Source organism: Scleropages formosus, chromosome 6 (genome assembly GCF_900964775.1).
Source record: "Scleropages formosus chromosome 6, fSclFor1.1, whole genome shotgun sequence".
NCBI lineage: Eukaryota > Metazoa > Chordata > Actinopteri > Osteoglossiformes > Osteoglossidae > Scleropages > Scleropages formosus.
Genome location: NC_041811.1, coordinates 33,837,631 through 33,944,345, shown reverse-complemented (window position 1 = coordinate 33,944,345; position 106,715 = coordinate 33,837,631). Strand labels below are relative to the sequence as shown.

At 44.7% G+C, this 106,715-nt stretch overlaps 7 protein-coding genes and 1 non-coding gene across 9 annotated transcripts; 3 read left to right on the top strand and 5 right to left on the bottom strand.

Annotated features, from left to right (window-relative positions):
- The first annotated feature begins 15,654 nt into the window (after positions 1–15,654).
- Positions 15,655–51,503, top strand: LOC108934934 (sarcoplasmic/endoplasmic reticulum calcium ATPase 2). Its single transcript, XM_018753165.2, has 20 exons — positions 15,655–15,772; positions 16,547–16,564; positions 16,704–16,786; positions 23,608–23,712; positions 30,086–30,224; positions 37,091–37,171; positions 39,832–39,917; positions 40,522–40,986; positions 42,951–43,039; positions 44,025–44,127; positions 44,369–44,500; positions 45,085–45,204; positions 45,669–45,887; positions 45,975–46,310; positions 46,590–46,810; positions 47,035–47,237; positions 47,432–47,517; positions 47,812–47,945; positions 48,149–48,266; positions 48,538–51,503. The coding sequence occupies exons 1-20, from the start codon at positions 15,655–15,657 to the stop codon at positions 48,802–48,804; spliced, it is 3,123 nt and encodes a 1,040-aa protein (XP_018608681.1). The 3' UTR covers positions 48,805–51,503.
- Positions 51,504–53,379: 1,876 nt separating this feature from the next.
- arpc3 (actin related protein 2/3 complex, subunit 3) lies at positions 53,380–58,207 on the bottom strand. The gene is made up of 7 exons (XM_018755537.2): positions 58,093–58,207; positions 57,401–57,500; positions 56,834–56,910; positions 56,096–56,164; positions 55,789–55,915; positions 54,188–54,282; positions 53,380–53,778 (listed from the first exon to the last, which is right to left on the bottom strand). Exons 1-7 carry the CDS (start codon positions 58,096–58,098, stop codon positions 53,716–53,718), a joined length of 537 nt encoding a protein of 178 aa, XP_018611053.2. The 5' UTR covers positions 58,099–58,207; the 3' UTR covers positions 53,380–53,715.
- An 804-nt stretch (positions 58,208–59,011) lies between these two features.
- Positions 59,012–62,442, bottom strand: gpn3 (GPN-loop GTPase 3). Its single transcript, XM_018755524.2, has 8 exons — positions 62,247–62,442; positions 61,813–61,921; positions 61,000–61,167; positions 60,720–60,844; positions 60,316–60,431; positions 60,130–60,226; positions 59,651–59,779; positions 59,012–59,425 (listed from the first exon to the last, which is right to left on the bottom strand). Exons 1-8 carry the CDS (start codon positions 62,292–62,294, stop codon positions 59,360–59,362), a joined length of 858 nt encoding a protein of 285 aa, XP_018611040.1. The 5' UTR covers positions 62,295–62,442; the 3' UTR covers positions 59,012–59,359.
- A 1,434-nt stretch (positions 62,443–63,876) lies between these two features.
- On the bottom strand, positions 63,877–68,718 carry vps29 (VPS29 retromer complex component). Of its 2 annotated transcripts, XM_018748640.2 has the most exons (5): positions 68,621–68,696; positions 67,476–67,487; positions 65,140–65,331; positions 64,453–64,688; positions 63,877–64,010 (listed from the first exon to the last, which is right to left on the bottom strand). In XM_018748640.2, the coding sequence occupies exons 1-5, from the start codon at positions 68,621–68,623 to the stop codon at positions 63,893–63,895; spliced, it is 561 nt and encodes a 186-aa protein (XP_018604156.1). In that variant the 5' UTR covers positions 68,624–68,696; the 3' UTR covers positions 63,877–63,892. The 2 variants fall into 2 exon arrangements, with proteins under 2 accessions (XP_018604156.1, XP_018604165.1); XM_018748649.2 differs by lacking the exon at positions 67,476–67,487 and having other exon boundaries at positions 68,621–68,718.
- A 306-nt stretch (positions 68,719–69,024) lies between these two features.
- Positions 69,025–69,097, top strand: trnak-uuu (transfer RNA lysine (anticodon UUU)). The gene has a single exon. It is a non-coding gene; the product is annotated as a tRNA-Lys (tRNA).
- A 10,023-nt stretch (positions 69,098–79,120) lies between these two features.
- Positions 79,121–91,991, bottom strand: pptc7b (protein phosphatase targeting COQ7 b). Its single transcript, XM_018753190.2, has 6 exons — positions 91,368–91,991; positions 85,669–85,848; positions 83,825–84,023; positions 82,120–82,243; positions 81,852–81,981; positions 79,121–81,141 (listed from the first exon to the last, which is right to left on the bottom strand). Exons 1-6 carry the CDS (start codon positions 91,567–91,569, stop codon positions 81,083–81,085), a joined length of 894 nt encoding a protein of 297 aa, XP_018608706.1. The 5' UTR covers positions 91,570–91,991; the 3' UTR covers positions 79,121–81,082.
- Positions 91,992–93,598: 1,607 nt separating this feature from the next.
- On the top strand, positions 93,599–102,603 carry tctn1 (tectonic family member 1). Its single transcript, XM_018753178.2, has 14 exons — positions 93,599–94,001; positions 94,098–94,215; positions 94,386–94,519; positions 95,730–95,881; positions 96,327–96,429; positions 96,822–96,934; positions 97,153–97,173; positions 97,603–97,755; positions 97,991–98,116; positions 98,649–98,731; positions 98,902–99,039; positions 99,896–100,049; positions 100,583–100,714; positions 101,685–102,603. Exons 1-14 carry the CDS (start codon positions 93,599–93,601, stop codon positions 101,826–101,828), a joined length of 1,974 nt encoding a protein of 657 aa, XP_018608694.2. The 3' UTR covers positions 101,829–102,603.
- hvcn1 (hydrogen voltage-gated channel 1) lies at positions 102,035–106,447 on the bottom strand. Its single transcript, XM_018753202.2, has 6 exons — positions 106,378–106,447; positions 105,072–105,278; positions 103,817–103,921; positions 103,401–103,632; positions 103,116–103,228; positions 102,035–103,028 (listed from the first exon to the last, which is right to left on the bottom strand). The coding sequence occupies exons 2-6, from the start codon at positions 105,249–105,251 to the stop codon at positions 102,972–102,974; spliced, it is 687 nt and encodes a 228-aa protein (XP_018608718.2). The 5' UTR covers positions 105,252–105,278; positions 106,378–106,447; the 3' UTR covers positions 102,035–102,971.
- Between the last annotated feature and the right edge of the window lie 268 nt (positions 106,448–106,715).

The window sequence follows — 106,715 nt, the reverse complement described above, 5'->3', positions numbered from 1 at the left end:
CTTTAGCGACAACAATGCTTTTGTAATTAAATAAAAAGTTTCATTATTCCTCCTTGTCTTTTTTTTAAACAGGTCGCGCGACTCAACAACAAAGGCAAGCCGATGGTATGGTTGTTGAAATGCTGATTCTCTTAATCGAATTCCAAAATATCTGAAACTGCCGTAACAACATTGATTATCAGTTTCTTGCCGTTTTAAACTTCTTTCATGTGCGAGGTATATGCGAAACTTTTACATTTCTTTTCCTGTAAAGTAAAATTAGGGTTTCGAGATATACGCAAGGGCGCGTTATATTTGAGTAAATACGGTAATATGTAGATTTACATTTGTTCATTTAGCGGACGCTTTTCTCCAAACTTTGGACCAAAGTGATTGACAGCGTTAGTGCACCTACAATTATTTACCCATTTATATAGCTGGGTATGTTACTGGAGCATCTTTTTTTTTTTTAGAGTAAGTATATGTACCTTGCTCAAGCGTACTACAGCCAGGGATCGAACCTACAACCTGTGGATCCAAAGGACAGCTGTATATATATTATATATACTGTATATACGCACGGATAACAGCTGTGCTGTAGGAACAGTGTGCGTTCAGTTGGATATAAATGTATCCACGTTTTTATACTTAAATATATTATGGAGGGGATGCAGCGGGCTTAGCCGGGTCCTGCTCTCTGTTGGGTCTGGGGTTCGAGTCCTCCTTGGGGTGCCTTGCGACACACTGGCATCCCGTCCTGGGTGCGTCCGCCCACCCCCGAGCCTTGTGCCCTGTTTTGCTGGGTTAGGCTCTGGATTGCTGCGACCCCACTTGGGACAAGCGGTTTCAGACTGTGTGTGTGTGTGTGTGTGTGTGTGTATTATGAGAGATCACACTGTCACTGGTCCATCGATGTAGCTCTTTTTCACATAAAGAAATTGCAACCTGTGCTGTGTAATGACTTTCAGTTGAAGTTCTTTGCATCGGCCTTCTGCACATTACACACACTTGTCCCGAGCGGGGTCACGGCAACACAGGGCTCAGGGCTCAGGGCTGCAGGGGGAGGGGACACACCCAGGACGGGACGCCAGTCCACCACAAAACACCCAAAGCAGGACTCGAATCCCAGACTCGCCACGCAGCAGGCTCCGGCCGAACCCGCTGCGCCACTGTGCCCCCCTCTTCTGCACCTTAATATGAGACAAAGCAAGATCAATATTGATTAACGTACGAAAGGACCAGCGAAGCTCTTGTGCGGCTTCCCTCGTTCGATGCAGTCGTAGGTAGCGCACTAACACCTCTTATGGACTCTAATGCCACAGAACCTTCAGCCTGTGTGAGTTAATCCCTCTGACACAGAACTCATGTGGGCTGTGAGGGGCCATTCCAAGAGTTTATTTTGAGCAGAAATCCCAGCATTATCTTTTTTTATTATTATTATTGGCGTTCTCTGCTGCGTTTCTCCGTTTCGGACATCGTGGGCTTGATTTCGTAGGCCTGGAAAGGCGGCCTTGGTCAGCTCTGCAGAGCTCTGTTTTATACTCCAGTGCAATAGCCATGTCAGTGTGTGTGTTTTCTACATCGTTCACCAGAACCTGGGATGAACCAGGTGAATTCCAGCTTGGCAAAACAGTACCCTTCCAGTTTTACTGCCCAAATAAGGGAAAGAAGTGGACTGTTGCCCTGAGGCCAATGCCAGATTTAGACTGGATATGGGAAAGGTTTGAAAGCTGCTACATTCCTCCAGTGCACAAGTAAAACAAGGGCATAATTCAATAACAGAAAACTTGAGGGAGCTCAGGTGGTCTCCTTAGGGAAGCCGTAGAACGTTTTGTCGATCGGCCCGTGACGCTGTTCAGAAGTGCACCTTTGGGTGTGTTTGTCAGGTCTCCTGAAGGAGATGTCCTCATGGCCCATACGTCCGAGCTTTGAGCATCATGCTGTGGTAATTCCTAGAAAATGAATGAATAAATGTGAAAGTAAACATTGTTTCTGCTTCCAGCGGTCCTCCGGTCACGATGATGTAAAGATACAACTAAGCTTCCATGCGCCTGGTGATTAAGGAACAGGGCACCTTCTCAAAAGCCTGCACTTTCCTTCAGTTTCAGCCAGTGTGTCGATGTGATTTAAGTAGTTTAAAATAGCAAAGATCTGTCATAAATGTAATTTACCAAACCTGTTTAAACGAAACCAGTTGTAGGCCCTTCTTATCCCGAAAGGTGCTGCCCTTGTTTTAAGGAAATAATCCAGTTGAGGTGGTTCTGTTTCTATAGCAGTCACTTCTTTCAAAGCCAATTTTAAACTTGATTGCAGCCCAGCGATTGATACCTAAAATGTGAAAACTTAGTCTGCAGCGAAAGGATGTTTAAGCTAATACAGGCATCCCTCACTTTACAAACTCTCTTTATGAAAATTTCAGTGTAACAGCTCTTGACTTTTTTATACCCAATTTTCGATTTCTGAAAAAAAAATTAGTAGAATAAAAAGTGTCTAAAGAAGTTTTAAATCTGCACATCGTGTGAGTGAAGCTGAAGTGCAGTAATGTACTATAGTTGGCATATCTGCATCCAAATCCCTCCAGCTGTTGGTGTTAGGTTGGCACGGTGGCACAACGAGTAGCACTGCCATCTCACAGCCCCTGGGTGGTGTGAGAGGATGTGGGTTTGATCCCCTCCCAGTCTGTGTGGCGTTTGCATGTTCTCGCCGTGTCTGTGTGGGTTTCCTCCGGGTGCTCTGGTTTCCTCCCACATTCCAAAGACAGGCTCTTCGGGTTCACCCATAGTGTGAGTGTTCCACTGATGTATGGATGAGTGACCCATTGTAAGTAGTGTATCCAGCAGTGTAAGTCACTCTGGTAAATAAGGTGTGTGGGCTCATAACACTACATAGAGTTCACTGGAAGTTGCTTTGGAGAAAAGCATCAGCTAAATAAATAAATTTAAATGTGAGAGTGTTGCTTTACAAGAGTGGGGCATTATGGGAAGTGTATGTCATTCCACAGGAGTGTCTGTCAGCTGTATTGGGTGTGTTATTTAATTGGATAATAGTGGAGACAGCAGAGCAATTGGCAGGAAAAGTTTAGGTGATGTTTTTCCAGGTATGAATGTGCATTTTAGCAGCAGTGCGCAATTTCAGAAAGTTGTTCACAATAAACACTAGGTGTTCGGTGTGGATCCCTGCTTGATTTATTGATGGACGAAGAGGAATAAGGGGAAAAAAAAAAACCTCAAGTCAGTTTATAAACAGAAGTCACCGGCGGCTAAAAGTTGGAAGAGTTTTATTGTTAAGATTTCTGTCTTTCTGTTGCTGATCTCTCTTGCGGTCATGCAACTGGAGAAGAACCTTGGCATGATGCTTAAAAAAAGTGTCAATTTATCACTGAGGGTGTGGTAGTACTAGGCTGCGTGGGAGAGGAATGGATTTTCTCAGTGCAGTGATGTCCAGTGATGCTCCCCATACTCCATGCATAAAGATGCTAAATTTGATTAAATTCTAATTCAGTTTCTTTTCTAGAGTGCTTTCACGCAGTGACACACAGGGCTGAACAAAGGATGAGGAGACATAGCCGAAAGCAATATAGCCGATATAAAGCGAGCCTGTAGATAAAATATTACCTACACATTTAGCAACTACAATGGTACCTGGTAATGTTATAGAGTAAGGCAGCTGGCAGCTGAGGAAAGGAAAACAAAAGAACTCTTAACCGAAAGTGAAAGGGAGAAAAAAAAATAGAGCTCTGAGGGTTCAAGTGCCAGTGGCTACCCGCTCCTCCTGGGCATTCTGGATAGAAAAGGAATACTAATGGTTACAGCTATTTATAACAGTATTACAGTCACTAGAAGCTAATAAGTTGATGAGTTGATGTCCGGGCTCAGACATGCTGATCTCGTCCACCGTGACACGCAGTCGTCACTATACACGTAACACTGGTGTCGCGGTCGGTCTCGTCGGGTCTCATCTGAGCGATGCGCTCCTCCTTTTCGGCTCTCGTTCGCTTCCGCTTCTCGGCGGCTCCCGTGATCCCCAGCACCGCGCCGACGCAGGGAGGCCGCGCCGCAGCTATTCGTGACTCCTCCGTCTTCGAGCCCCTCCACCTGTGCCTGACACTCGAAACTGATCGCTTGCTTTTTCCCCAGAGAACAAAAGTGTCACCTTTTTACCCCACAAATACATCCGAGGTGAATATTCACGCCTCGAAAAACTCATTGTTAAAATGCATCCTGCGTGCGGCGTCACGTGCGTTTTAAATATGATTATTTTTAGGCTTATTTCTTTGCGCTGAGCACAGTGGAATTTAGCGCCATCGAAGATTATTAGATCATGTTAGTTCACGGACTGCTGTCTTGCATGTTGTGGAGATGACAGGTGTGTGTGCGTGTATGTGATCACGCTCCAGGAACCCATGTTCACATGTGAGCTGTAAGGTACTGTGTGTTCTGAACTGTAATTTCTAACATTTTCGAAAGCAAATTAAAGTTCTTCTGAGGATGCATTCAACCTCTAAATTATGTCTGCAGGCAAAGGCAGTGAAATGAAGTGAATTCCCATGGCAACAGCACATAGGCATTATTACACAGCCTGGGTCTTATCTTGCTCTGATATGGCCATGAATTGTCTTCTCCTTCTCGTCTGTGTCTGGAGGCTGAACTGAACGCGTAATTTGTTTGTCTCCTTCTTGTCCTTTTCATTAAATTCCCATGGATAACAGAAACAGTTTTCTCCCCCACTTCTCGTTTCCAAGCGCAGAGCTGCTCGAAAGTATGCGAAGCCCTCGTGTCCCTTAGTTTTACCACGAAACGGTTATTTGATGAGAATCGGTGTTTCTCACGCGACATAACAGGTGCGTAATGACCAATTCCATATGTTACTTTAGAGGAAAACGTGTGTGTAGAAGAAACACACAAGTAGTGCAGGTGCAAAAATGAGTGAAGCCCAAGTTGTACTGATTGAATCAAGTAGGTAAGTGGAATCAGGGGTGTAAATCATAATCAGTTACTCAATTTATGTTTATTTTGAGAGTTAAGCTTTGCATTTTATACACACACACATACACACATTGACGGAAACCGCTCGTCCCATACGGGGTCGCGGAGCCTGACCCGGCAACACTGGGCGCAAAGCTGGAGGGGGAGGGGACACACCCAGGGCGGGACGCCAGTCCATTGCAAGGCACCCCAAGCGGGACTCGAACCCCAGACTCACCGGAGAGCGCCACCGCACCCCCTTTATTCTAATGCTTTATATAAAAAAATAATGACAAACCAAATAATCTTAACGTACTTTCAAGCCGCACTGTATAAACACTTTCCCTGTAGGAGTCGCATATAATCTCCCAGAAGTCTGTGCATCCGGCGCCCTTATCGTTTCCTTCCCTCAGGGAGGCACCGAAAGCCCCTTTCAAACGGATGGCGTTTTTTCCTGCGTGCTGCATTTTCTGACTTTGCAGCTTTTGGCTCATATTTACTGACATAAAATTCACAGTAAGGAGGCGAGCGATCGTACGTGTAACAGGCAGCCGGCACAACGCTGGGGACTGAGGAATGAAGGTTATTAAGTTCCTGCTGACATCTAAACTGTCAGGATCCCCCGGTGATAAAGCGCAGCTGCCATCATAACAAAAACAGCAGAGTAACAGAATTCATTTGCTTCCTGTTTTCTGTAACAGCTGATGTTTTACTGTATTTTTGCTGTTAATTTAACAGAAGCTTCGTCTTAGATCTTAGAGCACCGAGCATCGGGTCAGAACGTTCGACCCCTTTCTCCTCCCTGCTATTCAACAGCATGAAGGCTGTAATGCTGTACTAGAGTGAACGGGGTAAACAGATAAGGGGAGGATGTGGCAAGGGATCATCTGTCTCAATAAACACCCTCCGCACCCTCCACCGTGACACACACACCTCATTCAATTGTAAATTTACTGCGGCGTCCCAGCCAGAGTGTACCGGGATAGGCTCCAGACCACCGCGACCCTGACATTTACATAAAAGTTTATTCATTTAGCAGACGCTTTCCTGCAAAGTGACGTACGTCTCGGAGAACAGTAGAAAAAGTGCATCGCGTCAACAGGAGGAGAGATTTGGATGCAGACACACGATTCTTGAGTACAGTCAATTTGTGTCATACCACGGTATAAACCAGTATACTTTACACGAGCTACTGTATATAGTTTTTTTTTTTAAAAATTACAGACATGAAGAAGCAGTCAAATAAAGTTCGCGATTGTGAATTATAAATCCGGAAACCTTGGAAAGAAGGCAAACGCTCTGTGGATCTTCACCAATTAAGTGTGACTGAAACGAGCCAGGAACGAAACCGAGGACCAAGTGTCACACAGCCATGTCCGGGACTCGCAATGGACACTTTTTCTCTCCTGCCCCCTCCTCTCCTCCCCTTTTCTTTTTTTTCGAGCTTTTTTTTACGCACGGTACCGCGAGCCAAACGATCCGACACTCTCCACGAGCGCACGCTGTAGGGCGGCTCTTTTGGTAATACCTGTACTATAAAAAGACAAAAAAGAATGTGTAAATATAACTGCATACAGGGGCATTATGAGGCAAACGGCATGGTGGCATGAGCACTCTGCTGTCACTCACATTCTCTCAGCGCCTCTCGGGTGCTGTGACTCATAGGCCGTCGATGCCGGAGAGATGAGCAAAACAGAAAGTCTGTTCGCTCCCCACCCCCCCGCCAGCACCCCGCACACGCGGCAGCAGGAGTCGACAGGCCTCCCAAGTGGTCCGAATAACTATCCCCTGTAGATTTTCTCAGGCGCCGCAGCCCATTTGCATGCTTGTCTTCTGCGTTTGCCTTCTCTTTAAACACCGGCAAAGAATAAGCTTTCCCTCGTTTTACCACGCCGTCACCCACGTGTCACCCTGGGGGTCAGCAGTCGCAGTTCGTGGCGTCGGCGGCACGGGGACGAGCCGCCCCTCCGAGGGCCTCCTGTATCTCGGTGGCCTGCAAAAACGGAGCTTCGTCCGAAATGAAAAGTGGCGCTTGTCACAACGAGAGTTTCCGACAAACGTATTAAAAATTATGCCACCGCGATGGAACATCAAAGGCTTCAGATGTGCGGCAGGAAAAATTCCATTTAGAGTCTGATCACTCAGTACTGGGGGTGTTAGTCCTAATGGGAGTGTCGCTTCCATCTGACTGCCCTGCGATGGGCTAGTGTCCCCTCATGGGTGTACCCCCCTTCGCCCAAAGGGCCTGAGATAGGTTCCGGAACCAAGCGACCCTGACTGGGACAAACATGCACGCGCACGCATCGTCTGAAACCACTCGTCCCAACCGAGGTCGCAGCGAGCCGGAGCCTAACCCGGCAACACAGGACGCAAGGCTGGAGGGGGAGGGGACACACCCAGGACAGGACGCCAGTCCATTACAAGGCACCCCAAGCGGGACTAGAACCCCAGACCCACCGGAGAGCAGGACCCGGCCAAACCCGCTGCACCACCGTGCCCCTCCCGGGAGAAACGGTTAATGTAAAATAAAAGGAAAAAAAACAACAGCAATGCTTCCCTTTGAAGTGTGTTTTGGATCAGCACGGTGGGCCGTCGGATCACAGCTGGGTGTCCGCTGTCCGTCTCGCCGAGGACACCGTACGTTGCCGGAACGAGGCCGAGCGAACACTAGAATGCAGCTTCACCCCAACAAGTGCTGAATATTAATGAGCAGGACTCCTACTCACAACCATATTTACCACTTTTTAGGCAAAGTAAAGGCCCTTCGGGACTTTGCTGACTCAGGGGAAAATTGGCTGGGCTGAGCTTTAGCAGTTAGGACACTGCTGTTTTACCGTAGAGCGAGACAGGGTGAGAAAATGTCAAACCCCAGCGGAAGAGTCTCGGAATGTGTGAGATGGAAAATGAACAGTGTTCATTTTGCCTCTCCACCTTCCTCCAGCACACCTCCTCGAAAGGGGTGGGGGGTGCGATTTACAGTTAGTCACCTCGCTGATTCTTTTCTCCAAAGCAGCTTACACTGATTTTCCCATTGATACAGCTGGGTAATTTCTACTCTATCAGTTCAGGGTAATTACCATGCTCAAGGGTACTGCGGTGGGACGTGGGTCCATTCAAATGTGGGTCCTGTCAGTCCAAAAGTGGCAGCTGGGGGCAGCTAGTAGGGTTAGGGTTACAACTGCTGCCTTGGGACTCAAAGGTTGCAGGTTTCAATCCCACCTCCAGCTGTAGTGCTTTTGAGAAAGGTACTTACCCTAAATTACTCCAATAAAATGTATAAATAGGTGAATAATTGTAAGTTGGGGGGCGCGGTGGTGCGGCGGGTTTGGCCTGTGCCCGCTCTCGGGTGGGTCTGGGGTTCGAGTCCCTCTTGGGGTGCCCTGTGACAGACTGGCGTCCCGTCCTGGGTGTGTCCCCTCCCCCTCCAGCCTTGCGTCCTGTCTTGCTGGGTTAGGCTCCGGTTCGCCGTGACCCTGCTTGGGACAAGCGGTTTCAGACAATGTGAGTGTGTGTGTGAGATAATTGTAAGTTGCTTTGTAGAAAAGTGTCAGATAAATGAATAAATGTAAGGCAGTGGATCTAACCACTACCGCAGAGTGCTGCTGGGAGGAAACCGGAGTACACCGGTGAAATGGCCAGTGTACAAAGAGCTGACGTGTGTTTGAAGACAGTAAGACGATGGAAAGGGGCGGGGGGGGTGTTCCACAGAGGGAAATAGGGAGTGCGGCCCACATGTGAGTGCAACCACACGCAGCCACAGCGCTAATGGGAGCAGCAGCCGGGCGCCATAAGGAAGTTTGTCAATATTTAATTATCCATCTGCCAATCCGTGTTTGGAAAAACAAATGAGCGGCGCAAACGAGAAGGGATCCCAACCCCCGCCGGTGCGGCTATGCAGAGAGCGCTGCTCGGATTGACGTCAGCGCCGTTGACGGGCCGCAGACGCTGAGCGCGGCAGCGCGCTTCTCGGGCAATTCGATCCCCCGCGGAAGGCGGAAACTGCCCGGCGTCGTCCCGCGTGCGGCAGCTGCTCTTCGCTCGCTGAGGCGGCGCCTCTTTATCAGCGCCGGCCCCGTTCCCTGGTCCTCGCAGCACCGTCGCCTTCCTGTTTGCTCTGCGCGTGTAGGTTCCTCACAGATAAAAGACTCGTTTTAGCAGAAATATGAATGAAATAAAGGTTTAAATCCATGTCAGCATTCTCTAACCCCCCCCCAGCCTCAAAATCATAACCTTTCAGATGTTTTTCTCTCTCATTCACCTGTTGGTCCAAGTCAGGGTCGCGGTGGTGCGGAGCCTATCCCAGAAGTACAGGGTGCGAGGCTAGTGAGGGGACACCCTGGACAGGACGCCAGTCCACTGCAGCTCGCATTGCTCTGTTTTTGGAATCACTGCGTTTATGTTCAGTGCAGCATCTGCACATTTCTGGTGAAACCCTCCCATTTTTTAATTCTGTTGTTTATTACACATTATTATTATATTACGCATCTAAATCCAGGGTGGGGTACAAACTACACAACCTCTTTAACGTCCTCCAACACATTGTTTTTTCAGGGCAATCGAGATGAACATTTTATAATTAGACAAACCAGGGAAATCATCTAGGGGTGCCAAGATTTGGGGGACCAGATTTTACTACTACAATCAAATAATAACTTTGTAAAAATTTTTTAAAAAATGGTTAATAATAAAGACTATCAGAAAGTTGCAGAAAATCTGCTGCCTTATATATTACGTTAATATCATGTGAGGCATCGCTGTTCAGTTCCTTTAAAGTACTGCAACTTTATAGGTAACACTTTCAATGAAATGAACTGTCAGTCTGTAGTTAATTGTATGAACCTATTTGTTCCCTTGACAAACTTCAGTCTCAAATAAATTTTCACCCCGTTTTCAACCATTACCGCAGTTATGTTCTGTGCACATACATAATTCGTACATGCGTGATCATAATTACATTAAAAATGCCATATTACCTACCATTCCATTAAGATATTTTATTTGTAATTGCAGTTTTTCCCCTTCTTCATGATCTGTGCCTGTCCATACATGTGAAACATTTAATAATACATAACATTACATAATATATACATAATACTTAATAAGACATTTTTGTCATGTACATGTATGTGTGTCTTTATTAATTTAGAGATAGTAGTCTTAGGGGTGCAGCATGGATTCCTGCCACGAAAGCACTGGAGCGGCTGAAAAACTTGTCCATCTTCCCCTGATATATTGATATTTCTGTTGTTGATATATTGTGTGTTTTCCCCTGATGGCAGAAAAACTTGTATCTGCACAAGACCTGATCATGCACTACACCCCAGACTGACTGCTACGCTCCTCCACCTCTGCCTGCTTGGTGGTCCTACGCACAAAAGGTCCAAAATCAAAAACGGAAAGATTTTCTCTTCTGGCTCCAATGTAATGGAATGACGTTCCTCTCTCACTCGGAACTGCTGAATCTCTCTCTACGTTTACGAAGGGTCCCGAAACTCACCTCTTTTAGACTCACTTGTCCGCTGATCCCTTCAGAGCGTGATAAACGTGTAAATGTTTATGTTTAATAATTCAGTGTTTGGAAATTGGTGAATTATGGATAAACTTTTTATGCAGCTGCTGGTGCGATGTAAATGTTTACGTTTAATAATTTCGTGTTTAGAAATAGCAGAATAATGGATAAACTTTCACGCAGCTACTCGTGTGCTGCATACTGGTTCGTATGAAGGAATGTGACAAATGAGCTGTGCTTTAGAATCGCGCGTCTGCATCCAAGTCTCTCCTTTTTGTGATTCTCGCTGAGACGTACGTCGCTTCGGAGAAAAGCGAAATAAATAAATGCAAATGTGCGTGTGTTGCAGGTAGCAGCAGCAGCAGCACCCTTGCAATGCCTGTTTCTTCATGTAAGCGACGGCTCTCGCTCATGTACAGGTGCGTGACCGTGTGCTCCGAACAGAGCGGCTGGCCTCGAACCCCAGCTCTGTCACTGCTAAGGACTCTCGTTGGTGCTCGCAGATACTATTCTGGAAAGCGGGGATGGTGCACTGCTCTATATTATTTTGGGAAGCACCCAGAGTGACCTTGGGAACCAGCGACTCGTAAATCGCGGAGCTGCTGGGACGTCTCTGACACTGTAAAACAGGACGTGCAGTGATTTTAAAGGTTCAAATTCCCTCCTGGGCAACACTTTGTTCTTGTATATCCGTTCTCCGTTATTATATTGGCTGCTTTATTTCTCAAGAAAAAGAACTGTCGACTTCCCGTTAGATTAACAAGTGTTTTTTACAACAGGAACAGCAACGCATCCTTCCCTCACGAGTCAAAAGCATTTCGACAACATTTACTTAAACAAATGCATTTAACAAGCCTTCTGATGGGAATCTTTGTTGCATCAAGGATCATCCCTGCCCTCATTCCTTCATGCTACCAATCAAAGCGTCTACATCAAAATAGAAAATAGAGGCGTAGAAAGACCACCTTTATGACTGATCTCGGTGATATTCGACAGCCAGGGGTTCCCACGAGAATTTTTAAAGGGATGGTAAAGCCTAAGAGCCTGATGGAAAATTGATTTAAAAAAAAAAACAATAAAGGAGCGCTCACATTTGCCCTGTTAAATCACCTGTGGTCTCGTTTGAAAGTTGCCTTCAGCAATACGGTGAGGTGGCACCGAGACCCGGTAACAGATGATGAGTAGCGTTTGTGGTTCGAGACAGAGGATGTCTTTCATGCATGCATGCATGGAAGGGCTCTTTACCAACCTCTGTCCCTCTCAAAACATGTATCTGCTGTCCACTGCTAAGTATAGCTCACCATGTACTTCTCTTGGTTCCTCTTGTATCGTCACATTTGCCCTGAAGAGTTTCGGGATCCTGGACAGGGGTGAATGCAACTGGATACCTGTATTCCACTGGACATCACTGCATCCCCTATAAGACAAGGCATTTGATCATGAGTAAATAACCAAGTAATAATTATGACATTCATTGCTGTGGACACCACTAAATAGATGCTTTTTTGTCCTACTCATATCAAACTGTAGAGGGCGCAGTGCTAAAAGATCCTATATAGTACATTGGCTCCTTAGGATTGCAATTCTGTTACTTCAAAATCGCCTTTACCTTTAAATCATAATCAGTGGAAGCTGCATAACATAATTATCCTTCCATTTATTACCCAGTTAAGTTCTGTAATTCCCTCAGCTCACGCTATAATAAATAGAAAAAACACATCAATTAATTCTCAGTAACTGTCTGGAGCCTTTTCTGGAAGCAAAGGGCATGAGAGAGAGTTCATTATGGACAGGACCCAGTCCATCAACATGTAACACATTTTTATTCACATCAAACCATATTAAAACTCATTTAAAAATACCAAAAATAAAAAATTCATCATCTGTACAACCTCCTATTGATTCCTGATTGCTGACTGATTCATCTCATAAACACGTCCAACCTTTGTCAGCTTTAGTCACTTTCAACTTCATTTACACAAACAATAAAAGCTTAATTATAGGGTAAGTCGGTATAAATCTTGGACATCGCTATAATAAATATAAATGATAAAACTTCTCATTTTAACATGTTTTTAACTTCAAAATATAATTAATTCCTTTTACAGTTAATGAAAACAAGCTTATCTCACAAAATCCCATTTAGTGCCAATAGCTGACCAATTTATTCCATAACTGTGCCTGACATTCGTCATCTAATTGATCAATAAAGAATAAAACACAAGCTGTAAACACTGTGGAAGTAAATTGACTGAAGATTGTCCCACACTCCTGTCCTGCTTGGGCCCATTTATTTGCCAGCTGACGACTGGATGTGGAAACGCAGATCTTTCTCCACAAAGGACAGAAATTTTAGGAAAAAGAATGTGAAATAGAACAACATCCATTTCAAAATTAACATAATTTTCAATATTTTTGAAAATTTTAAAGTAACTGTTCATAGCATTGAAAGCCAGTGTAATTACAGTTCAGTAAAGAAACTATTACATGGATCAAGAGTAAATGTTTAAAAAAATAGTGATTCCAGGTGTCCAAATCATGAATAAATGTTAAAATGTGATTCACATTAATGAAACACTATATATACATATTGTATTTAGATATTACTGCATATCCATTTTCTACTCAAAAGATGCTTACAATTCCTAAATAATGGAACAAATGGGATATGGTGTTTTTTTGTTTTCCTCCACACTGTTGCCAGGTGCCCTAAATGGCAACATTGGACATGGTAAAATTCCTCTGAACCATCTCCACTTTTTCCCCAATATGCGCATTTTAACTTCATTCTTCTTTTTTAAATCAATCTATTGAACTTTTCAGTTCTAGACTTTCCAAAACATATTTACTGTTTATATTCTTGAATGACATAATCAGTAATGATTTTCAGCGATAATGCTTTTTAAATACGTTGGAGCCGAAACATCTTTTGCAATTTTCAGCTCAACCGCTGAAGGTTTTCTTCAGTTCCTCTTCATCACCAGATGCTGGCAAAGTCACACCCAGGAAGTTGCTGCAGAAAATTAAATGGCTGAACTACAAATCTTTTTTATTAAGAGTTCGACAGCTATTATTTACTTTGGCATCAATCAGCTCTGGTCTTGGTGGCACGAGGTCAGCAGATTCTTCAGCTCACAATGGCAGTTAAATTGTTTGAGTCAAGACACTAATTTACATCTGGTGGTTCACTGAGCAGCTGGAACAAAAACCTCCCAGACTTGGCCCTGCAGGTTTGTAGCGAAGAAATCAGCTATACTACGGTAAACTACAAATCCATTGTTTGGTTTTATTGTTCAAACACAGACCCCGCAATGATGCAAAGTGACAGTTCTGTACTCAGTTTCAATATCACTCTACTAATATTTCTTCTGTGTCCTATCCAGATATTTCAGACAGTTACAATATGAAGTTTGATGGGTCTGGGTGATCAATGCGAAAGTATTCCTGCTGGGACAGTGATAGGATTAAAGGAAAAATACACTTCTAAGGGAATATCCCACGTGAAAACAGTGAAGAAAACAATGAATCGTGTTGCTCTTCATGCTCATTTTTGGTGCAGCAGCCTGAATCGTTGCTCTGCGGTCACATTCCATCCCACTCTGAATAACTGCGAACCGACGACAGCTTTTTAACATATGAGATGGTGCCGCCAGCCTTAGTTTAAGCAGCGTTCAAGTTATTTCAAGCAACACTTGCACCCGGTCTGGGGGTTGAACTGCACACCAAACCTGCCCCCAAGCAACCTCAGTTCCGCATCATCTACAGCTGTGTCCATGAGATCCGTCACCCATCCAATGTCAGTGACCGCTTGTCCCAAGTAGGGTCACGGTGGTGCGGAGCCTATCCCGAAAGCATCTGGTCCAAAGCTAAGGGAAGTACACCCCGGACAGGACGCCAGTCCATTGCAGAGATGTACACAACATTTTAGTGCAATTATAACTGCTGCTTCTCATTTATTATCAGAGGCCCTGACATGAAGCTCATGAGCTCAACAAAATTTTGAAAGCGACCGATTTGATGAAACACTTTTGACCGTGTTCCACTACGCTCCCAGGGGACCGGTGCATCCCTTGTGTGCAGAAAGTACCTGCTGTAAATTTGGTCAAGAGACAAAATAAACAGAAAAGTTGATAAATAAAAAAGGCCCATTATGGTTTGTAAACTTTGTTCATGGTTATACTCCTCTTTTATTTTACCTCAATTTTAGCTGCAGATTTTTATTCTAAGCGAGACTCCTCTTATTTCATTCAGTAAAAATATTTCCTGAGAAGTAATTCAGAGATTATTCTAAAAATGAATTATTAAGGAATGAAACAGAAGCAGGTGTAAACTAGGGGGGCGCGCGGCAGGCGCGCGCACTACCTGTTCCCGTTCGCTGCCATTGTGTTTCCAGCACGAGCTCCTTATGTTTCGCAGCTAAAATGTGGACAGCTTTCAAATAAGCTTCCCGCGAGCTCGCAGCAACGAAACGTGCATGAACGGCAGTAAATGTGCGTCACGGCAGCTCCGATCACACAGAACTGGGGAGGGGGGGAAACAGGAGAAAGGAAAAGGCGGCAATCAGCTGATCCGAATACAGTACTTTTGAAATGAGCTACAGAGAGGGGAGGGGGGAGACATCCGGGATGCGCGCAGCCAATGAGCGCGCTCCACATGCGAGCAGTGATCGGCGCGTGCGGAGCGGACCCGCGGGCGGCCGCGGGACGCGATTGGCGCTGATGACGGCGGGCAGCGAGTGACTGGGAGCCGCAGCTCGAGGAACGCGAGAAGGACGTGCGAGCGCGAGGGACGGCACTGTGCTAGCAACGTAGCTAGTGGTCTCTGTCAGCACTGGCAAACAGGGGAAATTTTTTTTTTATAAATTATATAACGTGTTCTTAGTGTGAATTTGTTGTCCGTGTGTGCCAAGTATGTCATTTAAACGTTGTTGTTTAAATTCTGTGTAGTTTTATAATCAGTACAGCCGGGGGGCAGTTGGTTACAACCACCATCCGTCTCCGTTCAGATTTAGCTAGCCCGCGCTAAGTCGCTTAGACACCATCGCACCGTGTCGGAAATTTTCTCAAACGTGAGTTTTGGCCACGGCGGATTTGTGGACCGTGCCGCGTGTTTTGCGACCTAGAGAGACCGCCGTACGACGGTTTTCTTTCGGCCAAGGGGACACGAGTGAAAGGAGCGGCGGCGGACCGGCTGAGGTACAGCATGGAGAACGCGCACACAAAGACAGTCGAAGAAGTTTACAGCTATTTCAGCGTGAACGAGAGCACCGGCCTGGCCCTGGAGCAGGTCAAGAGGCAGAGGGAGAAATGGGGCCCGAACGGTGAGCTGCTTCTCTCTATTTCTGTCTGATGGATGGCGGTGACGGCTGGATGTCGCCGGGGGTCTTGAGTCTTGAGAAGAAGGAGAAGGAGGGGGTGCCGGTCACTGAGCGCGAGGCCCCGGGTACCGGCGGCGTGCGCGACACCCAGCAGTGAAAATTGCTGACGTCATATGTGCAGCCTCGTGGGTCTGAAGCCGCTTTACGTTCTCCCGGACGCGCACATCCGTGTCTCTCGGCTGGATTTTCACACAGAAATACCATAATTCGGAGTGGCCTTAATACATCCGTGTCTGACCGGCGATCCGATTGTGTCTTTCGGTCGTTGCGGAGCTGCGCGCGCAGGCCGCCGAGTTCCCGGTTCGTTGGCCGGTCTTTGAGATCGGTGACGCCAAGCGGTCGAGCTGGTGCGGTGCTTTTTACAGGGCAATTTCTTGAAGTAAAAGCACATGTTACAGTAGCTCAGGTTAGCCGGTCGGCCGCTCAGCTCACCCCCCCCCCCCGATTGGCATGCGCGCGCGGTGACTGTGCCACATGATTATTATCCCGGTATTGCAACACTCTGCTCTGCTGCATCTTGGTTTTGATGGCGTGGGCAGCCTCATTTAGTCTAGATCTGCTTTGCAGTAAAAATTGAATGTTTCGATACTGTAGATCATGGCAGAGCACAACCAGGTGGTGATTGGTCTTGTAAATAACGAAGTATGTTGAACTTCTTGTTTTTAACCCTTTACTCTTTCTGTCTTTCTGATATTCCCTGAATTGTCTGGCCTCCAGAATTACCCGCAGAGGAAGGTAAGTACCATTTCCCCTCATCCCCCGAGTTTATTTCTGTTTAGTGTGATTCAGTACACAGTTAACCACAAGTTTTACTGCAATGCATCCCAGACTCATTGCTGTGCTACTGGTTTCTAACAGTCCCTTCCTTCCACAGGAAAGTCTTTATGGGAACTTGTTGTTGAACAGTTTGAAGATCTTCTAGTCCGAATTCTTCTGTTGGCAGCTTGTATATCTTTTGTAAGTATAGCATCTTAGTGTCTTTTCCTATATTATTGTTGTCTTCCCTCACCTTATGAAGGTAATGCATTCCTGAAACCCCATTGTGAAGCGAATTCTCTTAATTCGGGTCCTATATGCCCAGGCAGTCCCCGGGTTACGAACATCCGACTTGCTACAACCCGTAGTTAAGAACCACCCCGTTTAAAAATATTATTGTTCATTATTATTAATTACTAGAAATGTGATCAGTCATTGTGGATATTCTGATAGTTGTATGCAGCTATTCATGTGACGAACATTCTTTCATGGTGGAAAGAAACAGTTAACGATCATGCGTCTGCATCTGCCTCTCTTTCTAAATACATTTTCTGTGAGATGTACGTCGCTTTGGAGAAAAGCATCTGCTAAATGAATAAATGTAAAGGTAAAGCCTACTCTACTAAATTCGAATTACATACAATAGTTTGTAAAAACAAATTGGGCGCCACTTTGCGACACACATTGAAACATTGCGTGTCTACAGCGGTTCTTTGGCTTGTGGGTGCGTGAGCCTGAGGCAGGACAAAGACTTCCTTCTTTTCAGTCGGACTGTCACGCCCGTGACCTCACCCTGAACATCCGCACCTGCCCAAAATCAGAGCAGCGGGGTATAAAGAAGCCACCCCTGCAGAATCTCATTTGAGAAACCTGTCTCTCCAGTGCTCTCAAGTGAATCCACGGCAACGTACCTGTCCTTCCAAGTCCCTTGTTCTCCTCAATCTCTTATTCCTGCTCCTGATGTCCACGGGTCCCGACACTTGCATCGCCTCCTCAACTACAACGTCGGATTTTCCAAGACTTACGTTTGTGCGTTGACCATCCCACTCCTGCCCCAACCACGAATCTCGCCTGCTCCCTTGTGTACCAACAAAGATTCACGATTGGGTCCACACACACCCATCTCAGTCTCCTGCGCACCCAGTATGACGCAGACCACGTTTAAGTGTATCGTGTGTGTTACTGTGTTTGGCTTTAATTTTTTTGTCCTTACAAAAAGATTAAACCCAAATGTATTAACACACAAAAACGATCACGATTGAAACTAAAGTAGAAATAATAAAATGATCGGAAAAAGGTGAAACGCCAGCGAACATTGGTTTCTTTAATGTTTTTTTTTATACCTACACACACATCATCTCTCCTTTCTCTATTATAAACACTGTAGTTAAATTTATCATTACATTGTATTATTACTATATTGTTATATGAAAGATGTTTTAGTCTATCTGGAAGTGTTTTAATGTTTTTATGCGTAGTAAGGTACACAATATACTAAGACAAATATTAAACTGACATACGAACCGTACTTAACTGTTCTGACTTGCATGTAAATCTGACTTAAAGACAGACCGAGGAACAGAATTTGTTTGTAATCTGGGGATTGCCTGTATATTTATTAATTTGGCTGATGTTTTTCTCCCATGCAACTTGTATCTGGCTAGTTATACTGGAGCAATTGTAGGGCAAGAACCTTGCTCAAGGGTACTACAACAGTGTCTTTCTTATACAAAGACAACACCGGCTCTAATCACTATGCTACCAGCTGCCCCTGACATAATGACCAATAGTCTCAATGATAAAAAATGTTTTTGCTTTCTTGAGCTCCAAAATTGGCTCCCTTTTATGCTAAAATATTACCAAATTCATTTAAAATGGACACAGTTACTTTAGTAGTTAACAAATAACACAAGGCAGTTTTCTTTCATGAATTACTGTGTGGCTGTCCATGCTCTTGTTAGCTGTTTTATGTACTACACAGTCATGACAGTATTGGTTTCCTCTGTCTTGATTTTGTCTTTTGAGTCCATCGGATATTCTGAATTGTCATATGTGTCTTACATTGCTCTGTTGTATAAATGGGTGAATGATTCGTTAAAGGTTTTAGCTAAATAGAAGCTGCTAATCATTTTATGTTGCCTTCTGGAAGAACATCTGTAAGATGAGACATTTACATTTATTCATGCCCCTTGGGTGTTGGGAGGGCGTGTGTGTGTATATATGTGTGTGTGTATATATATATATAATGTGTGTGTATGTGTGTGTGTGTGTGTGTATGTATATATATATATATATGTATGTATATATATATATGCGTGCATATGCAGTCCTTCTAAATGCAAGGAAGTGTCTAAGATGAATTAGGAAAATTAAATGAAACTCAAGTCAAATTCTTGTAATACAGATGGGTGTATCTGGGGATGTGACATTTACATTACATTTACTCATTTAGCTGACACTTTTCTCCAAAGCGATTTACAATGTTACTTACGCCTTCCACCCCTCCTGGGGCACAGGCCACCAACAAGTTTCTGTAGCTGCCAAGGTTTTTATGGTGTGGGGTAGCTATGCACATGCCAAACACTTCACTTTTCTCTGACTGGCTTGGGAGCCTCCATGATGGAGTTTTATAATGTTAATGTTACAGTTATTACAGTTACAAGCTTTCAGTTATTTACCCATTTATACAGCTAGGTAATTTTACTGGAGATATTTTAGGGTAAGTTGTTCAAGGGTACTGCAGCTGGAAGTGGGGATTGAACCTGAGACCTTTGGATCCTAAGGCAGCAACTCTATTCACTGTGTTACCAGGTGTTCCCTTGACCAGTTATTTTTGCCACTCTTAAGTGCAGACCATGATATTAAATAGAACCCTTTTCTGTTTTGGAGTGTAAAGTGTCACCCTTCTCTGAGGGAGGTGATTGGACTAGTCATTTATCCTCATCTTGTCTTTTCTCTTAGTTCAGATTTATTATGCATGATGGATTAGTCAGTCGTGTAATGAGACGACCGTTTTTGAAATACACTAAGAATGCATCTAATGTTTTATCTGTGCTTATAAATGAAGCAGACTGCTTAGTAGGTATATCAGAACAGTGCAAGTTCAGCCAAATTTAAACGCATCATTTTGAATCTAATGGAGCAGCTGTATGTTACAAATATTTAATTGGCAAACGAACAAATATACTAGTAAATATCTTTGTCAAAACTTAAGTGAAACAAAAGGTATGAATAGTTTTTGCATAAAATGTATTAGTTTATAATATGTAGTTATCTGTAAATAGCTTTATTTTGAAAAGTAATTAAGGCTGTTTAGAATATCTTATGTTAACAATACTGAAACCGTAGCTGTGTTATGTGAAGCAAACTTAAAGTAGCAATTTATAAGTGTTTAAAGAAGTATTAAATATCTCCTCTTCCCATAAGGTTGAAAAATGGCTGCAGCTCAGATGGTGTCATGTTGGTTGGAAGGGGATTAGCTAAGGCTGTTGAGGCTAAATAAATGTTGTCATACATGGGGGTGTATGCCTAGTCTCAAGTTACACTCAAGAATATCACAGAGTTGTTTGCAGTTAAACAGCTGAGAAGGTTATCTCTGTCTGGAATGGTGGCAACAGATCGTGCTGAGTTATTGGCTGGGCTTTGCTTTTCAAGAAACTTTGAGACAGCTGCTTCATCCCAGGGACGTGTCACTGGTTTCCTTAGATGTGCATTACGTAGCGTGATACATTCTGTTCTTCTTTGAGATGTTGATTCAAAATATGAATCAAATTTTTTTCCAAGTAGGTTGAACTCCAGGTTGGTATTGCCACTTGGTTTTATTAAATGTGGAAAAAGTGGTCTACTCAGTAATTCATATGTAGGATATGCAAGATGGTTACATTCTGACCGTGCAGCTCACTTCATTTTATGTTACATTCTATTGCCCTGGATGCCGTTCAGCACTACTGTGCATCAATTGTTGTGTACATCAGGAACTTCAGTGGATTGAGCTGTTAAATCTCAATGTGTGTTGCTGCCTCTCATGCCCACAGGCCCCCACGTTAAATGACACTGTTTACTATATTTACTTGCCACTGATATGGAGGGAGTTTTCTGCAGTCATGGTTGGCCTGTTTGTTGACTTGTGAGACTTTTGCCTGCCAGTTATGGCTACTCTTAGAATAGCTTAAATTTGCAGTGGATTGTAACATTTTTCTGCAGTAGTGCTTCAGTCCTTGAAAAAGTATACATTACATTTATTCATTTAGCTTATGATTTTTTCCAAAAGCAACTTAGCGTTGAGATACCTACAATTATTTACTCATTTATACAGTTGAGTCATTTTTACTGGAGCAATTTAGGGTAAGTACCCTCCTCAAGGATACTATAGCTGGAGGTGGGATTCAAACCTGTGACATTTGGGTCTGAAGGCAGCAGCTCTAATTACCATCCTACCAGCTGCTTTCTCTGGATAGTTTATGTGGATGGTTTACACAACTGCGGTTCAGGTTGAAATCAAGCAGTGTCCAATCATGTTGGTTGCATGGACTGTTTGTGATTGTTAAATATTTTTAATAGTTTAGATGTTACCTGAATCTCATAACTTGAATTACAGTAAGGAGGCTGTAGCAGTGTAGTGTATGAGAGACAGTAACTCATGTTAACCTCTGTAGAGCTGACACCAGAGCAATGTGTCACCAACAGGCAATGTGTCAGCAACTTTTTTTGGCAAGTGTATGTACTCTGAGTCCCCTGGGACTTCAATGAAGTATGTGAGAGGCCTGAGCCATATTCTTTGAATCACCTCTTTCTTCTGTGTTGAGCAATATTAACTGCTGCAACAAAAAAAATCTTTGAATGGTGAATTCGTATGATTATTATCCGTTTGGCTGATGTCTTGCTGGCAAAGTTTGCAAAGTATGCTTTGCACCAATCGTCAGCTGTTGTGTTTACAGATTTAAACTTTGAGTAAAGTGTGCCATTTAATCTTTCACATCAGATTTACCATTCTCTACTTTAAGGAGTGGAATATGGGCCCTTTTGAACTAAAAGTGTGGATTTACACCAGTCTCATTCTGTGTGGGCCAAGAGTGGTTTTAAAGGGCCAATGAAGCAACCAATATCAGTAGTAGGGGCACTGGAGGACTATGTTTGGAGGACTTACACAACATGTATAATTAATTACTTGGGTGTAGGCACCAAATTTTGTACTACTGTTTGGAGGTACATTCATAGCAATGGTTTTAAGTGCTTTACCTTTATGTAAAGATTACTTAGAATGGTAAAAGTTGTTTTGAGGAGGGGAGGAGTATGTGACATAGGGTACTGCTGAGTAATTCTCTAATGGTGAAAAGGGGGCTTGATGGATGTGCTGGTAGGCCAGTTGGAAAGGTCTTTGATCTTTCCTTTATGACTCTCCTGCTGTTGACAGAGCAGAATACTTTTTGCTCTGGTGTTAGGATGCTGAATTTCAGATTGGTGTACAGGACTTTTTGAGCTATCGCTGAAGACCAGGCCAGTAGCACTACTTCCTGTAAAGATACAACTAAAGACAGTGTGCATGCTGTTGTTGGTGCAGTGCTGTCTGGACCTGTGAGATACGGCCACTGGGCAGGATGAAGGCCTGTAATTTTGCTGTAATAAACAGAGCCATGTTGATGAGCAGCTGAGTGAGCCTCGATCAATGTGTGCACAGTGTGAAGCTCTGCAGTGGTGCCAGTGCTCATCTCTGGGGCTAAGTGGCTTGTCAGCACTCCAAAATGAGTATGGGAATGCCTGTTTGCTGTGTGCTGACACAGTCACAAGGAGCCCATCTCCATTTGCACCAGAAGTGATTAATAGCCAGTTGCCATGTTGCCTCCTAGGACACCCCACTATACCTGAGCTTGTCAAGGCAGCCCCTAGAGTGCAAAGGTCAGTGTTATACTCAAAGTCAGTGTTCAATTGTCTGGTTAAGTCTTCAGCCAAGAGCAGAGGACTGATGATTTCAGAGCTGATTGGATTGCCCATGTTATGTAACTTGGTAACTCCTAGTTTAAATGCAGGAGTTGAATGTGTTGCATGTGTCCTATTTCATCCTTCAGTAATGGGGGCATTATGTAAATGTATCCCAAATGAAAGAAATGCTCTTCAACTCTATTTTGAAGAGGAAACATGGGTTTTTTTTTTTTTGTTTTTATCTGGTGTACCCTGTGTGTGGGCTGCCGTGGGCAGCTGTTAATGTCATGCTTTATACCTGATGCAGGTTAGATTCAGCAAGCTAAATGTTAGCTTAGTCTAGATTCAAGATTGTCTGTTTTGAACACTTTGGATTCTAAACTAATTACATTTGCTCATAAAATTAATGATTTGAAAACCTGGTACATGTATATAAAGTCATTGAGAAATTAAGTCAAATGTTTTTGATAACCTAAGTTTTGTGCATGGTTTCATATTGCTTTCAAACTAGTCTCCTGTAAGTGTCTCTTTCCTCATCAGTCTTGATTTCTCACTATACCTGGGCTTTGCATCTCTAGGCCCCCAGTACACATTGGCACAAGACCAGAGTGGGTGCTCCAAAACTGAGATCACTTCCTTTTCACCAAGGTCATTAGAGCCATGCATAACTTTGTCCTGGTGTCCAAGGCTTAAGGTTGCCAAAATCAACAGAACATAATGTGACCCAACACCACCCATGGTTGCATCGCCTGTGAACCCTCCACCAGGAATGTCTACCTAAGAGTAAAACAAAGCTTCACTTTTTGATTTCATTACAAACTTGGTGAGAATTAATTACCCACTGAGCTACTGACACATGCCCTAAGAGACACATTTTTATACAGTTCTTGTGCGCGTGGCAATTGCAGTTCATTCCTTTATTTGGGAAGAGGGGTATTTTTATGGTTGCATCTAGGCTTTAGGTATTCAGTGTATGTACTTGTATTTAATTCCCATTTGACATACCTGTATATTTTTGTTCTCTGGACTAATGTGGTCCTGTACAAACTGTGGCTGGGAATAATTGTAGACTTGTTCCAACACTTTTGCATCTCTCTCTTCAGGTCCTTGCCTGGTTTGAAGAAGGAGAAGAGACCATAACAGCATTTGTGGAGCCTTTTGTAATCCTGTTAATTTTAATAGCCAATGCCATTGTTGGGGTGTGGCAGGTAAGAGAAGTAATCAGTTTTAATGGCTTATTATTCATCCTGTTTTCCATGTTGGAGCCACATTGCAGTCCACTTTCCAACTGCTTTGAATTCTCATTTACAAAGGACTCTTAACTATAGAACATATATAACAATGTAATTACACAATACTTAGGAACAATGGAAATGGCTTTCCCCAGCTTGCCATGACCTGCTGTTCTTGATGGGATTTACTCTTCTATAGAGTTCCCTGAGTGACTCATCCCTGCAAGGTTCTTTCCATGGTCAGCAACCAAGTCTATCACTAATGATGCTGTTGGGTAAACAATTATTGCCAACACAGCTGCCCAAGAAAGATGTTATATCCCTTATAATAGTATTAAGGAATGTTTTTGTGTCCAAGTTTAAAAAATGAGGTATTGTTCCAAATGTGTTCAAGTTTAGATTTCTTAGTACAGCTTTTATAGTCTATTTGTGATTTGTATGATGCAACTTTGAGTTAACTCAAAGTTGCATCATGCATGTAATCTTAAGTGAAGATGTATTTCTCCAAGTTTATTTGACATGCTGGTGTTAGTCAGCCATAGCTTTGAATGCAAGAAAAAAGTTTTCAAATGTGTAGTATTGCATAATGCTTCCTAATTTCAGTGTCACAAGGATGACATTTAGGTCACTTCTGTGGCTTTACCTATAGTTGTGTGAAAGCTGCAGACTCAGGAACTCAATGTGTGGTATGCTGCTAGATTTTATTAGCTAATTTCAGTGATCCATGCATCTAATAAAATTCAGTGAAATGGGTAGCATGGTGGCACAGCAAGTAGCTCTGCTGTCTCTCAGCGTCTGGGTGGTGCAGGAGGATGTGGGTTCAATCCCCACTCAGTCTGTGCGGAGTTTGCATGTTCTCCCCGTCTCTGTGTGGGTTTCCTCTGGGTGCTCCAGTTTCCTCCCACAGTCCAAAGATATGCTGTTCAGATTCACCCATAGTGTGTGAGTGGGGATAGCTGGTACCTCCGGCTGTAGTACCCTTGAGCAAGGTACTTTCCCTGAATTGCTCCAGTAAAAAAATTACCCAGCTGTATAAATGGGTAAATAATTGTAACCTTAACATTGTAAGTTGCTTTGGAGAAAAGCGCCAGCTAAATGAATAAATGTGAGTGACACAGAGAGTGTTCCACTGATGTATGGATGAGTGACCCAGTGTAAGTAGTGTATCTAGCAGTGTATGTCACCCTGGTGAATAAGGGTGTGTGGGCTGATAACACTACACAGTATCCAGTGGAAGTTGCTTTGGAGAAAAGCATCTGCTAAATAAATGTCAAATGTGCTTTTTGTTAGCATACTGTAAACACTTGGGTTTTTCTAATAGAAGAATGATGAATGCCAATGTTGAAGACGCTGTTGTCCATTTGTACACACTAGGGGCAGAAATCTTACAGCAGTTTTAGGTGTTGAATTTGTATTTTTAACTGCTTTTGTATTCAAAAGCCCCAAGGAGGACCATGAAACCTCATATTATTCCAGCCATTTATGTGCACCTTTTAAAATGTCAGTCTCTGGCCATTTCACCATTCTCAGTGTAATGAAGAACTATAACTGCGTCCTCTAACTCTGACCTCGTTTCCAGTGTGAGGCTCTGACTTGTGACAAACTGTTCAGAATGAAAGTTGTTTCTCTAAATATTTATGGCCTTTTCTGACTAAAATAGAGCTGTAAAATTTGGGTTAGAAGTAGGTTGCAGTAAGATCACTTGCAGTCTTTCAGAGAACCAGCTGTGATATGTGTGACACTGTTTGGCAGCCTCAACCCCAGATTGCAGAGAGGATAACTGTCCTTGTAGAGGGAACACCAGTGAGAAACCAAGCTGGCTGCATGTGTATGTCTGGGCTCTGTATCAGCTGCCAGACCTTGCCCCTGTTATTGGTGGCTAGTGTGTTTGAGCATGATGCCTCCTTTGTCACATGATTAAACTGTTTCTCACCCCAAGGCTAAAAAGTACCTGCCAAGGGAGGCCTTGCAGAGTGAGTTCTTTGTCCGAAATCTTAAATCTCAATGGGAAAGGCAAGAGAATTAACGCAGCTGAAAATAGGGCTTAGAACTAGGTCATTGACTGGTTCAGATTTTTAAAATTTAACAATGTTAGAAAACCAGCTTCTAATAGGAAAACGTGTAGACATGTTTACAAGGACACATTGATTTGTACAACATGCAAATTATATTTGTGTGTGTGTATATACAGCCAACCCCACAAATTTCTTACAAGCAGTTTCCTGTAAGGGAATGATGCCTCACCCTTGTGAAACTGCTGTAGCATAGATGCATGGGAATTGTCAAGTAAATCTAATCCTCAGAAAACTTGGATCTAAAATTGCAAATGCTTCAACTATCATTTTACACTAAGGTCTGAGTAATCAGTCCTGCCTTCTGCCTGTTTATTTCTATGATACTTATTTTAACATTCAGATACATTTTCCCAGAGGGTGCATTCCAGATTCATAAACGGATGTGTTTGCCCATGTCTACACATGGATGAGTATTTCTTACCCAAAATTTTCTGGTGTGCATTTGAATCATCTAGTAAAAACACTGAAATGATGCAAAGTCACCTATTTAATCCTCAGTGATGCTTACTGTAGCAGCAACCTTTGTTGTTTTCATGGAATGTGCTACTAATTAATGTTTGGAAAGATCAGGTTGACCACAAACAAATCCTTGCCTTAAGTTCATACTATACCTTGCAGAGTCCTAGATGTATTGTAGTAATTCACAAGAAACTGTCAAAGCTAATAGCTTTGTATTTTGGTTTTCTCATATCTTAAGGCAAAAGGTCATTGTTATGTACAGTATTTGTGTCATAACAGCATAAGTATTTGTGAACTGCTCATAACCAAGTCAAGCAATGTGGTGGGAATTTCTTAGTTAACATGCATTTTAGCTTTTGCTTGACCTTGGACGTAAAGCTTCTTTTTATCAAAATTTAAGAAGCGTAGCGTAATCGTTCAGAATGAATAACTTTTCTCACCCCTCTTTTTGTGACCTTTTAATATTTGAAGATACAATGCTGACCTTTGGGCACCTCCAGCAGCTTCCTATTAAAATGCATGCATACTGAAGTGCTCACAGGATGTAGTTCTCAAGTGGGGATTGTCCTACCTGCCATGCCTCTTCTACAAGTAGAGTAGCAGTTTGGACCTATAGGTTGCCTGTTCAAACCCCACATGTGGTTATTGCTGTTGTACTTCTGGCCAATGTACTTGCCCTGAATTGCTCTATTAACAATACCCACCGGTATAAGTGAATCAGTTATGATAAGTCAGATGTTTGAACTGAGTTAAATCAACTGAGCAATAAAATGATGATTCTAATAAGTTCAGCCTGAACAACATGCAACTACCTATAAAACCCATGCTGCTAGTGACGTATTAATCTTTGTGCAGCGCTTGGACAAAGACTTGTGAACTGTATTGTTCTGAGAGAGAGAATGTGCTAGTCATGTTACATTTCAGGTACTGGCCTTCTTTTGGCCCTAATGAGTTTTAGGGCTTATACTCACTATCCCTCTTTTCAAAGAAGTCTGAAAACAAACTTTTTCCATTGATAAAGGAGTCCAACCAGGAAGGGTTGCACCTAGAGATGCTAAAATTCTTAGTTTCAATGGAATAATGGAAAAGAGACAATTTTTTTTTTACCAAGAATCATTCATAGAAAATAAATTAATACCAATTCAAAAACATTAGCATTAATCTTCTCTGGCAGTTGTTGTCTTTTGGCTTTTTTTTTTTCTTTTTTTTATCAGACTGGTACATTGGCCAGGATGGGATAGGGGTTACCTTTTTAATAGTTAATTCCCCTGACTGCCTTGTTAAGCCCCCATGCCTTGGACAGTATTCACCCTTGAATCTGTTCTAATTAATTCTTCAATCTTACAATCTTATAATGACCCCACCCCCACTTGTAGTGTGATGGAAGGCATGAGATGCCCTGGGTGTTAAACTGTGCTGTTTATTACACAGGATTTATTGCTTCACTTGACAAAACACAGAGGTTAATTATCTTTGTTTGGAGACTTTCAACAATATAAATCAGGTTTGCCTTCATGTGATTAGTTCAAATGCCTTTGGTTAGAGGAAAAACTAAAACTAGTCAAATAAGTTTAGTCAGTATTTTTTTTTGTGTGTGTGTGTGCAGCTTGGGGTCTGCTTGGCTTCCACCTGTGGCCTTGGTAAGGCTTCCAAAATGTATTAACTACTTTTTGCTTTGTAAGGTTTATTTAATTGCTTAGAGATTGCTTTTGTCTTAGGCAACCTTTTTTTCACCCATTTAAAAAGCTGGATCATCTACTGTCATTTAGCTGAAGCTTCTTGCCAAAGGAATTGATGGCAGACCTGAACTGATATCCCTTAGATAAGTGGCCAGTGGCCACTGATGTGATTCAACATGTATGTTATTGAAACTAGAATTTGATATTTCGGTCCACCATAAGAGCTGGATAATATTATTTTACACAACAAACAGCTGGGTAAGACAGAGTTGGACAGAGTGAAATGGTTGAAGCATTAATTGAATGTTTTTGTTTCAAAATTTTTACTAAATGCAGAATGACAGGAACATTTTCCCTGCCCACTGACCTGTCTGGTGTCACTGGCAGCCTTCCAACAGAGTAAATGCCAAGTGTCTGTAGAAATGGATGAGTGAGGCTCTCTGCAGGATTGGATTGAATTGAAGACTTTGTTGTTGTACTGCTGATGAAATTATAGAATGATGTTTAATTTGACCTCGGTCTTGGAGACAACCATCTGTACTCTAAACAACATGTAATAGTTGTAATAACTAATAGTTTAGCTGAGAATGTAGTACCTTTTCACATTTAAGAGTAATGCTGGAACTTGACTTAATATTATGTTAAAAGTCCTCAGCTAATGTGTTCACTCTAAATTGTGTGATGCACTCAGTTAAATTGGTTTAATAAAATGTAATTAGGAGCTCAGTTAGCTAAAACATGGGAATCTGCTAGGACTAGAGTTGAAAAGCTCTGGTCCAGTTTATAGGTGTTCACTTCTGGTCCTGGAGTGTAGCACTGTCCAAATTTTTCAGCTCACTTTGGAAAAATTAGCAGTTTCATTACTGAGAGAATAATATGGAAAATTCTTTAAATTGATCAAATTCTTAAAGGCTCAGTCAAAATCCTGCTGACAGGAGGAGTAACCACAAATGAAGCCACCACCTGCTCCTACATGGCTCAAACTTTTCATCCAAAGGCTGGATGCTAGAGTGCTCCATGCCTCTCTGCTGCATCTTGAACCTGCCATAACTCTTCTCTGCACTGCAGGCATTGTCACAACAATGCTGAAACTGAGATCTCTTGGAAAGTTATGGTGAGGGAGTCAGTCTTCTGCTATAAACAATACTGCATATGTTGCTATTTTTGGGGTTGTAAGTCTGCCGGTGATCAGTGGAGATGGAGAATGTTGTCCTTTAAGAATATCTGATAAGATGTCAAGGGTTGTTTTCTTTTATTTATTCCCCCCCCTTCCTCTTCCAATAAAAGGACTGGTATGTTTAATAGTTTTTTTTAATGCTGAATGAGAAGAAAATATATGAAGGGTTTTTGCGTAAGCAGAAGAGTACCGTGTTCGGTAATTTGTCCAGTGCAGTTTCACAGTGCCATACTCTTTACAGGCCCTTAGATTTAACCACAAGCACAAAAAATGTGCAATAATTTTATCTCTGGTAATTTTTTTGACATTTTCAGAACACAAGTTTCATCACATCTATCAACCTGTACAAGGCATTTCTTGTGGAATGCTCAAAACTCTCTGGTCTGCACTCTGCAGGGGCGAGCGTAGTTAAGAGAAATGGTGACCCATGGTTCAAGTCATTTCCTCAGCGTGCGAGGCCAGGCTGAGCTTCTCATGAAGTGAATCCGGCCACCTTAGTAAACTTATAGTTCCCACTGAGGGAATTTCTGAGCATGCTTTATACACAGAGGTTTGCTTTTTTTATTACAATTTAAAAAAAAAAAAAAAAAGCAGTCTACTGTGAAATGTTTGATCTGAGGTATATACAGATATGACTACAATTAAATGGTTATGTCTGTTAGACAAGGAAAAGCCAAAATCTTAAAGGCTGAATTAAATGCACCCAGCTGTGAATTATGAAACTGTTTATGTTGTTCCTACTTCTGCTTTTAAATTCACCAGGGTCCATTAGTAAAGCTGAAGTATCAGTTTTGGGGAAAAATATTAACTGCAGTTTCAGAAAAGGTGTCCATCTGTATAAGTCGTTTAGGATAAGCATTCTCAAAACATTCAATAAATGGTTTGGGTTCTGTTTATTAATGATTAAACTGTAGAAAAGCAGACTTGGATTCAGATGTTATTCCTTCCTTGCTCTTCAGGAAAGAAATGCAGAGAATGCCATTGAAGCACTCAAAGAATATGAGCCTGAGATGGGAAAGGTGTACCGACAGGACAGAAAGAGCGTGCAGAGGATCAAGGCCAGGGACATTGTGCCTGGAGACATCGTGGAAGTGGCAGGTAAGGTACTGTAAGAAATGAAAAGCAGTGCAGAGGTTTTTGTTCCTCGAGATTTGTCAGACTGGAAAAGACAATCGGTAAAAACGTTTGCTGCTTGAAAAATTATCATGATGTGACCGTTTTCAAGACTACGGGTTAGAAAAAACTCGCCATTCTTTGAATTTTAGTAAAATTCAATGCAGTGACTTTAGGTTGGTGGGGAGCCTGTTACACCAGTGCAGAGAACAATCTTTTTGATTTTAATTGTACTTAGGCAGCAAACCTGGGTCAAAAGCTTTTCATTAGGGCATGCTAAGGGGAAGAGCTGCTGTATGGAACAGCTTTGTTTTGATTCATCAGTGCTCCTGATCTTTGAAAGGGATTGAAAGCATTTTTTGATTGAAAGCTTTTTGTGATGAAAATTTAAAAGTGTGACTGTCAAATGGCCTGCTGTTTTCTTCTGTGATGCCTTAAATCTACAATCCACAGGAATACCTCACAGGTGACTGGTATAGGTACTTTTTGGCCCTATAGCTCTGAAGCTGCAACCGTAATTGCCGGAGTCAATGCTTTTAGGTTTTTTGGTTAGCTACAGAAGGCTCTTGGTGGTGAGTGAAGAAATAACTTGACCAGGTGAAGACACACACACACTGTCTGAACCGCTTGTCCCAATCGGGGTCGCGGGGAGCTGGAGCTGAACCCGGCAACACAGGGCGTAAGGCTGGAGGGGTAGGGGACACACCCAGGACAGAACGCCGGTCTGTTGCAAGGCACCCCAAGCGGGACTCGAATCCCGGACCCACCGGAGAGCAGGACCCGGTCCAACCCACTGCACCCCCCCCCCCCCCCCCCCCCCCCCCACCAGGTGAAGAAATCCCCCATAATACACCTAAGAAATTAACTGGGTCATGGACAAGCTATTTAGAGGTAGAGATGCTTGTAGCACATGAAATAAACAAAAAACACCACACAGGGTTAAAGGCAATTGTTTCACTGGTGGCAGGTACTCATGAATATTCATTATCTGACAGCAGTAGGATTCTTACAATCACTATTAATGTTTGCAATTGGTATAACAACCATAAATCAAATACATTTTAGGTTTGCAAGCTCATTTATATTCACAAATAAGCCCAAAGATGGAGAGAGCCTGAGGGTCTTACTTGGCACATGGTGCTTTTTTAGCTAAAGAAAAGCACCTAAAAGAGGCAGATGTTTCAAACGTGAGTTCTGCAGAGATGACGCAAGTGCTGCGTTGCTGCTTCCCATTTCGTGCAAGGGAAAGGTAAATTGGATTAGTAACCTGCAGAATTAACAGACTAGTGCAGAGGGAGTGCTGCCAGGCAGTTGTTGCTTTTACCAGGCAGACATTAGTCATCCCCTGCTTCCTCCACAAGGAGGGAAATAGCACTTCACATTTCCTTTCCTTTTCAAATCCACAACATGAGATTTCACGTTTTCCTTTTTAGAATGGATACCAAAGTGAGATGACTGGGTGGCAGGTAACATTGCTTTTGACCACTCTGCTTTCTTATACGGTTAATGATTAGCTTCGCTCAGTTGATTGATTAGTGAGAGAGAGTGGAGAGGGTGTAGGAAATTCTACCATACAAGCATTATCAGTACTGCCATGCTGACGATGTCCTGAATGTGAAGAGGCTTGGAATGTTCCCTAATTCTCCATGCAGTCTTTGAGGGATAGAGTCCAGTAAGCTTAAGACACTGACTAGGTCTTTATAGCCTGTTTTTAAATGTTGTATTCTGAGAACTCAAGCTGGAAGTTAAATGCACATATTGATTTGCTGGCTTTCAGGATGTCCTGTACTCCTCTCCCATTAGCTGCATCAGTGCTCTTGTCCATGAAGAATGTGAATTTCAGTAGAGGCCTGTGTAATATAGAGATAAATACTCATTTAGTGTGTATTTAGTGAGTATTTTATAAATACTCATTTAGTGTGTGATGAGTGTGCTTAAAGAGTAGTTGGTTCCGCTGAGAGATTATACTAAGTAAAATCACCTATAAAATGTGACCTGTGTGTAAACATTCTATAAGAAATGGCAAAGGGCAATAAGAAACAAAAATTCAGTACTTTAGAAATACACACAGAATATCTGTCCATACAAAAGGGTTATTTTTTCTGGCTTTGAAATGTAAATGGATTGTTTACTTCTTGGGAAAAGCTCTTCAAATCTGTAAAGTTAGTGAGATCATACTTTCTCTGTGCTAGCCTTCTGGAAGCTTTTTGAGTCTGTCTTCTGCCTCCAGGCTCACCTACCAAGCCTTGATGAATTTAGGTTAAGAGCTTTATCTTCAGTCTTGTCTGGTCTTTCACAATAGCTAGTCAGCTGTGGAACGGACCAGTAAAACTGTCTTAAATGCTGGCAGCCGTAATGCTCACATGTGGGGTCATATTTCCTTAGACTGATCACTGCCTGGCCAATTAAGGAATTAAGATGAAGAGTTGATACACAATAACTTTTCTAATCCCAAAATAAATTGCAAAAAACCCTTGCTGGGCTAAAGCATCCATCCAGAGAACAAACAGTGAAACAAGATACTCAGTTGCTATGTGTTCAATGTGAACAGCAGAAAATAGTTGTCTTGTGCAGTTGTGTAGGGGGAATAAAGTCCTCTGGGTTAGTTTTTGTGTGAATAGTAGAAAAAGGTGGAACTAAAAACATACAACTGTGCTGCATAAACACCTCAGAATTTTTACAGTTAAGGATAGCTAAGTTAGTGTTTGGACTGCATTGTAACTAAATGGGTCAGACAAGCACTCTTTGTTCCTCCAAGGCTCATAATGTAATGCAGCTCATTTTGAGACAAAGCAGGAAATTATTCACTTTTTTTAGGATTTTATAAATACTCAGTTATTTCAATTATGGATTCCCATGTAATATGACAGGAAGAGGAAACTGTCAAACAAGTTGAGTGTGAAATGTGATGTCCTGTTTTTCTGTGATGTCTGCTCTCTCTCAGCAGTGATGGAAAGGCTGCTGATCTCTGCACTTAGCAAAAAAATTTTTCTTGAATGTTTCTTGAAAGATCCACAGTTCTTGGAAATCAGTTAGGGGGATGGGAAAATAAGGATTCAGATTTACATTTACATGTACATTTATTAATTTAGTAGATGCTTTTGTCCAAAGCGATGTACATCTCAGCAAAAGTACAATTTATGCATTACATTAAGAGAGACACAGCTGCAGACATGTGACTCAAGTAAACCTAGTTTGTTGCCTACTACTTGCTGCACCGAGGTTCATCATTCAAGTAGGTGCATAAAACACAGGATAGACAAATCCTGATACCCTCCTACCAAATTTTTTTTATTATTAGTATTATTATTATAATACTATAAGATACACAAGCAAGCAAAAACAATGCCGGAGTAGTGACTGAATAAAGCCTTTAATCTGGTGATGCTCATGAAGTTACGGTGCATGAACATTTACACCGTACGTGAGCTGGATAGATCTTGGGCGAAATGGGTCTGGAAAAGGTAAGTTTTCAGACCCTTCTTGAATGTAGACAGAGTTTCCGCAGTTCTGACTGAGGGGGGAAGGTTGTTCTACCACAACGGAGCCAGAACCGAGAACCGCCGTGCTTTACCTTTCGTGCACGGGACCACCAAGCGAGCAGAAGTAGACGACCGAAGGGGTCTAGCTGGGGTGTAGCGGTTGATCAAGACCTGTAAATAGCTGGGAGCAGTTCTCTTGATGCATTTGTAGGCAATAACCAGGGTCTTGAATTTGATTTGGGCAGCTATAGGAGGCCAGTGCAGAGAAATGAGAAGAGGAGATACGTGGGAACGCTTTGGCAAATCAAACACAACTCATGCAGCAGCATTTTGTAGAAGCTGCAGAGGTTTGATGGCAGTAGCAGGAAGGCCACACAGGAGAGAGTTGCAGTAGTCCAGATAGGAAGTCACCATGGCCTGGACAAGTAGTTGGGCAGAGTCGGTTGTGAGGTAGAGACGGATCCTACGGATATCATGCAGGATGTATCTGCAGGACCGGGTTGTGGCTTCGATGTGCTGAAAGACACTCGCATCAGTTGTTACTCCCAGACTCTTAGCCAAGGAGGTAGGCAAGTTTTCCCTTTTATTGTACCTTTCTGCCTCTTGAGTCACCTCCAGTTTTTACTCTTTGTTACATATCTGCTGTGCAGGAAATGCAGCTCAGTTTTTCACTCAGGTGATGGCTTGTCTGCCTGGATCCAACCAATCAGAATACGTAGCCATAGTGTCACAATTTGTGTGTACTTCATGCAGTGCTAGTAAAAGAAGTGATGTGGATGGTCAGCTGTCAGGGTTGGAAAGGAGGCCTAACCTCATTCATCACAGCATTAAGGAGTATATTAAAATATTTCTCCCATGTTTGGCAGCACTTGTTGCTCCTATGCTATTTTCTGTCTAGCAGACTCTTGGACATTGGGGGAGAGGTTTAGATGGTCTTGCAGGTAGCCTCTGAGGCCAGTCTTTTAATTGAATCTTTTGCCTTTTCTTGCTGAATGGTTAGTAAAGTACAAATGGTTAAAAATATAGATGCCTTTTTAAGGGCCCTGACAGAGCAATGTCCTTAAGGTAAACATGTTTAAATTTCCACCTTTCTTTGTCAAAGGTTACCAAACTACATGGTTTCCACTCCATTACTGGTCTAAGAAGTGTCCTGGTCTAATATACTTATTTCTGAAATTGCTTGTTTTGTAGTTCATGTGTGGTTATAAATTTAGATCTGTACACCTGCCATGTCTATATTTTATGCTTTTACCATGACTATGTCTATCCTGTAACACTGGAAAAATGGAATTTTATTTAATCGGTAATTACCAGCTCCCTTTGTTTCTGGAAAGAGTGAGCCAGATTCTATTTTTGTCTCCAGCTGGGATCTTGTTGTTCTTTCTGAAATCATGTATGTTTTCCATTGTTCTTTGAACTCTGCTCCAATCATATTTAGAGCTGTAGGGTATTTGTTTTAAAAATTCTCTGTAGAAATATTATTAGTGTAATTTTATGGTGAACATTAACATGACCTAAAGTAGGGTTCTTCACCTGGTTGGCTGTGGGCCAAGTCTAGCTCGTAATGTTGTGTGTGTGTGTGTGTGTGTGTGTGTGTGGGGTTTTTTTTTTTTTTTTTTTTTTTTTAAATCCAACCCTTCAGTTGATTTTAACATTATGTATTAAAAGGCATTTATCTCCCAAAAAGCTGTTTCTGGCCAAAAAGTGCACCTGGTCCAAATTCCTCAAGTAGGAACCAGCATTTCCTCTTTGCCCCTTGTTTTTAGGTCCTCGTGGATGATTCTGACAAGCATGTGCCAGTGGACAAAATCGCCAGATTCCACAGTACTGTACCTCTTTGCTAGTTAATAAATTTCTCTCCCTACCTTAAATTTCAACAATGAAAATGGACTGCTTAGTAATGATTGGACTGAGGAAAAATTAATAGTAAATTCTGAGCCAAAACTTGTTTGGTCTGTAACAAAGGCACGTCAACACCAACCACTTAAACTTCAACGCATTTGTGAAGACACAGATTACTGTATTTAGAATGAGACAGGAAATTGCTGTATTTTCCAGCACTGTGTGACTTGGTCAGATGAGTTATCACAGTAATGTTTGTTTTTTAGAAGGGAAAAAAATACGAAAACTTCGATATTTCCACTGAGCTGCCACAGTTTGTGAAGGACCCGTTTACGATTGATGTGGGTGGAGAGTTTGCAGAGAAAGCCTAACAGGCGCTCATGTTGCTGGATGAAGGTTCCCTGCAGTTAGAACTGATAAACATTCAGGCATCATCTGAACTAAAGCACACACTTTGATCTGTGGGATGTGAACAGTTTTTGTTAGTGCTGGATCAGGTCCAGTTCCCAAACACCAAAAGGTTGGCACTTTTTTCTTCTATGTTTGCTATGACTTATGCATGAGAGTCAGATTTTTCACCTATAAATGCAAGTGAAATCTAAGTCTTGACTCTTATGTGATATGAATACAACTTGACAACTCTTCCTAAGTAATTTGTCATTAGAAGACAATGCACTGGTTGCTAGATTACTTGTTCACTTACATGAACAAGATGCATGAAGTATAGAGTAAGTAAAGAGAGAATTAGGGTCATTTTCTTATGTCATGAATACTCCTGTGGATATGTTCTTTTCACTTAAAATGAAAAGTGATTATAACAAATGAAATGATAAAGTAACAAAGCATAATGTCAAGGGTGTGAAAGTCCAGCCTATTGTTAGGCAAATGGTTTCCAATAGTACATTTTCAGGATGTTTTTTTGTGTGTGATATTTTCATCAGTTGAAACATTGTTAAACACTGTGATAGTTATGTGTGAGTGCTGAAATCTGAGAATTACTCAATGTTTATCCCAAGTAAAATGTAGGTAAGGTCAATATGGATAGCTCATCCACTTGTGTGTAAAGTAGATGAAGAAGAAGAACCCTGGTCTGAGCATTGTTGACCATGTTAAAGCATTAATTTAAACACATAAAGTTAAAACCTTGACTAATCACCAACTGGAGGCAGGGAGCAAAAACTAAAGATTTAACAGATGTACTATCACACAACTGAAATAAAAGCAGCCAAGTCCATGAGTCTTCCTTTCCACACTTTTTTAGGGCAGTCCATTAAGTTTATGCTTACACTGAATCTCAACTGACAAATGCAGCTATCTCCTTAATGGTATGGCTTCCAGGCCCAGAAGTGTCAGGAAGGAAAGATTATAGGAAATGGGATGGTTGATTTAACAGATAAAAGCAGGAGGTTGTAGGTAGGTAATATTGCAGTAATTTCTTCCACTATAGTCTTACTCCTTCACAGGTTACAGATTAACAATTGTGTGTTTCTTCCACAACCTTCTAACAACCCACTTATTACTTTCTAGTTGGAGACAAGGTTCCAGCTGACATTCGACTCACTTCAATAAAGTCTACAACCCTCAGGGTGGATCAGTCCATCTTGACTGGTGAGTTGTATTAATTTTTATCTGCTTTGTATGTACAGGTGAACATCTCTGTAGTACTGTTTGTGAGGATCACGCAAAACACGTTTATGGAAGTAAAACGACTGCATGACAGTTTATAATCCTGTCGTATCGGGGGAAGGGTAATTCCACAAGTTGTTGCAGTAGATTTTTTTGGTTGCGTTGTACCCATTTGGTGAGGGGTGAGTGTAATGAAAAAGGCAAGTTTATTTATCACATTTTTTTATTTTCAGTTTGTTTTCAGAAGAAAAAATTAAGACCAGTAAATGAGAAAATAAGCATAAATGCAGTGCACACAACTGCTGGGGGCACTGTGACTGAAGTCAAGGGTTCATTTGACCAGCACCCTCTGTGATCCTCAGCATCCAGGTGTTTGTGGGTTTTGTGAAATTAGTACAGCTTTATGTTTTTGTGATGTCAAGCTTCTAAACTTTGTGATCTTGCAAGGATGCTGACATTTGAAATGGTTTTGATCTTCTCATATTTAACCACAGCAGCACTACTGGGAAACAGATGTGCATCACTGAATTTGTATGTGAATGCACAAGTGTCTTTGGGACAACAGCTGCAGTACTGAATGTTCCGGAGAGCCCCTGTTGTCTCGCATGACTAGGTTATTTCACTTCAAAATCATGTAAAGTTGCCAGTGTTAATTAGAACATCATAAATTATTTTGGTTTAAAGAAAATTAGAGTACCAGATTTTTTTTGCAGGAGCTCCATTTTACTCCAAAATGTCTAAATTTCTTACATGTGGAAACTTCAAAATGTCCATCTTCACAATGTGACTATCAAAAGTTAAGGTGTGCATCTAACATCTTTACCAACAGAATGTCAGTGTTAGTTTGGGTTTGAGCCTGTATCCAACAGGTCCAGAGTTGAGTCCAGATTTTTTTTATATATAATATATATTTAAAACACTAGCGCTTGAATGTAGTGTTATGGGACAGACTTAATCCTTCTTGAATGTCTATGGGAGGAGCAGAGAAAGAACAGGGACTGTGCAAGACTTGCCCAGCTCTGCTGCCTTAATTGGTAATAGAAATTCTCAGTCCTTCCTCCTTTTTCCAGTACTCATTTAGCTCTGAACCAGAGGCTGTCTGGTTGATTACTCATGAGATCCAGTGTCAACAGTAGACTTGTACATTGTGTTGCAAACATCTGTGTTAGAAGTTTTCGAAGATCCATTTCCCTGTTGTTTTCACTTGCCCCCATTAGTCAGCAGCAAAATACGGTCAGAATCGAAACTCAGTGGCGCTATGGGGGACAGCTTCTTCTTTTTGGGGGGTGGGGGAGTATTGCTGTATTTCAGACTTTTACAGAAATTATCCAATAAACAGATATATAGAGTATGCTTTTATGACTGCAAACTGAAAGTAACTTGATGCTGATAAACATGTTTGTGGTTGCTTCTGTCATGGTCAGTGTTCTCAGTCACAAATGAAACACATCTGGTATATGTCAAGCACTTTAATACTTTAAAGACATGCATGATGGCACAGCAAGTAGCACTGCTGTCTCACAGCACCTGGGTGGTGCGAAAGGACATGGGTTCGATTCCTGCTCAGCCTGTGTGGAGTTTGCATGCTGTCCCCGTGTCTGCGTGGGTTTCCTCCAGGTGTTTGTTTCCCCCCCAAAGTCCAAAGACATACTGATCAGGTAGATTGGTGTGAGTGAAAGAGAGAGTGTTTCTCTGATGTATGGATGAGTGACTCATTCTAAGTAATGTATCTAGCGGTGGTGTAAGTCACCTTGGTGAATAAGGTGTGTGGGCTGATAACACTACATAGTGTTCACTATTTTCTCTACTCCGTTATTTCATTCTTCTCACTTGATGTGCTGGAGAGACACAGCCAGCGTTCTGTAGATATAAAGCAAAGCATAAACAAGAAGTGTTGAGATTTTTTTTTCTTTTTTGCATTTAAAGGAGGCTTTAATGTTGCTGTGTCTTAATGAAAGAGAAAAATCACCTGCGCTCCCATGCAGGTGGCATCCTTTACACTCCTCCTTTCCAGTAACAGAACACTGAAATCTTGCACTGTATGAGCTGTTGATCCAAAAAAAACTGAACTAAAAACCTTAAAATTGGTTCATATTTTTATCTGATGTTAACAGAATGTAACCAGTGAGAAATCAAAGAATTAAGGTGTATTACTAAACTTTTGTAGATTTACATAGTAGTTGAATTTACAGTTTGTTATAGAATTCTCATCCCAGCTGTTTTTGTAAGCTCAGGTATACGTATATTACAGAAATGTCAAAAGGTTGTAGAACTCTTTTCTTGAGCTGGCTGTGAGCCCCTATTCAGTTAGGTAAACTGGAGTAAAAACATCATTCACGGCATCACCTTTCAGTTTGTCCTGGCTTCCTTGTAATTGACTTTCTTGAACCTATGCAAATAATTATCTACATGTATCTAAGGTGTCGAGATCCTCTAGGGGTGTGTGTACAGACTTCAAAGATCCTTCATTAGCCAACCATCTCATTTTGACATGTTAAACGTTTGGGGAAAACATTCTGATAAACAGGGAAAAAAGGCCCATGTGATGTACTGACAGCTTTTACCAGGGTTTTTGTTTGTTTGTTTGTTTGTTTCTCAGTAAATATCTGTCCCAACCCTTCCCCCTCACTTTTCTTTTCTAGGGGAGTCCGTATCAGTCATCAAGCACACTGATCCTGTACCGGACCCTCGTGCTGTCAACCAAGACAAGAAGAACATGCTGTTCTCTGTAAGTGTCATCAGCCTCTGTTTCTCCTGCCTTGACATCCTCTCTACACCTATTTCCACTGTATCTTCCAAAACTTGTATAAGATCACTCCCTGTTTGAAAAGCATTAAATGCGTACCCCCACCTCCAAACTTGGGATGTCTTGCCCTACTGTACGGCGGGGATCAGCAGATGATGGTTTCTCATAGTGGTGTATCCTCTCTGCTGTTTTTGTACCGTATCTCCACACTTGTTTGTGTAAACAGTTCTGTAAATGACTGGGATATTCCAGCCACATACTGCATGCACTCCAGTAAATTGTTGTCCCCTCAGATGGAATCCATTGATTTTAAAGAGCACTGTAGCTTTGTTCTCACGCCCACTGGACCTCCCCAGGAACCCCCATCTGTGGCTGAGAAGGGGGGGGATTTTTTTAATAGTTTTATCTATTTAAAGTAATCTCCCACGCTCTTGACATAGTTGTGAACTTCCTGTTGTTCATTTTGCTTTCATGGTGGTTGCCTATGAAAAAACACACTTCCGGGCTCAAATTATGACAGGTCATAGGCCAAAGGCAGCTTAACCTGGTTTTTCTCACCTGTTTCTATGGGGTGGGACTTCTGTAGGGCACCAATATTGCTGCTGGCAAGGCAGTGGGTGTGGTGGTAGCCACTGGTCCCAACACTGAGATTGGGAAGATCCGTGATGAAATGGCTTCCACGGAGCAGGAGAAAACACCGCTGCAGCAAAAGTTGGATGAGTTTGGTGAACAGCTCTCCAAAGTCATCTCACTCATCTGTATCGCTGTCTGGATCATCAACATTGGCCATTTCAATGACCCTGTCCACGGTGGTTCCTGGATCCGTGGCGCTGTCTACTATTTCAAGATTGCTGTAGCACTGGCTGTAGCTGCCATCCCTGAGGGGTTACCTGCTGTTATCACCACTTGCCTTGCCCTGGGCACACGTCGCATGGCCAAGAAGAATGCCATCGTACGCAGCCTGCCCTCTGTGGAAACCCTGGGTTGCACCTCTGTTATTTGTTCTGACAAAACAGGCACACTCACCACCAACCAAATGTCCGTCTGCCGGGTAAGTGTCTTGCTCTAACTTGGTAGGATTATGTGCGATCTGGTGTTTTGGAATCCTAGCTGCACTGTCAAAAATGCTGAAAAACCATACACTCTGGCAATATCTCTGTATATAGTAGTGAAGGTTTAGCTTTAATTGAATGGAGAAGGCAGCAGTGAAAGTTGTGCATCCATTACCGTGATATGGCTACTGTTCCATCTCCATTACCTCAAAGTCTTCCCCTGGTCGCATTGGCTGTATAACACCATAGTGTCTGCAGTGTCTTCCACAGTGACCTGTGCTTTTATGGAGAGGCGTTGGACAGCTTTAAGTATGGGATGGTTCATAGATAAAGTAACAGCAAAGAAAGCTGTTTCTTGAGAACAGCTAGATATGATTGAAGTGTAGCGGTTAGAGATGCCACCTTTGGACCCAAAGGTTGTAGGTTCAATTTTCACCTTTGGCTGCAGTATACTGGAGCAAGGAACTTACCCTAAATTGCACCAGTAAAATTACCCAACTGTATGAATGGGTAAATAATTGTAAGTAGCTTAACAGTATAAGTTGCCTTAAAGAAAGGCATCAGCTAATTGAATAAATGTAAATGGTGACCCAGTTAAAATCACTATAATCTCTCTCTCACACACACACACACACACAGACACGCGCACATGATGTCTACAACCGCTTGTCCCAAGCGATGTTGCAGCAAACCGGAGCCTAACCTAGCAACGCAGGGCACAAGTCTGACCCACTATACCCCCATATATACCCACTGCTCCACCGCACCCCCCCACTATAATCAAAGAATTGTTAAAAATGCAGTCTTCAGTTTTAATTAGCAGAGGTAAAGTATATGTTGCAGTGATATGCTGGACTGGTTTATGGTTTATGGCAATGGGAATAATGAGGCTTTCACTAAGAGCTTTTTTTTTTTTTTTTTTTGTCTGAATCACTGTACCTGTGTTGAGGAAGACTCCTCCTCCCTTAGTCTTCATTTTCTCTTTAACCTCTGTTCTCCAAGGAAGTTTTTTTTCCCCCTCCCACCCTCCTCCCATCCTCTCTCACACTCTTACACACAGCTTATCTGTATTCAGCAGCCAGGTTACTTGCAGTGGTGTTACATAACTGACCTTGTGTTGGAAGAGCTCTCACTTTTTGTGCTTCTGCAATTCCCAGTCTTTATCAGTTGCATCTGCCAGTGGAGAGAATCCTCACTTGGGATGGTGGGACTTGTAAACTTTTTACTGAAACAGCTGGATACAATACTTGGCAATTTGTTGCCATATCTCATTGTCTTAATGCAGTAAAAGCAAATACATGTGATTTATGTAAACATCTTAAAACTGTGTTGCAGTAATCTAGCTAGTCTATTGTGATATGCAGTGATGCTGCTGTTTAAATGTCCTGTTCTTGTATTATGAATTATGGAGGCACCTGATGGCATAATGGTTAGAGCTGCTACCTTTTGACCCAAAGGTTGCAGGTGTGAATCCCGCCTCCCGCTATAGTACCCTTGAGCAAGGTACTTATCATAAATGTTTCCAGTAAAATTTCCCAGCTGTATGAGTTAATTAGTAGCTTTTCATTATAAGACACTGGAGAAAAAGCATCAGCTAAATAAATGTGAATGTATACAATGCAATCAGAATTGCTTTCATGGGGCTCAAGTAGGAGCGATAGGCACTGGATAGTTTGCCCCTCCACCTTTGCCAAGGCAGGTGTGAGATCCCTCAACATCACAATTACTATATACTACCACCTACATTTTCAGGTGGTGCATAGTTCCTTTGGGGTGGGGGGGAATACACTGCAATCACAGAGAACTTGCCAGGTGTGTGTGTGTGTCCTTATGCTATACATCAGTCAACATTGTCTCAAACTAGTTTTTTAACCCTTAGGTTTTGAAAAATTAAAATAAAGTTAAACCTTTATGACTTTGTGGCACTGTTCAATGTCAGTGTTCTTTATATTCTTGCTTCCAGATGTTCATTGTTGACAAGGTGGAGGGACAGAGCTGTTCCCTGAGTGAGTTTACAGTCACTGGCTCCACCTATGCCCCTGAGGGGGGAGTGTGAGTATTGTCCTACCTTTGCCTCTGGGGGCTTCACACAATTAACTGTCACCAAACCTTGCACGCAGTCATGTGCAGCCCTCTTATATCTTCTAAAAATCATCTTGAATCTGATTCAGTTTAACCAGGGTACCCCCTTTAGGCTATAGTTACAATACATATTAATGTTCAGTGTGCTGTGCACTGAAGTTCAGCAGCAGAACATGTCAGCCTCTTGTCCTTGGTTCACATTTTGTGTGATTTTAATCTAAGGATATCTGTTTTTGTCCTGCTGTACTGTTTACAATCTCTTTCCGGTATAACCTGTAACACTGGGTGGGGCTTAAGATGTGTGTTGGCTGGCCTTCGAGATGAGTAAGAAAGGTTGACATCACTATGCTTCCCTAATGTTTTGGTTTCTCACTAATTCGTAGACCCTGTTTACCCAGGCATGGGGATGGCAGTGGAAGAGACTAGTGCTTTAGTGTCCCTGTCTTCGAAATAAATGCAGCTGAGGTTTAGCTTGGGGAGTGGCAGGTTGAGTCCAGTTGACTAGGATGAAATAGTTGGAAGTGAGGTGGGGAGGTGGGCCATTCTGATATGGAGTTTCAGCCATGCAGGCTTTATACAGGTATGGTCTATACTCTGGAGCAGAGTGCATTCACATCACTCCATACACTGCTGTCTGCCTGAGCTAGAAATAGACTTCACTTACTGTTTCCTAGCAGTAGGTGGGTGCTGTGCCTTTTAAGAATTGACTGGTTGGAGCTGTCAGTTTGAGAAGGGAATTACTTGAAGCACATTTGGGTCAGCTGCTACGTATTAAATAGTGCCTTAGGCTTTCATTGGTTTGACCCTGAAGTGTGTGTAGTGTTGCAAGGCCAGATTTAGTAATGTTAATGCTGGTCACCCACATTGTAGAACAAAGCACCAGCATGATGAGTTGCAGCACTAAACACAACTACACATTTGACAAAATCATGCTCTTGCGCTCTGCCTGCCACAGGTTCCGCAATAGAAAGCCAGTGAAGTGCTCAGATTATGATGCCCTTGTTGAGATGGCCACCATCTGCGCGCTTTGTAATGACTCTTCCCTGGACTATAATGAGGTGTGTGTCCCAGTATATCCTTCTCTCTCCTTTTTCTGATCGCTATGGACTAGGTAGACATTTAACAAACATCACACCTTTGAGTTTTTAAAAAAAGTACTGTTTTGCCACAGCTTGTGATACACTGCTATGGTCTCCTCAGCTGTCTTGCAGACCTAATCAGCATGCTTTCTTGTCTCCAGAATATTGTTTTTATGACCTCTTCCATACATACAACTATATGCTGTGTATGCATTCTCAGGTGAAGGGAGTGTATGAGAAGGTGGGTGAAGCAACCGAGACTGCCCTTACCTGCCTAGTGGAGAAGATGAATGTTTTTGACACTGACGTGAAGGGCCTGTCCAAGATTGAGAGGGCCAATGCCTGCAACTCGGTGAGAATTCCTGTCACCAGCATGTACAGGGTGTTTCTGCAGTTTCTCCAGGGAAAACAGCTATACATATGTGATTGAAAGTTTGAAGCTGACTGACTGTAGGAAGTACGCTGTACCAGTTCTTCATGAATGTCTTTCACATATCATATTTGTAGTGGCACTTGAATCCTTTGATCTGTTTGTGTTGTGTTTGTGTGTTCAGTCCCTGCTCAATCTGTGTGGAGTTTGAATGTTCTCCCTGTGTCTGAGTGGGTTTCCTCTAGTTATTCCAGTTCCCTCCCATAGTCCGAAGACATGCTGTTAAGGTGGATTGGTGTGTGTGTGTGTGTGTGTGTGTGTGTGTGTGTGTGTGTGTGTGTGTGTGTGTGTGAGTGAGAGAGAGAGACACAGGGAGAAATTGTGTTTCACTGATGTATAGATGAGTGACCCCATTGTAAGTAGTGTATCTAGAATTGTAAAGTCACCTTGGGTGAATAAGGTACGGGCTAATAACACTACATGGCGTTTATCGGAAGTCTTTTTTTTTTTTTTGTTTTTTGTTTTTGCAAAAATCTGCTGAATGAATTAACTTATTTCTATAACAGGTGGTGAAGCAGCTAATGAGGAAAGAGTTCACACTGGAGTTTTCTAGGGACAGGAAATCAATGTCTGTCTACTGCACCCCCAACAAGGCTCGGTCCTCTATTGGCAAGATGTTTGTGAAGGTAAGTTAGCTGTTACTATTATAGTATTCCCTGACCATATTCCACAATCATATGGCCTTTCCAGTTAACAGCCTTTTGGTTGCTGAGAGGTTTATAAGCAGTCTCTGGGCAGTCACAGCTCTCAAGCAACACGGTCTTCCTCAGATTCCTCACAGCTTGCAAATATTTTGTATGTATATCAGCACATAGTTACTCTGCAAACGATACCTCTGAGTGTTGAAATTAAGGGCTTCATTATCTTGTAGTACTCTACTGTTATTGTGTCTTTTTGAGTTAGATGATCCTCTTGACCTTTAGCCTTTTCTCTTGTAACAGCAAAACCACTGTAGAGAGGAAGTCTCTGCAGACCCATTAATACTTTGTTTTAGATGTGGACTGAGTTTTTCCCTTTTTATCTGAAAAGAACCATGTATGCATGATATATGCTTTGGCAAGTTTTTCAGTAATCCTGAATCTGGTTGCAGGGTGCTCCAGAAGGAGTGATTGAAAGGTGTACTCACATCAGAGTGGGCAGCGACAAAGTGCTGCTGACCCAAGGCATCAAAGACAGGATTATGTCAGTGATCCGAGAGTATGGCACTGGCCGGGACACACTGCGTTGCCTGGCACTGGCTACTCGTGACAACCCACCCCGCAAGGAGCACATGCTGCTGGAGGACTCTGCCCGTTTTGCTGAATACGAGGTGAGGGTGCCACTGACACCTGGCAGATGATAATATGAAGTGTTTTTATGGAAAATCTTAACAACTATGTGACTTGGCTGTTTCCAGACGGACCTGACCTTCGTGGGTTGTGTTGGCATGCTGGACCCACCCCGGTCCGAGGTAGCTGCGTCTATCAAACTCTGCCGACTGGCCGGCATCCGTGTCATCATGATCACCGGTGACAACAAAGGCACGGCCGTTGCCATCTGCCGCCGTATCGGCATCTTTGGCGAGGATGAGGAGGTGGGCGGCATGGCCTTTACTGGCCGTGAATTCGATGACCTGTCAGCCCAGCAGCAGCGTGAAGCAGTAGTGAAAGCACGGTGTTTTGCCCGCGTTGAGCCTTCCCACAAGTCCAAGATTGTGGAGTTCCTTCAGTCATATGATGAGATCACAGCAATGGTGAGTTGAGCATCCAGGTACATTAATAAAGCATGGATGTGGGGCAAATAGCACCATTAGTTAGTTTCTGATGTGCTTATTGATTATCGGTTCAAAAGGATGTTTTTGGTGGTGAGGTGATGACATGATTTGGTTATCTGCATGTGATCTACAAACGTGGTGTCAATTACTCATCTCAGGTTTGGTTGTGAGAAGGAACCCTTGAGTACACTCTATATGTGTGTGCTCTCACTTTGGTGTCAGTGACTGTTTCCTCTCTTCATTGGTCTCATTCCATAGACAGGTGATGGTGTGAACGATGCTCCTGCCTTGAAGAAGGCAGAGATTGGCATTGCCATGGGCTCGGGCACTGCTGTGGCCAAAACAGCATCAGAGATGGTGCTGGCTGATGACAACTTTGCCACCATAGTCGCCGCTGTAGAAGAGGGCCGTGCCATCTACAACAACATGAAACAGTTCATCCGTTACCTCATCTCCTCCAATGTGGGTGAGGTTGTATGGTGAGAGCTCGACCTTGTCATTTTTGTTTTACAAACCTGACCAAACTGCAGAGATGCGGTTATGGAGCAGTAGGTTCCTTGTGAGAAATGGCCGCTTGAATTCCTTCAAAGTGCCATTTAGGTAAATCTACCAGTTCTGACAGTGAAAATTGTAATTAAAGCAGAAATGTCTCTGTTGACTGGGTATGGTTAATCTGGTTTCTATGGTGTTTCTGTGGCAATAGCATCTTCCTGACGGCAGCACTGGGCTTTCCCGAGGCCCTCATCCCGGTGCAGCTGCTGTGGGTAAACCTGGTGACGGATGGTCTGCCAGCCACAGCGCTAGGCTTCAACCCTCCTGACTTAGACATAATGACCAAGCCCCCTCGCAATGCTCGTGAACCTCTCATTTCCGGCTGGCTCTTCTTCAGATACTTGGCTATTGGAGGTAAGCCGCTGATCTAACCCTACCACCAACTTGCACCAGCTTGCACGTGTAAGCCTTCGTGCTGAAGCTGGAAGGGGTGGGAGGGACGCATTTAATATGCACACATTAATTCCTCTTTATCCTATGTGTGCATCTCTCTTTGATTGGAGCTATTACTGAATTGTTCAATTATTGTACCGCCTCCCTGCCTACAGGTTATGTGGGTGCTGCCACAGTGGGTGCTGCAGCCTGGTGGTTTATTGCTGCTGACGATGGACCTAGGGTCACCTTCTACCAGCTGGTGAGAGAACAGCACCCCCTGCTGGACTGCTGAAGGCAGTGATGTCTTTTGCGCGTAATCAGCATAAGCGTTGTACACTGGTTTCTCTTTGTTCAACTTTTGCTGAATGTTCTGTGTCTTAATACATTAAATGCAATGGCTGCCTTTACACCACCCCTGCACAAGTAGATGGGAATTACCATAGTGACAATCGATTGAGTCTGTACCGAAATACTTCGGAATATATGCGTTTGCAGACACACGCAGTCAGTCGTGTGCTGATGTTCTGCTATGGTTTCTTGTGTTTCTCTACAGAGCCATTTCCTGCAGTGTGGTCCCGACAACCCCGAGTTCCAGGGCCTACACTGCGAGGTGTTTGAGTCGCCCTACCCCATGACCATGGCCCTCTCCGTGCTGGTCACCATCGAGATGTGCAATGCCCTCAATAGGTGAGCTGCATGTTGGATAGCTTGGCAGGAAAGAAATACTGATCAGTGACATGAGAAGTAGTAAGAAGTAGAGCTTGTAGCTTCAGTAAACAGCCCCCGTGTGTTTAATTGCTGACAGTTTTGTGGCTTGTGATCACATGGCTTGTTTAGATAATGATATTGCATGCTGTTAAACTTAAGGTGTGTGCATGTGTGTCCTGCAGCCTGTCGGAAAACCAGTCTCTGCTCCGTATGCCCCCCTGGGAGAATGTGTGGCTGCTGGGGGCCATCTGCCTCTCCATGTCTCTGCATTTCCTCATCCTCTATGTGGAGCCATTACCGGTGAGACAGGTCCCTCTGGGGCTGTACTGCTGCTACAGGCTACTTTCTCTCAGCTCCCATGTGCCCCTTCTACATGTGTAAAGTGAATAGGATGTCAGATTCTCTTGCCCACTGACAGAGGTATAGGCCCCTGGCAGTTTGTCAGCTCATACAGGTGCTCTTGAGGGGAAAAATTTGACCCATTGAAAGGGTTAGATTGACAGCACCCACTGTAAGAGTTAATCTTTTTTTAAAATGTGATAACCACAACCCCTGTGCTCTCCACCACCAGATCATCTTCCAGATTACTCCATTGAACATGACCCAGTGGCTGATGGTACTGAAGATCTCCTTGCCTGTCATCCTGCTGGATGAACTGCTGAAGTTCGTAGCCCGCAACTACCTGGAGCCTGGTAAAGAGCTGGAGAAGCCAACCAAGGGGCATTCCTTTTCGGCCTGCATGGAGGGCATCTCCTGGCCCTTCGTGGCCATAGCTCTTCCCCTGGTGGTGTGGATCTATAGCACTGACACTAACGTGTCCGACATGTTTTGGTCCTGACTGACATGAGCACGGGTTCCCCCTCCTCAATTTGTGCATGTGTGTGTTTGCCGGTGTGTGCGTGAGTGTGTCAGAATGCATGTGAGGGTGGAAATTAACTCACCCAACTGCTAAAAACATTAAATAAAACTAATTGTTTAAAGACTTTTGAAATGGGGTAAAAACAAGTCACTTTGTGCTTGTACATGTAAGCATTCCACCACCTGAGGATATTTTGTTGATTTTTGTTTTGAGAAAATTCTTTGTTTTTTTTTCCCCCTGGTTATTACCTTTTAAATTAGTATTTTTTTAAATCATTTTGGGATTCATTTGTATTACCTGATGTCCTGTTTCAGAACATACATTTTTGCTCCCTCTAAATATGAGTATATTTAAAATTGTTGATTGAAATGTACAGAAATTTAACACTATTTTATTCATTTTTTGTAGTCTTGGAAGGGAGATCAAATGACTGGAGTAAATGGCAGATTGAACTGTATTGTGTTTACCATTGTGTCTTCAGTATGAATTTGTGAGTTTGTGGACGAGCAATGGAGGAAGATTCGGCTTTTTCAGGAAATGACTGTTTTGGGTGTGTTGGCTAAAGACTAAGAAGTAGGCCTGAAACAAACGATGCATGCTTGTGTTCTCGCATGAACAAGGTGTGGGTTTTCATTTGAACAAATTTTAATTCCACCTCCACAACTTACTAATTGCCATGCCTGTCACCCCCCCCCCCCCCCTTTTTTTTTATTTTATTAAAAATGCCAGTTTTTTTCTGCACTAGGCAGAATGCAGCTACCTCAGTAAAACATATGCTTCTTTCTAGACCCCACCCCCATCCCAACTTGAGCACACCTCTTCAGATTATTTCATTGGAAATTCTCACTAATTATGCTTGAGGTATGCCCTTCTCCGCTGGTGCAGGAAAAAAAACCCTTTGTTCAGTGTTTGATATTTTGTATGTTTTACCAAGCCTTGTAACTTAAGTTTTTCAGGGGGTGGGATGGGGGAGATTGACAAAGGATGTAAATGTTACCTTTTTGTGGGATGTGGGTTTGATTCAGAGGAGTCCGATTAAAAAAATAACCAGTCAACTCGCAACTGTCATTGAAACACGAACTTAAAACCCAAGCAGCCTGGTCCTTTTCTCTTCATTTTTAAAAAATTTCTTTTTTTTTTATTGTATTAATATTCCTCTGGAGAAAATGGAGCTTACGTTTGAATGTGGCCTTCGGTCCTCCGTTAGGAGCAAGGGATCTCTTCTGCCATAGATATTTCAGTTCAAGGAATTCATATGTGCACATACTTGAATATACATATACTGAGTGTTAAATCTGCTGAGCACAAGATGAACTGCAGCCCAGCCCTCAATTCCAGGCGAAGCCATAGTGCTGGCCCACCTGCAAGGTGAAAGGCATGCTGTCAGACTTCTGTAAATGTGTACATAGAACATTTTGCCAAATAGTACAATATGTTTATAATAGGAATTTTCAGGTGTCTGTACCATCACGCTAACTTCAGCCGCTAAACCCCGTGTTGTAGACACCCTCACGCACCTCTAAGCGTGTCCATGGCCAGTCCCAACCTCGGTGTGCTACTTAATATAGGAGTGTGACACAACCTTAACTGTGTTCCTTCAGTGCTTTCCAGCGACGTCCCCAGCAGTGAGTATGTCCCTTCCCTCTGCACGTCCTTCCACTGTAACCAGCCCATGTTGCCATGACCACGAACACACATTTTCATCCATCTGCCTCTCTCCAATCGCACCTCGACACAAACCACCCCTTTAGAAATAAGAACTTGGTTCTGGTTCAAACTGTTTCCGTAGGACAAACGCTCTAAAGCGACTGCTATGTTGATGTTGGCTAGGGCTTTCTGACCCCATGTGTTACGTGTGATGTGGTCAGTAAATTCTTAAACTGGTCACCTCGTGTGCACTGAGGGCTGTAACCAGAGCAGCGCTGCACAGTGGCCAGTCTTAGGAACTAGTCACTAATGTGTAATATATCAACGCAAGCCTTGGATGCTGAAGGTGGCCAGTTTTAGATTTCTTAGGCTTTCCCCCCTGTCATATTCAGCTATACAGTTGTTTTGATTTTATTTTTTTTCCCCCCTCCTAGTAATGCAGTTGTTTAAAATAAGCACATCTGTCCATGAAGACTTTGCAGTTCAGGGTTTCCAGTGCTGCAAATGGAACTCCTTTGATTACATCACATCAGGAACCGTGAGACATCTAGGACTGATGTGGCTAGAGGCTGAAAAATGATTCCTTGGCTTCTCTGGCATGGCTTTAAAGCAGAGGTGAATAGGGCCAAGCTGCTGAAAGGATGTGGTCTGGGAGCTTGGGTTATATTTAGGGCTCCTTCTGAAAAGAATAGAGGGGGGGGTCTGTTTGAGGAGCTTAAAGCATTCAACTAGGGCTTTCTGACCGAAAAGCATCGAGCCTGGCTTAGCACATGCGTAGCCTCGATGCCTCGTGCCCCTGTGAGCTCTCAGGCTGGTCCTCCCTCATGCCCTGAAAAGTCTACAGCCTGGTCTTTAATTGCTATGTACCTTTTTGCTGGTTTGTACAGGACGGTCTGTTTATGTCTGGGACCCTCAGCTTTCCTAGTGTCATCTGGCAGAAGATTCTTAAACCTTAACACTGACTCAAAGGAGAAACTATATACTGTGCTAATGTGAACTACAGACCAATCGGCTCTGCCTCATCTGTGTGTGTGTATCTAATTATATATAGGTATTTCTGATGAGGTGGTGATGTTTTTGTTGAAAGCCATTAATCTTGGGTTCTGTTCCAGAACTATAACCTTCCTTCCCTCTCATTTTTCTTCCCCTCTCTCTCTTCCACAGCCAAGGCCTTGTAACCCCATCCCCCTCCTGTAGAAACCTTTGCCAAAACCGTAAGGTTCTCTTTTTGCGTAGTGCATGTGTGTTCCGAGCAGCAGCGCCCCTACCGAGACCTGCATGTGGGGGCAGATGTGCAGACCAATGAGAAATGTATCTTTATTCTTAATATTCGTATTGGAAAGACGCACTAAAAGAGCGCTGCGATGGTGTTCAATGGGCAGAAAGATGCGATCACGCCGGAGGGCGAAAAGTGAACTTTGTCGCCTTGGATGCGCCAAGAACAGATGTGTCTCGAACATCCTTGCAGTGCAGAGACGAGCGCTCGTGCTTCAGACTCAAACCGACACACAAGGAGTTTTAACGCCACCTTTTGTAACACTCTTCTGGGTACAATGTCATAGTTTTCTATAAATGTACAATGTACTGTAATGCATGCTCTTCACTTGTAAGTAGCTTCCACGCATTAGCGGTGTTTTACATTGAAACGGCTCTGTACAGTACTGCGAAATGTTAGAGAGAGAGGAGCATAAAACCATCAGTCTGCTTCATTACCAGATACTTTTCCTAAGGAAATCTTTTCTAGGGGGATGCAAAGTAACCAAATAGTTTTGTTTTCCACTGTATTAATGTAACTTATTGGGCCCTGCGGTAAAGTGGAATTGTGATGCAGGTCTTTGTAAAGAGCAGTTTGACCCTTTAACACAATGTTTCAACCATAAAATACTGTACATAGGATGACTTCATTTCAGGGCTGACGATTGTAACGCGCATCACATGAAATGTGGTTTCGGGTAAATAAACAAGTTAAACGTCACCGGCTGTCCGAGTGTTTGACTGCTGGTTGGAATGTGAAACTGCGTTTCCTGCTCTTCTCGTGCTCTAGATCTTCTCTTGGGAGTGAAAGGAAGCATTTTGTTTCTAGACACTCGTACTAAAGAGCTGGAGAAAAGGTGCAAGTGTCTTTTTTTCCTCCCCATGGAACCCCTCATCAGTGGTGTTGCGTTCACCTCGGGCCAACTGGTACGGGGGTGGTTAGAGCTGCTGCCTTTGGACCCAGCGTTTGCAGGTTTGAATCTCATCTCTGGCTGTATTACCTGGGAACAAGGTACTTTACCCTGAATTGTTCCCATAAAGATTCATCTGGAAATGCTGAAAATTCAGGATTTTGCTGGGGTGCCTTGACTGATGCATTTATATTTATCTGATGCTTTTCTCCCAAGTGACTTACAATGTTATCCTAGTTACCATTAGTTACCCTATTTTGCACCAGTAAAATTACCCTGCTGTATAGAGGAGTAAGTGCCTTGTGTGAGGGTACTACAGTTGGAGGGATTCAAACTTGCAACCTTTGGGTCTAAAGGCAGCAGCTCTAACACAGAAACTAGCAGCTCCCCACAGCTAAAGATGCTTCTTCAATATTGCTGAACCAGCACGCTTTGGGGAAAGGGAAGGATCAACTGCTGCACACTTCAGCTGGTTGGTGTCTGACTCAAGTGCAAAATTGTTTTGCAAACAGCATTAGTGTACATTAATGTACATCAGTGTATTCATGTACATTAAATCCTGAATTTGCAAACTCAACTGGGACCAGAACTGTGTTTTTAAGTTGTATGTAAATCTATGTCATTGCTTGAAAAACAAAACATTAGTACAGGTGGGGGGGGGGTGTGGTGGTATATGTGGAAATATGGTCAAAATGCCCCCCCCCCCCAAAAAAAAAAAAAAACAAATCACAGCACTCCATCATAGAAACAGCATATAAAAGTTCTTTATTAAAAGAAACTCGCATCTTAAAAAGACACAAAGGACTCAAGCAAGGTACTTTATGGGGCTTTTTGGGGATAGTTGAAAAGGTTTCCAAAAACACCATTGTTTTAGAAAGATATCGCTCATGTTCACGTAACACTCAAAGCAGGTGAATATACTGGCTAACTTCTGTTAAGCACCAGCTTAACATGATTAAGCAAAATCCAGCATTTATGGCATCTTGCATCCAGGAATGTATGAACACCATCCAAACTGGCCAGATGCAACCAGCTGGCAAATAAAAGCAGATCGTGGTAAAAATGTCCACGTTGATGTCTACTGTCCTGGTGCAGACAGGCTCTTGTTCATAAACTGTTTCTTCACAAAACAAAGCCACCACTGAAAAGAAAAACTGCCATTAGTTACCTAGACGGTTTAAAATGCATTAAAGTCCTGCTTGGGGTGCCTTGTGATGGGGTGTGTCCCCTCCCCTCCACCCTTGTGTCCTGTGTTGCTGGGTAAAGCTCTGGTTCGGCACGACCCCCCTCAGGACAAGCGGTTTTGGAAAGTGTGTTACTTTAAAATGTATTTTACACCCAACAGAGTCAACACAGTTTCTGTTCCTGTTTCATGGAAACAAAATGACAGGAAATCTCCATAATGGCTACACTAAGATTTGTATCAATTAAATGTAAAAATGTAAATGTTATAGTTACCACACGTAGACAGACACACACTCCATTGGCTGTACCTGCTCAACATACACAGGTTATTGGCACATTGAATGCAGGAAAGGACACAAACTCGCCTTGCTTGGTTTGTCAGTCTGGGCATCAAAGACGCGTTCGCACAGCCTCAGGCCCGTCTCCTGCCGCAGCTGTTGCAGGTACCCCCTCATAGTTTCTGCGAAGCACAGCATAGCAAGGACACTTTGAAGAAGAGACAACATCCATCCATCCACCCACCCACCCATCTCCAAAGTGGCTTATCTGGGTGCAGCTCAGAGCAGTGAGCCACCTGAGCGATTTAAGGCGTCTGCAGGACAGATGTAAAACCGTCCAGCACGTACCGAATGTGCCCAAGGGACATTCGAAGTAGGTGACCGAACCACCTCAACTGGCCCCTCCTCATTGGAATGAGTGGTGCACCGAGCTTCTCGCTTTGTGAGCATCCCTGTGTTCCTTGATGCTAACCTGTCGGGCGCCTTGTTCTCCTGGTTGAATCGCTCTTGACAAACTGGTAAAAGGCGACGGGGCAGACGACAGGTGGTCTCTAACTGACCTCCACAAGTGACAAAAAAAACTAAGATCGGCTTGCCTAGACTGGTTTTACCAGGACACACCCAGGCCTAGAAGGTTCACCACTAGCACAGGTGAGGGGTGCAAATTGGGTGCAATGCCTTCTGGGTGATAGGCATAAGTGGGATGATCTAGGCAGAGGCGAGGATGGAGTGGAAATGGGTTCCTGGCTGTGGACAAGAACCAGGTGCAATGATACGACCGTCAAAAATGGCTTGTGTCTTAAGTCCGAGACTTGGGGAAGCACTACAGGTGATCTTTGTCTCGAGGTCATTTTTCTGTCCGTTACTGTAGTAAACATATGGGCAGGAAGCAAGCGGTCAGCTGTGGAACGGTAAGTATTACAGGTAATGTCTCTCACTTGCACTCCAGTTCATAAAATAATAAACAACCTGTTTTACAAACATATATAGTATTTATTCAATCAATGACCTCATTATTCAGTACAAGATATTTTTCCTGCTAACGCTGTCATTTCACATCCACCCCAGGTATTTTACTCCCTGCCTGCTATGCGCTTCACTACTCAAAGCGGAGCAAAAGAAAACACTGCGCTTCTGTGCAATTCCTACTTCCTGTCACAGTGACAGTTTCAACAGCAAGAAATCAATTATGACAGAACTCAACCGAAAGAGCAGATTCAATACAAACCGTTAGAGAAACTGTGTAAACGTGTCAATAGCTTAATTCGTTTTAAGCGCTTTTGTAACATCAGAACCCTTAAAAGTGTTGCAAATAAAGGGTTCCTCTTGTGATTTACGACTCGGGAGTTCAAAGGTGACAAATGGACTAAAAGTTAAGTGTCTCTCCCGCTGAATTTGTGTTGCCAGTTTTAATAATTTGGATAACAAAAAAAAAAAAAAAAATTAATACAAACACTACAAAATATCTTGGTTTTGTCATTGTCATGCATATAAATACCAAAAAATATTCTGGTTAATTTTAAATTTTAGGTGACACTTTTTCATTCATCAACCTATTGTTTCCTCATCACAAATAATAGTAATTTGACCCCCTAATGCTGGACATTTGCCAAATTGTGTGATTTCATGGAACAAAAATCAAGCCCATTAGACAGGCGATGGGTGTAAAGAGTTGCGGAGCCGCTTACCCTCCTCCCCCTTGTTGGAGGGTTTGGTGTACATGGCGTTGAGCGGGAAGCCCGGCTCTCCCGGGATGGGGAAGTTGGTAATTCCCAGGGTGTACATCTCCTTCTCGCCTTGGCTCTTGGAGGTGCACTGGAAACAAGGCCGCAGCGCTAGGGCTCAGTGGTTCACACAAACACAAGTGCCAACGCACTAACCAATCCCTCGCATGTTGAAACGTGCAGGACTTCCACGTTATGAAGAATCAATCGATAAAAAGCGCTCAGGGCCATTACGTGCTTTAACTGTTATTAACAACTTGACTGTCTTTACCTTCTGAAGTTTTTTCAGGCACTCGGAGATGTACAGGGTCACGTAGATCAACGTTCTGTCCGCTTCATTCTGCGAGACAAAAAGGGATTCGATCCTACGCGGTACAGCAATGCAGCGCAGTCCTAAAATATCTGCGCCATCGTCAGAAAAGAGGAAGCAGTTAGAAAACTCTCATTTAATCTGTGTTGTCTAGCATTCATCACCAAAGTGACAAACCCAGAGTCTCTTGTTAAAAACGCTTTAAGTCACTGAAAAACTGATGACAAACTATATCGTACTCTGATATGGAGCCCGCTGTTAATAGGGCCGTGTGGAAAAAGCGTCCCTTTCTGCACCGAGAGGTCGAGAGCTGCTGCCCGCCCACCGTCACCGCGAGGAAGAGGGCGAAGGCTCGACCCCGCTGCCAATCGGGCAGCGGGCGCGTCTCACCCGCCCCCGCGCTGCTGCAGCCGGCAGAACTATGACAGGACCTTCAGCAGGGCGAGCTCAGGCATGCAAACTCACAATGAAGGAGAACCACCTGAGAACGTGTGGGCTGAACTGCCCAAAAGATCCATCCACCCAACCACCCATCCATCCATCCATCCATTCATCCATCCATTCATCCATCCATTCATCCATCCATCCATCCCACCCAACGGTACAAGAACCACACACATTTCCTGGTGGCAAATCAGGGTTGAGAATAACAGCAGCAGGGGAAGACTTCCTTAAAATAACAGCCCAGCATTTTCTCACCTTGATTTCATAGTTCTTGAAGAACACGTTGGCTTTGAAATGGTAGATGGCCTCCTCGATGATGTCAGAATCTCTGGCTGTAAACAAACAAGAGCCCGAGTCAAAGAGCCAATCGGAAGAGGAGCTGAGGACGCCCCGAGCAGGACCGTCTCACATCACCAAATAAGGAAATGACTCGCGTGCGAGCCGCTTCCTCATCCCTGCGCTGTTCTTTCAGCACATCTGCACAGACGTCAGAGAACAAGGGCAGAAAGAGCCGAAGGGAAACGATTCACTTTACTAAACATGCAAAGGAATACAGTTTAGAGAAATAACTGCACTGAGCGTGGACATGCGGTGCACTTCCTGTTCCGTCTGTGCGACTCTAAATCTCTCACCGTGTGTGTGTGTGTGTGTGTGTGTGTGTGTGGACTGACACACCACTCGGAGTGCAGACACGACTGACCGAACACCCTGCGCCTCCAGTACAGGCTCCGCACCACCACGTCCCTGACTTGGTACGATCTTACGGACCCTGACAGCGCGTGTGTGTGTGTGTGAGCGCGCAGAGCGGACGCAGGAACACACTCTCTTTGGGAGCGGGGCCCTTGTACTGAGTCCTCAGCGGCAGCAGGGCCATGTTGCCCACCAGCTTGGTGTCGGCCTCCATCAGGTTCGAGTGGTAAGCCTGCAGGAAGAGAGCAAAGAGAGAGAAGAGCATCAGCAGGAGGAGGGAAAGGAGGGAAGGAGCCGCATGATCCGCCTCTTACACACACACACACACACATTCAATGTGACACACTGACAATTCAATTGTGTCCATGATCTGGACGAAAACAACATCCGCGTTTCACTCGTTACACACAACTGAATGTTACATTTCCTGAACCTCACGTAGTGACATTTAGTTACTTTCATTGACAGTCAAGGAATGCAACGACAGTTGTTGCGTTTAGTTACGCTGACAGTAAATAAATAAACGCGACATTACAGGTACATTTAGTTACACTAACTGAATAAATGCAACATTTTTACAGGTACATTTAGATGCACGTCGTCGTAACGCGCCTCGCGACACACATTCACGACAGACACGTCGACAGGATCGTAGATTCTCGACGTTTCGCGGGCGGCGACACCCAGAGAAAACTCGTCACAAAAACGACTCCTCCGCGTCGCGTTCAGCTCAACGTCGTGCCGCCCGAAGCGAGGCGAAAAGCGCACACGAAGCGGCGGCGGCGGCTAAAAGCGTCACTTTCCCGCCGAACGCCTCACTTTACCGGCATTTTGAGCGTCCGTGTCCAGCAGCCGAAGCGAATCGAGCACCGCCGCGCGCGCAGCCCGCCGACACTTCCGCCCAGCGCGAGGAGCTGCTCGTGCAGGAAAAGGGGGCCTCGGCTCGGCTCGGCTCGGCTCGGGGCGGCGCGCTGCTCTTCCACCTGTGGCCACACGGGGGAGACAAAGTCCGCGCAAGCGCGCTGCAGACACACGGGGGGCCCGCTGTGTGAATCCCGCCCCGCAGCTGCACCGCTCCTTGTTTGACCTTTTTAATCACTATAACGTTTGCACATAAATTCGATAATTAGTGATGATGCTCTTTGGAGGCTCCAGTGTTACTGCCATTGTGACAACCCTTCTTACGGTACCGTGTTGCTGGGACCACCTGTCCGCACCTGCTTGGGGAAGTATTTTGATGAAATGTAACCACCAGTCATCTTTACTGTCTAGTTGGACCCAAGACAAACAGAACTGCACCACAACATAAAACATGGTGGCACAGCAAGTAGCGCTGCTGTCTCACGGTGCCTGGATGGTGCGAGGGGACACAGGTTCGGTGTGGAGTTTGCATGTTCTCCATGTGCCAGCATGGGTTTCCTCTGGGTGCTCTGGTTTCCTCCCACAGTCCAAAGACATGCTGTTTGTGTGTGTTCGTGTTCCACTTATGCATGGATGAGTGACCCAGTGTAAGTAGTGTATCTAGGAGTGTAAGTCACCGATGTGAATAAGGTGTGTGGGCTGGTAACACTACATAAAGTTCATTGGAAGTTGCTTTGGAGAAAACCATCTGATAAATTTAATGTAAACTATATTCGTGTGGCAATGTCAATAACCTACTGAATCATACCATCCCCAACTAGTTAAAATATTTAAGTGTTTTCTTTTTTTTTTTTTAAACAATATTCAGTTTTTTTATTGAAAATATACTCCAATCATTTACAGCGACTCAGATGTGTTTACATCTGCCTAAAAACAACAAATCCGTCTTTATGACAGCAGCTCCCATAACAACATAAAAACAAGCACAAACAAAAGAAAAACGATCACATACATGAAACGTGTCCTTAAAACCCGGAGTCTAACAATACAATATGGTTTACATACATATTAGCTCAATAAATTAAAATCTGTTGACAAAGGACATGCCGGTTTAATTTTGCAGCTTAGGTACTTGAAGAGAAAACCGGACCTTTTGCATATATCACCTTGGCATCATTTAAATGAACTTTTACACTTCCTTTTGGTGGGGCTTCCTTCTTGCCTTGTTTTTTAGTCATCCACTTTATCCTGGAAGAAGTCGTCATAGTTGGCGTTGCTGGGCTCCTCCTCGGTTTCCTGTACAGGGAAATAAAGTGAGACCAGTGCTGTTCTTGTGGGCCTGTCCATGCAAACGGTGGAAAAACATTAGCAAACCCTGCTTTCATTTGGCCTTTGTGTGACTTGCTGAGACTGCGCTCTTGTAACGGTCAGATGCGGGGGAGCGTCAAGACCCTTCTACGGACATTCAAGCACTAATCCACTGCCATTCATTAATGGCAGCTTCACCCAGATCCACTTTACCCTGGGCTCCTTGAACTCAAGGTCCTCGCCGTACTGGATGGAAAAGTCGATGTGCTGAAGGACAATGTTCATTCCTTCCTCGTCTGTGCGATCAAAAGGCAGAAAGCGTACCATGCTGTAGTCATCGATCTGCACAGAGAGACAACCATAGTGCATGATGCTATAATGTATTGCGCTATGTCAAGGGTAGGGAGGTTCAAAGAACAGGAAAAAAGGGGCATTAACTGTGAATTAGACTGTCATGCAAGACATAAAAATAACAGTAAAATACGAAGAAGCTGAAATAAGCAGAATTCACTTATTTTAATTTTGGATTTAAAAAGTCACATTCTACAAATTGCAAGCCACTGCAACCCATATGGGTGAAGATTCAGTTTTTTAATAGATTTATCTAAAATTAATTCTCATTCTAATGTACAAATCCCTGATTCTCCAGTATTTGATCTTTCAGTGCACCTCCTTCACGGCGGATTACGCACCAGACCACAGATGGCTTTTGTGAGCTTCTTAAACTTCTTGCTCCTAAGACCAAGCGCATTGTCTTCCATCATTGAATACATGTCTGGGTCTAAATACCTACACAGGGGCAAAGAAGAAAAAAAGTCTGGAGCAGTGAGGAATAATTCCCCTGGATCATGATGAAGCCATGCTGAAAAATAACCTACTTCTCAATTTCCTTCTTGGCTTTATGGCTGAGCAGATCCATTTTCGTCATGATGTTGACCTGTGGGATTTCCAGGGATGTCATTGCACTCAGAGCTGCCAATACCCCAGAAATGAACTGGAAAACACAAAAGGCAAAATTATTCTCCAGTACAGTCGAAACAAGCAAATTCTTACAACTGTTTATGTTTATCGTAACATCGGCTATTTGTACCCTCAAAAATTTGACACCATAACCATTTCATGTGTGCAGGGAAAAATACACAGAATACAGCGACATGCATAAGGAAAAGACCTGTCAGCCTTTGAATAACTGCGATGCCAGTGAAACCAAGGAAAGAACGAGCACACAACGTTTGTATCTGAGATGAGCGTCGCCGAATTTCCACTGCCACGAGCATCCAACCTTGAAGGTTTCCACCATGAACTGCGAGTCGACGAGGAAGACACCGCACACCCGGAACTCCCACTGCTGCAGCTTCTCCACCAGCTGCTTCATGACAGGCAGGTGTGTATAAAGCTCTATCTGACCTGAACATGGACAAATTCACAGAACATATGCAGATGACAACATCTGAATCCCCAGGCCAGGAGTTGTGAGACACCAGCTACCTGCTGCGCCACCGCGATTACTATAATCATTGTAGTCAGTATTAAGATTGAAAAAGACTGTGGATAAGTCATACCAGGGCAATCAAACAGGATGTAGTCATCGTCCACGTGACCCAGACATTCCTCCAGCCAGTCAAAGTTGTTCGCAAAGTATTCCATGCAGAAGACTAGGCCTCCGTTGGGGCCAAACCGCAGGGAGTCGTCCTCCATCACATCATCCACCTGGATCAGCTCCCGGATGTCTGCGGGCGAGCAGAGTCCACCGCTTGTTCCACACACCTCTCTCCACATACCTACGCACACGCGCTTTGGGCTTTGCGCCAACCATCTGTACATCTGGCTTTGTTTACTGAAGCACAATGCCGATGTTTCGCAGCACCTGGGTGGTGCGAGAGAACAAGGGTTCAATCCCCGCTAAATCTGTGTGGAGTTTGCATGTTCTCCCATGTCTGCGTGGGTTTCCTCCGGGTGCTCTGGTTTCCTCCCACACTCCAAAGACATGCTGTTCAGGTTCACCCAGAGTGTGAAAGTGACAGAGAGAGTTTGTTCCACTGATGTATGGATGAGTGACCCAGTGCAAGTAGTGTATCTAGCAGTGTAAGTCACCACGGTGAATAAGGTGTGTGGGCTCATAACTACATAGAGTTCGTTGGATGCCGCTTTGGAGAAAAGCATCTGCTAAATAAATACATGCACATGTAAGCATGTCAGGGAGGTCACAACTTCACCAGTCAGTCCGGTGCACCTGCATCTGACTCAGTGAGTGACATGTTGAAACGACACACGATGATGATAATGATGATGATGATACTGCATACTGTGCCACACAGACACACAGTGTCCGATCCATGATTATTGCCGTGCAGCGCTGCCCTGCCCCTCCTCACCTGCCATCACGGGGTAGTGGAAGTGCTCGGCCGCGGGGTCCAGGTTCACCACCTGCACGGAGCGCCCAATCGTTTCTGCGTGCTGGACCAGAGTGGAGCAGTAGGTGCTCTACAGGCAGCAGAGAGTAGTAGAGAGGACAGGAGGAGCAGGAGCAAAAGGGCGGGAGCGCCATCAAACACGTGACGTGACGAATCATGATTATAAACAGAAATAATATGTCATCACTGAACGGAGCTGTGCGTGGTGCTGTGGAAAGAGACTAAGTTTCGTGGGAGTACCTGCAAGCATTATCAAACAACTGTGAGACAGCCACATTCCTAAAAAGCGGACAGTTTTTCACACAGGGAGTGAACGACAACGACAATGACAACAACACTCTCTGCACTGACTCAAGCTCGACGTTAGCATAGCAGCTACCCGGCGTCCAACTTACTTTTCCACTCCCAGCCGGACCCATTACCAGCTGGGCGAAACGAGGCATTTTGACTAAATATCCTCTATAACCCTGTATTATAAGAAACTTGCTCTGAGCCCTCAGTGGTCATACATTTTACACTAATTAGTCATTTTTCTCTGTAGACCTCTGTTCTGCAGCTAACCACGCTTGTCGGACCGCGAACTAAAATCACTACGGGTCCTCGTTGAGACCAAAGTTTTCGAAATCGCGTCGCTACGGGTCCCCGTTGAGAGCAAAGTTCGCGAAATCGCGTCGCTACGGATCCCCGTTGTACTCAAAGTTTGCGAATCGCCAGGGCAGGCCGCTGCACCTTTACTGTACAATGTGACCATGTTAGCTGCGCTATCGGATGCACGCGACTATACTGAACTATGTGAGAAAATGTGACAACATACCTCAAAAGGTTTTTTTTTGTATATTCTCACTATATTTGTATTACTTCACTAGAATACAAACACCAAATGTTTTAGAGGCAGTAGTGATTTAGGGGACACTGCTTAAATAATTTGAATAAAATGAAACACGGGGGGGCGACGGGAACATGTGATGTTAAATGATCCATGCATGTTGGTTTCTGTTGTTCACCTCATAGCCTCTGGTCGTGTCAACAATCGAGCCAATGCTTTTTCCAGCATTTTATACACTAAATTAGAGCCAAAACATGACCTGGAAGTCCACAGATCTTCTCAGCACCAAACACTTGCAAAGCAATGGTAATTCATTAGTTACTGGGATGTGCTGCACAAGTGCATTGGACCATGTTTTATATTTCACAGTACATGTATAACCTATACAGAACCAAGACAGTTTCAACACTAAAAAACATGTAATGTGGCCATTTTTCCTTCATTGTCTTAGGACATCACAGCTGTTATACAAGCCCTATCGCTGCCTGATTGGATTACATTTACATTTATTTATTTATAATCATTGCTAATACATCTGGATACTACTGTAACAATTGTATGGTGTCCTCCTTACATGGTATGTCTGAATTCTCGTTTTTAGGAATTAAAGGGTAGGACGAGCCCTCTAGGAGGAACAGAAGGCTGTAAAGGTCACTGAAAAGAACCACGGATGACTCTCCGCTCAGAACAAAACCAGACCTGCAATATAAATAGTACAACAAAAACGTAATTCACGTCATGTAGCCACAGCATTCTTAGATACTCTTTTACCGGGAAATAATGGTAATTAAATGTTTGCATGTTAATGCAAAATATAGCACACCACAAAACCTTCCAACAAACACGTTTAATGTTATTTTATTACGGATAACAAAATTACAACATTATGTGTACTCTAAATTAGAGGCGAAAGCCTTTCAAAAGGGCATTTACATGAAAACCAAAATGAACAGTGTGGCACCAAGTCTTCCTTTCTTCAAATTATGCAAATAAAAAGGTGACTGTTCTCGCTCCAGCCAGTAAATAAAACATAGGCAAATGCTGACAACATGTACAATAATATACATTTTTCTTTAAGTTAACAAACAACTACGGTACAGCATTAGCGGTGTGGAGACCTTCTCTGGAACAGTGAGTGGTTCGGAATGAAAGGAGCTGCATCATTTTGGCAACTCTTCCCCATGGTAACCTATATCTACATTTTTTTTTTTTTTTTTAAGACTTCTTGTATTCAATCCTCTCCACCTTGACATCATCTCCAATGAGCTGGTAGACATATGTGACCACTGTAGAGGCTTGGATGTCCATGAGAACAAAGGATGGAATGATGTTGCTAAGGAAGAAAAAGAAAACAGACCACAGGTTTTAACTTTGCTTGTGTAAATTAAATGCATCTAATGCACAAATTGTATTTTCTATGAGATGTACGTCACTTTGGAGAAAAGCATCTGCTAAATGAATAAACGTAAATTCTGAGATGTTAACTCTGCGGTACACAGACCCAACCTCACACTCAGAAGTTTGCTTTCCCTATCACTGTGGTAAGAACACAATGTTAAATTATATGCTTATCCTCAAAAAAAAAAAAAAAAAAATCACATTTTAACATATGACGTACTAGACATTTTCTCCAGTCCCTTTATATTCTATTATTTTCTAAAGCAGTTATTGTACAATGTTAAGATGTTCCCACAAAATGTTTCTATGGGGATAGTTTCCTTAAAGTTCACAGAATTTGAGGATTACCGCCCCCTACACACATACTCAAAGTCTACCTCTCAAGTGCGCTGTATGCCCCAGTTGCAGAGCCGGGATTGATGTAGAACTTGTTCTCGTTTTCAAAAGCCTCAAATTTGTGTGTGTGTCCAGAGATGAGGATGTCCACATCCAGCTGCCTCTGGAGGAGGGCAAGACTGGCCACATCCCCCCATGGGATAACCTGGTGCCCGTGGATCAAGCCAATCTTGAACTGGCCCACTGTGACCACTTTCTGCTCTGGGTAGTTAAGGTTCTGTGTGTGGGAAAAGCAAACGGCTAGCTGACATCAATCGGCCAAAGCATGGCCACAAAGGCAAACAAATTTATACAAATAGATTTCTTCCTTTCACTCATGTGGATCAAAGTTCTACTTTTTGAGAGGCCAACCTACCATTTTTATTAATTATTCCACTAATTTTTCAGACTATGTCCTTTACATAGTCAGCTGACCAAAGTTGTGCTTTCACTAAGTTATATAACTTCAAGTAATTATTTACTACGTTAAAGCAAATAGTGTATTCTTTCCTAACTCAACATAGGAATGTACATTTCGGGCTGCAAGCTGTGTTGAAAAATAACCCATGTTTAATTGATATATAACTGATGTAGAACTTTGCAGTCTTCAGCATGTTTAAAAAAAAAAAAAAAAAAAAAACCCTAAGGTGTCACATATCACACTGAAGCAGGGGTCAAGGAAAACTAACCTCATCAAAGTCACCTCGAACAATGTGCACATCCCCTGCCAGCGTCTTCAGGTAGTCATAGCTCTCCTTGGTGCACAGATTGCCTGTGCAGAGGATGTGCTGGATCTTACCCGGAACCAGCAGCTTCTTGAACTTGGCCGGCAGTGTGTTGCACCGGTGAGGGATGTGAAGGTCTCCAAGCACCAGGACCAGCTAGGCATAGAAGGAGGCGAAGGGAAACCTAGTAAGTAGCTGACAGGCAGCTACAAATTACTCCCTGGGGCGGGCTTCTGGGCTAATACTGCATTTCAAAAAATTTGTTAGCTACTGCTTTTAAACACCCCAAAAACAACACGTTAAAAGAACCAAAGACGGATAACAACCCAACCCATTTTACTGAGTTATACAGGTGACCCTGCATGATGGGTTATGCGCTTAACAAATTAACTGGGTCATAAAAAACAATGGTACAAATTAATATGGTAAGTTTTATAATCCAGCTATGAATGGTTCTGCAAAAGCATGACAGTGAAATCACATAACATGTAATGAAAACACTATTATGGGTTAAAACCAAGGACACTGGAATTAAACAACTCTCCAAGTATTCAGCCCCACACTAACAGCCCACAAGGTTACTTTTAACTCAGCATTATTGAAGGACAGAATCACTGTCATGTCAACACAGTGACCATCAGATAATCCTAGAACAAACAAACAAACACCATCCTCCAAGCCACCTAGTTGATGTGCTAGGTCTGCTAATTTGAACATTTAAATTATGAATTTCATACACATTGCCCAGTTTCCCAGAGGGATTCACTTAAAGCTCCAGTTAGGTATGGATTTTAATAACACTGAGACGTGTTCAAAGACACTTATCCAGTGTTCATGAACTGAAGCTAAAAAAACATCTCAAAGGTATTGTTACGGACGTCAGTGGTAAAACCAATGAATTTCACAATATTATAACAACTTGTTCAATGCCAGGTGGCTGAGGTCCACAGTCTATCCAGGAAACATAGGGCACCAGACAGTATAACCTGCATGGACATATTTTAATAATTTGGCTCACAGGTGTTTATGATATAAAGAAATTAAGCACACAAGATCATTCCCTGTGTCTGAAAACACTCCTACGTAGAGGCGCTCCGTAGCATTACAAATGTTGATGTTACATGACCTTTTCATTGTGAGATTTAGACTTTAGACTATTTACACTGCAGTAAGGAGATACATGTTATAAAAGCTGTTCCTATGATTTACATAAATGAGTCAATAGTTGTACATTTCTCATTTCATTTCTGAAGTTAGTCATAAGGGCTAGCAGACAGAGACGTGGTTACAGCCTTACATTGAAAGCACCTGGGTTCAAATCCTGCTGCTGCTATCGACAACTTAACCAAAGTATTTACCCTAATTACTTCAGGAAAAATTACCCTGTTGTAAAAATTGGTAAATAATTAACACTGTAATATCAGCTACATGAATGAGAAATGACAGTACTTAACATACTGAATATGATAAAATATTTATCATGTTGTTAACTGAATAAAAGTATTAAATCTAATTGTTCAGTTATAATTTTACATTTACTTTAATCAATAGTTCTAATGTGATACAGAAGTAGGAAATATATATAGTACAGTAGTTGGTTATGAAAAATGTGATCAGTTTTTGCAGGGTAATTTATAGGTGCATACACTAGATTTAGCCAGGAAATAGCCAGATTGAAGCCACTGAGAGACAAGTGCCTGTTTTTGTTTCAAAATAGGTCTGATACAAGCCTTTCTGTAAAATACAATACCCACTGTGGAGATAAACCAACTACGTAACAAACATTTTGTTGTACTGAATAAAAAGCCAGTTCTATAAATAAGAGGTGTATGTAAATATGTGTGTGTTTATGTTTCATAAGCCACTGTGGCAGTTTTTTTTTTTTTTTTACTGGGAAACTTTTTTACACAGGGGTGTCACTGTAATTGTTCAACGAAATTCAGTAAGACCGTATCATTCAAAACTTCAGGACTACTAATTTAAAATGAACCAGACTAGAAAAACAATTTACTTATAAAGTGAAAACAAGAGCTGTAGGACATAACTAAAGCAATGGCCTTACCTGTTTGTCTGTCTGGACTTTAGGTGTTTGTTAGAGAATGTGGCAACATTGAGAGATATGGAAATATATTTCTGTCAAAGCATAGATCCACATGCCCATTTTACAGACTGAAGTGATGGCGAGTGGTCCAGCAGCTCTGACATTGCAGTGTTACTGTGACAGGCTCCCATTAGTCTGTAAGACAAGCGTCTGTAAACCATGACTGAGAGAGAGCTTTGAGAGAAAGAGGGACACTTACTCTGTGACCAGCCTGAATGCAACGAAGAGGTTGATTGGAGACAAAGGGAGGGTGTGTTGTGGGGTGGGGTGGGACAGAACAATATGAGGCATGATCACAGTTTAAAGAAAACAAACAAAAAAAAAAAAACAAACAAGAAAAATAACACCAAATTAGAAAAATCAAAAGTGAGCAAATTAATAAAATAATCAAACACAAATAAGGAGTGTTAGGTGATTGTGAACAAACAACTGAGGTTAGTTTCATGGCTCAGAATGTGGAAAAAGAAGCATTTAATAAAGCTTCTCAAGATCATTAAATTCCACAGAAATACTTGGTAAGGTGTCAGAAGAACATAATTCTAGTCCTGATCAAATAAAATATATATATATATACACATATATATATTAAAGGCCCTAGAAGCATCAGTGGAAAACATTTATTTTACTAAGTATGTTTCAACTCCAATCTGATTTCAGACCTATGCTGCATTATCAATAACACCATCAAGCAAAAAAGTACTTCAGTTTTGAGCTCATAAAAAAGCTTGGATTTCACATGAAATTGAACTTTATACACAATTTACTGCATCACATTATTATTACAGACAGCTGGAGATGTAAGTGTATATTTTCCAGGCTAGTTGTTAAGGAATGAAAAGTGTTACACTGTTAGAAATTAAACATTGACACTCTGATCAAAGCTTTTTTAGTTGAAATAAATTCAAGTACAGAGCAGCTGCTCTGAGCCTGTCGAACTGGGAGTGACGGTTTAGTCTCGCGACCTGCCCTGCTGACGAACTTCACACCACTAGTCTTGAGGCGTTCGCCACCAACCAAGTGTGTCCCCGTCGCTTATGTCACTGAAAATACATGGGTTTATAGAACAGAGAATAAAAGAATGACAAACTTAAAGTAAAAATGAGGCAACGGGGGTGTTTTACTAGTGCTCCGCGTCCACGACACACTCACTCTGGTCTCAGTTTTCTCGTGTCATGTGACCATTTCTCGCCAGAGACTTAGCCGCGCGGTTAACATAATAACAGCGCAGTACGAGAGCTCTGTGCGTTACGCTGCGCAATTATCTACACCTCACTACATAATGCAAAGCGCTAAATCACACGGGCGCCAATGAAATATTAATTTTAACAACCCTTTTCGCCTCACCATTTTTATTCTCCAGTATCCGCTGTGGTTCAGGAAGCTACGGCGTACGCGGCCGCGAGACGAAACGCACCCAGCGCCTGTTCCAACCAATGGACGGTGAGACGTGCGCGCGGTCACAGGGGGGGCATTACGGGCCTCCGCGAAGGACAAACTTTACCGAAGCCGTTGTTGTCGAACAACGACTAGGGGAGTTTGCTGTACGTGGTCACAGTGAGGCACTGAGAACAAACTGGATACCTAGCAGTTTTAACAGTTGCAAACATTCGCTGTTGTTCATGTGTTTGATGTTGTTTTTAATAAATCTTGCATTCACGTGCCGCGCTTCGCAAAGCACATTACACTCAAGACGTAAATTTACAGAAAGTTGTTCTACTAATATGTGACGGAAGGAAGTTACTGCAAGAGCCCGGATAGCTCAGTCGGTAGAGCATCAGACTTTTAATCTGAGGGTCCAGGGTTCAAGTCCCTGTTCGGGCGGAACTTTTAGGGCACATTTACATTAGCGACTCGACACGTGAATCAGATCATGCGTGTTATTAACTTGTTTCTCCTAGAGAAACTTAGTATCGCACTAGAGTACTTTGGGCGGGGTTCGGGTTCGGGTTGGGCTCCGGGTCCGAGCGGCGTGAGGAGCGCAACGCTCAACTGAACCTTGTTGCGCAACCCGGCGGCCCCCGTTATACACGAAGACGCAGAAAAGAGCTCAAATCTCACATCCTTTCTCTTAAAAGCGTCCGTTTATCGACAAAATAGGCAACTCGGCCTTTATTATTGTATCGCTGCAGCTTCTCTTTTGATACGTGATTTCTAATCGCTCGCAGCAAAGTTTTACAGCAATATTAACATGATCTACATGATGATCTACGATGAGTGCAAAAATTACAGGGCACATTCTTCTTATTTTTTTTCATTTCCTAAGTTTTAAGAATTCTTTTTAAAGTTCTGGTGCATTATAAAGTGGTTATTTGATACTTCTAAAGACTAGAGGACAGTGTTAGTGTAGCCTTGTATTTTTGCATATGTCCTAGGTAGTAAATTCAGAGGTTCACCTTTTAATAATAATAGAACTCTCTCTCTCTCTCTCTCTCTCTCTCTCTCTCTCTCTCTCTCTCTCTCTTTCTCTCTCTCACACACTCACTCACACACACAGGACGCCGCTCTGCTACAGGGTACCCCAAGCAGCACTCGAACCCCAGACCCACCGCCCAGTGAGCCCCAGCCAAACCTGCTGCGCCGCACTGCATCGTTTTTAATAGAACTGGGTACCTTAATTGTAAGAATTACAGTACAGAGGTGTGAATGTTTCTCTTAATGAACTGCGCCTCTCAGATGTGCCACACGGGACCCACAGTCACCTAACTGCCCTCCCTACACCTGCAGTAACAGCTCCGATGCCCCCCAGCATGCGCTTCTCTTTCCCTTTTCCTCTCGTCATACTGTTGCGAAGGAGCACTGCTGTAACTAGTCCTTGCAAACGCCACCAAGCCCACCACCACACTGGGCCTCCCTGCAGGTAACGCACTCCACTTCCCCCAATCCTCTCCTCGATGTGTTCTGCTGCTACCCTAGTATCCCCGGAGTCCCTGTATTGTGGCACTTCCCTCGCCGGTTTTACCCTGAAATCCTCCACTGGGCTCCGTCAGGGTGACTTTGGCTTGTTGCTCTGCCTTTGCGGAAGACCAAGCCACCTGGGAAATAAGAGCTTATCCTTCTCTCAAGGGTGTTAGCGGTTCATATAAAGACTTTGTCAACCAGAACAGGTCAGATTATTTGTCCAAAGTCTGAAAAAGTGCTCATAAAGCCTTTCTTTAAACATACCTGGGAGTCCTAAAGGGGGGGCATGGTGGTGCAGTGGGTTTGGCTAGGTCCTCCTCCCTGGGAGGTCTGCGGTTCCAGTCTCGCTTGGGGTGCCTTGTGATGGACTGGTGTCCTGTCCTGAGTGTGTCCCCTCCCCTCCAGCCTTACGCCCTCTGTTGCCGGGTTAGGCTCTGGTTTGGCATGACACTGCTCAGGGTGAGTAGCTTCAGCCAGTGTGTGTGTGTGTGTGTGTGTGTGTGGAAGTCCTGAGTTGGCTGCTGCTATCAAACACTCCAGCGTGAGTGTCTGCTATATCCCTCAAAGTTGGTACAAGTGCTATGATTGTGAATACATCATTAGTCAACACTCACTTCTTTTTTTTCTGTGAAATTGTCCTTATTTCTTGGCGCAGTGGGTTGGGCCAGGTCCTGCTCTCTGGTAGGTCTGGGGTTCGAGTCCCATCCTGGGTGTGTCCCCTCCCCCTCCGGCCTTACGCCCTGAGTTGCCGGGTAGGCTCCGGTTCCCCGTGACCCTGTATGGGACAAGCGGTTCAGAAAGTGTGTGTGTGTGTGTCCTTACTTCTTTCCAAAATCCCTCAAGTATTTCGCAAGTGCCCCACCAGAGGCAAAGGCCGCCCAACATTATGAGACGGGTTCCAGCCTTTTAATTTGAAATGCACAACGTCTCTTTTCGTTTCTGCAGTAGTGGTCAAAGGTCATATGAGGCCAGCTGCCCAAAGGCCTTCGGTTCCAGGGAAGTGTCAGGTTTAACTGGAAGGCTGGAGGGCGATGAGAACAGAGGCATCCGCACTCAGAGGTCTCACCTCTCCATATCAGAATGTACTCTGTGTGTGTGCTCACATACCTTGCGGACTCGGTGATGTTCTTGAACTTTGGGTGTTCCTGTGAGGTGGTGTAACATGCCGTACCACGTCCATTTGAACCCAGGCGTTACCTGTGGAACCAGGGGGACCCATCCATCCTCAGCTCCGTTTATAGAACATGCCACCTAAATCTTCTCACATCAAACAGTGTGCACTGTTCTGAAATCTCACATGGCAGCCATCAGTCATAATTTACGCTCTGAAGGTTTTATGTGTGAATGTGCAATGAGTGCGTGGGCAGCACCGTGGTGCAGTGGGTACCTGTTGCCTCACACCGCCTGGGCTGCCGCAATGGGACGTAGGTTTGGTCCCTGCTTAGTCTGTGCGGAGTTTGAGTGTTTTCTGTCTTTGCGTGGCTCTCCTCCGGGTGCTCTGGTTTCCTCCCGCAGTCCAAACATGTGAATTGGTAACTGTAATTTGCCCGTACTGTGCGTGCATGTGTGTGTGTGTTTCGTTGCTCTGGTGTACAAAAGGCGGTAGGGAGATGAAAGTGCTACACCTCTAAGGCACCGTGAACAAAGATCAGTTCTATGCAGTAATTATTGTACTGTGTTGCTTCGGAGAAAAGCTTTGGCGAAATCAATAAAATGCAAATGAATGGTGGGTAGAATTATTTTCAAATCATTCTTGATCTCTTTATATACACACACACATTTTCAGAACCGCTTGTCCCATACAGGGTCACGGGGAACCGGAGCCTACCCGGCAACACAGGGCGTAAGGCCGGAGGGGGAAGGGGACACACCCAGGACGGGACGCCAGTCCGCCACAAGGCACCCCAAGCGGGACTCAAACCCCAGACCCACCGGAGAGCAGGACTGCGGTCCAACCCACTGTGCCACCGCACCCCCCTCTTTATATATGTATTTAAAAAATTACTAGGAAGGAATCGTCGATATTCGGATCAAGTTTTATGCAGCAACTCCTGTTGATGAACGTTGGTTCATATGGTGGAAATAAACTAACTGTATTTGAGAATCACACGTCTGCATCTAAGTATCTCTTTCTGCTCATGTAATGAACACATTGTATTTTCTACGATTCTCTGCTTTGGAGAAAAGCATCTGCTAAATGAATACATGTAAATGTGATCTGTCGAGGATAATGTCATAAATTTACAAAAGAAAAGTAACTGCATTATTATCAGTTATAGTCAATTAGTTTTTTCATGCAGATTCTGTGAAATCATGGGCATTTATTTATCTGTTACTTTTGTCCAAAGCAACTTACAATGTTAAGGTTACAATTATTTACCCATTTATACAGCAGGGTAATTTTACTGGAGAAATTTAGGGTAAGTAATTGTCCTATATACAATACATATATACCACACATACCAGGGTTGGGCAGCACTAACACTAGGGTACCATGAGGTAAACTGGCTCTAATCCATCTTTTAATTGCTTTATATTTATTTATCTAGCTGACACTTTTCTCAAAAGCAACTTACAAGGTTAAGGTACAGCTGGGTAATTTTTTTTCCCACAGAGAAATTTTGGAAAAGTACCTTGCTCAGGGGTACGCCGGCTGGAGGTGGGAATCAAACCAGCAACCTTCGGGTCTAAAGGCAGTACCTTTAACTACCGCACTACCAGCACTTAGTAACAAAGTCACCTGGAGTTTCAGGTATAACTGAATTGCAAATATTAAAAAAGTTCCTCTAAAATCCATTGGGCTGCAGGCCTCCAGGATCAGGGTCGCCCCTTCCAGATGGAAGCACTAAAGTTTAACACTTTTATTCTAACACATACACCCTTTTACAACAGCCTCACAGGAAAGAGGGCACCGTTGTAAATATAAACCTTCCCCAGTAATAACCTTTCTGCAGCAATCAAAGCGTCTTTCTTAACATTTGATACCGCGGTGCTCTATTCATAGTGCCGCTTCTCCGTACCGCTGCATTTCATACGTACCCACGACTGTGCCAACTTTCGGAGAGTCCCTGAGTCCCAGAATATGTGGCAGGCAGCATGAATGGGGTGCATCCTATGTTGGAGGAATATTATAGGCTGCGTGGTCAGAACCCAGTACTGGTTGCCATGGGAACCCGAGGCCCTAAACAATATGTATCTCCAATACTCGTTTCTCTGCACTGGCTTCCTGTAGTTGCCAGAATCAAATTTAAGGCCCTGGTTATGGGCTACAAAAGCATCAACAGAACTGCTCTCAGATATCTACAAGTCTTGATCATCCGCTATACCCCAACCAGACTGCTACGCTCCTCCACATCTGCCCGTTTGGTGGTCCCACACGAAAGATAAAGCACGGAGGTTCTCGGGTCTGGCTCCGTTGTGGTGGAATGACCTCCCCCTCCCACTCAGAACTGCTGAATCCCTGCCCATATTTAAAAAGGGTCTGAAAACTCACCTCTTCCAGACTCACTTGGCCCATCATCTCTTAAGTTCATGTAAGGTGTAAATGTTCATGCACCATAACTTTAAGATGATGCCGGATAAACCTTTATGCAGCTACTCCTGTAATGTAACGTAAATGTTTATATGTATCTGATTTATATGTATCATGAATATTGGTTCATATGGCGGAGAGAAACAAACTGCATTTAAGAATCACACGTCTACATCTAAGTGTCTCTTTCTGCTCACGTAATGAACACCTTGTATTTTCGATGAGATGTATGTCATTTTTGAGAAAAGTATCTGCTAAATGAATATGTGTAAATATGTATGAAGGGGTCACCTGCAGGAGGCATTTTTTCAGGCTACACAGATGTCAGCTCCCGTATCACATGGTTTCCTCATCAGCCAGATGTACTTTGTGAATACACAAGAAAAAAATATTTCTCCATTTAAACAGACTATTTCTCCACATGAAGTAAGACAACATTTGGCTCCCCGAAAGTCTTTTTGCTGTTCATCTGCCAATCGGATATTAAATTTAAAAAGAAAAAAAAAAAAAAAAACGAAATGGTCAGATTAAATGTATAAATACATTTTTGTGCGGATTATGGGAGCATTATTTTTTTGCTGTTTCACCTTCAGTGTGTTAGTTTCTAGAATGTTCATTCATGGGATTCAGTCACAAGGCAGATCTTTTACTTTTAGTATAATTGATCCCCCTCGAGCAGCCAGAATAGACGTAGTAGGAGAGAGAATGATAAGACGCAATTAATGCCGGTTGGGGAGAGAGAATGAAAAAAGAATTTGAAAAAGTTTCTGTTGACCAGGCCAAACACAATTCCTTTGTATTACGAGAGTGCGGCGGAAGCTGAGCACAAGGTGCTGGGTACGAACAAAGGCCAAGATCACTGTTCTCTCCAAATTCTCCAGAAGTGACCTCAGTCACCATTGAAAATCACTGAAGCTTTAAAATGTTTCTTGCTCCCGTTACACGGCGAGGTGATTCCACTTCACGGCATGAAGGTTTTTCGCATTTACGTTTATCTGTTTAGCACACGCCTTTCTCCGCAGGGGCGCGCATCTCAGAGAACGACACTACAGCGCTTTACACCAACGGAAGGAGAGACTCGGATGCAGACACACGACTCGGTCAGTTCGTCACATTCCGCCGCGCGGACCAGCGTACGTCGTCCGAGTAGCGGGTTTCTCATTTATTAAACACATAACTTAGTATACATTTATGGAGCACCGTAGGAGATCAGAGTCTAAAAGAGCTGAGTTTTGAGACTTCTTGAGTGTTGAGAGGGATTCAGCAGCTCCGAGTGAGAGGGGGAGCTCATTCTACCCACACTGGAGCCAGAACCAAAAACCTTTGTGCTTTTCTTATTGTGAGGCTCTGTGCATGCTCCGTAAACATGTATTATATTATCCATGTGGGGAAAAAAAGCCTTTTTACATAATGTCTGGGGAGAAAATGGACAGGTACTGGTTCTAAGCCAACTATCTGATTTCTGTCACTAAGGTTTTTTTTTTTTTTTTTTTTTTTTAAAAAATTCGTTCACTGGCCTTGTTCTCGCTTTGAAAACTGAGATCCAGGAAAGCTGGCAGGGTGCAGTGTTTTCTTTCACCGCCTTGTTGTCCCTGGAAAGCGAGAGAGAGAAGGTTGTCTGAAGCACGTTAGCCGCACTCCATCGCCTCCGCTTACGTGTTATTCCGTCGTTTCGTGTTGGAAACGCGTAGCATCTCGGAAGGGGGTGTGACATACAAGTTGAAGCCCACGTCAACTGCAGATGAGTGACCCTGAATACATCTGCTCATCGTGCATGTTGGAATCCCACGGCATCTTGATTTCAGGCGCTTCCGTTAAAATTCCTCATTCCAGTACAATGAAATAACAGCAGTCATTGGACAGTTTGAACAGGTTGGCAAGTTTTACTGAAAAAACACACACAGTCTGAAGCCATTTTTCCCATGCAGGGTCACGGTGAACCGGAGCCGAACCCGGCAACATAGGGAACAAGGCTGGAGGGGGGAGGGAAACACACACAGGACGGGATGCCAGTCCATCTCAAGGCACCCCAAGCGGGACTCGAACCCCACATCCACCAGAGAGGAGGCACAGACCAAACTCGCTACACCACCGCCCCTCCCCACTTAAAAAAAAAAAAAAAAAAAAAAAAAAAACACTCAAAAACAAATACTATGTCATATACTGTATATACATTTATTAGCACACAATTTCATTCAAAGTAAATGTATTATACTGAATGGGACTCCAGATAAACAGATGTCAGGGTAGGGTTTTATCTACCAGGTAGATACTTCTATTTGGGGACAGTTGATAGCATAGTGGTTGGAGCTGCTACCTTCAAGCCCCAAAAGGTTGTAGGTTTGAATCCCCCCTTCTAGCTGTAGTACCCTTGAACAAGGTACTTACCCTAAATTGCTCCAGTAAATTTACCCAGCTGTATAAATGGGTAAATAATTGTAGATACTTTATAATTTTAAGTTGCTTTGGAGAAAAGTGTCAGCTAAAAGAATAGATGTAAATGTATCTACTGTGCTACAGGGGCAGCTGGTGGTGTAGTGGGTAGAACTGGTGCCTTCCCAGAAGTTGCAGGTTTGAATTTCACCGTCTGCTGTAGTACCCTTGAGCAAGGTACTTACTCTAAATTACTCCGGTAGAATTATCCAGCTCTATAAATGGGTAAATATTTCTAAATAGATTAACATTGTAAGTTGCTTTGGGGAAAAAAGCATCAGCTAAACGAATGTGTAAGCGGTGCTCTAGAATAATTATTTGGGTTTCCTGTAGTTCCACACCTCCTCATAGCTGACTTTAGCAGCTCTGGGGAGTTTCTTTGCGAATCAACAAGTTCAAACAGGCCTTTGCTAGTAAATTCCATTGCAATTACACTAATTCCAAGGTAAACACACTGAGTCATATAATACCCAACAGGTACCATAGTAAGTATGGTAGCCCCACAGGTGAAAAACAGTTCAAATATTCCAATGAGCAAGGTTATTCATTTTTCCATCAGTTATTTAAACAAATTTACATTAGATGAAGTATAATTTTCAGAAAAGAGCACACGGCCCATTCGGGGACCTCAACTACAACTTTCAGACTACTGACCCAAGGCCCCTACCGTGAACCATTTGGTCACGGCGCTCTGTGCCACAGTTCACCGAACGGCCTCACTGACAAAGAAGTGATCTGCATTTCGAACGTATTTCAACACGGCAAGCAACAATTTGCATAAGAAACTACTGGGTTTTTCCCCAATGTATGTGATGCAATTCAATGTGACAAGAGAAGGGAGCTGTTTGACATCCTGATAAAAATGAAACCGAATTGTGGAGATCCTAGGAATCGTGAATTCGCAGTATTGCATTTGATCAAGCAACACCAGGTAATGTCATACTTTTGATTGTAGCCATATGATCAGAAATTGATCAATTTGCACATCAATAGTGCAGCCGTTCACTGACAGCGCTCTGCCTGTTCCAGCACTGCCCAGAAGTACTGAAGAGATGCCAGTCGGAAGAGCCGATGTGACAAGGGTTAAAAAGGGAAAAAACGGAAACCAGAGACATTTGCATTTAAGGGGAATCAAATGGAAAAGTCTGGAGCAGCAGGGAGTGTGGTCATCACAGCCACTGCCTTCGAAGGTCAGAGGTTCGAATTGCACCACTTCCTCTCGCTGTGAAACTTACCCTGGTGTATAAATGGTTCGTAGGTAGCTTACCACGGTACGCTGCTTTAGAGAAAGGAATTGCTCAATAAATGCACTGTAGTTCGGTTGTGTTACAGCACAGGCAGGTCAGGATATTAATATATTTAAAATGTTCCTATAAACTAAGCTTGCTTCCACCAACAGATTTCCTCCTTTCGCAGTGTAGGCGAAGCACATAATGTTTACAGTCTCTAGAATTCGGGGGTTGGCACAGAGTCGCCTGATCTGACCTTTGAGTGTGGAACAGGTATTTGTGGAGGAACAGTGAAGGTCTCGAGGTAAGAAGCAGCATTGCCAGGACATCCCCCATGAGGGAGAACAGTCGTATGCAAGAAAGATTTATTATAGTACCCCAGTACAATGTCACATGTATGCACAAGTTTATAATAAAAAAAAATCCCACCCAGTTTAGTATAAATACTATATTCTTTATTTAAATATTTTACAACTTTTGAAAACCTATTTACAGAAACCATGCCTGTGTTATTCCGCCATACACGAGAACGGCGCTCACACAACTTAAGACACCACCCGCTTTGAGACAGGAGGAGAAAGCTGAGGAGCTGCAGAAGCCCCTTTGAGAAGGACCAGAGCCCAGAGCCTTCTTTTTAAAAGGAGAACCGGGTGCTGGGAACAGGACATGCTGGGCCAGCAGGGTGTTGCAGCCACATGGACGGAGCTGGTTTTTAAGGCAAAGAGAAGCATGTTGTTCAGCCAGCACCGGTGCTCCAATCTGCCTACCACCCCCCCCATCCATCCAAGACCACCATCCCGTCACCCCCTTAGGACTCAGGCTTTCAAAATTCCGGTTTTCTAGTCATACTGTGAGATCAGTCTGGTTTTCTGTTCATTTACCTCATTTTCACATCTTGTCATCCAATCACAGCCATCATCTTACCATCTCTCCAAACCACTTTACATAAGTCACAATCCAACCCTCTGCCAGAGAGGAAAGGGGAGCAGGAGAAAAAAGGGGGAGAGGAACACACACACACACACACACACACACACACACACACACACTCGAATTGCAGATTTAAAGAACAGACAATGGAAAAATCAGATTTTTGCAAAGTGATATGAAAGAAAATACCATGTCGCACTGGTATGCGTTAAGTTTGCTCAATTGCCAATTTCATAAAAGCACTTAGCCATTAAATGTCATTGTAAAAATTAACAGCTTGTACACACTACTAATTTAAATTTAGTTCACTGCTCAAGAAAAAAGCAACCCAATTCCACAGATAATCCTCACTTTCCAGATAGACCTTCATCTGCTCGTCTGCGGGTGGAACGCATTGTACGGTGCACAGTCACGCCAGGGAAGAACCCGTTGCACTCGATTATGGCTTACCTACTTTGGTTTCATCTCTGACTTAACATAAGCAATGTACTTTCCCATCTCTCAACACCTGGGGAAGTTGATAACTGCCACATCAAAAATGAACAATGTTGGGGGGGGGTATGCATTACACTGACCAAATTGCTATACTGGATAAAATGCTAAAATCCCTGATCCTGTACATCTTGAAACTCAGTAATTGCAAATGGACTATGGGTGAGAAGACTGCCAAGGAGCTGGGAATCAAAAGAGCGTGCTTCTAATGACAATTTCGAGGAGGCTTATTTATGCTAAATATGCATACACTTAAGGTCACACGTGACGACCACAGAACTGCCCAATGTTCGGAAAGCTGAAATACAGGTAATGCAAAAAATTATGCACTTTTTTTACAGTATTGTTCTACATTTTAAATGAGGAGAAATTAAATGTCAAAGTGGAGGAGAAACTGGACGAGCATAAATCTTTGGTGCACCTGCATTTTAGCACGGAAGAATTAACATCTGGAGAACGTCACCCAAAGAGCGAGGAGGTTTTTTGCACTTGTCTGCTAAATGAAGAAAGGCTTCATCACGACCCGAAAGGCTGCGCTGGGCAAAATATCTCCTCTCGGTGCAGACAGGGGCCAATCGCAGAGAAACGGATTGCTGAAGAGTAACAGCTCTGGCGTCACATGAATAGCATCGCAGCACTTTGCCGACCGACGGAGGGCGATGAGCGCCTCGGGTGCGACAAGGCGCGCAGGTTGGGGTACAGCGGGGGCTGCGGTTAACAGCATAACAAGAAGAGTAACACAGGAACAGTCCATTTCTTGTTTTCATTAATGCAGAAAAAAGGAAAAATGCACAACTCGGATTACCATTCAAATAAATAAAATTTAAAAATAAAGGGCATGTACACTCATGCGTTACATTAGGAATTTAAGCTCTGCAAAGTAGCAGACATCTACAGCATATACACACATCCCCAAATTAAAATGGGGGGGGAGAAAACTAAGCCAACAGGTATACTGACACACACACACACACACACACACACACACACACACACGCGCCAAGAATTATACAGCCAATCACAGGACAATTCAAAGTATTACGGTTTCAGGATCAAATCTGCGCTAATGAACACGTGTTACAAAAATAAATGCTTTTTTATATCTAACCTGTCATTTCACTTTGAGCATTCACAGATGCTAGCAGTCTTGTGCGCTTTATTCTCCCCTCCTCCCTAAAATTGGATATAAAAACAAAGAAACCATTTAACGATCATATAAATGAAAGCAGAAGTGTCCACAGTCCGTCCCACACACGTTTTGTCGTTTCCAAATTCTCTATTTGCATGTGCGCAAGCGCACAATAAGCGTGCCGAAGCAAAACTAAAGAACTTCCCCGTCTACACACAGTGTAGGCTTTGCGTACTCCTGCTGCCACACTGTAGCGCCGCGTACAGTAACCGCACAAATCCTTTGTCAAAAAAAAAAATTGAAGGTATATACACAGTTGGTTAAAATAATAAAAATATACTGTGACAAATCTACAATGTGTCATGTTTAACGACTGGCTTCCGGCAACAGAAGCAGTGCACCGTTGCGGATTCGAGGGGACACCAGCAGACACGTCTCCAAGTAGGAGGAGGTGCTCTAAGACAACTTTTCCCAACCCAATGACACAAAAGTGACCAGGGCCCAGCTACTCCCTTTTTCAGTTCCACGCAATGGACCCTAACCCTAACTCTGCCTTCTTAGCATCTGACCTGCGCCTACGCAACTCACTTTAGGCTGGTGGTAACACAAACCAAGGAAGCTGACCAATATTCTCACGTGACAAGATGTCCCGTCCACACGCTTCCATCCGTACGGCAGACACTCAAACACTCCTGAGTCATTACAGACTGAACTTCCAACAGCCTCCGAGTTCAAAAGCCTTGCTGACATCCAAGGACGACTGGCGGCGCCGCGTTCAGCCCTATTGTACAAAACGATTGCCTCCCCTCCCTTCAATGAAGGGCTGGGGTGGGGGGGGGAGGGCGGTGGGGTGTTACAATCATGGCTTTCGTGTATAAAATGATTGGGACAGGACCACAGATCTAATCACATGGTCTTGCTGGCACCAATACCAATCAGGCTCCTGATTTCAGTTAGAGCTAGAAAAGGATGAAGATGTGAATGTATAAGGAAGGATGGGGGGGATGCAAGTAAGACGACAGGTCGGGTGGCTGTTGGAAAAGGGTGATGAACAAAAAGGGGGGATGGGGGGTAGCCATCTCTTCTCTCAACAGCAGCAGACTGTTCATCGGAGCAGGAAGGAGGCAAAAGTTGGCCGAGGGAACGCGTCCACCGGTGGACAGCTAGTCCGTGTATTCCGCCACTATGGACAGCAGCACTGTGATATCATCCGGCTTCCCCCCTGGAGGAGACACACAAAGGAGACAGATTAATGCAAACAGGTGCCGGACGAAGCGCACCGCTCACCACACACGGCTATGTAGCGGTTCACGCTGCAGTTCTCGCCGTTTCCCATCCCTCTTCATCTCCACCAGAATGAAGCCCCTGACAGATCTGAATCGTTACTCAGCGACAAACTGGAATCGGTCAAGGGCAACTATCATCAAAAACAATCTGAAGTCGGAACAAATGACATAAGGCATCGCTCATCCATCCTCATTGCAGCACAGGGTCATCATGGTCCAGAGCTCATCCCAGCAGTATAGAGTGAGACAGGGTGGGACGGTCCATCCCAGGGCAAAGTCTCACACACACTATGTGCAATTTAGAGTCACCAATCCACCTTTTACAAACCCCATGTACACTTGGGGAGGACATGTTTACACTTATTATTCAGCTGATGCTCTTCTCCAAAGCAACAGTGTAAAACCTCGTACAATTACCCATTTATGCAGCTTGGCAAGTTTACTGGGGAAAGTAGGGGTAAGCATTTCGCTCAAGGGTACTACAGCTGGAGGTGGGATTTGAACCTGCGACCTTTGGGTCCAAAAGCAGCAGCTCTAACCGCTGCACAATCCGGTGTCCTGAAATCTTGTCCGAAAGCAGAGCTCAGAAGCGGAGGCGCCAGCGCTACCGGCCGTGCCGCCGTCGTCCCCTCCGCCTATCGCTTACCTCGTACATTCAGCCCATTGTCACACGCAAACTGTGCGAAGGGCGACATGTAATTGGGGTCGTAGGCCAGCTCGTGGGCTTGCTCCGCTATGCTCCGGGCTGTCTGCTGTATGCTCTCGTAGTTCGTGTTCTGCAGCGCCGAGAAATTGGATTACAGAACATCAGAAAGGGCGGGAACGCGAGATACTGACAAAGTGAGCTGATCCGTCTCTCGGCATACGGACGGATAACCATTTACCCGATTCTGCCATCAGAGGCGACAACCCACCTTTAGCTTTTTGAGCTCCTGCAGGATCATGTAGTCCGGCATGTTGTCAAAGAGGCCATCCGTAGCTGTCAGGATGATGTCACCAAGCTGGACATCAAAGGAGGAGCTGTCCGCAGCCTCTGGCCTGCGGTGCGGACGGAGGAGGGGAAAAGCGGTGTGTTAACAGGTAGCTTGATGCCTCTTGCGGGGAAAGTGCCGTTTTCTCCCGACATTCCCTGCCGGTACATCCGCAGCAAGTGCCCAGTTGCGCAGAGACCCCTCGCTCCACACGACGGAGTTTGGAAGAGGCCACTCCCCGCAGCCCACACACAGTCTGGACTGTCCACGGTAAGCGAGTGAACTGGTGAAACCTTGTGTATTATTAGGCGTCTGCTGTCCCAGCAAAGCTAAGGACAACAGCCAAACAAAGCATAAGGTTCAGAGCAAGGAATGGAAGGTCCAGATCATCCCACCCTGGTGCTGTCGAGAAGCTTCACCTTATATCAGGAAATGTGTATTTCCTAGGAAACTTTATATATCGAGTACATGTATATTTATCAGACCCTTTCCTCCAAAGTGACTTACAATGTTAAGCTACTTATACCGTTTAGTCCTTTATACAGCTGGGTAATTTTACTAGAGCAGTTTAGTATGAGAACCATGCCCCAGGGTACTACAGATGGAGGTGGGATTCAAACCTGCGACATCAGGGTGCAAAGGCAGCAGCTCTAACCACTACGCTACCAGCTACCTTAAAACGTAACTGTCTTTCCTGGGAAGGAAGATTTGTGAGGAATAAGACACGCCATACCACGGAACGCACAAGGAACCGAAGCCTTCGCAGAGCTCAGGTACGCGTCGCCAACGTCCCGCGACACCCCCAGCACGGAGGCTGCTGCTAACCGCATTTCGTGGTGGAGAAACAGGACGACAGGAGGAATGACTTCACAACCTCCTACAAAGTGCCAAGTGAGTTTCTTTTTTTAGTCCAAGTTCACTTGGGTTTGTGTGGTCCTCTTCTTATGAGTTATGGTTGCTACCAACAGCGAGAAACCAGGAACAGAACATGCCCTCCCCTCTGATGTGCTTTGTAGGTAGGTAGGTGGAGTGGTGTGTGTGTGGGGCACCGTTATATTAAGTATCAGAGGAAAACTCTACACTAGTCAACACTGGGAGTTTGGCAGTAAAATTTTAAACAGATCCTGGGCACAGTTTCCCCTCCTTGATCCTGAGGAGGAGAAAAGACGACCATTGGCTGCTCTCAGAGAGTCCCATGACCCTCCCGTCTGGGATCGGAGCCCACTTGGCTTGGGTGTCTACATCAGCAGCCTGACCTGAGCCCACTGTCCTCCCTCCCCAGCATCTCTGGGTAACCAGACACTGCACACTGCTGGCAGGCGGTAGAGCTGCGTCACAAGGTCCTGGCAATTCTCCCCACACAAACCATGACGTTACCAGGCACCTCATGGTCCAACCCAGGTCTGGTTCAGGGTCAGTGCCCACAGAGGATGGGAGACACAGTGTGCTCCAAAGTACATGAGGACAAGAGGTCAGTTTTTTCCTTTTTATAGAAAACCTTTTTCCCCGAAGAACTCAAGATGAGGTTAACTTCACTGAAACGGGAGCTGTAAACCTTCCTGACGTTCACGCAGCCGTCCCCCAAAATGAGATCCGAACTGCCGCGGAGCTGCGTTCGTTGCAGAAGCGGAGCCGTTCGGACACTGACCTGTCGCTGAGCACGGCACCCTCGGCCCCAGGCGGCGCAATAGACAGCTGGAAGGGCGTGTTGAAGTAGTGCTGCTGCTCGTCGGAGCGATGCACCACCTCGCCGCCCCGTACCACCAGGAAGCCCGAATCACCGAGATTGGCTGTGTGCAACTGGTGTCGCTGCCGGTCAAGAACCACAATGCAGGCAGTGCTGCTACCTGCAGAGGGGGAAAGAAAGGGAAAGAGGGAGGCGAGATTAGCGGGCAAATTAAGATCATATCCAGGCATTTTCGAAACAAAACTTCATCGAAAACAATTCTCACAATAAATCAAGTGACGACAAAGAAGGGAATTGTGGCACGACCTAGGTTTTCAACTCAAGTTTGAGGGATTTGAGCTCTTGCACTAAGGTCGAGTTCCTTTTCCGCCGGCCTTGTTTGCGACACATTTACAGACGTCACCAAAGCGAATGGGTCTCTACCCCGGCCAAGGTCTTGCTCGTTGAACCACCTGGAAAAGGGCCACCGGGACACTTTTACGCACAGAGAACAAACAACGTGAATTTAAAAAAAAACTACAGGAGCTTTGCCGACTAACCTGTCTGCAAAGCCTGCACACAGAGCCAGTAGTGCATATGTGCAGAGCCCACACACAGGCTGAAGTCATTAACTTAAGAGCAGTAATGGCACAAATCAGTAATATTGACAGCGGGATCCTCGATAGAGCCAAGTGGTTACGGAGTTTAAATGGCAGCTCCCCAACCCCCTTGGTACGCTGCGTCACATGCAGTGTCTTCTGCTGACTGTCAGCCCAGAGCACCAATACAATGGAAAAATGGCATGCGAGTCCAACCCCCAGCTGCCCGAGAAGTGGAAATATGGGGGTCACGGGACAAGCAAATGGGAAACGACAACGGCTCAGGTTTCCAGCGCTCTCCTCTTACAACCAAGAATGTGACCTTGATCCGATGGTTTCTGATCACACTTCCAGGCTGCCTACTCAACGCAGGCACACGGGACGCATATCACCGCACCCAGAAACAACGCAGGCGGGCTCAACTCTGCTGCTCCAGCGGTCTCGCACGAAACGAGGGGGGCGGATAAGAGCGGTAGGAACAGTGTCCGCACTTGCCTCTTGGCCTTGCAAAATCCATTTCTGAATTAGGTGCCGCAGCGAGCGTAGCAATGAGCAGAAGCGCAGAAATGGTCGCCGAGCGAGCGCAAAGCCGTCATTTATGGTCCCGACTTCCTACCCGTGACCAAGACTCATCCCTCTGCCATTTTGCCAGGACCGGAGTCGAGTTCATTCAATGACCACCTAAATCAATCAATTAGAATACACTAAAAAGGGGGTTCTTTCTGCACACAAAAGATGTACAAGGAGAAACAGTTCCGGGACATTTTTATTCTATTAATGTGCCCCCCCAGGCGGATGTTGGACGTTCTCCAGAGGAAGGCGTTTGCCGAGGCTTCCGGCACAGCCGTTCCCTGACTCATTCCTGCAGACAATTTATTCTTCTGTACTCAGCACGACTTGCAGAGCCGTCTTTCTGCAGTCCTCGCTGTTCGCACTGTCAGATGGACATACGGCAGCAATTCCAGCTTAGTGTCGTTCCAAGAGGATAAAGACACCACTAATCGCTTCACGGGCTGAAGGCACCTGGAAAACACCATGGCCTCAGACTGCTCTCTGTACAGCACCGTGGTCAGCGGTCAAAGCACGAAGGTCAGCAGCCAAGGGAGTAAGATCGGTCACTTTGCGATGGTCACTGCTCATTGACAGGTCTCAAAAAGCAGCACGGCAGGAGATGCAGCGAAGGGTGTGATGGAAATGAAGCACAAAAGAGCGCTTCTGCTTGCTTACCCAGCAGGGGCACCTTGTTCTGCAGGAGCTCATAGTACCCCATGGTAAGGATGCCTACTGGGTTGCTGGGGACAAAGCGGCCCTCCTTCACGAGTCGCTCACATGTCTTCATCAGGGTCGCCGAGAACTGGGAGGGGTCCACACCGTAGTCCCGCCAGCCGCCCACGCCATCCGCTACACCTGAGTACATAGACACGGACAGAGAACGTAAGACACACTGTTGTATCCACCGACGCAAATCTCGCACCATGAGTAACTGTTGGCTCCCTTCTCGGATTGACGGATGACAACAGTAACAGCTGCAATAGAGAAGGAACACACGAGTTGATTTTATCATCCGATGCCATGTCATTGGGTTGCTTCTCTCGTTCTGAGAAATGTGCCTTTTGCCATCACATGGTGCCAGGGGTCACCGTTAATGACCCTTAGAGTTAGTGTATGGAACCCAGATTTCTTAAATTCGACAGAAATTTCAATCATGTGACAAATCTAGTGAGACTGGGGGGGGCTAGGAAAAATTCTTAGATTACCTTTGACACCAGGGTGCCTAAGCAATTAGAAATTTAATACTTGTTTGCCAAAAAGTATTTATTCAAGCAGTTCAGATTAAGCACCTTCCTCAAGGGCACAAGTACAACAGCACAGGTAGGAATGTTTGTCGCCTGCCAAGAACACCGCCTTGGTTCGCCGAGACGTCCAACGCCATCCCCCACCAGCACCCTCCCAGACCGGCGCTATGCAGGGCCACCAACGCTGCTTTTCAGCGTCCTTTACTAAATTAAACCAGCTCAAACTAAAAAAAGGAGCATCACCACCAGGCAATTACAGTAATGAGGGGCACGTACAATTAAGCAAATACACGAGACGCTCCGTATGCGGTGCCGCAAACGGCCGAGCCGACGCCGAACGATGGCGACACGACAAAACGTTCAAGTCGCTTCAGACAGAACCGGAGAACCTCGGTCCCGGAAGCGCAGAGCAGACGACACCAGCGTGTCGCGGGGCCAACATACGCTCCAGCAACTGAGAAAACACTGTTCCTTTCACCGCCACTGAGGAGGTAAAAAAGGAGAAGAGGGTGAGAACAACCGAGACAAACAGCTGCACTCTGGCAACGAGGCCTCCGGTGGGGGGCTGTGACGGGTGGTGACAACCACACAATGGGCTCGGTCTGCGTGTGTGTGGTGGCATAAGACCGCGGGGTGAACGGGTGCAAAGCTGAATTGACACGAATGGGGGGGTCCTCACATCAGACTAGATCCACTGTCCCCCCAACCTTGAAGGTTGAGCGAAATCAGGAGAAACTAACCATATGCTGGGATGTATGACATATGAATGACTTAAGTGGAGTGTCATTCCTACCAGGCATAAAAACAGAGAGGCTTTTCGACAAGAAAGAATGCAAGGCAAACGCCCTTACCTTTTATTTCTGACAGTTATTACGTTCTGTCAAGTCATGCAGCAACCAGCAAAATACTCGAAGAGCATTGCATACATACAGCGAGGGCAGGAAAACCACAAAGGAGATTAAGAGGAGGACGTTCCTGGAGATCCTTCAACTTCTGACAGCTCCTCACATCTAATCTCCAAGTCACACGTGGACTAACCGTCTTTCACAATAACTTCCAGCTACCAATTTTAAGATGGTAGAACAGGAATTCCAACAGACAGGTGCTGAAAAACCAGCGGGTTCAGCATGCGCTGCATGATGACCATCTCAGTCGGTGCCCTCCTCACTCTCAAAGTGGCATTTCCTAGAAAATGCCCCAGCTCCTCTCGCAATATAATGCCAGATTCCTTCCACGGCCAAGCAGACCTCAAAGGCACAGCTAAAACACTCCGCACCATCGCGGATACCTACTACAGGAAGACACAAAGTAGATGCTGCTGCCAAAAAATGTGTCCTGAGCAAAAGACGTCTTAAAGCAACCAACCCAACCGTGTGCGTTACTCTACGCCGAGCCCAGAAATTGTCCCGAACGTCGCACAGCGAGGACCGAAACACAACAAGAGCCGATAACCTTGACATTACTGCCCTGCTATTACCTCCTTCCATGTGGTGCTGAACACGCAGAACGAAACGGTGCAGGGACTTTGATTTAAACTGCAGAGATAAGCGTAAGAGCATTGAAGGTCACCCAAAATGCACACCATCACCTTTACTTTTCTAGTTTACTACACAAATCAGACTCTTGCTTTCTTTTCGTAGTCTGGTTGCCGCATCACCGGCCATGCGGCTCTAGCGAAGAGGCCCACCTATTAATATCTATAAATCTCTCTGCAAAGGGTATTTTTTCCATTTCGGTGATGACTCCAATTCCCGACAATGCCCGAATAAAAACATGGTAGGTGTGTTCAACCCTAAATATTAATTCTGGCAGAAATGACTGTAGAATGCCATAAGTGAGTATTCATTATACCCAACCACATAGCAAAAATTGTTTCCCAGTTACAGGTCTACTATTTTCTCTGCAACTATTAGAGAAAATCTGTATATGGCCAGTTATGATGCTTTAACCGTTTCCGGTTGACCTTATATCCATTTGCGTCGGGGGAAACCCCAGATTCTGTTTACTCATTCCAGCGCATCTCAGATGGCTAGCCGAGGTCAAATGAAAATGAGGATCCTGTAGACACAATGCAATTTTAATAAAAAGGCACTAAAATCCCAATCGGCACAACTGTCCGTCACTATCGCTGACCGTTATGACAACTTTAATACCATTATCACTTCCAAAATGTACAGCTTTCATTAAATCCTCCAATTTGGGCAGTGTTTGTTATGACTTCAAAATCCAAATATATAGGTCAAAGGATTTACTGCTATGTGGGCAGCACAGTGAGTAGCGTTGCTGTCTCAGTGCCTTGGTGGTGCGAGAGGACGCGAATTCGACCCCTGCTCAGTCTGTATGGAGTTTGCACGTTATCTGGGTGCTCTGGTTTCCTCCCACAGTCCAAAGACATGCTGTTCAGATTCACCCCTAGCATGAGTGACAGTGTGTGTGTTCCACTGATGTATGGATGAATGACCCAGTGTAAATAGTGTATCTAGCAGTGTAAGTCACCCTGGTGAATAAGGTGTGTGGGCTGATAACATGACAGTTCATCTTAAGTCGCTTTGGAGAATTACAACCCCGTGGTGCTCACAGGACATGTTGATTTCATCAGAAAAATGGTGAAAGTCCTAAGACTATCGATTAAACATTGACAATTTGTTTATACCATTTCCCCCTCTCGCAGAACAAGTGAGATTTCATGTTGCTGCAAAGTCCTGTACAGTAAAGCCGCCCTCCTCCTCAACGAGTTCAATAAATGAGCAAATAGGCCCCTTTACCGCAGGAGGTCCACTTCATGTCAGGTTAGGATACACTGGCAGATTTACGACAAATTCTGCAACACGCACTTTCAGCTGCGCAAAGTTTGCCGCACTAATTCTCAGTAAAGGAAATCTATTTAGAAGCGTCCCGACGCAGCTAAACGGGAGGGTAAGAAGTTTCAGCGAAAAGGGGCTTGGAAGTTTGCCCCGAAATTCACGAGCCAAGCCATTAAAACGGTCACCGCCCCTGAAGAGCGGATGCAGCAATTGCGCCGCAACTGAGCCAAAGACCCGGTAAAACACGACCCTGTTAAGAGGCACTTTCAGGATGGACATCAGGCCATTAGGGTCCTGAGGATTCTTCCCATTTGGATGGATGTCCTGTCAATTAAAGGGCATTTCCTCCCACTTTCAGCTACCATTTTTATCGCTGTGCAGGGCACACCTTCATTTCTTACTCATTACACCATCACGTAGACCATGTTACTACTTTAATTCCTTGCTAAGGGTTACAAAAGCAGATCTTGTATAAGCTGCATAAATGGATAAATAACTAAGCGGCTCTGGAGAAAAGCATCAGCTAACTGAATAAACGTAAATGTTTCATCACATAGGCGGCACACGTGAGATCGCAGGTCCGAATACGCGTGGCCTCGTTTTACGTCCCGCTCTCCGGGGTCTAAGGAGGTCCTCCATTCGCAGATCTTCCTCACACGGTGCCCTGGGGAAGCACAGGAAACCCCAAAAGGCAGCAGGAAAGGGGGAAAAAAAAAAAAAAAAAACAGTGAAAAACCTGAACACAATGAACTCAAACCAAACGCGTTGGCCCGTAGCGTCTCAGCGTCATCAACAAACATTTAACAGGAAATCAAGCGGATGAGGAAGGAGCGTCCGATGTATGGCCTGGCACATCTGGCAACACAGCTGCAAGAATATCTGTAAAATTAACAAATATTTGTTTAGCCAACTCCTCCCTCCAAAGTGATTCAGTGTTCAGTTACCCACAACTATTTACCCATTTATACAGCTAGGTAAAATTACAGGAGCAATTCTGGGCAAGTACTTTTCTCAAGGGTACTACAGCTGGAGGTGGGATTCGAACTTGCAACTTTCGGGTTCGAAGGCAGCGCCTGTAACCGTAGCATAAACGCCGACCTACTGAATGACCAAGTTTTGACACACACACACCGCACAAGAAGACACAGTGAAACAACGTTTCAGTTTAGACGTCTACTAGGATTCAGTGCGACTTATTTTCACGTCACACGGCGCTGTAACAGGTTACGAATAATTCCGCACATGGATTCCCGCCAAAGCAACGGGATGGACACACCGGCGTTACAACAGGTAGTAGACCCGTCACGTGTGTGCGCGCGTGCGCTCTCTCTCTCTCTCTCTCTCTCTCTCCTGCCCCCGCGGATGGGCGAATGAGAAGTAAGGAGTGCAGTTACAGCGCGGTAAGTCACCTTGGGGAAGGATGTCCGCTAATGCAAGGGCGTGTAAAATACTACTATTAGTCGCTGCGGTTCGCGAAGTTAAAGGACACGTCTGGTAGCTGGAGGAAGCGGCAGAAGCAGGAGACTCACGAGGGAGGGACGCGCGCGCTGCGAAAACCGCTAAGTCGAGAAGCAGCTCCTTCCGCCGGTACTCGGTCCGCTGAGAGCGGCGCTCACTCGGCCACGCGGCGGCTCTTCCGCCAACATGGCCGCCCCCACGGGTGACCATCCTGACCTTTACAGTGCTTCCCTCCGAAAGCATGACCTGCAGCTCACCGGGCCCCCCCCCGCAAATTGGGGTCCGAACTGATACTACGGGAACCATCTCAACCACTGTGGTAAATAAAATTACCTTACTGTTATACGGAAATTATTTATAGAGTAGGACATGATCATGAAAAGTGTGGAACGATTCAAGAACAGGACTGGAAGAAGAGGAAAAAAGAAGAAAAAATTAAAAAAAAAAAAACCACACGCGCGCATTGCCCACGCGCCGCACAGCTTGCGTCCTCTCCAGCGCGCGCGACGTTAGGAGTCGAACGTCTTTCTAGGTGAAAGGTCGCCGCCGACAGCAAACACAGCGAAAACACCAAAAGTTACTTCAATACGTGTGGTGCTTACTTGAAACGCGAAAGCACGACGAGGCGACACGGCAGAATCACCCCGAGGGCGACGGGACTGCGCGTAAGAAAGGTGATGCTCCAAAGCAGGTCACACACACACACACACACACACACACAAAATCCACAGGAAACCGCGCTGTGTTCATCCCCGGCGTCACCGCACCGGTATCCGCTGCCCTGTCGTGGGGCTCAGCGTCATTTTCGCGTTATGCCACATCATTTTTAGTATCAATATGACGTGTGTTCGACCGTCTGCGTTCTTACCCAGAACATCGGCGGACCTGTGCCGCGCTATGAAGCAGGCGTCGTCGCCGTAGCACATGCCTTTCTTCAAAATGCCCTTGCGGAAGTCTTTGCCGAAGCCGCAGCTCGCCGTCACTAGGCTGTAATCCCGGCTGTCTGTTTGGGAGAGTCCGCCCAGGACAGCCCTGGCAACCAGTCTGCCATAGGAGAGTACGGAGATCATCCCACAAGACGAGCGCCCAGCCGCCTTCCTGCCCCAGCACTCTCCTCTCTCCTCCTCCTCTTCTTCTTCTTCCTCTTCTCCTGTCCTCTCTTCTCTTCTCCGTCCGGTCCGCCTCTTCGCGCTTCTCCCTCAAACACGCCACATTCGGCTTCCCCGCAATACAAAGATCAACAACAGACTCGAACACGCCGCTCAGCGAGCCAGCAGAACAGCGCCAAGGTCGTCAGCACCGCGCGCGAGAGGCTACTTATTCGGGTATCTAAGCGTCCACACGTTTTCCGCTACCACTCGTATAATAAATAGACGATACGCAAGCGTTAGGTTGGGACGGAGCCGGTTCCTGTCGTGTGCGCCATCACCTCCATCGCGCTTCGTTCTCACACGCTTTCGCACTCAGTCACAGCCGGGTTCCGGCGATGTAGTGAGATACGGTCTCCCGGGTCTCGTGACTCCTGGCCATGACGTCACGGGCGGTTGCGCGCACGCAATTGGCGCTCTCCTTAAAAGGGAGGACTGAGGATTGACCCCCCCCGAGCGCCGTCAATTCGCCCTCGTTATCCAATAGGTGTCGTGTTGTACAACTAGGCGAACGTACAGCATATTTTTCTGTGCTTTTACGTCGCACGTCAGCGCATACATATCAGAATCAGAACGAGCTTTATTGCCAAGTATGTCCACACATACAAGGAATTTGTCTTGGTGACAGGAACTTCCACAGCAAAGACAGAATGACAGTGACAAGACAGATGAGGAGATAGAATATATAAAAATATAAAGTACCCAATATACAAAAATAGTCACTAGATACAAATGCAAGGGAGTGTGAGTAAGAGATATGATGTGATTAATAGTTATAAATATAAATAGCATTATGTATTGCACTGGTTTACTCTCTAGGGGAGAGATTTAGGTGTTCATGAGGTAGATGGCCTGAGGAAAGAAACTTTTCTTGTGCCTGGCTGTCCTGGTGCTCAGTGCTCTGTAGCGCCGGCCAGATGGCAAAGGTTCGAAGAGGAAGTGGCCTGTAATGTAATGGAATGTAATATTAAAGTCTGAGTGGGAAGGGAAATAATTGTTCCTCACTAAATGACATTGATCTCTGGCAATACAGATCCATTTAGCTGGCTACTTTTTATTGCGGTGACAGACTGACTGCCGATATGTGGTTCTCCAAGCTATCTGCAAATCATTTGCAAACCTTTAAGACACTGATCCTTATGTTTCCAAGCAACATTTGAATTCCGATTGGTGTAAATTCATCACAATAAGCGTGCTTCTGCGTTTCACGAGATTTATGAACTTATGAAGTATGCTAGTTTAGGTATGCTGCCAGTGCATGTCTTCAGACAAAAACCGACCATCAAGCAATACCCATTAAAATCACCTGCGAAATCGTTTTTGATAAATCGATGTTCAAAAGTAAAATTATTAAACAAAAATTGAGTTTGTTTTTGCCACTGAGTTGTGTCGCTTCTAAAAAGCTCTCGCCAGACGTGTAAATGTAGATGACATATACACTACATTTACCGAACCTTTATTTGAAATTGAGTGATTTCGTTGCGTTGTCCCAACAATCACGCTAGCACGGTACTAACAATTGCTTGCGGTTTTTGTGGCGCATATTAATGATGTCACTACGACCTCCAAACGCTTTTGGAGGAAACCAAAGTCGAGGAACAAAGGGGTGCATCCCACTACAAGCTGGACAACCGGCGCCATATAGGCGCGAGTCATTACTGCAGGGTCGCAAGTAAAAAGCCACGTTCCGGGTCCAGATGGCGGGTTTTTTTTTTTTCCCCTTACTGCATGGCTACTTGAGTCTTAAACGAAGCGAAATATACTTGCATAACAAAATACAGTCTTAGGAAGAACGCAATAATGGTCTGTGTTTAAATTGACCAGAAATTCCTCACATCGTCATGTAAATACTTTTTAAAATTGATTTTACTCCCCCCCCCCCCCCAGTGTAATTGAGTTGGATCAGTCTTAATTCCTGGATACAAGGAACGGTACACTGTTGCTAGGGGACATGGAATCCATGATGGATGTGTTGATGTGGACTTTGTTTTTTTGTAGCTTTAAAAATTGCCTTGTACAGGTGAATGCACAAATAGACCTTTTAAACACGACCACAGATTGGAACGAGTCCGTCTCTGCACTTCTCCCCAATAACAGCACTGAAACGCTGCGGAACTCGACAGTTCCGGACGGTGAGGGGATCGCTACCGAAGCGAGTGACGACGTTAACGCGACGCAGACTGAGTCGCGGGGACCAGGCGGGAGCACGGCGTGGGCCACCGAAAGAGTGAGTCCCACCACGGATGCGACACCACCGACGGCGCGGCGCACGGCCGGCACGGCGGGACCCGCCACATCTTCCCCCTCGCAGCCCCTGCCCCTCTCCGGCTCCCTGCCCCCCCCCGTCACCAACAGTAAGATGATGATGTCGCCGCACACACTGATTCTCACCTTGTTCCCACTGGTTGCCTTAATAACTCAGCGAAGGTTTTCTTTCGCGCGTTTAACAGTTTCCAGCGCGTGCCCCTGCGATTTGGCGGAGGGCCAATGCGACGTGAACTGCTGCTGCGACGCGAGCTGCGACGGAGAGGCGCCTCTGTTCACGGACTGCTCCGTCCAGCTGCTCATGCAAGTGACCCGAGTCGAGAGAGTAACGGCGCCGGCGGTGCACGTGACGCGTGGCTGGCTCGAGACTCGCCGCCCGTTACTTTGTAGCTGGAATAGTGTGTTTGTGTGAGATTCCGCGCAGCGCCCGTTTCCACGTGCAGTAACAGCGCGCGCCGTTCGTGTCTCTGCAGCGGTGACGAGCGGCTGTGCAGCCGGGACGCGGTGCGCTACTCCCTGCGCGCGGGCGCGGACGGCGTGGCGCGCGTGCACGCCTCGGTGCAGCAGGAGGGCAACGCGGACGTGTTCTGCGTGCACAGGGTTAACTGTAAGTACAGGACAGGACAGGACAGTACGTGCACTACCGTACTCGCTGGGGGTTGGCGGCGGTGCACGCGCTCTCTCTCTCTCTGGGGTCCAGGGGGAGACACACGTGGACCGCGGCCTGGACATAATAATAGTGTTGATGAATGTGCGACCTTTACAAACACAGCTGTTTTGCAAACACACACACACACACACACACACAACTTATCCCAAGCGGGTCGCGGTGAACCGGAGCCAATCCCCCCCAACACAGCGTGCAAGGCTGGGGGGGGGGCGATGACGACACCCCAGACGGGATGCCAGTCCATCGCAGGGCACCCCAAGCAGGACTCGAACCCCAGACCCGGCAGAGAGCGGACCCGGCCAAACCCGCTGCGCCACCACACCCCCCGCAATTGTTTTGTTCTTGTTTTATTCTTGCTCTCCTGTCCATCCCTCCTGCTCCCTCTTCTCTCTTGATGGGCCAGGAAATTGAGTCTGAATTTCTCCACCGCAGTGATTTTCAGTGATGCTCACGAGGAATCGTTCTCCTTTTCATTCCCAAAAACATTTTATAACAAGAGCTCTTCCCATTTTAGGGCTGGACTTCCTCATCTTCTGCTGATGTTCCTTTTACACTAGTCAGGGACCCCCGTAGGCCATCAGGTGTCTTTTGTTCTTGCTGTATGACCTACTTCTCTCTTACAGTTATTTATTTAGCAGACTCTTTTCTCCAAAGTAACTTACAATGAACTCTCTGTAGTGTTATCAGCCCACACACCTTATTCACCGCGGTGACTTACACTCCTAGATACACTACTTACACTGGGTCACTTATCCATACATCAGTGCAACACACTCTCTCTGACTCACGCCAATCTACCTGATCAGTATGTCTTTGGATTGTGGGAGGAAACCAGAGCACCCGGAGGAAACCCACGCAGACACAGGGAGAACATGGAGACTCCACACAGCCTGAGCGGGGATCGAACCCACGTTCTCTCGCACCACTCAGGCGCTGTGAGACAGCCTCTTTACTGACATATTTATACAACATTTGTCATTCCTGTTTACCTCCTCATTTCCGAGTGTCTCGTGTGCTCAGTTCTCTTTATGTTACGAGTTCTTACCTTCTCTGGAAGTTGAAAGACTTTTTTGTTCAGGTAATGTCGTTCCCCTCTGATGTATTCATGTTTGTGATGCTGGTATTTTCACCCTTCCCCCTTATGCAGATGAGGCCGGGAGGTTGTTTGGAGATCCTGAGGTTCCGACCGATGGGAACTTTGAGAGCCTCTTTGGACGGTTTGCAGGCTTTTTCTTCGGGTCTCCCCAGGACAGCGCCGGCCCGGACAGGAGCGGCGGCCAAACCGTATCCGGATACCTGGTGAACTCACTGTGCTCTCGGCAGTGGGAATTTACTGTGTTGTTTTACTTGGACATACATTGAAGTTGTGACATCGGTTCCAATCCTGCAGTTTCTTTTTAAATTCTTAGGATGGTTGTTACTATTATCTGTAACCTCTTTGCAAGGTAAATTACAGTGTTACTTTCGTATACTTTGGTGCTCACGTGGTGTACCCATTTATACAACATTAACAATACGTATTCTTATTATATCAGTTCAGAGTAAGTATCTTGCTCTAAGGTACTACTGAGCAATGATTCGAACCTGTGACCTTATGATTTCTAGGCAGCCTTAATAACCGTGGTTCTCTGTTGCTGCTGGAACTTCCCTGACTGTGTTGCAGAGTTTATTAACACCTGGTCCTTTACTATGTTTTCGTGACAATTTATACTTTTTTTTTTTTTTTTTTTTCTTGGTTCCACAGTATGGTGACACTATTGAAGTGGTAGATGAATTGGGTACAAGAGGACTTTTCAGCCTTCCTGCCCCAGGCAGCACTGCGCACTGCTTGGATGCCAACCCAGCCGGTAGGTGTCCAGTTCTGATCCGGTGTCTTAAGCACATGCAAGATCAGAACGTGGTACCAAAGAAATAGCAGGTGCACAGATTTAGCTCTTATGATGCCGCTTTCTTGAGGTCTCTGCCAGACCCCGATCACCTCCTTCATATTTTTTTTTAATTTTATTTTGACATTTCGGTCAGGAAAAAACTTGTCAGTTATCAGCTGAACCTTTTTTATTAAAATTCTCTATTTTTTTTTAATTTTTAAAGTTTCCAGTGACAACAGTAATTTGAAGGGCAGTCCTCACAGCTGATGGCGCCTCTCAGCAGATGCTCACCATTCTGTTTATGTCGGTCATGTCTTTAGCAGTGACCAGCGCATCCCCGAAGGTAAATGATGTTTGTGTTTTCACCATAGCTTTTTTGAGGGACCAGCATACCCAGTGCGTTCGGTCCGTTGATCTTGCCCGGGATTGTGCTGCGCTGCCAGCTTTAAGTCTGAAAAGCTACGCCGGCTTCCGCATTCTCTCGGTGAGTCCCACCTCTTCCTCGCCCAGCGTCTTCAGTCCACGATTGCAGTGATGGACGGTTTCTTGAGAACGGTTCTTCCAACTGTCAGTTGTGTTGTGTTTATTGCTTTACGTCACTGTGATCACAGCTGCTTTTTGTTCCTCGTCTGACTTAAAGGTGGCCTGTGATGTTATTTAAAATTTCATGCTCTGTACTGAATGTAAGAATTTCTTTTTCAGGTGAAAAATGATGGCAACAATGTAAGTCATATTCAGCTTTTTTTCTTTTTTTGTAACTGTTCTCCCCCTGGAAGTATAAATACAGTACATGATCAACAGTTTGTGTATACTGGCATAAAAACACACACACAGAGTCTGAAACCGCTTGTCCCATACGGGGTCACGGGGAACCGGAGCCTAACCCGGCAACACAGGGCGTAGGGCTGGAGGGGGAGGGGACGCACCCAGGACGGGACGCCAGTCCGTCACAAGGCACTCAAGCGGGACTCGAACCTCTGGCGGGACCCGGCCAAGCCCGCTGCCCCACCGTGCCCCCCTGTGGCATAAAAACAGTAGTACAGTAAAGAGTCAAAGTTGTAAATCAAAACATCCACAACTGATAAATTTTGATCCCCAGTTTGTAAACTGCTTCTTGCAACAAAACTCATGGATCTTCTTACCTCGCTTCAGATGGCAAATGTGGAAGTTTCGTCCATCACCCTACAGTCACTGGACGGGACGCTGAGCCTGGTGGACACCCCCAGCGCCGGTCTTTACGGCCCAGTTCTGCTGGAGACACCCGGCACCGTCGGCCGTCTCACGTGTAAAAACGTGGTCCTCCAGGTAAGACTTGTGTATTGTTTTCCAGCTAGAATTAACATTTGTTCCCTGTGCAAATATAAAACTGAGCAGCGATTTTGAAAGTGTGTTGCGCTGCATGATGACAGAGCTGTTCTTTTTGATGTCTGTTTTGTTACATCACGGAACATGCAGCCAGTAGGGTCATAAGACCAGTTGACTTGTATGCGCTTTTTTTTATGTTTGTACTTCTTTTGTAATGTTTTATGTGTGTTTGCAGGTTCATTACGTGGTGACGTATAGCGAAACGGGGACCATCATGAATTGTACGGCTTCTTTTGTACTGGGAGCTGTGGACAGCACCATGGTACCGCTTGAGCAGGACTTCCGCATCAACTTTGTTCAGGTTCAGTACACAAATGGGGGCGGCGCCATGGCACAGCGAGTAGCGCTGCTGTCTCACAGCATCTGGGTGGTGCGAGAGGACGTGGGTTCGATCCCTGCTCGGTCTGTGTGGAGTTTGCATGTTCTCCCCGTGTCTGCGTGGGTTTTCTCTGGGTGCTCTGGTTTCCTCCCACACTCCCAAGACATGCTGTACAGATTCACCCATAGTGTGTGAGTGACAGAGTGTGTGTGTGTGTTCCACTGATGTGTGGATGAGTGACCCAGTGTAAGTAGTGTATCTAGCAGTGTAAGTCACCGCGGTGAATAAGGTGTGGGGGCTGATAACACTACATAGAGTTCACTGGAAGTCGCTTTGGAGAAAAGTGTCTGATAAATAAATGTAAGTTACATGTTTCTTTCCATTTGATTTGATCCTAATGTTTAAAATTGTTTAGCCTTTTAACAACCAAAATGGTATTAATGTGATTGACATATTAAATTCATTGATACATATTACAATGAACAAATGTTTCATTTTCTTCCTGATCTTACAGGTCGATTCGTTTGGCACGTTTTCCAGCGGAAATCCCGGCTACGTTAGCGGACTCCCTCTAGTAGCAGGATCAATTACTGCAGAATATCCTTATTCCCAAGAAATACATATTCACTTTTTTTATTTAATCATTCCATTTTATTAACTGCTGTTTTAAAAATCTTGTTATCATACTTTGAGTTTCATTAACATTTATCTATGTTGGCTGGTGTGCCGTCGTTCCATCCATCGTTGCCCTTAACACCCCTCTGCACTGGAATTGTCAAGAGTGTAAACAGAAAGGGGTCTTTAACACTCCTTCACAGCTCCAGGACGCAGGACTGCCTGGGTAAACCCGTACCCCGTTCACCTATACTGTTTGGGATCAACATGGTTTCTGGCTGCACCTTGAGGTGAGGCACTGACATCAGTACATGGGCCATGTGCCCGCTTGGCCAGTGAGATGCTATGTGTGTTTCAGCTAAAGTCTTTGCAGTATTTTCCACTAATTATTGCTTTGCAGTAATTATTAATTGTACTAATTACCTATTTATACAGCTGGACAGTTTTACTCAAGCAGTTCAGAGTAAGTACCTTGCTCAGGGGTACTATAGCAGGAGGAGGGATTGGAACCTGCGTGCTTTGAGCCTAAAGACAGTGGTTCTAACCATTACGCTACCTGCTGCTCACAGTTTTGGAGCGAGGCGATGTTTGGAATGTAGGTGATGTTCAAGAAACCAAATCTTGAGTTAATCTACGCTGATGGCTGACCGATGAGGGAGTATCGTCAGCCGTGAGCCGATAGTTACTCGGCTACATTAGAATAATGAAGCGGTTTCCCTACGCGGACAAGTAGCGCAATAAATCCGACCGACGATGGATGGCGGCAGTTTGCGGCGGATTTCCTGGTATTGTTTATCTCCCCGTATTTTGATAACAGCCCTCTGCGCCAGTCTTAAGGGTGTCGTCGTTTATACGATCCACCTCTGCTGATGTGGACACTAATGCGATGAGGGTCGTCTTGGACAACACGGTTGGCAGCGTGGTCCAGGGTGACCGTCTCGGCCCACTTCAGCGCCCTTATCAATAGTCGTAGCTGCACGATGATTGGAACAACAAATGTTCTCACAGCTGACGCATTGGGACAGCGGGAGGTTAAACGCAGATTTGGAATTTTCCCTTCCAGCGTTTCATATCCTAAAAATAATCGCTTAATGAATGAGATTATGGGGACTAAGATTTAATGAATTATTTCCTCTTTCCCCAAAGGCTGGAGGACACCATCAACTGTGCCGTAGTGTCCGAGGCGCTTCTGACCATTCTGAGGGGACAGGATTATCCCCAGTATGTGGCGCGCTTTGGGAACTCCCAGCCCCAAGTGGTCATGGACTGGGTACCGGTGCAGAGGCAAACGATACCCCCCGTAAGCGTTCTGTTCGTTGTCTGTCAGGGGCGTCGAAAGCTGCCGTTCATAATAAAAAAGCAAACTCGGTCAGTATATGTTATGCATGTCTGTTATCTTTACATAGCAGTATGTATTTTTTAGTCTAGTGTCATTTTTTTTTAATTTATAGAAGTTAAGGGAGAAGATTGTTGTGCCCACGAGGCTAAGCGTCGTTTCATCGGTGGGCATTTCAGCACCAGTCGAGGTGCCGTCATCACCGTTGCAAAAGTGTAAAACTTTTTTTTTTTTTTTTTTTTTTTTTTTTTAATTTAAATGATGGCATCTCAGTTGGTGCTGAAATGTCCTCAAATGAATTATTCTTCCAGTGTACAAAATATTTTAAAAATCCTTCTGAATAATATCGCAGACGTGGTTTTATCGCAGGTAAAGTTTAGTCGTTCTGGGCAAAAAATGTCGTCTTTCGCCTCCATGTCCAGGACGCGGAAATGTTCAGACCGAGCTGAGAGATTCGGGTCCCTGCGGGTAACATGTTTGTCCTTTTATTGATTCAGGTCATGCAGGGTTGCGGGATTCCGCTGTCGCTCGATATCGAAGTGCAGTGGACCAAGTATGGGTCCCTGATGAACCCTCAGGCTCAGATCGTGAACGTCACCGAGGTGATCCGCACCAACGCAAGTACCCTGGTAATGACGCTCTTCTTTCTTCATGCTGCAGCTTCCTGACTATTTACATGCAGGACGGTCTACAAAAAAAACACTTTAGTCAGTTACTAGCACTAAGTTTAACTATTTACTTTCCTTCCTTTGGGAAAACAATGTTTGGTCTTTGTGTTCAAAACATTTGACTTGTGAATTTTTGTAGATAAGGAAAAATTTCATTTTTAATGGAATTTTTTCCATTTGCCCGTTTAAAAAAAATTTTGAGTAAATGTTCACGTTCAGTCCTTAGAGCAGGACTGTGAGATCGGATCAGTTCAGCTCCCTTACAGCATTCGCAGCTCGTGACCGGAGTCTGTGAGAGGTGGCGATCAATGAGATGAGGGACGCCGCATGTGTTCACGGGATAAATCCATCAACAGTCGGCATGAAAGGATCTTTGCGGAGAGGTTTTATTTCGTTTTGAATTAGTATTTTAATGTAGCTGTAAGTTGTTAAAAACATTCAGTCACTGTACTTATTCATTATAGTTGTATTCAGGAATGGCAGAGATCCAAACCAGGGAATAAATTAACATTCTTAATTCATCATAACGCTCTATTGGATGTTTTCACAAAACCGGTGTATTATTAAACGTTTTCTGACCGTGATGTAGATTTACAAAAAAAAAGATTGAATCATGAACACACCGCGAGTCCTGCGTTTATAAAGAAAAAGGAAACCAATCCAACTAAACATGTTCTTCACAATGTAAACAGCCCATACGGGGGTAAATTAATTCATTACGCCGGCCTTATACCGTGTTCTTCACGGCTCCCAACACTTTCTCTGGTTTTTTGTTTTCATTCGTACATTTGTTTCAGTTCACGCTTCCAGCTGTTAGATCATTACGACATGATTGCTGGAGGTGTTTTTACAGCTTAAATAGAATCGGAGGCATCGCTCCCCTTGGGGGGGGGGGGATTTCTCAGCGCTCCCGTCTCTGCTTTCTCAGCAGTCTCTCTCGGGTGGCAGTGCCGTCCTGCCCGTCTCCACATCCGTCACCTTCCTCGACATCTCTGCTCCAGCCCAGCCGGGCTACAAGGCTCCGCCCACCATTGACGCCAAGCTGCCCTTCGACTTCTTCTTCCCCTTTGTGTAAAGGGGTAGCGAAGGGTGCTGTCGGCCTGGAGAGGAGGGATTCGATCACAGTGGACGGGGCCCCCCGAACGTGTGTGTGAAGAATGGCACGGAGACGTGCCGACTGTCAGCTGTCGACAGCCCCGGGACGCAAAGCGCGGCCAACGGGGACTCTTCCACCTGTTGATCCATCATGCTTTTCATATCTGTGGCACATTTAGCAGCTGTGCTCCACTGCTTGGATGCAGTTTAGGTACACAGGGAGGGTGCACTTTACAGCTTCTGCTCCTCCTCGACACCAGCTGTTCTAAATGGCCCGTTCCGACCAACGTGAGGAAGAGGACGAACGGTGATCCTGCCTCTTCCACGTTGAAGACGAAGCAGCTGTTCACAGCCCTAAGTTTACCAGTCTTGGCACAAAATGTGGCACGTACCTCGCCATCTTCTAGAACGTACCTGAGGATTATGGACACGTACTCCAGATTTACTTCGCTTTTGAGCCGTACATGGATTTTTAATTCCAGGAAAGAGCAATTGTAATTGCGTTGTCTGTATGATGACTAAACTGTTGAGCACCTCTGGTACAAATTTAAGACACTGAATACATCCCGGATGACCAGCATCTCCATTTAATTGACTCCTTGTATTGTACAGCCCACAGACTATAAAAGATACAGGGTAAAAAAAAAAAGATTTTTACATGTAACAATGAAAGTCCAGTTCACCTGAGAGAACAGTGTGTATACAAACACCCCTTTAAAAATATAATGTATTATAGGCAAAGGACCCCCCCCCCCCCAAAGATCAAATGCTGCTATGCAAGAGATGAAGTGTGTCCAACACTACGATTTGCGATCATACGGCACGTGAAGATGGATTATATTTCTCACAAATATCAGCCTCACATTGAGTGATACATTAATCAGGGTTCAGCTCTTTCAGTGAGCTATGTTTTGGTTTGAAAATATACATTTACATTAATTACACACAGCTTTTATGGTACATTCATAGGGAGCAAATAGCTGAAAGGCCCTTCGAGTCACATTGATGTGGATCTGAGCTCAATTTCCATTTACAATTTAATAGCCTGTATTTTACAGCAGATAAATGCTCTCCTTCCGTGATTGTCAGGGGTGGTGCAAACGTTCTCTTTCCTCAGCAAAAATTAAAAGCTGATGCCATTTTGATGTAAAAGCCTCTGTAGTCTTTCCTTTTCTTCTTGCTGGAATGGAAGGGGTGGGTTGTTAATGAAGCCATGAACCACTTTTCATTTGGGGTCCATTAAAAGGTTTGCAACTATTTGACTCACCAGTCTGGCGGTTTCTTGCTGGAGTTCGTTGACCTGCTGGACAAGGTGGTCGTTGGTCTCCTTCAGTTTGTGGATTTTTTGTTCAGCGCGGTTCTTCACCGTCACCAGGATGCCTGGAGAAAAACAGAAATTGCGTAACTCTTGGCACCAGGCTAGTTTAAAGAAGGTGCGACGAATGCGGATGTTTTATGAAAACAGGTAGACGGCGGGTGCTGGGCGTGGGGTTGGCGTCGTCTTGTTGCACGCCGTCTTATCGGCGGACCGGCGATCCAGGCCGCCGCTCACCGTTGATGATCCTGGCCACCCTCCAGAGCCTGAGCACGATGAGGAGCTCAATGGCATTGAAGGCGTCCTCTCTGGAGATGTACACAATGTCCAATACGAAGGACAGGACGACCACCAGCGCGTCAAACACCTCAAACTTGTGACGGAAGAACTCGCAGCGGTAGGCGTACAGCTTCCCCGCCAACTCCACCATGAACACGGTGAGCACAGCCAGGCTCAGGAGGTGAAACACCTGTGTGGGTCAACGGTGGAGAGCAGGAGTTAGTAAACCATAAAGAGTACATATTAACTTGGCGGCGAGGGAGGGGTCCTTCCGGCTGCGGTAAACACGAGCGTACCGAAGACGCCGCCGCCCGCCGTCTTTAACGTCGGTGCCGCACGTGAACCGCGGCGCGTTTCGGCTGTCGGGAGCTCACCTGGGGAGCCACCTTTCCGTGGTCCGCTTTGATGATCGCCAGGTCCAGGAGCAGCTGGATGAGCACGAAGATGGCGTCCAGGATGACGAGGATCACGATGAGGACCTGAAGACGGGGGCAGAGTTACGCTCCAACGACCGAGTGCAGGGGCACGAACCCTAATCCCTCACTCTTAAGATGGACATCAGGCAGTGGTCTTCAATCTGTTGCAGGGTGGGCAGCTTTCTGCTCAGTCTCAGTTACTATAGTAAAGTGGGTAATTTGATCACTCCGTCATATTATCTGCTCTATCAAGAGTTGATGAGGCACTTAAAGCGTATTCTCTGAAACTTGTAAGACGGCAGCCCTGCCCTAAAACCACAACCACTGCATCCAAAAAAAAAAAAAAAGGAATGGCAAGTACATACATGCAATACAACAACAGGTAGCGTAGCGGTTAGAGCTTCTGCCTTTGGACCCAAAGGTTGCTGGTTTGAATCCCCACCTCCAGCTGTAATACCCTTGAGCAAGGTACTTACCCTAAATTGCTCCAGTAAAATTACCCAACTGTATAAATGGGTAAATAATTGTAAGCTTGTAACTGTAATAATAATTGTAACCTTAACATTGTAAGCTGCTTTGGAGGAAAGTGTCAGCTAAACGAAGAAATATAAATTCCTTAAACAGGTCAGATATTTGGGAGAGATGATTTTTCAAGCATTTAGGATGTAAATCTACATACTAATCTGATGACCAGCACTGATGGTCTCATCAATACATGTCTATAAAACCTGAAATTTGCAGCGATTTAATTGGAGGGGAGGGTCTAAGATGTAGAATTTCACATAGAATATTGCATATGTGTAGCCAAATAAGATTAATGCTGTAAAGAAAGTTGATAAAGAAAATGCATTTACTGTAACAGGCTGCACAGTGGTGCAGCAGGAAATGCAGTTGCCTCTCAGGGCCTGGGCCGTTTGTTGGTTCAAATCTGGCTCAGTCTGTGCGCATTTTTTTTTTTTTTTTTTAACATTCTCCCCATGTCTGAGGGGGTTTCCTCTGGGTGCTCTGGTTTCCACCCACACTCTAAACTAGTTCAGGTGGATTGGTGATGCTACATTTCCCAGTGTGAGAGTTAAGCTACCCTGGGGTGGATCAGCATCCCGTACACACAGTGTCGCTCCCAGCGATTTCAGGATAGGCTCCAGACCACCGAGACCCTGACCAGGACAAACACTGGAAGTGAGCGACTTCGCATCTGAGGCCGTCCCGCTACCTGAAACTTCTCGGAGCTGAAGAGCCTGCGCAAGGAATCGCGGAAGGTGATGGGTTCCGGCGACCGTCCAGCGGTCGCTTCAGTTTCCCCAGCGGGCCCATGATGTTCCTCCTCTTCCCAGTGGTTGACGCCATCGTGGACGTCGCCGACGGCCGTGAAGTGCTTCAGGAAGCGGGCCATCGTGGGTGCTGACCGACCCACTGTGCACTTTATCCACAGCGGGGAAACAAACAGAGGGAATGATAAGGACAGCGTGCGGTCACCATGTGGCCATCTGTGCCAACACACAGTTTCTCAATCGCTGCCCAAATGCAGAACTGCGCTCCTGCCTCCACTGACTCTCATCACTTTTCATGTATCATATCAAATGACTGCAATGACACTTTTACTCTGATCTTACCGTAACCAAACCACACAGTTAAGCGGAGCAGAAACTTTGGGCAGCGCACCCCCCACTCCCATCTTTTCATGAATATGACAACGAAGGGCAGAGTAAGCAGTGTAAATAAGTGTGTTAAAAAAATGTAAATGAGAGTGTCCAGCAGCAGGGCTCAAATCACAGCCGCTCCTCATCAATAGAAACAACAACAACAACAACAACAACAACAACGCTGCCGGACCCCCCGCCGACTCTTTTGTCGCTTTGTTGTAACAAATCATGCGCTCGCGCTTCGCGCCATCAAACGAGTCACCGTCACGATGAATTTGCGAAGTTGTTTCTCTGTTTTACAATCCGCTCCAGTCCTAGTTCCCCTTCTGCGTCGGATCGCGGTGATAACGTGGTAAATATGGGTGACGCCAAGCATGGAAACAAAACATGCAAAAATTCGCCTTTTTAATCTCGGCCTCTGCTCTGGAGTCGATGTTGAACAAACGCAAAAAATAAAGTTGTGTTATGAGTCACTTCATACGCACTAATCGTGATTTTATGGCACACAGAAGAAGAGAAGAAAAAGCTGCGCTTAATCTCCGCCAACTTTGCTCTGCGCTCCAAACACCGGATTTTCCCCCGTTTTTCTCCACTTTTGTTTCTCTCGCCACGACAAGCGAGTCCTCGAGCAGCAACAACTCGTGATTTCCTCTCTCTTACCCCCACGAAACACACACACTTTACCCCCGTTCAAAATCCCGCAAGGAAACGCGCAGCACTTCGCGAGTCGAGCCGCGGAGCCGCGGAGTCGTGCGTCCGCAGTTCCGTTCGCCGCGATCGACACGTTCACGTGGATCCGAGACGCGATTCCTCCACTACACGTGTCGTGTGAAATAAGAGGGACGACCGAGTCCACGAGCCCCAGAGAGTCCGTACCTGCGGAGTGTCAGTTGCGGCGATCGGCTTCTGTCTGCGTTTTCTCCTCTAAAACTTTGACCCCCCCCCCCCCGCCGGACTCCGCCTCCCTCATGGATTCTGCCCATTCGGTGGAAAAAGAGGCTTTTCCTCGATCCACTCCTAGTTCCTGCGAGCTCATCCCACGGGCCCTTCGGACCCGACCCGACCCGACCCACTCCACGAGCTGGGCTCGCTCTACCTTTTCATTTGCCTGTGAACTGGGGGGGGTCGGATCCATCGTGACACTTTACTCAACGATTATGCTGTGGAAGTTTCTGTCACCAAGACAAATTCCTTGTATGTGTGAACATACTTGG

What these genes read in the sequence shown, in the direction of transcription:
- arpc3 (XM_018755537.2), bottom strand. An exon ending in GCCTGAAAAAACTTCAGAAG is followed by an intron (nt 55,916 to 56,095) that starts GTAAAGACAGTC and finishes CCTTGTTTCCAG; the next exon opens with TGCACCTCCAAGAGCCAAGG. An exon ending in CTCCAACAAGGGGGAGGAGG is followed by an intron (nt 54,283 to 55,788) that starts GTAAGCGGCTCC and finishes TGTGCTTCGCAG; the next exon opens with AAACTATGAGGGGGTACCTG.
- vps29 (XM_018748640.2), bottom strand. An exon ending in TTCGAGGTGACTTTGATGAG is followed by an intron (nt 64,689 to 65,139) that starts GTTAGTTTTCCT and finishes TCCCACACACAG; the next exon opens with AACCTTAACTACCCAGAGCA. An exon ending in GCATACAGCGCACTTGAGAG is followed by an intron (nt 64,011 to 64,452) that starts GTAGACTTTGAG and finishes TTTCTTCCTTAG; the next exon opens with CAACATCATTCCATCCTTTG.
- LOC108934934 (XM_018753165.2), top strand. Translation starts at nt 15,655, where the DNA reads ATGGAGAACGCGCACACAAAGACAGTCGAAGAAGTTTACAGCTATTTC. An exon ending in TGGCAGCTTGTATATCTTTT is followed by an intron (nt 16,787 to 23,607) that starts GTAAGTATAGCA and finishes CTCTCTCTTCAG; the next exon opens with GTCCTTGCCTGGTTTGAAGA. An exon ending in AGAAGAACATGCTGTTCTCT is followed by an intron (nt 39,918 to 40,521) that starts GTAAGTGTCATC and finishes GGACTTCTGTAG; the next exon opens with GGCACCAATATTGCTGCTGG.
- tctn1 (XM_018753178.2), top strand. Translation starts at nt 93,599, where the DNA reads ATGGAATCCATGATGGATGTGTTGATGTGGACTTTGTTTTTTTGTAGC. An exon ending in TCCGCATCAACTTTGTTCAG is followed by an intron (nt 98,117 to 98,648) that starts GTTCAGTACACA and finishes CTGATCTTACAG; the next exon opens with GTCGATTCGTTTGGCACGTT. An exon ending in GCACCAACGCAAGTACCCTG is followed by an intron (nt 100,715 to 101,684) that starts GTAATGACGCTC and finishes CTTTCTCAGCAG; the next exon opens with TCTCTCTCGGGTGGCAGTGC.
- gpn3 (XM_018755524.2), bottom strand. Translation starts at nt 62,294, where the DNA reads ATGCCTCGTTTCGCCCAGCTGGTAATGGGTCCGGCTGGGAGTGGAAAA. An exon ending in GTCCGGCTGGGAGTGGAAAA is followed by an intron (nt 61,922 to 62,246) that starts GTAAGTTGGACG and finishes TGCTGCCTGTAG; the next exon opens with AGCACCTACTGCTCCACTCT. An exon ending in CAAAAGCCATCTGTGGTCTG is followed by an intron (nt 59,780 to 60,129) that starts GTGCGTAATCCG and finishes CTCTCTGTGCAG; the next exon opens with ATCGATGACTACAGCATGGT.
- hvcn1 (XM_018753202.2), bottom strand. Translation starts at nt 105,251, where the DNA reads ATGGCCCGCTTCCTGAAGCACTTCACGGCCGTCGGCGACGTCCACGAT. An exon ending in ACGGAAAGGTGGCTCCCCAG is followed by an intron (nt 103,633 to 103,816) that starts GTGAGCTCCCGA and finishes TGACCCACACAG; the next exon opens with GTGTTTCACCTCCTGAGCCT. An exon ending in GGTGGCCAGGATCATCAACG is followed by an intron (nt 103,229 to 103,400) that starts GTGAGCGGCGGC and finishes GTTTTTCTCCAG; the next exon opens with GCATCCTGGTGACGGTGAAG.
- pptc7b (XM_018753190.2), bottom strand. Translation starts at nt 91,569, where the DNA reads ATGATCTCCGTACTCTCCTATGGCAGACTGGTTGCCAGGGCTGTCCTG. An exon ending in CAGGTCCGCCGATGTTCTGG is followed by an intron (nt 85,849 to 91,367) that starts GTAAGAACGCAG and finishes CTATGTACTCAG; the next exon opens with GTGTAGCGGATGGCGTGGGC. An exon ending in CAATGGGCTGAATGTACGAG is followed by an intron (nt 81,142 to 81,851) that starts GTAAGCGATAGG and finishes TGTCTCCTCCAG; the next exon opens with GGGGGAAGCCGGATGATATC.